This window comes from Camelus bactrianus, chromosome 5 (assembly GCF_048773025.1).
Source record: "Camelus bactrianus isolate YW-2024 breed Bactrian camel chromosome 5, ASM4877302v1, whole genome shotgun sequence".
Classification (NCBI taxonomy): Eukaryota; Metazoa; Chordata; class Mammalia; order Artiodactyla; family Camelidae; genus Camelus; species Camelus bactrianus.
This window is the reverse complement of record NC_133543.1, coordinates 78,755,030-78,886,855: the sequence shown is the minus strand read 5'-3', so window position 1 is coordinate 78,886,855 and position 131,826 is coordinate 78,755,030. Positions and strand designations below refer to the sequence as shown.

The window sequence follows — 131,826 nt, the reverse complement described above, 5'->3', positions numbered from 1 at the left end:
CCCCGGGGCGCCCGTGTTGTCAGCGAGGCCCGGGCTCTTCATGAGGGCGCCCCGCCGCCTCCCGGGCCCGCGGCCCACCCGGCGCCCCGCTCCTCCGCACGGGCGGGGCGGGATAGACCGCCTCCCCGACTGACCTGCGACCCGCCCGGCCCTCGGCGCGACAGCCGGACGCCGCGGGGCCCGACGCGGAAGTGAGCGCCTCCTCGGCGGCTCCACAACTCGTGCAGCAGCGCGGCCCTAGGGGCGCCCCCGTGCGGCCCCGCCCGGCCTGGAGGCGACGGGTTGGAAAGCGAGGCCCCGCCCCGGACACGCCCCATCCCGGGCTGGTCCCGCCCCTCCGGCCGCCTCCGGCCGCCTCCGCTCGCCTGGCTGGAGGACAAGAGGTCTGGTGGCCTCGTTCCCTGCAGGAAAAGGGAAGGCCCCGCAGAGAGATGCGGGCTGGATTCCAGAGGGACGGTCTTGTCGTCCAGAGGCTGCTTTTATACATGAAGTAACACAACACCGAAATCACGATCGTCCAGGGTCAGCTAATAAGTGGTAAGAGAATGAGTTAGGTCTCACCTACAGGTGAGGAGGGCTCTTCCCTCCAAACTGGGCTGCTCAGCGCCGAGTTATGAATATACTGCACTTGGATAAGTCCATTTGGATAGTGTTTATGGTTTACAGAGCTGTTTCACACAGAATATTCTTGTTTAACTTAGTCTATGTGACAACCCTTCGTTCCCATTACAGAAAGGAAAATTGAGGCAGGAGCAAACTGTATTGAAATTTATCGAATATTTCTGTACACCTGACATTCTGCTAAATGCTCTGCATGCACTAATTTCCTCTTAACAGTAACCCCAAGAGTTGTTTCGGGTTCCAGCTGCACCCACCTTGTGCAAGGGACTTTGCTAGGTATTTCTCAATGAATAAAACACAGTCCTATTTGCAAGGTACTTTGCCAGAATCAATACTAATAGGTTCCTAATTTTTCTGACTGGATCTTAGAAGGGAGTAAGCCAATAAGAGGTTAAGTCCACCTACCCCCTCAGATACTAATGGCCCCAGAAGAGAGGGGAGGTTTGTTCAACCTGTAATTATTGAGCACTAGATATGGACCAGGCCCTGGGAGTGAAGGACTGTATAAGACAATCAATGCCCCTGACCCTGCATCTCAGGCACTTCCATTCTAGTGCAGCAGTCAGAAGATTTTGTAAACATCTTGGGCTTTGTGGGCCATACATAGCTACTCAACTTTGCTGTTGTAGTGTTAAAGCAGCCATACCTAATACATCAATAAATGAGAGTGACTGTGTTTCGACTTTATTTATGGATACTGAAAGTTGAATTTCACATAATTTTCATGTGTCATGAAATAGTCTGTAAATAACTTTTTTCAAACACTTAAATATGTAAAAACCGTTCTTAGAATATGTGCCATACAAAAATAATTGTCCACCCATGGTCCAGAATTTGCCTAGTCCTGTTCAAGAGAGAGAAACAGACACTAAGCAAAATAGTTACAGATAGTGATAACTACTTGGGAGGAAATAGGATAATTTGAGGTAGAGACAATAACTTGGGTGGAGAAGGCCTCACTGATGAGGGGACATTTAAGTTGAGCACTAAGGATGAGAATGAGTTATGCTCTGAAGAGATGGGGGAAGAGTATTTTAGGAAGAAGTAGAAAGACCCTGAGGCAGGAAAGGACTTGATAATTTGTAGGAAGAGAAAGGACGCTAGTATGTCTGGAGCTTGGTGAGCATGGAGATAAGAGGGAAGGTGATATGAGATGAAGTTGAAAAGAGAGGCAAGGACCAGCTTTTAAAGCATTTTGTGGCAGGGGCAGGAGTTTAAATTTTACTCTAAGCATGGTGGGACGCCATCGAGAGGTTCTAAGCAGGGAAATGGCATGATTGATTTACTATTTTGAAAAAAATCACTCTGGCTACTGCAGTGAGAATGGATTGGAGAGGCATAAAATGAAGGTAGGTGGCTGTTGCAGGAATCCAGGGGACAAATGGCCTAGCTTCTAATCAAGTGGTGATGGCAAGAGAAAAGTGGAAGAGTGCAAGAAATGTATTTAGGAAATAAAAATGACCTTCAATTTGCTGATGAGCAACTACAATGTGTTAGTTCAGGTTCTTTGAGAAGTGACAGCAAGATCAGATTAGACCTGCAGAAGGTTTATGGGAGGAGACACCTGTGAGGAAAAAATTGGGAGGGGTTTGAAGGGGACTGGAAGAGCCAGTAGACTAGCTGCAGATTCAGCTCTCGTGGAGGGCAGGAAATGTAGGGTAGGAAAAGCTGTGGATATGATGCAGTTTGAGAAAGTTTTAGGAAAGCCAATGAGGAGTTTTCAAGCCAACGTCCCCCATCAAATGAGCCATGTCTCCCAGGAATGGGCCTGCCTTAGTGTCCCTGCCATACTCAGTCACTGGCTGGGAGCAGTCGGTGGGAGGTACAGCCTGGAACATGGTGATAGATTTCAGAGCACAGCATCAGGGGTACATCAGTCAATAATGCTCCCTGTAATCAGACATCTGAGAGGTGCATTTTCACAGCTGCCACATGAAATAAGGGAAAGGGGAAAATGCAGGATTACCTCTAAATTGTTGACTTAAGAACTGATTGATGGTTCCATTTACTGAAATGGTGAATTATGGGAGAGATCAGAAGCTGTATTTTAGGCTATTAAGATTGAGATGTTTGACAGACATCCAAGTAAAGAGATCAAATAGCAATTGAATGAATCTGGTGCACAAGAATGAAGTACTGTGCCAAAGGTGTGAATTTGGAAGACATCAGCATTTAAAGCCATGGGACTGGATGAAATCACCTATGTAATGGGCAGGTAAATAAGGAGAAATAGGATGGAGCACTGATTCCAGTACTTAGAGTGCAGGCTTAGAAGGAAGAGCCGGGGAGGAAGAGAGTATGAAGCTACAGGAACCAAGAAAGTAAAGTGTCATTCATGTCAAATGCTGCTAAGAGATTGAAGGTCCTTTAGATCTGATAATATAGGAGTTCTTGGTGACCTTGACCACAGCAGTTTCAATGCTGTGATGAGGATGCAAGCCCAAAGAAAAGTGGGTTGAAGGGTGAATATGAGATGGCAGACTGGGCACAATTCTGTAGAGAAGATTTATTGTAAAGAGGTGAGAAGTGGGGCTGTAGTTGAGGTGTAATACAAAGTCAAAAAAAGGAGTTTAAGGATGGGAGTCATTAGAGCAGATTATGCTGATGGAAATGGTCCAGTAGGTAGTAGAGATTCATGATGCAGGAGAGGGGGACAACTGCAGGAATGAAATGCTTGAGAAGGCAAAAGGTACTGGAGTCGGACCACAAGGAAGTTCTGTTTGACAAGAGCAGGGACAGGAGGTAAAACAGAGAAGGTAGATTTAAGTTCAGGTAAAGTGGTAGATTTCACAGAGGGAAAATGAGGAAATTCTGATTAAATGGCTTCTACTTTCTCTATTAAGTCTAAAGCAAGGTCAGAGGCTAAGAGTAAAGGAGATAAGGGGTGGGAGAGGTTTGAGGAAGGAGGATAATGTATGAACTACTTTTCTTGAGAAATTGGAAAGGCAAACTTTCTATAGAAACATGACAGGATCACCTGGAAGGAAAGAGAGCCTGTTCGAAGATTATAATCATTATAACATGGATGGCAAACTAGTCATCCCAGTTATGTGAGTTTTACCCAGTAGCACTCAACAGCTTCAGTGTAGGTGCTGCTGAGAAAGTAGATCACTGGGCTCTGTGAGGGTTGAGATATAGTCACGTAATATAATACGGGGAGATAGGGGCAAGAGACTTGAGGATGTTTGTAAGTGATTGATTCCCATGGTGGACCATGGACTCTAAGCCAGGTGGGGAGGGACATAACTATATAAAGGTGGTGATGGATAGTGAAAAAGTAGAAGTTAACAAATTGGAAATCTCAGCGAAGTTAAGGGATTATTTTAATAGGCATACTAGAGTAAGTGAGCTGGAAGGATTGAAGGCAGTAGTCAAAGAGTATCATACTTGAATTCAAAATTTTGGAGGTCATTCAATGACCATAATGCCAAGATTCCAGGCTGAGATGGGGTGGGAGAAAAGTTAATGGAGGTGAGATATTTAAGGAATGATTATTATTAGATGAGTTTCCCCATAAATAGTAACATCAGCAAGAGTGGAGCAGGTGTAGAGAGAAAGATGATAAAAACAAAAGCTAATGTCATTAATAATGGATGATTAGAAGAGCCTTAGCAGACTACGTTGAGGAGACAAGGAAACATAGTGTGTCCAGATGGCTTACAGTTCATATCGGCTACGACCTAGGAAAGGGAAGGAGGAAAAATCGTTTGATGGGAGAAAAGAGGACACCAGCCCTGGCCCTGATGTGTGTGAGGAGTAGAAGGAAAAGCGGTCACTACTTGAGAGGGCTACAAGGGACAGAGGAAGTAGGTCCTCTAGGGGCAGAGAATTCTTGTTTTTTTTTTTTTTTTAAATGATGAGAACATTAAAAGAGAGGATTTTAAAGGACTCAATGGGAGAAGGATGGGAAGAGTGGGGGATTGGCTCAGAGTAGGGGACATATTAGTGATATGGCAACAGGACCTTGGTTGACAGTGGACAATTGAGGGTTTGGGACCGCTGGGGTGAAGAAGGAATCTGAGGGATGAGGACAGTCCTAATGTTCTATTAGTACAAAGTTCAAGCCAAAACTAAGCTCAGTAACATTGAGTGACCCCACCCTCTGGCTGCTCCCAATTCTATGGTAAACTGAGTAGGCAGGTAGGTCTTATAAGGAGCCCAAGCATCAGGAAAGCCCTTGGGTGGCTATTTCCTCACCAGCTCTCCCGGAAGTAAAGGATAATCCTACCTCTGCTGCATAGCAGCTTGAGGGGAAGGGAGCTTGGAAGTACCACATAAAGCAGAGCCTGAGTCACAGCTCTGATCAGACTCAGGACTGTCCTCCCCTTTGGGCTGGAATGGGAAAGATAGGGACTTGCCATGGTTGAGGAGGAGTAAATAACTGTATCTTCATCCTTTAGGGATGTGAAGGAAAAGCTGGGCTGGGCTAACAAGATGACTCACAAGTCTAAGAATGTGAAAGAAAAGCTGGGCTGGGCTAACAAGATAACTCACAAATCTAAGTATCGGAATACTGATCTGAGTTCTGCTGGACTAACTCGTAAATCTAAGTTAATTAGTGTTGGTTTGCTTATTCCCTGTTCATGTTTTTTTTGCTAGCCAGCTGGATTTTCAAAGAGATATATCTGGCTTTGGAATGTTGGTTTGCTGCCTCCCTGCCTCCACTTTTGTGATAATGATGTTGCTAAAGCTGTTCCATGCCTATTGGCCCAATACCCCGAGCTTGTACTTAACCCTATAAAACCTCATGCGCACGTCTTGGAGGTGCTCAGAGCTTCGGAGTAGAAGCCCCTCTGAGCCTGCCAGCGTAATACATCTGAGTACTCCAACCCTCCGAGTGGTGCTTCTTTCTTGGCTGGCCTGTCGTTTCCGTAACAGGGAAAGGTTCCCAAACCATAAGCAACCCCCTCCCTCCAACGCAGGACAAAGTACAGGAAGTAGAATGAGGGATCTGGTTGCTCCTTTATTCACAAAACCTGGGTGAATGCAGTGTTTTTCCTTTTAAAGATGCTTGGTGCAGACTGCACACAAAATAACACAAGGGGTAGAATTCCTAAGTAGCCAGCATAACAGCAGCTATCACTTTGTAAATTGGAATCTTCCAATTTATGCTCCAAAACGCTGAATACAGAATAAATAATAAATAAAACTACATGAAGCCCATGCCATCTGCATAACTAAAAGAGAATGCCCAGACTTTAAATTATCTGGAAATAGAAAAATAAACACCAAATCTCAGCAAACTGAGTCCCATGGTCCTGCCACAAACTTGCACAGAGATAAGGGGCAATGTGGAGAAAATGCTTGAAGAGAGGAGAGCTGTTGGCGGGCCTGTGATTGATCCAGGATAACCATAAAAAGGGAAAGACCACTTTTGTACTGAGATATTGTCAAAGAACCCTGGTAGATCAAAACACTGACTGTGTATTTTTAAAAATTAAAGATGCACATAATCCAAGGTGACGGTGTGTGAAAACCATTGCTTCTGGTATAGAAGGTAGAAAAGGAACAGAGAGGCACCCTTTGGAGCTTGAGGAAGAGGAAAAGCAAAAGGAAATTTTAGGTTCAAGTAAGAAAAAAGAGATCTAAAGCTGTGAAAGTATGCAGTCTTCAGCCCGTATCTCACACACACACACACAAAACATACACAGGAACCATCGATTAAGGAAGTATTTCACTGCAGAAGAGAGCACCCTTGAACTTGAAATCTTACAAGCTGTTCAAAAATCTTTGAAATGAATATGGGAAAACAGAGTAAATATATGCAAAACTATTACAAGAAAAAAACAGAAAACAAGACCACTTCAGCTGATGGAAAGTATATCCCCCCCAAAAAAAGATCCCAAAGCAGAAAAAAAACTACAATGCAAACTCCAAAGTGAATTACCTATCCACAAAAAGGTGTTTGAGGATATGAAAAACTGCCTTGAACCAGAAATTCAAAAATTATAAAATAGAAATGAAAAAAAAAAAAACAAAACCAGGAAGGAATGAAAAGAGAATGGACTGAATTCAGGAAAGAAATAAACAAAAAAGATGAAAATTATCACAAAAATGAAGAATAAATTGCAAAGCTCTGGGGGAAAATAAAAGCAAGTGAAATTTTAATAAGGGAAATTTTTAAAAAGGTAGAACAACAACCAAGATAAATGAAAATGATATAAATTGAAAGTAATTACAGTCAGAGAGAAATGGTTGAAATGAAAGAAAGAAGAAACAACATAAATAATGGCAGCCCTTAAAGAAGATAAACAAAACAATGCAGCAGAACTAATATTTAAAAATATAATCCAAATCTATATACCCATCAGTTACATGGGGAAATTAAACCAGAATTGTCAACTCCAAAACATATGCAAGTAAAACTACTAGACTTCAAAGATGAAAAAAAAAAAAAAAAAAAAAAAACCTAAGCCTCCAAGCAAAAAAGATTAAGAAATAACAAAGACAAGAGAATTAAACTGGTACCAGACTGCTCAAAAGTAACCTACAAGAAAGGCACCAATGGAATAGCATTTTTTTTAAACTCAAAGAAAGAAGTGTGAATCAAGAATATTCAGTCAACCTGTCCTTCAAGTAACAAGGCAATAGAAAATGAGTTTTTAAGGTGAAAAAAATCAGGGAATTTTGAATACATGAGCCCTTCTTGAAGAGTGTTTGAAAAAGTGATTTCCATTCAACCAAGTAGCAAAGCTTCATCAAAAGATGTGATGGTGATCATTTACTATATTTAATTGTAGACCTAAAATTAAACGAAGGTGAGAACAAAGCTCAAAGAATTAAGTTATATGTAGTGTGTAACTGGTTCTAACAAAGCAGAAATAATGCAAGTAAAAATGAAAGAAGAGAGAGAGACAGAGGAAGGTAAAATAAGTTAATTGTGATATAGGCAATAGATAGATGTTAAAGGATAATATTAAAATTGACAAATCAGATAATAAAAGGTTAAGTCAGAAAGACAACTAAGGGTTTTATAAAAGATATAAAGACAAAGATAACCACTAGCGTAACACCATAAATTTTCCTAAATACAAAAAAAACTTTAAAAAATTAAAAGAACAAGGAAAATGCATCATGTACAGAAACATAACAGTTATAATAATATTAATATCATTAATATTATATAAAATAGTATTAACATAAAATGATATGACAGTTTAATATACTTATTTATAAAGTTCTGACTTTTGAAACTAGTTAACGTTTCACATACTAAAACACATAAAAATATAAACATACATGCATATAAAGATAGGGGAAAATTCTAAAACTATATACAAGCAGACGTAAGTAAACCTAACCATAATTCAAATGAATCATGTAGTCACACTGATGAGAGGGGAACAATTAATGAATCCAAGTAACTTTAGATCACTGTATTTGATGACAAAACCTTAAGCAAAAGATTTTAAAAAGAAAAATAAACAAATACTCAAGTCTAGTTGGTCCAGTTTCACAGAGTTATCAGGTAGCAATTCTGAAGTTACTTTTGTAACAATTCTGGCATCCCAAAATCCAAAATCAAGGGGTCAACCTGGCTGCCCTCCCTCTGAAGGCTCTAGGGGAATCTGTATCTTGTCTCTTCCAGCTTCTGGTGACTGTTAACATTCCTGAGATTCTGACTGCCTGTCTTCCTGCTCCATCCTTCTCTTCATATGAGACTGTTTGTCAAATTTCTCTCAGCCTCGCTCTCATAAGAAAACTTGTGATGACACTTAGGACTCACCTAGATAATCCAGGATAATCTCCTCATCTCAAAAACCCTTAAATAATTAAATCTTCAAGGACTCTTTTTCAAAATAAGGTAAAATCCCTGATTTTGCCTTATAAGCAATATTCACAAGTTCCAGGGATTAGAAAGACAATATATATTTGGGGGGGTGGTCATTTTTTCAATATACCACAACTCCCTAGGTCACATGAACTGTCCTCTATGTTGGCTTCCTGGATCTACAACCAAACAGGAATCATTCTCTCCTCTGCTACAGTCAACATGGGCCACTTTGTATTATCAGTGTATATGTCAGATATGCCGGTCTCTAAAATTCTTTAACAGCACAAAATTTCCATCAATGCAACCTCATAGGACCTAGTAACCATTAGCTGTTTATCCTTTTTTCTAAATTCTACCACTTTCTATATATAGTTCATTACTTACACATAAAAGATGGCAAATGTGATCTTAAGATAACCACCTATGTCACTTTTCTTAATAAAATTAAGATGATGGAGAAGACACATGATGTTTTGTGAGTTTAAAAAATTATGATCCTTTAATTGAGAAAAGTACTTCATATTTGCTTTCTGGGTGAATGTGGCAACGTTTTTTTACTGCCAACTGTTTTGATAAATATTTAGCTACTTAACAAATTCCTGCCTTGACTGAGAAAAAAATTGATTTGACGTGCCTATTTGCTTGAGTTTACTTATATTCATTGTCTAAATTTTTTACTTTGGGAAGCGTCTGCAATCTAGCTTATTTATCTCTTCCCTCTCAAATTCTACAGTGCTTTAGTCAGCAGGAAACCCAGTTTGAAACCAGTGCTTTTTATATTTCTTTCTATGACTAATTGTATTTTAAGAGGCCCTGACTTTGTATACTGGTTGATCGGATAGCAGCTGAGAATTCTAGGCACAAACTAATTATTTCATTTCATTCTGTGAGAGAAACTGTTTACAGAGATGGGGAAGTTTTGGTCCTTGTCTAAATAATGTCTCTGACCTTTGTTTTTACTAAATTAAAGTATCAAAATGTTTTAAATGTAGAGATGGCTTTTTAAGGAAGCAAATGCTTTAAATAAAATGATAGGTCCCATGTTTATATGACTTTGAAAGCTCACAAAGCACTTCAAACTCATCTATCTACGTCTGGTCTTTCATCTCTTCTTCCTGTCTCAGAGGAAGAAGTGGCCCTTGGGCAACTGGCTTAGCCCTTGTTCCAACCTCTGCATCCACAGGACTGTGCTCCACCAAGACTCACCTCTTTCCTGTGTCATCCGTTCTTTCTTTCTACCAACCCTTCCCCCAGCCTATAAAAAAGAATACAAACCCTCCCTCCACCCTGGATGCCCCAGAGCTATTGTCACTTCTCTTTTCATCCTCAAAGAATCGTCTGCTCTCTCATCTCTGCATCCTCTCTGCTGCATCCTAACTGTTAACCCCTAGGGCTGTTCACGCTCCCATCTCCAGCTGCAGAAGACAAAGTCTTTGAATTGAGCTCCTCCCGTGGCCTCCATAGGCCTCTGTCTCCTCCTGCCTCTCACTGCCTCTCTGGCTGCCCTTTCATCTTTCCTCCCTGCATTGATATTCACCCAGGTTCTCCCTTCCACTCTACTTGTGCTTCTACACACTCTTCCTCCTTAACTTAACCGACTCCAGGGATTTCTATTACTGTTCACTGCTGACTCCCAAATCCAGACATCTCTTTTGAGCTCCATGTTTTATACCTGTGTGTCTGCTGGCCATTTCCTCCTAGACGTCCCAAAAGGACTTTAAACAGAATTTATTATTTTCCACCACTGCTGTTCCTTTGCACTTGTAGTGAAGAGTAGAAGGGAGAAGGGGTATACGATTAAGAGGGGTGTGGACAGAGATCTCTTGGGACCCTCTCCAGCAGCCAGGGGGATGTCCACGTGGAGAGAACTCTGGAGATGTGGGCTTCGGGGCCCCGGGTTGTTGGATGGCATGTATACATGGAAGTCCCTTAGTAAAACTAGTGAGCACAACAGCTGACTTTTCAAGCTCTCCCCAAGCCTCCAGTTTGTGTGGTTTGGATTTTTATCACTGGAAATCTTGAGGAAAGAAATGCTTGAACCATTCTGGAACTCCCTGTGAGGCACCAGGTAGAGGTTGGGCAGTAGACACTGCTCCCCACCCCCCACCCCCTACTCCCCACACCCCACCCCCCACTCCCCACACCCCCCTTACCCTGCCTCTCAGCACATGGACTAGTGTAGTGGAGGTGAATGAGCTGCAGTGAGAATCCCTACTGGGGGTTATGCAGCTGGACAAATAGTAGACCAAGACCCCTGATTATTCTGTCCTTCCCCAGAGTAGCCTCCTGCACACATACATACACCTAGATCAGAGAGAAGGCTTGGCCTCTCTAGTCTCCCCGCCCTTGCCTAAACCAGAGAAACAATCTCAAATCATCTCAAGTCCCTACCTCTGGAAATGTACGGGAATGGATCACTTGCTCATCAGCCTCCTCCATCTTCACCTCCAGTATAATGCCAGAAGGGACTCCCCAAAAATGTACACAAAAGTAAAAGAGGAGGCTGGTAAGCAGGCAACCTGGTGAAATTCATACGATGGATGCCATGCCTTGAAACCAAAGTGGCAGATGATGTCACTTCGTCCACTCTCTCAAAGAGGCCCAGGCCAGACTTCCCAGGTTGAAATCCCAGCTGTACCTCATGCTAAACTTTGCAGGAGTCACTTATATTTTCTATGCCTCAGTTTCCTCAATAGTAAAAAAGGAAATAATGGTACCTACCACATAGGATCATTGTGAGAATTTAAAAGACATTGAAAGGACTTGACACAGTGTCTAGGACATGGTAAGCACTTGATAAATGTTTTCTGCTGCTGTTGTCATGATTACCTGTCCCTCACAGCACAGCAGGAAGTCTTTTCATTAAAGAAAATAGAAATAATGATTTTGTGAAATAGCATAAAATACTGAAACAAACATTTGTCATCCTTTTGGCTGCCCAGCTCGAAATGCCCTTCCTGAGTTTAGGTGGGAGGTAGAGATGACCTCTCATTAAGAAGCTAATAAAGCCAGACACAGGCTGAATGCTCAAGGCTCCCTTGCTGTGAGGGTTTGTAGCCTGTGATCTAGGCTTAACCAATCAGGCACACTCAACCCAGGCCTAGCAACAGGAGCTAGTGATGCCAAGTGGCAGTGATGGGGCACTGCAGCTCAGTCACGCCCACTTCCCCCAGAGGTAGCTGCAGTGGTGGTCTGCAGCAGTCAGTAGGGCCGCTGCTGGCTGGGCAAGATCACAGTAGCTTCACAGGCTGTGACTGTGACTAGGTCCTTGTCTGCTGCCGGGGGCCTCTGTTCCTTCCTGTTTTCCAAGGCTTCATCTCTATCCTCTCCAGAAATGCTTTAAGTAATCCAGTGTCATTTTCTGCTTCTATTGGCCTGGGTTAATTTTTCTTGGGTTAATTTTTCAACTTGCCAGGCTGATACAGATGATCAGATCAGATAGTTTAATAAAGTGGACGTACACTATTTCTACTTTGTTTTATTGGTTTATTGGTTTATTGATTTGCAGTGTGCTTCTACATGGCTCCTGTTTAGGGACTTTTTCTTGGATGATTTTTGTTTTAGTAGATGTTAAAAAGGATTGTTCATTGTTGTTGTGGTTTGGAAGAAAGGTTTCTTCTTCTCCCTTTACCTTCTTCCTCTTTTTTGGTGTGTGTGTTGTGGGGTGAGGGGGAGGGGTCAGGACAATCAAATTTTAATTGACTGGAATCTACCCTTAGGTAGAGAAAATCAGGTAACTAATGAGTACAAGAAGGAGATAGAGGGAGAGAAGCAAAATCAGTGCCCTGTGCAGGAGAGTATCACAACACAACTGTGAGCTCATTTAATTTAACTGGTTTATTTTATAGAGAAGGAGCTTGCAACAACAAAAAAAGTAATGTGTGTTCAAGATGCAACTAAATGTATCTTCACATTCTGAGTCCAGGGCTCCTCTATCCGTTTGCCTCCATCGAAGAGGCAAATGACTTAAGCTCAGATAAGGTTAAATACAGCCCAATCAATTATACCTTTTAAGTGTATAAATTGTGTGTATGATAAGAATTTACATTTTCAAGAGCTTTTTACAGTTTACAAATTGGTTCATTAAATTCTCTCAACTGCTCTGAAATAAGTTACATATAACAAGCATTTAATGTGTCAGGCTGGGTAAACAAGATATAGTGCTGGTTAACCCCTTGATAACCAGAAATGTCTATGATTGATAAATTCCATTTAAACCACTATTATTGAAGTTTTAAACTATAGTATATGCTGTAATATTAGCAGGCAGCCAATCAATAAATACTTTTCCACTTACAAAAGACTCATGTAGCTAGATTTCTTTGGAGACCAAACTTGAAATATACTAAAGATGGAACTCAAAACCATGTTTACATCATTTGTCTAGATTCTCTAAAGTGTAATGGAAAAGTTGTGATTCTCAAATGTCCCCAAATAAACAAAACATTGACAAGAATATGAAGTTGAATGCATCACTGTAAAATTAATTTTTAAAACCTAGATTTAACAAGCTATTTTCATTTTCAGTCTTAATTGCATACGAAGAGGAAATTTTATTCTCACTATAGTTTTCCCAGCTTCTTTGTATAGATTATGAAAGTCAGTTGTGAAAGGAAACTAAGCTAATTGACGTGGAACATAAAGTGAATACTACATATTTTTCTGTAGATGTGGATAACAGAAAATGCCATTCTTGTATGTTTAGCTAAAACAAACCATTAGTATAAGACAAATATTAATGAAATTCAGGATTTTCGACAAAATTTCATTGCCGTTTTCCTCTCGAAAAGTAAAAAGAAAAGTGGGGAGGGCTTTTAAGTGAGAACTAAATAACGGTGCTGGCATCATTGTGCAGAGATAAAGAAATGCAAAGACGCAGAAGAAATGGTAAAATGTGTGCGGGGAGTCTCACAGTAATGTTAGAGAAACAAGAAAAACTTTCCAACAGACCTCAGGTGGCTGTCAAACCTTTAAAAATCTGACTGATAAAGGTAGTTTTGTCAAAGGAGCGTTTCTTTTTTCATAAATGCATCAGGAGACAGCTGAACACCACTTGCTCAAAGTCGAAGGGCGCCCCTTTCTCCCATGCTGTGTCGCCCTTGGCATGCCTGGCCACGCCCCTTATGTCACTCACGGGGAGGTCCCGCCCCTTACACCGCCCACTTCCTGGTAACCAAGCGCCTTTGCGCCGCCAGCTGGGGACCTGATTGGCTGATGCGGAAACCGCTAACGGCTGCGGAGTTTAAACCCAAGCCGCGGCCGCGAGCGCCGGGCTCAGGGAGCTGGGTGGTGGTCGCCCCACGCTGAAAAAGCAGTAAGTCAGTGACCTGTGACTTTTGGCGTGGCCTCGCCGTGCCTAGCGGGATCCGTGCCTTCCCCAAGACGAACCGCCCGGCGTGGCCCTCGTGGGTCTCGGGTCCGCTGAGCCCCGCGCGGCCCGCGGCCCCGCCCCCTCGTCCTCCAGTCTCCAGGACTGCGGCCCCAGCACTGGCTCCGAGGGGCTCCTTGGAGGTAGGCCCTGTTTGGGTGTTAAGTCGCTGCCTTTTGTGTCTGGGATTTGAGCGCTCGGCTGCGTGAGGGCGGCGAGCCGCTAGTCAGAAAACCAGCTCCTTGCAGTCGGTCTTTGTGACTGCGCTGCTCCTTTCCTTTAGAACAGTTCTGGTTTATTGTGAGCGCTCAGTAAATATCTGCTGAATGAACGTTAGAGACTGCTTACCCAAGTTCTTGGAAGAGCCCTCTCTTGTGGAGCGCTCAGAGTTTAGGACGGAGGCTGGCCGAGGGCGAAGGGTGATAGAAGACTGGGAAGAATTTAACCTTGAACTGGGTGTTGACGTACAGACAGGACTTCGGTAGGGACTAAGGACGATGATTTTTCTAGATGAGGAATCCAGTTCAGGAGAACTGGACATGGAAGTGAGTATTCCTGATGTAGAGTTAGCTGATATGTTAGCCAAACAAGAGCTACGGAACAATAATACATAGGTGAGCTCTAGGTTCAGTACTAGGCACCGTATGTACGTTGGCTCCTTAAGTCCCTACAAAATGCTCTTTTTTTTTTTTTCCCAAAAAATAATTCCCTAAGTCTGAAAATTGAAACTTGGAGATGTAGGATCACATAGCTATGAAATATAAGAACTGGGCACCAACACAGTCCAACAGCTATTGCAATACAGTTGGCCCTCCTATCTGGGTTCCGATTCCATACAACCAACCAAATCAGCGATGGAAAATATTGGGGACAATTCCAGAAAGTTTCAAAAAGCAAAACTTGATTTTTGCCAATTGCCAACAACTATTTAAATAGCATATATATTATATATACAACTATGTACATTATGTTAGGTAGTATAAATAAATTTAAAGATAATTTAAATTATACAGAGGGATGTACATAGGTTATATGTAAATACTATGCCATTTTATATAAGGCACTTGAGCATCGTGGATTTTGGTATCTGAGGGCCCTGAAACCAAAATCCTTCAGGTACCAAGGGATGACTGTATCCCCAGTTTTGCTGGAATGAAGTGAAAGCCTGAGTGAAATAGGTTTACCAGAGGTTTGAAAACTGAGTGTAGACAATTCTTTCAAGGAGTTTTGCTGTAAAGGGTGCAGAGAAATGGAGTGTATATCCAAGGATGAAGTGGGAACAACTCCCTTAGGATTAGGTATATCTCTTCTGTGCCTGTCTCTAAGGTACACTTCTACTTGGTATCACAGTAGTGTCTGTGCCCACACTGAACTATGCATTCCATGACTATGCGTTCCTATGCAGCTGTATCCTGTTTTCTGCCCCCAGTGCCTAGCCTCACTCCTGGCAGGTAGATATAATGTTATAGGTTTGAGTGGAAAAAAAAAAAAAGATTCATTTACCTTTTTAGGATTCTACTTTTAAACCACTTTTGGTTACATTCATACTTGTCAGATTTTATATAAAGTGTTTTACAAATACTTATGTACAAAGTACATTATTTAAGTCATGATTTGCTTTTTAGAATGTATTTATCAGTTATCCTTTTTGGCTTTATTAATCAATACTATGATTTCCTGCTGTCTTTCTTTTTTTACTCCAGTGATGGAGTACCCCGTGATGGAAACTGACACACTTACCTCAGGAATTAAGAGACGTGTGAAAGACAAAAGAATTTCAAAGACTGCTAAATTGAATGTTTCTCTTGCGTCAAAAATCAAAACAAAAATAATAAGTAAGTGTTATTAGTCTTCATTACTACATTACTTATTTATTACTTATTTATCATTAGCATACTCTCATTTTTACTTTTTTTTCTGGAGAATTGGTATGATATTTGGTACTTTATTTTATCAAATACAGGAAATGACTAAAATGATTATTTTGTTAAATGAGACTTCCTCCATTCAATTGTACCTTTCTCCTTCAACTCCTCTTAGTTGGGTGGTTATGATGATTTGCTGTCAGTGGTGACAGCTGAATTTTCAGCAGTGAGGCTGGAGTGGCCCAAGGCAGCTACCTCCTTACACTGCAAAGAAAGTACCAACATGACATTTCTGAAAAAGCTAAAAAATGTGACAGACTGTCCTTCTGACATGCTACAGCATTTGGATGATGAGCAGTCTAGGGGTGGTTGGCCCAGGGTGATTTTAGATAGCCAAAGTTCATCATGAGGTCACTGAGCACTTTGGAGATGAGGTTTCATGGATTCTGGAGCTAAGATGTCAGAGGGGCAAAAAAAGAAAGTGGGGGAAATTCCCCAAGATGAATTTTCATTACTTCTGAAAACTACCTCAATGGTTCATCTCCATCTTAGCAGGACTGGGGGAGGTTTCCTGCTGGTATAGCACCTGTGAAAGGTAAGTGTGCTTTGGGAAATAGCCAAGCCTGCTGATTATCTTTAAATCATAATGTTGTTCCTACTCAGATCTCTAGAGCCATGAATTAGACCACCTCCTATAGTGGCTAGTGGGTGTGCAGGACCATTGTACACCCACTGTTATGAAGGGATACACTGAAGTTGAGGAGTGCAACAGGAAAATGTTACTATCCTTTAGCTTCTGCAAATTGCAAACCGGTTCTAGTCTGTTTCCATTTGCTATGTCAAAAGTGGCTGTCTGAATCTACTTTCTCTGTGCCAAAAATAAAGTACTTTTTGGACTCTATTTTTTAGATACCCAAACTTTCCCTGAGTATTTAAAAAATATTATTACTATTATAAACTATTGTTACTATTACTATAGCTAGTAACACTAATACTATTATATAAAAATGTATATTACTATTATCAAACATTTTGCATACACTATACTTTTATTCAGTGGGCTATGTTATTGAATAGTAGCGTGTAAATCAAAATCATGACAATATAATTATGCTTTAGATATACTAAGGGAACACTATATGTAAGGTGAACTTTACCAAAGAGTTCACAATTAAAATCTTTGCAAACAACAGAAAATCATTTCTGACTTAAATTATATTTACATAGTGCTATAAAGAGAAGCAGTCAAGTTTAGATTGCAATAGATGCCTAGAAATAAGAGATAGGATATTTGGGGTGGAGATGGACGATCCCACACAGTTTAGATGATCTGTCCAACATTATAGTAAGTATGCTCCCTTTTACCCAAGGTTTTGAAAAATGGACTTTGGGAGCATTAATTCTGGAGCCACAGAAACTGGCTCTAAAATTTTCACGATTGGCAACCCTAATTTCTATGAGACATTTCCAGTTAGAGCTGTGGGATCAACTTCTCCATTCTACCTCCTGGTCAAAAGTAGGAAGGAAGGTAGGGCAACAAATACCAAGATTTAGTTTTTGTGACTGATCTAATTATCTAGATACTGTATCTATATTAGAGTCCTCTTGTTCCTAACTCTGTATTCACAAACATTCTGTATTTCTCACAACTCTTATTGAACTTCTATCTAGCTTTTGTTTCTTCAGCTCCAAACTCTGGGTACGTTCTTTTCAAAACTCCATCTGTCTTGCCATTCTCTTCTTTTCTAACTTTCAGTTAAAACTTACAAAGTGAAATACATTTTGTCCAAAATAGTTAATTATTAAGGAATATGAAAATGTAGTAAGATATATGTTCAATATTAACTCTTAAAAATTTTTTTTACAGACAATTCTTCTATTTTCAAAATTTCTTTAAAGCACAACAATAGGGCATTAGCTCAGGCTCTTAGTAGAGAGAAAGAGAATTCTCGAAGAATTACAACTGACAAGATGTTATTGCAAAAAGAAGTGGAGAAACTGAATTTTGAGAACACATTTCTTCGCCTAAAGCTAAATAATTTGGTAAGGAAACTATATTGTGTTTGAATTCTAAATTATCACTAAAATTTTAACTATAGTATTATTATAGAAGCTCTAAAAATGTTTTTAAGTCTCCTAATCAGTGTAAAAACTTTGAAAGAGCATGCCATGTTAATGGACAAACTGTTAGTGGATAATAAAATAAATGACCCAAATCTATATTCTCAATGTATACCTGTGGCTCTGCAAACTCATAATAACTTGATCAACATTTGATTGCTTATCATAAGTAAAACTTGATACATTAATACATTTTAAGAAGATGGCATAATTCCTCCAGTGAATTGAAAAGAGGGGAGTGCCCAGAGTGTTTGAATTCTGCCTTCACACGAGCATTCCACTGGCTGCAAGCCAAAGAGAAGGAAGACTGTAGTCGTTGCTTTTCCTTCCAACTTCCAACTCTGTCCACAGACAGGGCAGTAAGAGCCAGTGATTAGCTAGGTTTCAACTATAGATCTAACTCCGAAATGAATAGAAATTAAAACGGAAAAACGACCTACTGTACTTCTTGAAGCTTAAATCCCTGTGGCTGACGAACTGCATTCACTTGCCATTTGAGGTATTATTATTATGAGGAGATAAAAAATGTAGGAAAGTTTATGATTGATAACTCAAAATTATTCAGAATGTGTGTGTGTCTATGTAAACTATAGTGTAGCACCTTTTTAGCTCAGTGTGATCTCAGTTACTTTTTAAGTCTTCTCAACTGGTGGTATTCATAAATGTATGGTATAATAAATCCAAATCTTAATTGATTAAAAGAGCTCTTTCTTTATTTCAGAATAAGAAGCTTATAGAAATAGAAGCACTCATGAACAATAACTTGATAACTGCCATTGAAATGAGCACTCTTTCTGAGGTAAGTAGAATTTATGTGTAAGTACTGTAATATTTTTAACGTTATCGAGGATAATTGAGATTAGTTAAGTAGCATCAAAGTTAAAGATTCATATCTTAACCTTTGTGCAAAGGAATGATGATAATATGCTATTAGCGAGTTAAAAATTAATATTTTCATTTGGTATAATTGGTTATTGAAATTTTTATATAAATATTAGATTTTGATTAAAAGTAACACAGGATCAGATAGCTCAGTGGAACATAATGGCCCCTGAATAGACTCAAAAACATAAAAGACACTAGTGGAAAAGTAGTATTTCAAATTAGAAAAGAATTTGTATTATTTTAAAAATATAGACACAATTGAAAAACTATTAGGGGAAAAAACAGAGACAGATCCTACTTTATACCGTTTTCTAAAATAAATTCTAGATGGATTTAAATGTAAAAAAGTACATCATTTAAATGAGAAGAAATTACAAATGAATTCATGTTAGAAAAGAGAGGTCTTTCTATACCTACAAAGTAAGATACCATAAAAGAAGCTATTGATGGATTTTCTTTAAAAAATTTTTAGCAGCCTCAAAATCATAAAAATGAATTTGATAGCTAGGACAGCCAGTGGGCAGAGGTGTGCCTTATACATTGAGCACTCTCTGAGGAGAAGAGATGCTTTTCATGGGATGGGGAGTCATGGAGAAGGGAATGAGAGTCAGCACTCTGTTTTGCTGATCAGCTTACAGGGCTGAATTGAATTGTCCTAAATAAATTTCTAAGACTAGACTCAATTCCGGCAATGGAGAGTATAGAGTCAGTACAAGAATTGACTTGTAAAGTAAGAGAAAGAAGCCAATTGGCAAGATGTAGAAGGGGGGAGGGTGGTATCACCCATACCTCAAGGAACTGTAGAGGACAGATAGCCCTAAAAACATTGCTCAGTTTTTTGTTGTGAGTTGTGTGATATAAAGCTCCTTCCCTCCAGTGGTTCTTTAAAAAGACATAGTAAAGTCAACATTGTTCCCAGCCTTTTATGTGGTTCTCTTTGAATAACTCAAAGAGGGCTGAGATCAGTATCTGAATTTAGGAAAAGTGAAAAACCTGGAGTCAGTGGACGTGGAAGCTGGAGGATGAAGGGACAGCATACAACTTTGATGTCCTCTTTCTTGGACTTATTCTTTAACAGACTAATTTTTGCACATCGAGTGCAAAAGGCAATTTTGCAATGCCTTTTCTTTTTAGTTGTGGAGGAGGACAGTGGGTAATAGAGATGTGTGGTTCTAATATTGGAACAACATATAAAAGTATAAAACGAAGTCTCACACATGCTTCTGTTCTGCCTCCAGCTGCTTTCTTCTCCATTTTCCTCTCTTCTCCCCACACCTCATGCAGGTAATTGCTTTCATGGATTTCTTTTTATTAAAACAAAGATATATAAATGTTTTCTTAATTTTCTTTCTTATACAAAAGATAACATACTAACTGTTCTGTGCCTTTTTTCCTTATGTGACATCTCTTGAAGATCTCTATATGATTACAGGGAATACTTATTCCTTTTTAGTGCTGCTTAGGATAATAGATCTAGAATGGACTGCTAATCTGTTTAATGAGGCTCCTGTTGTTGGACACATGGTTTGTCTTCTGTTGTTGACTTAACATTAGTGTAGAATGCCTTTTCCCCTTGCATTAATTTTCCCGTCCTGGATTATTCCCATCAGTATGCAAAAATGTTATCTCCCATCTTTAAAAAAAAAAAAGAAGAAGAAAACAAAAATAAAACTTCTTACTCCACTTATATTCCCCATCCCAAGCTACTATCTTTTCTCTTTACCTTTATAGCAAAAGTCTTTGAGACAGTTATTCACAGTGTCTCCAGTTTCCCTTGAACCCACATCGATTGGGTTTTCCTCACCATCCCGTGAAAACTGCTCTTCTGGAAACTGATGTCTATGTTGCCAAAACCTCTGGCTATTTCTGGGTCCTTGTGTTAGTCTTCATGTGACTTTCAGTTTATGACCCTCTCCTGTTTCTTCCTACCTTTCTAATTGTTCTTTGTCATTTTGTTTGCTGGTTCCTCTCTATTTCCCTGATTGCTATTTTTTGGGTACCACAGACCTGAGTTCTTTTTCTCTTCCGTCTATACTCATTTCCTAAATGAGAATCTCATGTTTTTAAGTACTACTGAATATTGATGGCTCCCAAATTTGCTTCTCCAGCTTGGCCATCTACTGTAAACTCCAGACAGTACATGTCTGACTGCCTACCTGGCCGTTCAATTTGGATGTCTAGGAGGCATCTCAAACTTCACAACTGCCGCCAAACCAGTTCCTTTGTGGGGGTCTTCATCTCTGGCAACTACAACTCTATTTTCCTATCTTTTCTACACACCTCATAGCTATCCTTTAGCAAATCCTTTTAGCACCGCCTTAAAAAGCAGTCCAGAATTCTATCACTTCTCACAGCCCTCACTTTTATCACCCATATTCAAGCCACCATTATCTCTTACCTAAATTATTGTAGTAGCAGCCCAGCTTGGGCTTCTTGCTTCTTCCCTTGCCTCTCTATATCCTCTTCTCAGCACAGCAGCCAGAGTGATCCCAGTAAAGTGTTAGTCTGCCTAAAACCCTCCTGCGGCTTCCGGTCTCATCTGCTGCCCGATTTTATCCGAAACTGAAACTCCTGTTCTTTCTCTCACCTCATCTACTCTTCCCCTCCTTCTGCTCATTAACATCTTTAATATACAGGCCGGCTGCCACTCAGGGCCTTTGTACTTGTTCTCCCTTCATGTGGTAGTTCCCTTACTTCCTTCAAATCTTGACTCAGACGTCACTTCGTGAAGCCTTCCCTGGCAACCCTATATAAATCTTAATCCTTCCGCACCTTGACCCAGTGCTTTATATTCTGCTTCCCTGCTTTACTTTTTCTTCTTAGCACTTCAATACTATGTAACATATAATTTTACTTATTAATTTTGTTGTTTATCACACCAGAATATAAGCTTCTTGAGTGCAGGGTATTTGTCTATTCAGAATGATGTCTAGAACGTAGTAGAATTCAATAAATACTTACAAAATGTTGAATAGTATTTCCCCATTAAGAATGATGCTTTCTTTTTTAAGGGTGAAGTATTTATTTATCTTATAATACATCTGTTACTGAGCTTTTTATATAGAAAATAATGATAAATAATGTAAAATATCTTTTTAGCATATGGTCTTTCTTTTTAAGTGTTTAATATAATGACTTATTTTAGCAGTTTTCCTAATTTTACAATTTTAGAATAAACTTTAGAAATGATTTATTTATTATTCTTTTAATGTCCTGCTGAATTCTTTCTGCCAGTATTTTATTTAGGAATTTTTTATTATTCATAAGTGAGGTTTCTTTGAAGTTTTCTTTTTGTAAAGTCTTTAAGCATTATCATGTATACCAAACTAACAAAAAGAATTTAGATGTTCTCTTTTCCTATGTTCTGCAAAAATGACATACTATTAGAATTCTTTTTTCTTCTGTGAAACTATCTGGACCTGGGTCTTTCTCAGTGGAGATAGTGGCTCCTTGTTAACTATATCTCTAATGCAGATATTGGGTTGCTCAGGAAAATTTCTCTCTTTTATGGGCCGTTTTATTCAATTGTATTTCCTTAGAAAAGTACCTATTTATTTCATTCATGTTTTCAAATTGATCTGCATAGAGTTAACCAAAGTCAACCAATAATTTTGTCTGTTTTATTTCCCCTGTTGACTATTTTTGTGTATTTGAGCTTTTTCTTGTTTGTTTTTTTCCCCACTAGGTTAGGTGGTTGTGGTTTTCTATTTTTTCTTTTTCTCTTAAAAGAAACATCTTTTGGATTTAATTTTGAGTTCTGCTTTTCTATGTTTCAATGTCACTATTTCTTGCTTTTATCTTTAGTAGTAAGTCCTTTCTTCTGCTTTTATGTGGTTTCTTCTGTTGTTACTTTTCTGATTGTGAGTCAGATACTTATTTATTTTTCATTCATTCTTACCTCTGTAGGTAAGGTGTCATTTCTCTCATACTGCTTTCACGATTTTTGTCTTTGTCCTTAGTTTTGAGGAATTTGACTATGACGTGTCTTGGCATGGATTTCTTTGAGTTTATCTCTTTGGGAATTCCTTCAGCTGTAATATGCAGATTGATTTCTTTTGCCAAGAGGAACTGGATGTCTGGAGTCCCCATGTGTTCTCCACTGACATTGCTGGGCTTTGCAGGGTGTGCTTGTTACCACCTGGCTGTCTAACTCTCCCCTCGGCCTTTTCTGACAGTACTCCTGATTTGGAGAAGAGTTACCTGTTATAGCCCAGTGAATGTGGATGTTCTATGCTCCTCATTTGACTTTTTACACTGCTGCCAAAATTTAATTGACCAAATCTGTGTGGGTCTATCTCACTCTGTTCTGTTTCATTGATGTGTTTGTCTGTCTTTATATGCTAATACTGTACTGTCTCAATTACCATAATCCTCCAACTTTCTTCCTTTTCGAAGTTGTTTTAGCTATTCTAGGTCCTTTGCATTTCCATATGAATTTTAAAACCAGCTTGTTAATCTGACCATACACCTGTTTTTATTACAGGTTAGCACTGTAATAGGAAGACATTGTTGCTTGTTGCCTAATTTTATGATCTTTATTAATTAATTAAAACATGCTCAGGAAACATATCAGGAAATTTAAAAATGCAGATAAACAAAAATTTTAAAGATATATTAACATCACTCAGACTTTGAATTTTAAAGACCATTTAAAAACAGTATTATGAAATCCAATAATGTATTACATAATACATATGTAGACAGGAATGTATTGCACATACATACAGTTGACCCTTGAACAACTTGGGGCTTAGGGCACTGACCTTTCACAAAGTCAAAAATCTGTGTATAACTTACAGTTCCTTACAGCCCTCTGTATCCGTGGTTCCTTTGAATTCACAGTTCCACAGCCTCAGAGTCAACCAACCATGGATCATGAACAGTACTGATGAAAAATCCACATATAAATGGACCCATGCGATTCAAACCCATGTTGTTCAAAAGTCAGCTGTATATGTAGAAATAATTGTACATGCCTGGGTGTACACATGTGTATTTATTCATATGTATAAGAATAAAGTTTGAGAGGTTATGTACCAAAATATTAGTAGTGATTGTCTTTGGATGGCATGATTAAGGATGAACTGTATTTAACCTTATCATTACATTATTCTCATTCAACTATTGAAGGCAAATGTAAGAATGATTCTATAACTATTAATATTCTTGTTTAATTTGGAACTTTAATAGCAAACATGATCTAATGAGGTTAGAAATTTTGTTCATTTTCATTTTCTTTGTTCTTTTCAAAAATAGTTCCATCAGAGTCCCTTTCTGCTGCCAAGTAGCAAGAAGAAACGGGTTAGTAAACAGTGCAAACTGATGCGTCTTCCATTTGCAAGGTAATTGCTTCAAAACTCGGTTAAATATTAACTTGCACACTTCTACCTGAATTGGACTTTGAATGGTTTTTATTTGATCTGCTTCCTTGAAACAGAAAAACAGCGAGAAGTAATGAAATACTCATCAACACTGTACTAGTAAAAGAAGTTTGAAGATATAATCTAATAGAATTCAGGTTTAAATTTTGAAATAATATTCAGTTTTCCCATAGCCTCTGGAGAAGAAAGAGGTACAGGCAGACCTTGGTTACATGGGTTTGAATTACACTGGCTCAGAGTACTTGGATTTTTATATAACATAATCATTGTGTGTGTGATACAATGCTCAGATGTCATCAATCTGTAGTTGCCTACTAGGGTAGAAATAAGATGGTTTGTGGTAACTTGCTATTGGTTGTGTCACCAGGGCTCTAAGGACACTTACTCATCAATTCAGTAACCAGGGTCATCTGTAGAATCCTACTACTTAACTCTTCATTTTTTTTCTTTTCCCCCAGGTCACCATTGGCCTTATGTTTTCTGCTGAGTAAATCTGATAACTATTTATCTCTCTATTATCTTGCATAATGCCCAGGCTTTACAATTAACTTTCATCATTGCTGTTCTCCTGACCAAAATTCCCATTTCTTGATTAATTTGATTATAAGTCATAGTAAATACCCTATTTCAAACCTAACATTTTAAAGACAGTTACTGAGGTCCAGTGAGGTAAAATGGCTTAATGAGTTAAAAGCATTAATCAGAATTCTCATCTCTTTTAGACAATGTTCTTTTTGTTATATAACTTACAGGTTTAGTGCATTTACATAAGTGCACGAGTAAATGCACTTGTATATTAAAGTGCCACACTAAAAACTTCTTACATCTACTGTGTCACTTTCTATTCATTCTAGTTTATTCTATTGTTTTGCCTATTCTATTCCAGCATCATGTTGAATCAGTACATTTAAATTAATACAGTTTTAAAATAGAACATTTTGTTGTCTTATAGTTCCTTAGTTGTTTTTCAAGAAAATCTTGTTTGTCATGCATGCATTATTTCATATAAATGTATGAATCACGTGTTAACTTGCCCTCCAAAAATTTTCCTTTTTTTAATGTAAACTTTTGTTTGAAGTATAATATACATTTTAGAAAAGTACAAAAATCTTTATAGAGTGTCATGGATTTTCACAAAGTGAACACTGTAGTATAACCAATATCCAGACCAAGAAGCAGTATCACCAGTACCTCAGACACCTCCTTGTGCCCCTTTCTAGTCACTACTCACCACCTACCCAAGGATAAATATCATAACTTCTAAAATCTCTAAAATCATAGATTTAATTTTGCCTAGTTTTGAACTTCATGTAATGAAATCATACAGGGTTCTATGGTTTTTGTCTCTGGCTCTTTTTTGCTCAGCATTGTGTTTGTAAGTTTCATCTGTATTGTCCTGTGTAGTTATAGCTGAGTCATTCTCGTTTCTGTATACTATTCCATTGTATGATTATTCCGTAATTTATCCATCCTTCTGATGGTGAACATTCAGCTTTGCCATCAAGAAAACAAGAAACCACAAATAGCCAATGCTGAGAAAGAAAAAGAACATTACATACCTATAGCAGACATTAAACATGTAACTGAAGCTGCTCTGAACAACTTTATGCCAATAATTTGATATTTTAAATGAAGTGGACAAATCTTTTTAAAAATCAGTGAACTTGACACAAAGAAGAAATAAAAAATCTGAATATTCTTAAATGTACTAAAATAGGATGTTATCAAAAATATTTCCACAAAAAACTGCAGGCCCCAATATCTTCTCCTAAGTTCTTGAAGAAAAAGAAATGTACACAAGTACTTCCAGGAAAAAGAAAAAGAGGTGCACTTATCAGTTCATTTACTGTGATCAGCATAATATAAATACAAAACTTGACAAAATATATTACAAGAATGGAGAATATATATTTACAAGAATAAACCATCTTCATTATTAAAATACATGCAAAAATCCTGTAATATATTAGCAGATAAAATTTAGTGATGTGTCAAAGGGATATATCATCAGGAGCAGTTCATTGCAGGAATGCAGTAGTGATTTAACATTAAAAAATCAATCCTTATAATTCACTACATTAGTAGAAAAAATATTTTAAAATCATTACATTAATAGAAAAAAAAGAGGAAAGTACTATCTTCTCAATAGTAACAGAAAAAGCATTCAACACTCATTCATGAAAAAACTCAGCAAACTAGGAATACAGTGGAACTTCTTTAATCTGATAAGGAGGATCTACAAAAGCCCAAGAGCAAACGTATTAAATAATGGGAACACAATAAGAATGCCACTGTTAGTACTTACACTCACCCTTGATTTAGTGCACTCTAGTACAAATTATGTATCTGGATCATTATCTATTGATTATCTTTTTCTCTTGAGTTTGAATCATGTTTCCCTGTTGCTTTGTATGTTGAATAATATTGGATTATGTCCCAGGCATTATGAATCCTGTGTTATAGAAAATCTGGATTCAGGTGTATCCCTCCATCAAGTTTGATGTTTCATTTTAGTAGTTACTTTAAACTTGATATTACTTGCCTGTGATGAACAACATATGAAATCTCATTTCAGTTCTTTAATCCTTAGCTAGGCTGCTTGGAATCTTTCTCACATGTATGTGATACAGGGAGCAGCTAGATTTTGGGAAAGTTTATGCACAAATGTGGGGCTCCCCTGTCTACCTTTCCTGTAATTTCTCCCATCACACACACTACAGAAGGTGTAGTTGCCCTGAATTCTGACCTTGTGTGAGACTGTGGAAAGTGTTAGGAAATGTGGCACCGACTCAGGTTTGTAAACAATGGGAAGCTCACCCTGTTTCTGTGTGTCAACCCCTCTTCTGTATCTACTTGCTTTTTGTTTGACTTCAGGCAGTTGTTTTTTAATATTTTGTCCAGAATTTAGTCATGTTTGATAAGATTCATTCAATAGTAGCTATTTGGCCATTGCCCAAAGCAGAACCTCTCCTCTGTTTTTGCTAATTTATTTCTTCAAGTGGTGTAGACATTTCCTCTCAGTGGCTTTTCTACTAACAGGTGCCTTTAAATTTGTAACAAATATTTTAAAAAATATTTTTATCGTTATCAATATTTTTAAAATATCAGTGATTTGTTTGGCATACAGGGTAAATCTATAGCATTGGAACATATTACTCTGTATTCTTTGAATTCAAAAAAGGTCATTTTGGCAAATTATTTCTGTGGCTTTCTGTCTTTTTCCTCTCATAGATTTAACTACTCTGGGATTACGACTTTAGTTTACATGAATACCTTTTGGAAACATAGCAAACTTTATTGCACTCAAAACTATACATACAATTGTACTTGTCTGAAACCAGAGGAAGAGTTTTGGGTTTTCCATAGAATTAATTATAGGAAAACTGTAAACATTATACATGAATATTTATAAGTATGTTTGAACTTTATTCATTTCATTAGTATTATTATCCTAATAGCCCAGCTGGTGATTATATCATTTATCTCCTTTTTGGGGCCACTGGGGCTAAGGAGAGAAGAAGCAAGTTCCGTACTGTTAGAAAGTACCTATTTCCTACCCATAATTGCCTTCACTGAACACAAAATGTTACCAGGGTGGGTTTGTGGTTGGATCTTAGATAAATGGAATATAGAAAGAACTATCCATGTAATTTTCTAAATAATTTTTGTAAAATACAAAATTTCTTACTCATTCTTACTTACCTTTAGGGTTCCATTAACTTCAAATGATGATGAGGAGGAAGATAAAGAGAAAACGCAATGTGACAACAATATATCAAAGGCATCACCTGGTATTCCTTCTTTAGCATCAACAAGACCATTACCAACTCAGCATAATTTGAAATTGTTATTTCTTAAAGAAAATGAGCAGAATGTTTGTGGTTTAAATGCCTCAGAACCTGTTTTATCTGTTGTTGATATACTTCCCAAAGGTGAGATTTTTTTTAAAAATTTATTTTGAGTATCAGTATTAAACAGTTAACATTCGTCAGATTTTCTTCTTGAGAGCCATGGTATATAAACAGTTAATAAGTTAGATTTCTTATGTCACAGATTTGCTAATGCCTACCATTTAAAATTGCTGGTGAAAAATTTAATTTAAAAGTAAAAGTGCCAACAAATATCAGGTGCATTGTGGCCTAACACTGTTACTCTGGAAACAGTATTTAGAATGAGCTAGTCTAAAGAGCTTTTCTTGGTATCTTAGCTTCAGAAGTGAAAGATACCATGTATTTATTTAGTTACGTCTTCTCCTTTTCATAGATATGAAAATTGAGGCCCTGGATAGGTGTAGTGACTTTTTTAAGATCATAACCAATTATTGATAAAACAAAAACTTGAGCCTGGGTAATGAATGGTTGAGCAAGAGAAAATGATGACACTTACTTTTTTTATATGGTATTTTAAAATAATAATCCTGTGGTGTAGTCTGGTTTATGTATTTGACATAGAATGTCACATTGGGATATGAAACCATAACTATATTGAATTTAGAGTTTGAATTAATTTTCCTTTCTAAAAATGTATGTGAGTATGTGTGTATAATTTTTATAAACTTCAGCTGCCTGCTGATGACCTTTTGATAGTGATCCTTATGAGAGGTATCACTGTTGTTGAATTTCATTTGCCAGCCTCCTACCACTTAGAAACATACGGTAATGGCTCTACTGTTAGCTATTCTCCACTCTACTCTTGGGGCCAAGGCAGAGTAAACTCCCAGTATATATTTTCCATGGATAGGAACGTAAAACGTGACTTAAAACTACTCTAGTCATTTCTACTTTATGTTTTATCAGCATAGATTCTTCATAATATAATTACCTGAACACATTATCGGAAATCCCTTCTCTGAAACAGCTTGATTCCTAATCTAATTTAAAATAATAAATTCCTTGTTACTACTTTTTTCTGAAATTTGTTTCCCTTTATTTTACAGAAAGCCATTCCCACTCAGACCAAAGCTCCTGGAGTTCTCTAACGAGTGAGATAAATAGTGCACAGTCAATCAGCCACAGAAAGGAGAAACTGTCTCCTAGTAATATAACTAGAAGGAAAAAACATGTATCATCTTGGGAATCAAATAATCCTGCAGACACTCCCTGTGTGACAGATTTAGATCAACAGATTTCAAGACCAGAATTAAATTGGAATAATGAGATAAAAGATTGTACTAATGAAACAAATACTAAAATTCAAAGAAATGTACAGTGCCTTCCTGCCTCATCTGAGTCTGCAAGTGAACCTACTGCAGAGGGCATGAGTCAAGTTCAGGGTAACGATGACTTTCAGTTGCAGAAAACTGTGTATGATGATGACATGGATTTAACTGCTAGTGAAGTAAGCAAAATTGTCACAGTTTCAACAGGTGCTAGAAATAAAAGTAATAAAAAAGCAAATGAGTGTGGAATGAAAACTTTCAGAAAAGTGAAAGATTCAAGCTCTGATAAAAAGAGAGAAAGATCAAAAAGACAATTAAAAAAAAGTTCAGATGTGGATATTGAGGAAAAGAGTGAAAATGGACCAGAAAGAAGATCTATTGTCTTGGATGGTGAAGGGGACTCAAAAGATCCAAATTTTATTCTCAGTACTGAACAGCTGCCTCAGTTGAACACGCTGAAGAAAATGTCCCTTCATAATGACTTTGATCAAGATGCCAGACAAAATACACAGTATAACAAAAAGAAGAAAATAATTCATGTAACAGATGAGCAAGAGGAAACATACTCTCTCTCCCGAAGTGCAGATAAATTCCATGAGGACGGTAAATTTGACATGGGCCTGAGTTCTCTAGCTTGTAAGAAAAGTAAAGCTTCTAGACAGACATTTGTGATAAATAACTTAGGTAAAGATAACTTATTCCCAAACCAAAAAGTTAAAGAAACCACCTCTGAAAACCTAGAAGTCACAAATGAATTTCAAACAGCTTATCTTTTCAACAAAGATAATGTAAATGTATATGATTATGAGACCCAAAATACGTTAGATTTGAAAAAGCAAGTCACTGATATGCAACCCCCTCAGCAAAATGAATCAAAAATAAATAAGAAGCTTAGGCAGAAAGTAAATCGGAAAACAGAGATAATTTCTGAAATGAACCAAATATTTGGAGATAATACTAAAGATGTACGTGGCCCAGAAAAAGGTAACTTTTCCTTCGAAACCCAAGAGGATAAAAAAACGATCCCTGGAAACCTACAAGTTTCAAATGAGTTTCAAAAATCTGCTCTTTCTATTGACAATAATGGACACCTGTGTGATTGTGAGACCCAGAATGTGTTGGGTTTGCAAAAGCAGATCACCAGTGTGTACCCTGTTCAGCAAAATGAATCAAAAATTAATAAGAATCTTAGGCAGAAAGTAAATCGGAAGACTGAAATAATTTCCAAAGTGAATCATTTCGATAATGACAGAAGTGGTAACCCAGAAAAGGGTAACTCTTCCATCCTAACCCAGAATAAAGAAATCATCCCTGATAGCCTACAAGATACAAGTGAGTTTCAAATACCTATTTCTACCCAAGATAGTGGAAATCTAGATTATGAGACTCAGAATGTTTTGGGGGTGATAAAACATGTACATGCTATACAACCTGCTTATCAAAATGAATCAAAAGTAGGTAAGAAGCTTAGGCAGAAGGCATGTCGGAAGACGGAAATAATTTCTGAAATCAACCAAATATATGAGAATGATGACAAAGGCTTGCATGACCCAGAAAAAAGTAACTTATTTTCTCTAACCCAAAAAGATAAAGAAATTGTCCCTGAAAACTTAGAAGACTCAATTGACTTTCAGATAGCTGATCTTTCTCCTAGAGGTAATAGGAGCCTATGTGATTATGAGACTCAAAACCTTTTAGGGGTGAAAAAGCATGCTACTGATATGCCACCTGCAAAGCAAAATGAATCAAAAATAAGTAAGAAGTTCAAGCAGAAAGAAAGTCGGAAGACAGAGATAATTTTGGAAACAAACCGAAAAAATGATTTTAATAACAAAGGTGTACATGAGCCAGAAAAAGGTAACTTCTTTTCCCTAACGCCAGGAGATAAAGAAACCGTTTCTGAAAACCTAGAAGTCACAAATGAGTTTCAGACAATTTATCTTTCCACCAAAGATAGTGGAAATTTATATGATTATGAGACCCAGAATATGTTGGATTTGAAAAAGCATGTCAGTGATACGCAACCCACTCAGCAAAATGAATCAAAAATAAGTAAGAAACTTAGGCAGAAAGTAAGTCGAAAGACAGAGATAATTTCTGAAATGCACCAGATATATGAGGATAATGATAAAGATGTGGATAGCCAAGAAAGCTGTACAAAAGATCTTGATTTTAAAATAAACAAATCTAAACAAAGACTTGAAGGCCAAGGTATTATCAATGGATACTGTATGGAAATCAACAGTAATGAAAAGGAAAATTGTGACCAAACTTCAAATCCTTACAAATTCGTTAAAAAGCACAGGAAAGAATCATCTGGCAAGGCAAAGAACGTTTTGGCACAAGGTAAAAACAAACCTATTTTGCAGTTAACAGGCTCTTCACAGACATCTGTCTCCTTAGAACCAGGTTTAAAACGTATTACTGATGAAGCAGATGCTGATGCTGGAAACAAAATGGAACTATATAAGAATCCAAAGCAAAGCACTACAACTCTGAACAAAAAGAGAGATCTTCCGTTAGTGGAAGTGACAAAGGAAGGAGAGTGCCAGGTCAAAAGAGTAAGTAAGGTGACATCTAAATCAAAGAAAAGGAAGACCTCCATGGATCCTTCTTCAGATAGTCATGAACTAATGAGAATAATATCTGACACCATTCAGGGAGTATCAGTTGAATCTGAACACACAGTTAAGGAAAAAAATTTGGAAAATGAGAAAATTGTGAAGATGAAACCAGACTTTTACACAAAAATGGTTACATCTTTATCTCAGTTATATTCGCCTAACAGACAAGATTCTTCCTTTAGCGGTGTTTTTGAGGGTTCAATACCTTTGAGTATTTCTTCTAGTAAAAATCTGAAAGAAAATTTTGCTTTGGAGAGCTCACCTGTCTTTCAAGTAAGTGATGATGTGCATGAGACGAAAGAGATGAAATTAAAGGTGAACCGGAGAACACAAAAATCGGGAATAGGTAGGTGAATATCTGAAGTGATCAGGTTTTAAAAGCTTTTTTTTTTTCACTTAACCAGTAAAGCATTTCCTGTTATAAGTGATATTTTTATGGAATTTTAAAACAGTATATAACTATGTAGCCTGATCTATAGAAGTAATACGAAGGAATTTGAAGAAATTTTAATACTTTGAGAAGATAATAGTTAATGTCTTAGACGTTTATACGCTTAAGAATGGATTTTGGTCTTTGGCACAAAGTTGTCTGATAATGACATTAGGCAGATAATTTCCTTTTTCATATTTTTGAAGGAAATTGAGTGCTTTAAATGTATATATAGTAATGAATTGCCCTGGTTTGAGTTTATGAAAGACAATTATAAATTTCTTAAGGGTGGGACTCTCTTCAATAGCATGTATTTAATATGATCAAAGCATTATTCTAGGTATTTTAGGTGATTAAAAAACAATACTAACTCCCTTTCCTCAGAATACTTGTATGGAAAAGTAACAAATACGGTGTTTAAATGTGACATGCTTTAATAAAAGCACACATGTTAAGAGATGTAATGATGAGGAGTAATTTTGACTAGAGGAACCTGCAAAGGCATCATGAAATAGATAGCATTTTAGACCCTAAAGGATAGGTAGGATTCTTACCTTTAGAACTTCTTACTTTCCCCAATTATTAAAATAATACTCAGTCATTGCAGAAAATTGAAAGTAGAGAGTCAGAAAACAGTAGGAAAAACAATCACCCATAGGAACTGCAGTCAACATTTTGGTATATGCATGCAGACTTGACTCTATGCATTTTTAAATATATCCTTGAAATCATACTAGATATAGCATTACCTCACTTTTCCCCCTTAACATTGATATTCCTTTGTTATTAGAAATTTTGTAACATTAGATATTCCTGTATCAATTAAAATTTTCTACAGGGAGCCTAACATTTTAATATACGTATAGAGAGCACTAGGATTTTGATAGATAAGACTATTCAGGTAAAAGGAATACTGATACAAAAAAAGTGCCAGGGTCTAGAGTTGGAGGACGTTTTAGACACCGCTGAGCCATCTTTCACCTCTGTTCCTCAGGGTGCCTTTCACAGCGTGAGCAGTCAGTGACAGATGTTGAATGAATGTGCAGGAATTTGTTTGATTTATGACTGGAGTTGAATCATGAAGAATTTTTATCAGCTTAAATCTGATTTCAGAATAAAAATTTTGCAGACAACTTTGATAGTTTATTTTAAATTATAAATCTCTTTTATTATTATTGCTAGAAAAACTGATTTACAAATAATTTCAGTGCTACTTTTGTAAAATTTAAAGTTATAACTTGATTATTGTTAAGTTAAAAAATTTGCTACCAATAATTTTTAAACCATAAATATCCCATATCTACTTCCACATCCGTGTATTTACTGTTACAAATATTTTTGAAAATGATACTTTTTTCAGGTGTTAGAACGCTGCAGGACTTGACAAATAACAGTTTTGTTTCAAATAACGCTGCTAAACCTGAAAACAAGTCAGAAGATCTATCTTCAGAGCTGTCAAGCCGAAGAAGAAGGTGTACTCCTCTCTCTTTAAAAGAGCCGAGTCTCAAAGGGTGAGCATTTCAATGACATAAAAGTGATTTCAGTGTGATATTATAAATTGTATGCTTTTAAAAAGATTCCTGCCTGAATTAGTATTTGAACACTTCTGAATATCAATGAAGCAATTATTTTTGACATGTAACAACCACAGTATGATCTGAAGAAATGTCTTTTTCTATTCTTTGAATAGGTTTTAAAAAAATTTTTATTGCCTATGATTTGCAAACCCCATTATTTGTTACCCCATTTATTAATTTTCTACTTTATCCTTAGAAGAATTCAAACTGGTTTATATGTCCTTTGGTCTCAAAGAGTAAGTCTTTTTCTTCCTCTTTTTAGGGTTCAAATATACCCCAACGAGGAGGGAATAGTACTTCCCCCACCATTTATCCATCCTTCAGCTTTGACAGTTATCAATATTTTGCCATATTTACTTCTAAAAGCTACCCTTTTATTGTTGTAGTACCTTTAAAGAAAATCCCTAATATTGAGTCATTTAATTCCTAAAACACTTCTGTATATATCTCTAGAAAATAAGTACTTAGCAAAACTGGACAATAATGATCACAACTAATAAAATTATCAATAATTCCTCATTGTCATCTAATAGTAAATCATTATTCACATTTCCTTGATTATCTCAAAAATGCCCAATTGCCTTTTACATATGTTTTATTCAAAACCTTATTTTTTTCAAGGATAAATGAACTAGCTGTTTCAGAGAACCTATCATATTTGGGATGGCATTTTCAAAGGTTAGAAATATCCTCACATTTTCTCTTTATGTTGTTTCAGTGTTTGCTTCTTTCATAAAATTAAAGACATTGATCATTTTTGATAGGTATTTTAAAACAATACCAGCAGGTGGCAGCAATGCAAGGGAGGGTGAAAGAGAAGCCAATTAAAATGAAGGACCAAGGGCTTTTTAAAAACAACTTTATTGAGCTATCATTCACATATCTTATATTTCATCCATTTAAAATGTACAATTCAGTGGTTTTCAGCACGCTTCCAGATATGCACACCATCACCACAGTCAATTTTAGAACATTTCTTCATTTCAAAAAGAAACCCCACGCCCTTTAGCTATCACTGCTGTATCCCGCAGCCCTAGACAACCAGCCATTCATCTACTTCTGTCTTACAGACTTCCTCTTCTGGGCATTTCATACGAATGGAGTCATTTAATATGTGGTCTTTTGTGACTGGTTTTTTCACTTAGCATAGTGTTTCAAGGTTCATCCCTGTTGTAACATGTATGAGAAGTATTTCATTCCTCTTTACAACCTAATAAAATATTCCATCGTGTAGGTATACCACATTTTGTTTATCCGTTTGTCTGTTGAAGATCATTTAGTTGTTTCCACCTTTTGGCTGTTATGAATAATGCTATAAACATTTGTGAATTTTTGTGTGTACATGTTTTCATTTCTCTTGGGTATTTGCCTAGTTGTGGAATTGCTGAGTCATGTAGTAACTGTGTTTAATCATTTGAGGAACTGCTAGACGGTTTTCCAGAGCTGCTGGACAATTTTATATTCCCACCAACGGTGTATAGGGGTCTGATTTTTCTAAATCCTCACCAACACACTTGCTATTTGACTTTTTGATAATTCTAGCCATGCTAGTGGGTGTGAAGTGGTATCTTATTATGGTTTTGATTTGCATTTCCCTGATGTCTAATGATGTTGAGCATCTGTTCATGTGCTCATTGTCCATTTGTATGTCTTCTTTGGAGAAATGTCTAAAGAAATCCCTTACCCTTTTTTCAGTTGGGTTATCTTTCTATTATTGAGTTGTAAGTTAAACCTTTTATTTTAAACTAAGTTTAGACTTACTGAAAAGTTGTAAAAGTAGTAAAGAAGTTTCTTATATGCTCCTCACCTTGCTTTTCCTAATTCTGACATCTTACATGCCCATAGTACGATTCTCAAAACTAGAAGATTAGCATTGGCACAATACAAGATCTGGACACTAGGTATTCTTCACTACCTATATTGTGTTGTGTTCGTTATCTGTTGTTGCATAACAACATTACCATATACCTGGTGGCTTAAAACAACACACATTTATTATCTCTTGGTTTCTTTGGACCAGGAATCTCTACTCAACCAAGTTGGGTGTTCTGCTTAGTATCTCACAGACCTGCAAACAAAGTGTCATCCAGGCTGGTTCTAATCTGGAGGCTCTCCTGTGTGCTTCTAAGGTCACACAGATTATTGGAAGAATTCATTTCCTTGTGGTTATGGAACAGAGGGCCCAGCTTTTTGCTGTTGGCAGGAGTCTGTCCTCAGCTCCTAGAGGCTGCACTTAGCTCCTTGCCACATGGGCCTCCCAACATGGCCACTTGCTTCAAAACTAGCTATAGAGAGAGTCTCTGGAGCAAATCCTCTAGCAAGATGGAGTGTTAAATGAAACATAATCTCAAAAGTGCGATAACCCATCACCGTTGCCATTTCTATTGGCTGGATGCGAGTCACAGCTCCTGTCTGTACTCAGGGAGCGGGTGTTATACAAGGGCATGAACAGCAACAGGCAGAGTCATGGAGGGGTCCTCCTTAGAGTCTGTCCACCACAGGGGCCATTGACGTTAGGCCCTCTCAGCAGCTGGAGCGAGGGAATATACGTAGGTATACTAACCCATGTGTATGCTCACTTTTATATTTATTTATCTACCTGTATATATGGTAAAAACCATGAGTTTATACTGATACCTCAGATTCTTGTTCAACATCACAGGGTTCATTTGAGCTTTGTTTGCTTGTAATTTCTTTCTCCATTGGTAAGTAGCCTGGCTCTCACTAGCTATAGTGTATTTATTTGTTTGTCCAGTTCTAACATACACATAAAGTAGTTTCAGAATTGCTGACCCATATTCTGTGAGGAACATATTTACTAACTAGATCATAACATTTAGGTACAGTTCTTTTTGTCCTAGTTCTTTTCTTACCAACCCCCTTCAACATAATCATGTCATACATTTGTTACTGTTTGTATTCCATTTTCTTTTCCCACATCTTAGTAGGTTTTGTTGTTTACTTTTCAAGCATGTGAAACGTTTCTTGGATTGTAAGGCCAGAGCCATGCAAAGTGGTATATGCAGAGAAGTGTCAACTACTTTCATCCCTGCCACCCTACTCCCATTATCCTGTTTTCACCCATCTCCTGTGGATAACCAATTCCTTTAGTTTCTGGTTTATCATTTCTGTATTTCTCCTGCACAAATAAGCAGATAGATGTATATCCCCCTTTTCCTTACATAAAGGTAGCATATTGTAGCTAATCTGTTCAACTTTGCTTTTTATCATTTAACAGTATGCTTTGGAAATCCATATTAATTTGTAGAGATTTTTATCATTCCCTTTAATAGCTGGATAATACTTAATTTAGTTAATTCTTCTATAAGAGCTACCTATTCTAAACTAAAGATAGCAAAATGCTCTAATGAAGTAGTATTCTATTTTAGTTTAGCTCTCCTGGGCATGCAGATTATTTGGTAATTGGTTTAGCTGGTAAATTTTTTAAAAGCAAAAATCACAATATACATCAGTATAAATACTAAGAGTAATGACAATCCAGCTGCCCCTTTTTTTTTCCGGGTTGGGAATGGCATGCAGCAGGTATAGCACAGCTTCTGATAGACGCCCAGTGCCAGTAAATCCTCACTGAAACTGCTTACCATGTATTATGGAGCAAACATCATAGGCATGAGAATAGGAGCAGCAGGAGTTATCAGGAAGGTAGTACAAATATATTTTTTAAAGTCTTTATCTCTTAAGTCCCAAAGCACTGAACATGACAGAGGGATCATTTTTAATAGTAAAAGGCCTAAGCTACAATGAGTATATAACAGTTATGATAGTTATGTACCAAATAACAGAGCAGCTACCTTTATGAAGAAATAACTATAGGAGATGCATGGAGACATAGGAACACACTTACAGATTTTAACATACTACTCGATACAAAACCAATAAAATGGGCAATAAATAAGTAAGGAGATGGAAGATCTAAACAATAATCAATAGGTAAATCTTATGAATGAATACATATCAAACTCTACACTTTGATCAGAGAGAACACATATTCCTCTCCAGTGTTCATCGCACAATTTCAAAAGCATATCCAGCACCATGCTATGAAAAACATACACTATGACCAAGTGAGACTTATTCCAGGAATGTAAGGGTTGGTTTAATATTAGAAAACTTATCATCATACACCATCTTAATAAACCTAAGAGAATAAAGCATATGATTTTTTTTATAGATGCTGAAAAAGGCTTTGACAAATTTCAACACTCACTCATGATTAAAACACCCAATAGACATTGAGGGACACTGTCGTATAATGATAAATTATATACACATATCTTACTCCTAAAGCTAGTATCTTGTTTAATGGGGAGACAAAAGAGGCATTTCCACTTAAATCAGGAACAAGGTAAGAATGCCCACTATTCCTGCTCCTATTCAACAAAGGACTGTTGAACTCCATTCAGAACAGTGATCACTTCTTGGGGGATGAGAGAGCTGTGATCAGAAAGGGGCACACTGGAGGCTTGGGAGGTGTGCTGATCGCTTATTTCTTAACCTGGGTGTAGGTAAATCAGCATTTATTTGATTGTTTTTAAATTGTACATTTTCTTATATTCTTATATGTATGCTAAAGTTCATAAAATATGTAGTAAAACATAATGTATAAAATTTGTGTTGATTAATTTCTCTTAAACCTTATTTATAATTCCTACTATCAGTATTTTAAATGTATGGCAAAGCTTGTGGCTTGAGGAGGCCGCTTTCTACTGGTATGATGCAGCAATTTTCCTCTCCATACTTCACAGCAAAAGCATTAGCTTTCGGTTGTTATTGTTAATCTTCCTTTTTTTCTACTTTGTAGGAAGATGAGAAGATGAGGTGAATTTATGGATTCTGGTTTTTCTGAATTCTCAGACCATACCAAGTCAAAACATGGGTATAACCAGGATTAAGAAGGTGAAACACATGATTAAAAGTTTTGGAGTGTTTTTTTTTTCCCCTGACTTTTCATGGAGTGTTTATTTATCTATTCTTATGTTTAAATAATATGCGTAAGGTAGCTATATTGCAATATTAAGCTTTTTAAATTATTTTGGTCATCCTATAACTTATCTTCCTGTTCATTTAAGCTCCTTTCAACCAAACAACCTTTAACTAAACAATAGCTGTTAGCCTTTTAACCAAATAAAATGTATTATAAATACTTTTGCATTGGTTATCTTGTGTACCAGGTTGTCTTGTTTTGTTTTGTTTTGTTTTGTTTTTAAACCATTCAGTAGTGTAAGCACCCATAAGATGTGAATACCTATAAGATCTTAAAAGTCACCTTTTGCCCTGGCCACGTTCCCTCACCTTTCATTCTTCTTTCAAAATTGCTTTTTCAATGTCAGCTTCTGTATTACTTCCATTATATGTAATCTGATGACTTGGCTGAGGGGTTAACCTCTCAGGCTCTTTTGAATTTGATTTTTACAACTTTAATTTGAAGATCACTTACTATTCTAGTATTAAAAAGTAGTAAATTCTATTCATATATGAGATTAATGGACATAGCTTAGTGTATTCAAATGACTAGTCAGATTCTATTCTGCCTAGATGGGAAAGCTTTCTTAGACTCTATCTGCATTTTTAACAAGAACCTCAGATAATTCTGGGGCCGACTGTCCAGGACCACACTTTGAGGAACCTACTGTAGGACTATAGTCTGACAGAACTTCCTCATGTGTCGACAGTGTTGGTTGAATGGAGGCTAGAGGCTTTATTAAAGGAACAGTTTACACAGTGGTTAAGAGCTTGGCACCCTGACAACCTGTTCTCTTTCCTGTACTCCTGTTACTTTAAAGCTTCGGACTGCCTGGAGCCATTCTCTGGTACTATGTTTCCTATTGTGCATTACTTTTTTCTCTCCTTTCCTTAAACTTTGTCTTTTCTTTGTTTCCCTGCCCATGCAAATTATTTTTCACTGTATGTATCAGACTTACCAACCTTTTATTGCTGGTAGAATTTGGTCACAGTGAGAAACAATTTTCCTATTCCCAGATTATAAAGACATTTACCCATGATTTCATTTGTTTTTACATTTAAATTTGATTCATGTGGATTTTGTTTTATTTTATACTGTGAGGTATGAATGCAATTTTGACCTTTTTCTAAATGATTCCTCATTAAAAAGTCCGTGTTTCCACTACTGATTTGAAGTGCCACCTTTTTCAATGTTGTATTTGCATGTGCTTTTAAATTTATTTCTCAATTTTCTGTTCCCTTCTACTATGCCCCATTACCATCCTCTTTTAATTATAGAGACTTTTTAGAGGAGTTTCAAAGTTTCCCTCAGAGGTTTGCCACATTTCTTGATACCTAGGTATTCTGTCTTTTTTTTTCTTGGTATTACAAATGGGATCTTCTCTCTGATTCTCTCTTCTGATTGATTATCATTTGCGTATATGAATATAATTGATTTCTGTATGTTAATTACTAAACTCTGTTATTGTTTGTAATATTTTCCAGATAAATCTGAAAACCCAGCCATCTCTACCCCCCCCCCCCCCACCGCCCCATTCTTATGCCTCATTGCTTTCTCTTGCCTAATGGCATGGCTGCTACCTTATGTTAAACGTTAAATAGCAGTGGGAATAGTGGGTATCCTTGTCTTGTTCCTGATTTTCATGGGAATGTCTCTGGTTTTGCCCCATTAAGTAAGATACTGTGGTTTGAGCTGGTTATGTACATTTGTAATCACATTAAAATATTATCTATCAATTACTATTTGATTGAGTGCTTTTTAAAAAAAAATCATGAGTGAGTGTTGAATTTTGTGAGTGACTTCACATTGATGGAGACTGTTAATTAGGGTCCAACTAAGAGACAGAAACCACAATTACCTTATAAATGGTTAACGATATTCTAGCGAACTGACCAAGAAGTAAGAAGGCAAAAGGGACCAGCAGAGCATCACAGAGGAAGTGACTATGGGAAGCACCCACCACCTCTGGGGCTGAGGGAACACAGAGAAAAGGATGGAATTATTGAAACTTACAGGCTTAGAGGAAGAGCTCCAAGACTGGGGTGGGTGCTGTTTCCCTGAGGGCTGTGACAAGACTGGTCTTGATATGGTGGAAAAGCTGCAGAATGGAGCCAGCTGTGGCTACTGAAGTCAGTTCCTGCCAGGGTGAACCATGTGGATGCTGATAGGAACAGGAAGCAAACAGGAGCAAATTTCTACCTCCTCCTCCATCCTTTCTGTTCCCCTCTACCACCTTCTATTGCCAGAGACTGAGAGGGAGCCTGGCAAATGAGAAGTGTGGTTTGCCAAGGCCTGGCCTTAAAGTGGAGTAGAGAAGTGTGGATTTGAAGTTGAAACACAGGAGCTTAATAATTAGCACAAGGCTATATTAATTTGTTGATACTGAAACATTCTTGTTCTCATGGAATAAACCCACTTTTTAATGTGTGCCAGTTACTGTCTCAACGCCAAGCCCCTCTCCTTTGCTGTGTGATGCTAGAACTCTGCAGATCACCTTTCTTCTTTGCTAGCTGACTTTTTAAACTTCTGTCAATAGAGGGTGATAGAAGGAGACGGAAAATCAGAAAGAGGGAAAAGGGACTCGCTCCTTCCTGGTTGCCTGCTTTTCCTGTCAGCATTGCCGCAGCAATGACATCGCACATGGGGCAACCCTTGGCTCCAGTCATCAGTGGGTTTAGCACTCCCAGACCAGTACCACTTAGGCAGTGCCCCCTCACAGGCCTCAGGCCTGGCTCGGCAGGGAGCCTCGTCAGGCTTCTGAGGTATCAGCCCCATCCTCACCACACGCTGTCATTTGAGATCTAAGTTCCAGCTCCAAGAAGCCCTTTCCCTACCTCCTGAGGTTTCAGCAGCAGCTGAGTAGTGCCCTCCCCACAGACGTCTCTTCCAAGTTGCTAGGTTCTAATGATCTCAGTCTCTTCCTTTTTTTTTTTTTTAAACCCCAGCAGGTTCCTGTTCATTGCTGGAGGGAATGCAAAACGATACAACCTTTCTAGAAAAGATTTTAACAATATCCAGCAAAATTACATATGCAGATGAAATCATATGACCCAGCAATCCCACGTTTAGGAAACTACCAAAACTGCTCTTGAAAAAATACAAATATTTCACTATGGTATGGTCTGTAATAGCAAAAAAATAAAAGAAAGGGGTTGGGGGGAATAACCTAGGTAACAATAGGGGGCAGCTAACTTGAAAGCCAACTGAAAATGAGAACTATCAAGTTGGTGACAGAGATACCTGACCTTAGAAAGCATTTTGAACTTGTGTCTTCACTAGGGTACACTCTAAGGATAAAAGAACTGTAAAGAAATCTTAAATTTTTATTCTCTAGTCTTATTGCTGCCATAATATTGATATGGTTATTTTGAAATAGATCTAAGGACAAGATAAAGCAATTATGTTAAGGCTTCAGAACCAAGATATTTGACATAAGAGAAAGATACAATTACAAAAATCCAAGAAGGTAAAAAAAAAATTGAACCTGAATGTCATCAAAGCTTTAGATCCACATGCAGGGCATAGGGAATACATAGGACGGAAGAACAAAGAACACCAGGGAGAAGCAACCAGCCGTATTCAAAATGTGGTTCATTATATTGGACAACTGACCTAGTGTCTTCAACATGTTAATAGTATTGAAATGGGGCAGTGGGCGAGGAGACTAGTCTAGATTTAAAAAGACTGAAGAGACAATAAGCACATACATCAAGCAGAAATCAAATACAAAAAGACTTTTTTTTAAAAGACACTGGGAATTTTGAAGATATTAAAATATTCTTTTTGTTATATTTGATAGTGGCTTTTTGGCTTAGGAAAAATTTTTTTAATGTATACTGAAGTATTTAGGGGTAAAATAATGTGTCTGACATTGGCTTTAAAATACTCCAGAAAAAACATGGCAAAACGTTGAACATTTTTAAAGCTCAGTGAGTGAGGTGTATGGGGATGCTAGTTGTATTCTTTCATGTACAAATTTTAGAAAGTTTCACAATAAAATGTATATGTTTATATAAATTAAATAACATGGGGAAATGTTCTAGGTATATTAAGAGAAATCTAAAGAAGAGTTTAATCCCATTTGAGTTTTTAAAAGGTGTTACAGTGCAGATTTCAAAAATGCAAAGATTGATCCAGAAGGTGGTAAATTCTAAGTTGTAGGCACGGGTGACTTATTTTTATGCTTTTCGATATTTTCTAATTTTTACTTTTAAAAAGTTTTTAGAGATGTTTTATAGCACGGTTGACACATCAGATAAACTGTGATTATTTACTGGGATAAACTATGAATAATGATAAAACTTTAAAAAGTAGTTTATCTCTATATCAAGGTAGCTCTTGATATAAAAACTAAAATAATTATTTCTGAAACTGTGAGATACAGTTGTAAAACCATCCGTTGTCCTAAAGCTCCTTTCCTGCAAAGCCGGAATGAATGTAATTGTTTACGAACTACTAAGAGCACAGGGCTGCAACAGGCGTGGTGGGAGGAGAGGTACAAAAATCCCACCGTTCCCAGCTGGAAAGCCATTTGAGATGTGTACTCATATAAGACGACCAAAGAGATGTCTGGGACGCGCAGTACCTGCTCAGAGGCGGGGGAGTGTGGCCCAGACGCCGCGCGCCGCAGGCGAGGAGATAAAGGTCTCAGCCAATGGTCTCAGCCAGAGGGAGCGGGGCGGTGACGTCCGATATCTCGGGGAGAGTTTTCCTGGCCAGGCGCTCACGGGACTTTGGATCTGATTTGAGACTTTCTCCCTCGGGGGTGGTTGGACGTGAGGCTCCTGCAGCCCGTTCTCCCTCGCCCGGTCAGCGTCGCCGGATCCCAGGTGCCGGCGACTCCTCCTCGGGACCCTCGGACCCCGAGCCCCCGTCGTGGGACCCGCGGGCCGCCACCATGGACCAGGCGGCAGAGCTGCTCTTCTACGTGAACGGCCGCAAGGTGAGCTCGCCCTCGGCGGCCCCGCCGGGCCTCCTCGGTGCTCCAGCACCGTGCACCCACCGGGCCCTGCGGTGCACGCCAGTTTGCCTGTGCGCCACCACCTGCACCCTCGGGGCACGGAAAAGATGCGGTTTCAGGGACAGCCCTGGATCTTTGGGCCCCCGCCTTCCTGATGTTCCTTTCCCTTCCCCTTCCAAGACGCACACGCTGATAATCAACCTACCCCGTTCCCCGCTCCCACCCCGACGCATGAAGACAAAACAAAACAAAAACAAAAACAAACAAAAAAAGACCAAGAAGAGAAGTGGCTGTTATTACTCATCAAAGTCAGCACTCCCAAATCTTCCCTCCCTCAACCCCACTCACAAACGGAACCGTCTTTCACTGGGCCTCAGCTCTCCGGTGTGTTTGGACGAGCAGAGAGCAGTTTGGAGTCGGGACAGGAACACAGAGATGAGCTGAGACCCCTCACTCCCATGTTTCCCAGGTGACGAAACTGTGACTTTCCAAAGTCACAGAGTTCCTGGCAAAGCTGAGCCAACACCCGGCTTTGGGGACTCGAAGGTCCTGACTGGGCCCACTGCTGGCGGGGCGTCTGTCCTCTCAGAAGCCAGGCTCGCTCTGCAGATCCTCTGGGACAGTTCCAGGCAATGTCCGATGTTTGGGGCAGCAAAGCCCCCTCGGAATCCTTTAAAACACCCCCACAGACGTGGCCAGAGACTCTGCTCACTCAGTATTGTCCCAGCCTATTCCCCCTACTTCGCAAGGGGGAAACCGAGGCAGGAAGGGTGAAAGGCTTCCTTAAGAGCAGACAAAGGAGCCAGGGCGGTGGTAGCTGCCTTTCACGTGCCAGCGCCCTCAGAGCCGCCTGACCCCTGCTTCTGGGTCCGGGACAGCCTGACTTTCCCAGACTGGCACGGGGCTGCCAGAAAGCTCAGGAAGGTCGAGCATCAGGGCTCCTCACTTGTGAGGCCCCTTCTAATTTGGAATTTAGGTTTTGTATTCTTTTTCTTAAAGAGTTCTCCCTCTCCCAAACTGTGCAAGTTCCAGGCCCGGTAAAGACTTCCTCAGTCGCTGCTGCCTGGGTTCCACACTGTGTAAGATGAGCTTGTTTGTCCTGAGCTGTGTTGGGGGCTATTAGGACCCCCCTCAAAGAACTGCTCTGAGAGTGGACTGTGACAATGGGGTGAAGTGATCATACTGTGTCATTTTTTTTCTTCTTCTGCGTAACTGAATGGTACAGTAGACACAACTCTGGCATTTTCATTTGGACAAACAAGGATTCAATTCCAGCTCTTATTCTTACGGAGAAAACCTAACTTAGCCTCAGTTCCTCTGTTAAAAGGAGATAATACTACTTCCTTCACAACAAATGATAGTGAGTTTTTAATCCATTCATTTAAGGGCCTACTATATATGCCAGAGTTCCAGTGCCCTCACGGGACACAACGGAGCACAGAAATGACCAAGTCCCTGCCTGCATGCAGTTTACATCGTGCTGGGGAGACAGATGACAAGCATATAAATGAATGGAAATGTAAAATGTCAGGCGGTGATAAGTTCTAGGGTAAAGCAGAGGGAGGGGATGGAGCGTGGGCAGGTGCTTCAGGGGTGGGTGTTTAAGTCTCTCTGAGAGGCTGACAAATGTGGTGACTAGTGTGAAGTAAGGAGCAGACACCTGAGGGAAGAATGTTCCAGACTAAGGGATTGAAGGTGTAAAGATCCTCAGACATGAGGATATCTGTGCTCTGGGGCGGGGTGGGGGGAGATAGCACGGAGGCCGGTGGGGCTGCAGATGAGGCCAGGGCCAGGTGACTAGGCTTTGCAGGCGATGGTAACAGTTTGGTTAAATGAGGAAATGGGTGTTTGAGTCTAGTTTCTTCTCCCTCTCCTCCTTCCCCTGCTCCCAAACAAATGTTAGTGGAATTTTTAACATAATGACTAACAATAGTTTGTGCTCTGTTGATTTTTTTTTTAAAATGGATAAACTTGTTCTTATCTATGGGTTTGTTTTAGCTATGTGCCAAATATCATGTGATCATTTGGAAAGTACACCCTAGAGATATCGATTTGTTTTGGCAATTACCCTGTTGCAAGAAAGTGTTACCCGTAACCTTTCCTGCCCCTCCCTTTCAAATTCTGTTAGGTGTGTGCCTCAATCCCAGCAAGCAAGCCTGACTGCCACATGGATGCAATTCAAGTCTCTGTTTCAGAGGATGAGGGGATGTTGAGAAAAGTGAGAGAGAGAGAAAAACAAAAACAAAAAACCACCAGGAAAGAGGGACCTTGTAGTCAAACATAACCTCTGGGATTCAAATCTTGCCCTTGAAAGGAAGCTTAGAAGCCACTTAGGAGACTCTGGATGATGTGATTGACCTCCGGTCTGTACTTTGTGCAAAATCCTCGCAAGTCACCATAAGATGTCATTGGGCAGGGGCTCAGGCCATGCATGCTGGTCAGAGATCTAGTTGCAGAGAGATTTCTGAAATCTTACTTTCTCCGCTAGGAGCCCCCAGAGCAAGTGGCCCTGTTAACATGGAGTTTGAGGGACGAAGAGCCCATGAATAAATTATACCCTAGATGCCACTCTCAAACACAGGTCAGGAACTGAAGTGTGTCATTCTACGAGGCAGCAAGGTATAGAGATCAAAGCTGTGGGTTTTGGAACTAGTTAGGCGTGAATTTGAGTCCTGTGCTGCCTGCTCTGCCACTTTGCAGCTCTGGGGTCTCCAGCAAGTTGCTTAATGTCTCTGAGCCTCAGTTTTCCCCTCTGCAAATTGAGACTAATAACAGCACCTTCCCCCATGGATTTGGAGTGAAGATTAAATTCCATGGAGAGTGGCTAGCAAGGTGCTTGGCACACAGTAAGCACTTGATATGTGGAAATGATTGTTTATATCTGGATTGGGAAATAATTCACTTCATGTGTGGGTAGAGCCAAAACCAGCCCAGAAGTGTCAGGCGGGCTAAAAAGCAGTCATCAAGCATTATTTACTCAACAAATGTAGGGTCTTGTTGTTAGTTTAGGAATCTGGAAATAGCTGTCCCTTGGCTAGTGTTTCCTGGGGTTTGGGTTTGCAGGGCTGAGAGGAAATTTCTGGGCTGCCAGGATGGCTATAATAAGTCAGAGAAAACTGGAGAAGGATAGGTGGAGATGGCTAGGCAGGAAGAACCAACAATTCAAGTGAATTTTAAAGCAACCAGGAGCTCAAGCTGAAGTGTCCTCGCTGGTTGTCCCCTCAGGCCTCTGTCCCTGTTCTAAGGCCGCTGGGGGCATGATCCTTCTCCCCCCACTGTGCCCCACGATACACACCTCTTTCTTCCCTCCTCCTCTCAGCTTGTCCTTATTTTTCCATTCTTTCATCCCTTTCTCTCTCCTCCTAACCTCTTTTCTCTTTCTTCTTTCTGCCTCTCTTATCTGGCAAGGCCCCCTTCACACATAGGTCACATGCCCTGTGCAAAGGAAGGCGATTTTTCAACTTTTTTCAACATGAACTTCACATCTCCTGAAGGACCGTGGAGATACAGAGGGTCACACGCTACCCTTGCAACACACAAGGCTGTACTGAGACGGAAACATGCAATGACCCTGACCCGAGAACTGGCATCATTTCTCCCAACCAGAGTCAGTGAGAATAACTCTGTTCCTCATTCCCTCCTGCCCTCCTCTTCACCCCCAACCCCAGCCACCATGTGAGCCCTGACCTCCCTGTTTCATTTCAAGACCTGCCAGGACAGGGTGCACACTGGATCCCTGCCCCTACTTCCCGCCTTCAAATGTGCCATCTGCCAAATCAAGAAAAATAAACACATTTCATGCCAATGGCACTTTGAGCCAGGCTCCAATCTCTTGAAACATCTCCTGGAAAAATACCCAAACAAACAAGGCCTGTTCTTCCATTAATTCCTTCCAAAAATACACAAATATCTCTCAAGCCTAAAATGCTATTCCTTATTAGTCAGATCCTGTCTCTCCATTAAAATTGGGCTTCTATGGAGTCACCATCATTTGTGTGAATTAGAGTTAGTTCCAACTGCAAATGACACAAATTCAAAACTAAGTGGTTCAAACAAGATACAAGTCATTTTTACTTTTACATAAAGGATATCTAGGGAGAGACATTGTGGGGCTGGTCCAGAAGCTTCATGGTGTCATCTGAAACTCAAGTTTCTTCTCTTTTTTCTTCTATTGCCATTGACATTTTGCTTTATGGTCTAAAATGGCTGCTGGCATTCTAGCCATTTCATCTTCATTCCAGGCAGCAGGAAGGAAGAAAGGGAGAAAGCATGCTGGGATAGACAACCAGCAGTTTCTGCCACCATTATTGGCTCTTGTCTTTTTTTCTTTCTTTCCTTCTGTTCAAAAGTCCCAGTCTGTGAGAATTTATCCCTTCCTCTTAAGTGTTCTCATTGCAAATTGTACATATCAAGTTATTCATTTAAATTAATTCACATTTATTACATCCTTATCATATATCCCAAGCACCTAGTTCCATGTTTGACATAAAGAAGAATAATGGAAGATGGTTTCTCTCAGGATCAAAAGAGGCTTATGCATTCCCAGCATAGAATAGAAATGTTCTATGAAAAATATGTGGACATTGGCTATGGGAACACGGAGGAGGACGGCCACCTGAAGCAGACAGTGGGAAGGGTGTATTAGATGGCAGCACCCTTACATGAGAGAACATTTGGGTAGGGCTTTGAGTGACATGCAAAATTCTGCCAAGTGGAGAAGAGAGGGAGGACTTTCAGGATGGAAGGAATCCTATAAGCAAATGTAGTGAAGGGCAAAAGTCTCTGTACTGCTGGGACTGGCCAGTTCTCCCATGTGACCAGAGTTCAAGATGCATGGGTTGAGTGGCAGATGATAGAAAGTTTATCAAAGAAGACTTGTAGTCTCTGCCAAAGAGTTTGAATTTCTTCTTGTATTCCAAGGGCTCTTGAATAGAAATTCACCTAAGACTCACCAAGTGTACTCATTAAAGATCCACATTTTCTTGTTCCTTCTCCTAGAAATCCTGACTCAATAGGGAATTCATTTTAACAAGCACCTTGAGTGATTCAGGAATTCCCAGCACAGCAATTCGGCAACCAGGACCTGGACCTTTAGGCAGATTTGGGAGTTGATCAGATTTGGATTTTAGAGAGGTCGCTCTGGTAGTGGTATAGAGTGTGGCATTGCAGGTGCCAAGGATGGAAGCAGGAGATCCTTTGGGCAGCTGTTACAATTGTTCAGGCCAGAAGTAATAAGAATTGATTTCAGGGAGTGACAGCAGAAGTGAAGGGTGTTTAGAGAATTATTTTGGAAGTGTCAATTGGTGACAGTAATTGTGGTGGATTGAAGGAAAGAAAATGTTGAAAACAGCTTGAGTTTTTCAGCTTAGGTGACCCAGCAGATTGTGAGGTTCTTAAACAAGTTAAGACAAAGAAGGGAAGAGGTAAGTTTGGGAAATAAAAATCAAGAGTTCCATTTGAGGGCCAGTTAAGTCGGAGATGCCTGTGTGTGCTCCGCACTTTTCCTTCTATTATAGTATGTGTACACACACACAATCACATCTCTCTTACTATATTACAGATTCCTCTAGGGCACAAATCTGACCTTGGTAGTTGGCACATGCCTCACTTTGCCCAGCCTACGGCCACTTAGAATTGAAGGTGAGGAGGCATTTGTAGAAGAAACACATATCCCCTTCTCACCTAATTTCCAGAAGGGAAAATTGGTATAACATGGTGAAAGATGAACTCTACTTCTGAAATTGTAAAATTGTAGAATTAAAATGCTTCTGTTTGTGGATCTAAAAGACATCCAAATTTGTAATAAAAAAAATAGAAAGCATGATCATTTGGGAAAACATAACCATTCATGACATTTCAGTCACGCCATCCATTGGGCACCACTGTTCAGTCTGCCATGTTGCTGGGCTGCCCATGCAAACTTGCTTCTTAACTGTTCCTTGCTTGCATATCTTTGTATCACTTGGCACACACATTTATCTTCTCCTTTGTCTCTTTGATTTGGGAGCCAAGGTTGGTTGTGTGCTCTTTCTGGAAACTGTAATTCTTTGAAAATGATAAACAAGTCCTTAAAAAAAAATCTGTATCACTTTCTCAGAGGTTATTCTCTTCCAGCAGCTCCATTCCCCACCCCCTGTCTTCTGTATCCTGTTCTACGAAAATCTTTTCCCTCACTTGCTTCAGACTTTCTAGAAGTTGGACAGTAGTCACTAGGGTTTCTGTTAGTAGAAACAACCACTGTCTTAGAGACCAGTGATGATTCAGAACCAAGGACGGTGGCAAAGTGGTGGTGGGGCCCAAGATTTAGACTTTACACTTACAAGAGGTGACTTGTAAACCACAGGTGTTCCATAAACAATAAATCAAGTTGAAAATATGAGTAGATGAATTAATTAACATGAATTTCTATGAAATTTGTATGAGCCCGCCAATGTAAATATCACAGTAGCTCTCTCAACTCTGTGCATGTAACTCCAATATTCTTTTGGTACAGGTGCTAGAAAAAAATGTCGATCCTGAAACAATGCTGTTACCATACCTGAGGAAGAAGCGTATCCTTTGCTTTGAGTGTGTGTGTGCATGTGTGTGTGTATGTGAGTTGTGTATAGCTCTGATACACTTTCAGAGCCACACTTAGTCGCATTCCCTACTATAGTTTTATGTTCATCTTTGAGAAAGTCCTATATCTGGGTTTTCCAGGCAGTGCATACTTGTGCCTATCAGAAGAACCAAGTTCTTTCTAATCTCTGTTTTGGCATTACATACATTGCATAAAATGGAGAAACTAGCAATAGGAATTAAAGCGATGGATGTTAAATGGCTTAATTAAGCATTCTTTAGAATTAAGAGTCACATTATTGATATTCTATCTTCAAAGACCAATCATCATGCCCACTAGAAAAAGAGAGCACAGAAGTCTCCTGAAATGAAGGTGAAACAACAGAAGAGAAATTAATGAAAATGTTAGTTTAGAAAAACTTTCTAAATAAATGTCATCTAAGGAGTGGATTCTTATCCTGCTGTGCGTGAACTCCAGTGGGCTTCCAGAGGTCTGCAGATCCCACTACGTTATATGTCAAATTGTATGACAATGGGAATTTGTACATTTTTTCCCCTGGAGAGAGTGAAATTCCCAAAAGCGTATGAAACTCAAAAAAATCAATGAGGGGAGGGTATAGCTCAGTGGTAGGGTGCATGCTTAGCATGCATGAGGTTCTGGGCTCAATCCCCAGTACCTCTGTTAAAAAGTAAATAAATAAAAATAAATAAACCTAATTACCTCCCCTCCAAAATTTTTAAAAATAAATTTAAAAAATAAAAAACAAAAACATCAATAATTATCTTCCAGAAGTCATTCAAGATTTTTGGACATGGAAGCAATGAATCCTAATTTCCTGGTTATCCATGGTACCAGTGTAACAATTAAGATTTGATTCACTATTGGGACAGGAAGTCCCAATAGCAGTAAACAAGATAGAAGTTTATTTCTTTCTCATTGTGTTATTTCAGGTTCTCTGGGAAGCAGTCACCAAGAAAAATGAAATTAAATGTGCAAGAGTTTTATGAGGAAAAATGCCTGAGTGAAATAGGGAGGCTGCCCAAGAAGGCTTAGGGCATTAGACCTGCAAGGAAGAGAGGGGAGAAGGCTGGGTGGAAGGGTCTCAGACTGCTGTGCAGTCTGAGACATGTTCATCAAAGCCACTGAGGATAGTTAATCCTTGTGTCTCTCTAGCACTGAGCCATTGGTGGGAGGCAACCCATGGGAGGCATGGCCTCGGTGAACACTGGGGTGATAGCACAGTGCAGCAGCTGGGTCTCTTGGTCAGTTCCCTCTATGTCGAAGGATGCCTATGAGGCACATTCTCATGGCTGTCAGACTCACATAAAGGAATCCCAAAGATAGGTAGAGCCAGGCAAGCAAAGCGATGTCACAGTGTTATCAGGGACCAATCTCCTTCTATCTTGCCGCTCCACCCTCCTCAGTATGAAGCTTTTTCTCATGGTCAGAGATGACTAACTGAGGTCCAGCCATCATATCTGAATCCCAGCAAATAGGAAGAAGTAAGAGATGAAGAGGGCACCCCTTTCCCTTTGAGGACATTTCCCTCCTGGAAGTCATACACAACATACGTGCTTACACTCCATTAGCCACCATTATTAATGACCCCATGTAGCTTCAGAGGAGGCTGGGAAAATGTATTTTTTATTCTGGGCAACCATGTGTGTAAAAAATTGAGATTTCTATTACCAAGGAAGAATGAGAGAAAAGATATTGGGAAACAACTGGCAGTTTCTGCCACTGAGAAGCAGAGAAATAAGGCAAACATCGATAATATGATACAAATATTCTAAGAATTATTTACAATTTGATATTCTGCTTTATATGTCATGAAAGACAGATAAGGATAAGAACAGATATGCAACGTAGTCATACCTTCAAATACTCAAAGCCTTGTATGTATAGACTCTTCTTTTTTTTTTTTTTTTTTTTACATTTGGCCTTATTTTTGGCAACCTGAGGTCCAGGTGTTTTAAAAAGGAAGAGACTAGATATGACACACAAATGGAAATCAAGAATTTCCAAGGTTTCAAATTATAGTAGCTAAGAAATACATACATCATTTGATAAGTATCAAACTATATTTTAAGAGTCTTTGATGGTGTTGTCTCCTAAGGTCAGAGCTATTTTACAATGGAAATTATGGAAAATACATTATCCTTAACTATGCTTTTTCCAGTCCGACTCACAGGAACTAAATATGGCTGTGGAGGGGGAGGCTGTGGCGCCTGCACTGTGATGATATCACGATATGACCCCAATACCAAGAGGATAAGGTACCCAGCTGCAAAGTCCAGATACGGTTGAATTTTTGTAGTTTTGAACTTTGTTTTATTCCTTCCTTTGGTAGATATGCATTGAGCACCTATTGTGTGACAGGAACTGTGGCAGGCACTGGATACAATGAAGGGCATCAAATTATTCAGGTTCCAGCAGAAATATTACATTCTCAGCCTTCCCTGATCATCTCCTACATAGCAATGCCCCATCCCACCTCTGCAACTCCCTAGTCCCTTGGCCTGTAGCAACGTATTCATTGTGCATCTCACCAGATGTAGGTTCGTATGGATGTATTGTCTGTCTTCCCTCAACTAGAATATACGCTCTCAAGAGCAAGGATTTTATCTGTCTTGTTCACCGATGAATCCTAGTACCTAGAACTCTGCCTGGCACACAGTAGGCACTCAGTAAATATTTACATTTATTTGTAAATTAATAACATCCTTCCAGTCTTTCTTTTGTTGTATACTTACAGAAGCATACTGCATATACAATTTAGAAACTTTTATTTTTTGCTAAACTTCTCATGGATATCTTTTCAAAACAATAAATGTAATTTTAATGGCTATGTATGTTTCCTTGTTTGACTGTACCAAAACCAATCCCCAAATAGTGATCAGTTAGATTATTTTTTGCTTTTCATTATAATAAGCAATGCATCTGTGAGCATTCATACACACATATATATATATATATATATATATATATATGTTTATGACTGTTTCTTTATGATAGAACCATAGAGGTGGAATTGCAAGGTAAAAGAGCACATCTTTAAGTTTTTAGACCTTCCAGCAAAATGTTGCTCTATTAATTTCCATTCTTAGCAGCAGTATCTGAGTTTTATTTTCCTAAACTTTTGCTAATAATGCATATTAGGCTTTTTTTAATCTTTGATAAAAATGGTTTCTTACTGCTTAATTCGAATCACTCTTGATTGTTTTTGAGGTTGAACATTCATTTCATGCATTTATTGGCCATAGGTAGTTCTTTTTGGTGAATGAGAACATTTTATAAAGGAGTCATTTTGAGTTAGACATTTTCTAGCCATAGGTTTGTGAAATTGAGGAGCTTTGTATTTCACATGCTATTTCTTTTTCTGAAGCACAATATCAAATTAACTTTGTTGCCAACCAACCCCTGGCCCAGCGTTTGCTTGGAAGATGGAATATGGTCTAGGTGGCTAGAGTGGAGAATGTCAGCCCTTCATTCAAGAGAAGAAAAAACACAGTTAGTGGAAATTGTTCTGGAGTTAGAATTAGGAGGCCTAATTTGAATCTTGTCTCTGACAGTCCAGCTGTGATCCTGAGCAAATCGCCCTGACCCTCAGAGTCGTCTTCTGTAAAATGGTTATAAGCTAAGGACAAAATGTGTATGCCTGGGATATTATACAAAACCTGCCATATTGGAAGTATGCAGTGAATGCTCTGTCCCCTTTCCCACTGAATACAATGTTGTTTGTGTTTCTCTTTTTCATTCTAAAGACATTATCCAGCCAATGCCTGTCTGCTTCCCATCTGTTCTCTGTATGGTGCTGCTGTCACCACAGTAGAAGGCATAGGAAGCACCAAGACCAGGATTCATCCTGTTCAGGTGAAGTTGTGCCTCTTCTTCATAGGGTTTCTGTGCTTCGAAAACCATTAATGACATGATGAGTTCCTGAAATTAATACAGTAGAGCAGTGGGCCCTGCTGCTTGGTCACAGCCAACAGATGACACCAAGCTGGGAGCAGGAGTGAACGTCTGGACGCCTTGTGTCTGACACCTTGGAAAAATACTTTTGAAAGACTAGAGGACCTTCTCTTTTTAAAGAAAACCCTGACATCACTGGCTTTGTTTTCTATATTCTAATTAGATGGGACCTATCCACCTTACATGTTCCAAACTTATAAAGAAATGAGAGCCATGTGCACTGGGGGATATAATCTCATTTTTTATATGTAAAGGGGAAAATAATGTGATTTTATAGCTGAATGAAAATCTCAGCCACCAAAAAGATTTGTTAAATTCAATTTCTTCAAAAGATAGATAATAAGAGGTGTCAATGAATTCTGAGGCTTTTCTCCTAAGGAGACACCGTGTTAGAACTTTGCCTCAAGTGAAAGGGCACCTCAGGTTCCTGATGCTTTCAGTTATTTGCCCGAAAAATGCTGTTGCTACTTGTTTTTATCTAAATTAATGAGTACCACCTAAGAGGTGAGGATAGAGGAGGAAAAAATTAGAGGCAACATAGAAAATGGTCAGACTTCAAATTCCCTGGGCTTGAAGAAATCTTGCATTCTGTTTGTCTTCTATGAAACCTCATTACCTAGAGGGAGCAGATTCTGTCTGGATGCGCCTGTGAGACTTGGCTGGTCAGAGACATGAAAACACCCTTTCATGTAGTACCCGCTGCCGTGTTCTTGGCTGCAAGGTAGCCAGATGACAGCTTCCCAAATGGGGTGGCACCCTTGAAGTTTGACTCCAAAGAGAAAATACTGGGGCAGGAGCGAGGGAGATTTGGAAGAGAAATCAAGGCAGTGTGTCTCCATCTTGATTGTTTCTTGGATTAACAATGGCACTTTGTAAACAAATTCTGTGTGCTACAGCATGAGGGCAATAGTGGGCAGATAAAGGTACGTGGGAAATACTTGAAGATTTTGTTTTTGTTTTTGTGTTTTTCCCCTCAGCTTGAGTAGAATCCATTTTATTTCCCTGAAGGACTTTCAGAGAGTAACCTTTATCTCAGTGATTCTCATTCTGGAGTGCAAATTGAAACACTCAGGAACCTTTGAAAAACATATGTCTGTGCCCCACCCCCAGAGAGTCTCAGTCAACTGGTCGGGGGCACTGCTTGGCCCTCGGAAATTTTAAAGCTCCCCTGGTGATTCTGAAGGCCGAGAATCTTCGATGAAGCTCGAACTCTGATGAGGCCCAGTAATCACGGCCACCTCAGCCCAAGAAAGGGAGACATGAAGGATGAGAAGGATTTTCTGGCGCCTCTTCTCCAACTTTAATGTGCAGATGAGCCACATGTGGGAATCTTATTAAAATGCAGGTTCTGATTCAGTAGGTCTGGGATGGAATCTGATTCTGCATTTCTAACCTTTCTATGCTTCCAGGAAAGGATTGCCAAATGTCACGGCACACAGTGTGGCTTCTGCACTCCTGGGATGGTGATGTCCATCTACACACTGCTGAGGAACCACCCAGAGCCCACCCTGACTCAACTGACTGATGCCCTTGGCGGTAGGTTGTGTGTGTGTGTGCTTTTATTTTTATGTAATGATGATGATAGCTTATGATAGTGGACACCTGCCGTATGCCACATACAGCGTTAAATGCTGTATAAACACTACCTCATTTACTCTTTATAACAACTCTATAAGGTGGGCATTATTTTTTTTTAAGATGGGCATTACTGCTATGCCCATTTTATAGATGGAGAAACTAAGGTTTAGAGAGAGTTACTTATTCAAAGTTATACCACCAATAACTAGAAGAGTTAGTTTGTCCAAATCAGGATTCAAACAAGAGCCACACATTGCACTTGGCTGATACATTTCCTAAGTCTCTCTTAATCTATAAGTGTCTCCTCCCTTTTTTGATTTGCTTGTTGTAATAATCACTACAAAGCCAGTTTATTCATTCACCCTTGGAAAGAGACCAGTTATCTCCTCATGCTGCTCTCTCCTATTGGGTGGGTGCTCTCAGGACCATATTAAATATCAGAGGGTTCATGATGAATATAACATGAAATCAGAGAGACTGAAACTGTCTGAGGATACTTATTTCAAAGAACTGCCATTACGTGGAGCTAGTTTAGCAGGTGCAGGAGCTAGCGTGTGGATGGGTGGAGATCTTCACTAACAAGACTCTAAACAATTCTAAAGAGTAAGCGCCTCCCAAATCCTATTTCTGCTGAAACTCTCCTTGCCTCTACTTGTCTGTGTCTCCTGTCTCCCCAAGACTTTATTTCTCTGCTGGAGAATGTGGGCCTAAAGCTCATGTGTTTGGTTCCTCTGCAAAAGTGTTCCATGGAAGACAGGACTAGACAGCAGTAGAAAGGGGCGATGTGGCACAGGAACTGTCTTCTCTCTGATTTCCCTTAGGTCTTGTTATGCATTTGATCTCATGGCCGTTTATGATGTGAACAAGTGACAAGGGGTTCTCAAATTTTAGGGTGCTTAAGACTTACATGGGGAGTTTGTACAGAATGAAGATTCCTGGGCCCCAGCCCCAGAGAGCTTGCTTCAGTGGCTTTGTTTTCTAAATCAAGCCCAGATTTGGAGGTTGGAGGAGAATGCGGCACCTGGACCACCATGAGAGAAACACCGGCTAATGATTTATTGTAAAAGGATTGTGCTCTCAATTGCTCCCAAAGTTTAAAAACTGCCTTTGCTGCTGAATGCTGCCTTTCCTCTTTCCATCATCTGAAGCTTAGCTCTTTTTTTTTATGTAACTCCAAACCATTAGTTTGTTTGTTTATTTATTTGTTTTTTGTTGAAGTATAGTCAGTTTACAAAGTTGTGTCAATTTCTGGTGAACAGCACCTTTCTTCAGTTATACATGAATATACATATATTCATTTTCATATTCTTTTTTACCATAAGCTACTACAAGATATCGAGTATGGTTCCCTGTGCTAGACAGTATAAGCTTGTTTATCTATTTTATATATACCAGTCAGTATCTGCAAATCTTGAACTCCTAATTTGAATGTGTCTGTAGACCAAGAGCTTGGGGCTTGAAATCATTGTGTTCTCTAAGCACCCATCAAAAGCAGAGAGTTTAAAAAACTGTACAAGAAGAAAGTCCAAATAGCTCAGTTATTAAACTCTACCTCAAGACTCTCAACCAAATACCCAACATTGCTGACAAAAAAAAAATCTAATTTTGTGGATTTAGTGGAATGTGGAGCAGGGCTTCCTTCTTGGATGGAGGTCCTTACTTCCATCGTACATTTGGCAGACTCTGCCTCCCTCTAGGCTGTTTGAGTAACAGAGCTGGGTTTTTCTCCTTCAGGTAACCTGTGCCGTTGCACTGGATACAGGCCCATAATTGATGCATGCAAGACTTTCTGTAAAGTAAGTAGAAAGGAGCATTTTATTGAGTATATTTTTTTCCCTACCAAAACAAAATGGTAGAGGTAGGCAGGTGTGATTAGAAGAACAGCCCATTGTTACTAATATAGGACTGCTTCTTATCTCAAGGCCTGTAATTGTGATTCGTTACTTGATCTTGGGCAGGGCGCCCAGCTTTATTCATGAGCTTGCCCTGGTCGCCACACAACGAGCACCTGAGCACTTTGACACTGGCTATGGGTCATTGTCCCAAGGGGTCTTTCCTGACCTGTTTGGGTCAGATACCTGCCCTGGTGCTCCTGCAGTCCTCTGAACAAGCCCTGTCACAGTGCTGGTCCCACAGTGGTGTATTTGCCCATGTGCTCTTCCATCTCTTCACCAGAAGGTGGTCTGCTTGACAGAAGATGCTGTGCGTCGCCAGGGCTGGTCATCATGCACGGTTTGAATAGAAACTCAATCAACGTTTGTTGAATGACTAGATGAACAAACAACCTTGAAATAAGGGACATAAGATGGCCCTTTGGAAGTTAAATTATGAAGTCAGTACATCATAAATAAGAACAGAGTGATAATAATACTTATTAATATTTGTTGTTAAGAAAATATTAAATATTATTAATATTACCAATCAATCATTGTGAATATTTATTGCTATTTGCCAGACTTTGTTATAAGATATTTACAGCATGGTGACTATAGTTAATAATACTGTGTTGTGTGCTTGAAATTTACTAAGAGAGTAGATCTTAGGTGTTCTCACCACACACACACACATACACACACACACACACACACACACACACACACACAGTTACTATGTGAGGTGATGGATGTGTTAATTAACCTGGTTGTGGTAATCATTAACAAAGTATACCTATGTCAAATAGTCACGTTCTGCGCTTTAAATATAGATGACTTTATTTGTTAATTATACCTCAATAAAACTGAAAAAAAAAGTAGAATCAGCAATAAATTTTATTTGTTTTTTTACCCACTAGACTTCTGGCTGCTGTCAAAGTAAAGAAAATGGGGTTTGCTGTTTGGATCAAGGAATAAATGGATTACCAGAATTTGAGGAAGGAAATGAGGTCAGTGAGATGTAAATTTTTTATAAGGTTTCCCCAGGACATGAGCAGAGACCAACTTACTTTTAGAGAGAATAAATGGCTGCCCAAGTTGACTGATCTGAGGTGTGTCACATGTCCCCTCTCCCATTCTCACTCCATCTCTGTTAAAAAAAAAAATCTATCCCAACAACTTCGTCCTCATTCCAGACGTTACTCTCGGTCATGTGCGGCTAGCTATAGGAGGGAAAGCGCATGGATCTCTTAATGTCTCTTAGTTTAAAAAAAAAAAAGTCCTTTTTCAAGTTTTTTTCAAGTGGAGATGTCAGGGAAATAAAAGAACAGGGAGTGACAGGAGAGGGGGCGATTCAGGGAAATGTTCTAGTTCGCAGCTGTGCATGGTGCTGCTGCAGGCCTCCTCTGCTTCCCCAGACTCCAAAGAGAGCGTGCGGGGGCTGAGGGCTTTGGAGACCCTCAGGCACCTGCACTGAGGTGCTGGTGGCTTGGTCTGTGTCAGGACCACTTAGAGCCCAAGTACCATGGCTGACTAGCTGGCTTTTTGTCTGTCTGCTCTGTGTCTGTCTTCTTCTGACCTTATTCCACGAAGGATTTGAAGTGGTTGGAGTTGCCTGATGACAATAACTTCTGATACTTTCTCTTTTTAAGACAAGTCTAAAACTCTTCTCAGAAGAGGAGTTTCTGCCATTGGATCCAACTCAGGAATTGATATTTCCTCCCGAGCTAATGGTAAGTGAGGCAAAGTTGAGCTCGTCCTAGAAGAATTCGTGGTGAAGTGTCAGGAGGGACATCTGCTTAGGAATCCTCTTGAGAGCTGTTTGGCAAATGAGTAATATCCACCTGGTATCCTCAGCCCAAGGTCTAAAGAGTGTGGGACCGAGGCAGACGTTGGGGGATGAGGGTGGAGTCACCCCCAAGGGACAGTTGAATGTGAGAAGCAACAGACAGTATCTATAAAAAATGTCCTAAAATGACATCACAACATCTGTTGTATTCTTCCACAAATATTCTGACAGAACTAAGCATGTTAAAATATTTTTTTCATATCTAAATAGGGTTTATTACATGGCTACATGGATGGTTCAATATTAGGAAGTCTACTAATATAATTTATTAATAAAGATGGAGAAAAATCGTATGATCATCTCCATAGATGCTGAGAGGACATCTATTAAAATTCATCACACAATATTGATTAAATTCACCTCATAAAATATGACTTGACAGAGCCAATCTGAAGTTTGGATCTCTCTCTCAGCTAGAACTAAAAATTCTATTGGATCTATTCCATTTACTTTTATTTCAGGCTATATATAATGCTCATCAAACTGCCTGCCCACTTTGGACAAAATTCAGAGAGACATTTCATTTGTCAAATTTCTTTCCTAGCCCTGATTAATTTGTGCTATATTAGATAAAATGTAACAGTTCACTGTCTTATTCGTTTGTATTTGTATTCATTTAACATTTAAGCATGTAAAAGTATTTTTAAACATTGAAATGGATTTTTTTGAGATATGAAAGCACCAAAGGGAGATATATTGGAATAGTCTCCAGAAAGAGTAAGGTGTTATTGTATTTTTATCCCGTACTCTGATTTCTAGTAAAGCTGTATTTTTAGGTCACTTTTATTTATTTTTTTAATCTCAATTTCCTTTCTTTCTTTCTATCATTAGAGCAGAAGCAGGTGGAAATGTTATTATGAGATGATCATGAATCTCTGTTGCTTTTTTGATAGAAATTGGCTGAGAAGCAACCACACAAGACCAGAATTTTTCACGGTGATAGAATGACTTGGATTTCCCCAGTGACCTTGAAGGAACTTCTAAAAGCTAAAGCCAAGTATCCCCAGGCCCCTGTTGTCATGGGGAACACCTCTGTGGGTATGTAGAACCCCAGGGGCTTCTTGTGAGGAAACTTAAGGAAAAGAGCTTTGGGAGGAAAAAAAACCTCATTTATGTGTGTTCTCAGGAAAAGCAGTCTGAGATAACATTTTGAATTATTTATACTTGACTCTCTCAGCATTGCTCAACAGCCTTTCACAACTCCCGTTGCATAAGTGAACTCCTGTTGCCCTGGCAGGAACAGCGCACAGAGCTGTACCAAGAGGTCGCTCCGTAGCACATCAGCAGCACAGCCCCAGCGACAGCTGTGCTGCCCTCCCACGTGGAGACGGGTCTGCGGCTTGTACTTGAAATTCCTCCCTGTTTCCTCTCTTAGTGATGTCTCCATGGACATAGTAGTTTTTCTTAAACTGCAGTTACAGGGTCTTTCTATTGCGTCCATTGCTAACTCAGCTTGACTTCCTGTTTCTTTGAGGATTCTCCTAGTGTCTTCCCAAGGAGAATTTTGAGTATGCCGCAAGGGGTCTTGGATGTGTCAGCCAAGTTTTAGGACTGACACGTCCAAAGAGTTCTCCAAGTTGAGTGAAAATCCATCCAGCCATTCTCTGTGTGTGTGATTTGTCAATGAACTGATGGATAGAAAGATATGTAATTTTTATATATCTAAAGACATCAGTTTTAATCACAATTTCAAAATTTAAAAGACAGTTAGACCCTTCTTATCCTAATCTTTTTTTTTTCCCAATCCTTTAGGGCCTGATGTGAAATTTAAAGGCATCTTTCATCCAGTGATCATTTCTCCTGATAGGATTGAAGAACTGAATGTTGTAAACTATACAGATAATGGTGAGTGTTTAAGGTCCTTGTTTTCTTAGTTAAAATGCACTTAGTTAAAATCAATTTATTTGCTTTGCTCAGCACACAAGCAGAAATAAAATTATTCCTAATTATAATATAGAGAGATTCTTTTCTTCTAAGAATGATAACATTCTGGAGGAGGCTCAGGGAAGAATTCTCTATGATTATACGAGATACTAATTGTCTGAATACTCAGATTTTCACTGAAGAATTTGTATGTCTGCCGTAGTGGAGAACTGTAACAATAATTTAATAACGGGTGCTATGCTTAATGCTGGATGGAAGATAAAAATGAGAGTCTTTGCTTTCCAGAAGCACAGTAGTAACCAAAGCAAGTTTATGTATTAAGCAGCTTACAAACTGGCTTTTCTATTTTGATAATGGAAATTGATTTAATGACAATAATTAGAAGCAATGAAATGCGGATTGGAAGTTTGGCTCTGGAATCCAATTCTTGACTCAGTCATATATTAGCTGAAAGAACTTAATCAAGTTGCTTAACTGAATCTCAGTTTCTTCATCTGAGAAATAGAGCTATTAATATTCCAAAACTTTGTTGGAATTCAAGATTCTGTGAAGCATTCAGCATAGTGCTTGAAACAGTGAGTGTTCAAAAAAATTAGCCTCCATCACCACCACCACCTCCATCACCACGATGACCACCAGTAAGCAGGGTAGCATGTATGGAACATAAAGATCCCATATCTGTAATCCAAAACCTAATGGACATTTCCAGGTCAGCAGTGATCACATAGCATTATTTACAAACGATTTCATTTCAGGGCTGACCTTAGGTGCTGCCCTCAGCCTGGCTCAGGTGAAGGACATCCTGGCTAATGTGATCCTGAAGCTCCCAGAGGAGAAGACGCAGACGTACCATGCCCTCTTGAAGCACTTGGGAACTCTGGCTGGATCCCAGATCAGGAACATGGCTGTATGTATTTGATGACAGTAAACTCTAGTGTGTCCCTTGAATGACTGTTCCTGACAAATCATGACATTTTGGTTCTTTTGGAACAGACAAAAAGAATCATTCTCCAAAGCCTTGCTTGATTCTAATTTTATCACTTGTGTTTTTATAATTACACAACTGGAGTGAAAATAATCCATTATTTAAAAAGTCTTTAGGAGGCCACATAGTGAGCCGGCATCTCGATTCAGATCTGAATCCCCTCCTGGCCGTGGGCAACTGTACCCTCAACTTGTTATCAAAAGGTAAGTGACAGCTCCTTCTTAGAGATGATTAAATCCTGCTCTGCCTATTCTTTTGCCCCTCTGGAGATTCAGGAAGTCGTTTTGAAAATGACTGTTCTTTATAATATTAGTAATTCTTCCTGCCTTTCTGGATGCTTGGAAGCTTAGTCAGTCTGGTCCTAATACACCCAGTGTCTTCATCTCTTTCTTTTGAGGACTTGTGCTGGACATTTTACCATACTGGTCACCTGACATTGGCCACATCTGTGTTGGTTAGTGTCCCGATGTGATCTGAGTAGTGGAGAGAACTCTAGGCTGTTGAGAACAATTGGGCACCTTTGTGGAAGACTTCCTCCAGGTTGTACAGGAGTGTTCTGGCACCCACATCATGCTTTGTGCTCAAACTTGATCTGTCATTGATGGAAGCCTGCAGACTTTTTCTATTGAACACTGGTTGGGCTTCATTCTATATTTACTTACTTGAGTTTTGGGAACTAAATCCAGGACTTTTCATTGATTTCTTTTATTTCAACTTGGTGAACAATTATTAGAAAGTTTTAACTGGTCCTCTGTAAGTCTGTTTTTTTAATCTAAAAATATGGACTAGCTTTTTGTTGAATACCTACTCTTCACACCACCTAAACTACAAAATTATCTTAAAGAAGATGTTACATTCAGAGTTATCAACTTAAGTAATACCCTTAAAAAATCATATATTGAAAAATGGGTTTTGTGATGTAAATATAAACATTAAAAGCTTCTTAGCTTTTATCTCAAACTCCTATTTCATTAAACAGTTCCTCCCCCAATATATTGATTAAAGAACAGAAACTCTTTAGGTGCTAAGAAAAGGTATAAACAAGTAAGACTGCATCTCCCTAGTATAAAAATTCATTAAAGGCAATTTATTCACTACTAGGATTCTTGGTTATAAACAGTAAATGTTTGTTGAATGACTTCATTAGAATATCAAAAGGAATATTAATATCCTCTCCCTTCTTACAAAGCTCAAAATGAATTATGCTGTTCAGGAAGAGGACTGCTAAAGTCCTGTTCTATCTGACCTCTGGGCTACTCTGCTAGATATTTTTATTTATGAGCAAACAAAGAACTCAAAAAAAAAAAAAAGTGAGCCCTAGAAGGGAGGAAGCATTGCTGGATGCCATCACAGGGTGAAAGACTTTTTAAACATAGGAAGAGCAATTCTTTTCCCAAACAATCGGTTTCCTCTGGTATTTGGTAGAATTATCCCCCAAATTTTGGAAGTTTGATTGTTTAATAGAATAGATTCCAGGGAAATTGTCATTTCTTTCCACAGAAGGAAAACGACAGATTCCTTTAAATGAGCAGTTTCTCAGAAAGTGCCCCAGTGCTGATCTCAAGCCTGAAGAAATCTTGATCTCAGTGAACATCCCCTATTCGAGGAAGGTGAGAATGTTCTTTCAATTTCTTTGTTTTCCCTGTGAGCCTACAGCTTGTCAATTCCAATGGATGGTGGGTGAAAAGAGATGTTGAGTGTTTGCAGTGGAGAATATGAGGGTTTGTGAATAGTTATTTTTCACTTGTGTTACATACTCCCCTGTCATTCCTAGAATCAGAAGACCTTTGACTCTCTGCCTTTCTCTCTCTCTCTCTTTTTCTCTGTCTCTCCCTCCCCCAACCCAAGCTCTAAAGTTACTTTCTTAAAGATTTAAAAAAATTTTTTGTCTCGTGAGGCTTTTTCCTAAATAAGACTTGAAACATACCCCTACTTAAATCTTGGAGCTTTGAAGAGGCTATAAATTTGCAATAGAACTTAGTTGAAAGAAGAAGGACTTTGGAATCAGACTCAAGAGTGAATCCTAGCATCAGACTTACTGTGACCCTGAACTAATTACCAAATCACTCCCAGCCTTAGATATCCCATCTGTAAATGGGAATTATCAAGCCGCCTTGGAGGATGTAAGAGTTTGCTAGGGCTGCTGTAATAAAGAACCGCAGCCTGGGTGGCTTAAATCACAGACATTTATTTTTTCGCTTCTAGAGGCTAGAAGTCTGGAATCAGGGTGTTGGCAGGGTTGGTTTTCTCTGAGGCCTCCCTCCTTGGCTCATGGATAACTATCTTCTCCCTGTGTCTTCACGTGGTTTTCCCTCTGTTCATGTCTGTGTCCAAATTTCCTCTTCTTGCAAGGGTACCACCATGTTGGATTGGCACCCGCCCTAATTATCTCTTTTTTAACTTAATTGTCTCTTTAAGAACCTTAACTCTGGATACAGTCACATCCTGAGGTATTAGAAATTAGGACTTTAACATATCAATTCTGGGGGGGACACAATTCGATCCGTATCAGAGAGTTTGACAAGGCTCAAATGAAGAAACATACACAAACTGCCCAGTGCAGAGCTGTCCCTCAGTGTTTCTACACATGCCACTTAACTTTTGCTTTCAGTGGGAGTTTGTGTCAGCCTTCCGACAAGCCCAGCGGCAGCAGAACGCGCTAGCGATAGTCAACTCAGGAATGAGAGTGTTTTTTGGAGGAGGAGACGGCATCATTAGAGAGTTGTCCATCTCGTACGGAGGCGTTGGTCCAACCACCATCTGTACAGAGAATTCCTGCCAGAAACTCATCGGAAGGTATGGAATCATGTCCTCAGACTCCAAGTAATGGAGCAGCTCTTTTTGTAGTGACATGTAATTGCAAAAAGAAAAATGCTGACTGCCTTTCTGTTAATGAGAAGGGATTCCAGTAAGATTTCATGATTATTTCCATGTGTCTTGGTACCTTCTGAAGTGGGCACCATACAATTTGTATGTGTGTATGTGTATGTGTGTGTGTGTGAGAATGACTGAGAGGCAGGGAGAACCCATGTTCTAATAGGATACAGACACAGTAAGCAAAATGAGTACATTTTCATTCTTTATTGGGAGAGAATAATTTACCATTATGAAAGCTAGATGATGGGAATTTGTTTTATAATAACTTGCTAAGTGCATTCGCATACCTGACTTTTTATTTCTGTAGATAATAGTAATAGCCAGCATTTCTTGAGCATTTACTGGTTATTGGTTACCATTTCAGAAGTAATAGAATAGTGGTAAAAAGCACGATCTTGATTGAGCCACACTGCCTGGTCCAAATCTCAGTTCAACTCCTATTACTTATGTGATCTCAATCAGCTTACTTAAATTTACAGCCCCTCAGTCTCCTTATCTGTCAAAGGGGGGTAATCGTCCCTCCCTCACAGGGCAGTTGAAAGGATTACATGAATGACTCCATGTAAGGTGCGTAAAACAGAACCTGGCAGGCAGTGATCTAGGGGGCAGTCACCCCGGGGCTGAGGACTTAACATGAGTTGTCATTTCTTTCTCCCGACCCTTCCAGGAAGTGGGATCTACTGTTATGGCCCTTTTACAGATGATGAAGTGGTGGACTCAAGCCAGACACCTTGAGAGTGATGGGCTGAGATCTGAACTTGGGTTTCCTGACCCTGGAGATTGGACTCCTTTTTCCTGCATTAAACTGTTGCTGTTTGTCTCACACGCCAGCTGAGCTGGTGAGCCAGGCTAGCAGTCTTCTCTTCTGACTCCCGCAGGCCCTGGAATGAAGAGATGCTGGACGCAGCTTGCAGGCTGATTCTGGATGAAGTCTCCCTCCCTGCCTCAGCTCCAGGTGGAAAGGTAGAATTCAAGAGGACCCTCATCATCAGCTTCCTCTTCAAGTTCTACCTGGAAGTGTCACAGATTTTGAAGAGGATGGTAGGTGGAACCGACCAGGCCTTAGCTTTCCCAGTGCTGGGGTCTCTGGGGATACCCAAAGTGGAGCCACAACCCCCTGCCAGATAGCTCTGGACTAGAATAGAAAAGACATCCCGAATCGGAAACTCATGGGCTTGTTGGGTATACGGCAGGCTGCCTGTTGGTGGGCTGGGTGTTGGGGAAGAACTGCAAGCAGAGCTTCGAGCTGTGCAGGAGTTGGCTTAACATCACCCTGTTATTTTGTTTCTGGCCCGTTGTGTGTCTGGATGGCGTTCAGAAAACTTGTTAATGGTTTGAACGTATTTTCCCTCAGAAAAGCATGTCTTCCACTTGCCAAGGTTTACTTTTGTGCATTTGGCTTTCTCCTCTGGGTATAGCTTTATTTGTCTCACCGATGAGATTGTGATGGCAGCCACTCCACGAGGTTATTGTCGTGGGTCATCATAGGAAAAGGCTTAATATGGTCCCAGTGCTTCAGAGGAGCATGGTGGAGACTGCCCGAGAGGCATCATCAGAGCAGTAACCATCCAGGCACAATTAGAGTTACAAGACTATTGGCCAGGGAGGACACAATGAAAAAAAGTTTTTTGGAATAAATTTGCTAGACCCAAAGGGAGCCTGAACCATATTGACCTCATTAATCCCAAGCTACAACCAGCTGACCAAACCAGACTAGAAGCCAAGAACATTTCTCATGTCAGATAGAAGTTAGTACGATCACTTTAAATAAAAGGCACAACGTTCTCTCTTATCATTCCTTCTGAAGGTAGCTTCTCATTACACATGGGAACAAAAAAGAACCAGAACAGTCGTATCAAAGTTTTTACAATAGAAGTTTGAAATCTTACATAACTGGTGTGTTGTCACCAGGTAATCAAAAGAGGAAAAATAAAGCCAGCTGCAGGCTCCTCCAATTAATAGCAAGCAAGTACAATTTATTGGGTGAATCAAATGATATTATGTAAAGCTTCACCTTGTGGTCTTTTACCTTCTACTCAATTTCACCTATTCATTATTCCTCTACTATTAAAAATAATAGCTTTTGTTGGCTTTAATTTTCTGTTGAAGATTTTAAATTGTAAAAAATAACCATCAGGTGTACTGTTCGAGGTATTGCATCAGGACCAAATGACCCACTTCCCTCAGCTCTGTGAAGTGTTCCTCTTGGGACCCCAGAGCGCTTCCTGCTGTGGGGTCGTGACAAGGATGCAGCCCTTTGCACTTTACTTCCCCTCCGGTTGCCCAGGGGGTACAGAGCAGAGTTTGATGCTCATTTGCAATCACGTACCTTGGCTCTGACTTCTTCCTGGTTTAAGAATTCTCTTCCTTTCCAACTTACTTACTTAGCTTCTACCTTCTTGTTTTACTGGTTTGTAAGTCCTAAATCGTTAAGAAAAGCATGTGAAAGAATCAAAAGAAACATAAAGATATTGGAAGTCAGTGATCTACAATGTTCACTTGGCTTTTCGTAATATGTGGTGGTATGTATGGTCCTTCAAGGGTATGTGTCCTGGATAGCAGGGAGAACCCTGCTCGTACTTCCAGGCAAGTACTTAATACATGTTAGACTTCTGAGTAGAGCTGCTTGCTAAGAACCATGCTAGCTTCCCTTCCAAGACCATTCTGGCATATTTTAAATATCTACAATGGTTTTACTTTTCAGGACCCTGTTCACTATCCTAGCCTTGCAGACACGTATGAGAGTGCTTTAGAGGATCTCCATTCCAGACATCACTTGAGTACCTTAAAGTACGAGGTTCGTGGCATTTTCTTTTTAAATTCAAGGGACCTTGGCTAAGACTTCACGTGGACATCCCACTTATCTCTCAGTGATTCTCAAGCTTTGTCAGCCTGCGCTCCCACAGCCTTCTTTAGTGTTAATTAAAATTTCAAAATCAGTGAAGCATTGTGACTGAAAGTGAAGCTAGCAATGGTCATTTTTTTCAAATGTCTGTTTTTATGTTGAAGGCCATGTGTTTTGTTCTGTGACCTTGCACCACCGACAAAAATAAGCTGCCTAATTTGCCCTGCACGCTTGCCCTTGAGATCATGGAAGTCCAAGCACAAAGTCAATTCTGTGTCAGGGCCGTGGGGCTGCTTTGATTTTATTTACAGAGCCAGTTGGAAACAGCCCCGGGAGACTGATGAAAATGCAGTAATGCTTTTCTAAAGAGCTGCTGATTTATTTCGTTTGAATGTGGAGATACATCGCCCCCGCCCCATCCCTGCTCTCCAAGTGTTTTCTCTCTGAGTTACATTTTAGAGTTCAATCAAATGTAAGTTCTAAGAGCTAATTTCAAGCTCTGCTAATGAAAATTGACTATTAGAACAGAATTTCTCATAACTTTCAAACGGAATGTTCAACCACAGCATTATAAGAGTACCGCCTGAAGTCATCCTCTTGGTAAGCTGGATAAGATTCAGTATGTTTTGCCTCGAAATTATTAGCAAGATACTTTACCTGGAGAGTTTCATTAAGTCAAGAACATGAAAAAGCTTGTTGAACATTCTTTTTAAAGAATGTTCTTCCGATCTTTTGTTAGATTTAGTTATAAAAGCTTATAGTGTGTCATAATGAACAATGAAGTCGGTGTACACCTCTTCCAGTTTTAGGTTCAATGTGTCCAAAAATTCAAATATGCCAGACACCATTGAAAGTGATCATTCTGAAAAATCTTCTCCAGTGTTCTGCAAAATACGGTCACCGTGACCTTTGGCTTATAAATTCCCTAACATTGCCTTGACCCTGGAATAAACTTCAACAACCAGAAGAACAACAACATCAAATTAATGGGCATTCAGATCATCCAAAGAGAAGTGAAAATCTTCACATAGTTTGTTACCATAGATAGCAAGGCAATTTTGGAAGCAACATATCTCCTACACAGATGAGTTTTGTTTTTGTTTTTCCTGTGGTTTTTTACACACACATACAAATATCCACATTGCTCCAGGAACTTTGGCACTCAGGACTAACATTATGTTCCCCCACATCAGCTGATTTGCTTAAAAAGCCTTTTGACCAGCAATCACCAGTTAGAGGAGACAACATTCTCCGTGGTATCTTTAGCCGTGTAACAAGTGGGAGCAAGTAATGAAATTCAACCTCTTTAACCAGTAGATTCATCACAACTGACTGACAAAAAAATAAAAAGAAGTGTTATATCTTCAGCTAAATTAATCAATTTCATATTTATACCCATGAAAGATATATTTTGTGATTTGTCTTCAATCTTTTGGCAGGCAGGCCTCACAGTAAGGTTTCAAAAGGATTTTTTTCCCCCAAAGCTATGATGTGTTTCAGTATTTATAGTAAAAAGTATTATGTCATAGAAAACTCCCAGAGCCTTTGTCGATGTGTATGAATGTGTTTCCTTAGTGTCTAAGCTTATAAATTACCTGGAATTTTGCTCTTCAGGATAGATAAAGAAAATCTCTTTGAATTAAAATATATATATATATATATGTGGGTGATTTTTCACTCAGACATTGTTCAAATTGAGAACCTAACACAGCACCTAACATAGCGGGTGCTTCGCAGAGGGAGTCCATCCCTACCATCTGGAACAGGTCAGACCAGAGCTGAGAGAGTCCTCTTACATTTTTTCTTTTGATCACCATCTCAGCTCCTCAGAGGACGGGGAGAAGAGACCCACTGAGAGCACTCGGCCACAAGGACAGCGCAGTGTCCCTGGGGCTGATGTGTGCTGGGGCTGCTTCAAATCCCTGTTCGTATTGCCTGAACCCCAACATGTAAAGTTTTCTCTCATTGCCCCTATTCCCCTACATTCATGGCCTAATGTCCACCTTTATTTAATGGTGCCTAGACCAAATTCTAGATTATTTTTCTCAATAATCTTCTGCCTTCTAGTTTATAAAGTCAGGATGAACACAACCACAAACAAACAAAAAAACCTCAACCAATACTCCTTTTTTGTGCATTGTATCGTAGTAACTAAGAAGTTGAAGTTTATATTCTCCTTTTAGAGAGTGGTCTTTAGAGAGTGGCTGCCTGGCTGGCAATTCTCCTGGAATCTCCCCTTCCCACTCTCCCATCACCAGCCCCACCGGCAGCCTCAGCCTTCACCCTGCTCTCTAAGCTCGGTCTACATCAGGTCTCTTAACACTTCTTTCTTTATACTTCCAATTCTTCTTCTCCCAATGACCAACCAACTAGGAAAGCTAACGACTCTCTCATCTTTGAAATATGGGGGAGACATTATGTTTCTTAATTTCCTCTTTGGTTAATGAAGCATATTTAAGGTATTTATAAAACCCATGGCAAGACATTTTACTCCATGGGTGTCTAAGAAAGAGTTACATTAGTTAATCATTACTCAAAATGCAGTTCCTTTGTCTTCATTCTTCATCAGGATTGTCTAAGTTATGTCTTACCAATTATTTCTCAGACTTCTTCACTCAACATAGAAAAAAAATGAAAAAGAAAAACCTCTTGTGGTTAAATGCATGCCTTCAATCTTTTCTATAAACATGATCATCAGTATTTTCTGCAAAATAGTACACGTGCCACGCTTTAGCTACAACAGGAAAACAATTTTGATAATGAAAGTTAAGGAAATACGTGAGCCTTTGCAAGAAGGCAATTTTATATTATCAAGAAGAAAGATTTTTATTCATTCACTTATGCAAATAGAATTTGCATTAGAGATGTTTGTGGTCTGTTTTCAAAGTAGTGGCCCAAAAATGAGAACAACATCATGGCTGTACACCTCACTTTGCCTGTTGAATTCTTGAAATTGGCTTACTGTCCTGGGGTTATTATTAATAGTGACTTTTATTTTCAGAGGTGTTCTGGTTTAGATGTAAATTATATAGCTCCCCTCTTATGGAAGATGTGCATAATAGACTATAAAAATGATATGTTGGTTATTGATTAAACAGAATGGAGACCTACTGCAGCTTCCTCAAGACCCAATTGGCCATCCCATCATGCATCTGTCTGGTATTAAGCATGCCACGGGTGAGGCCATCTACTGTGACGACATGCCTGCAGTGGACCAGGAACTGTTCTTGGCTTTTGTAACAAGTTCAAGAGCTCATGCTAAGATTGTGTAAGTGATAAAGCTCTTTTATCACAACAGACATTTACGATTGCCTTTTTGGCTAGGTCACATTAGTGAAAAATAATGGGATGAAGAAGATAAGCTATTTGTTGGCGATGTCCAATGTAGATTTGAAGTGAAACAGGATTGAAATGTGGGATTTACTACAATTTATCCCTCCATATGATAACTTCATGGTCCCAGAGGTTTTTTTCCCAGTTGTCTGGCATAGAACGATTGGAGGGTTCTTGTCTGTATCTTACCTGTCTCGTATCTTATTCTCCAATTATGTACATTCTTTATGGTCTGCTGGCTGAGGGCTGCTCTGAGGAGCCCTGTTCTGTGTGTTCTTATCTAGGTCTATTGATCTGTCAGAAGCACTCAGCCTGCCAGGTGTGGTGGACATCGTGACTGAGGAAGATCTTCACGGCGTAAATTACTTCTGCCTTTTAACCAAACCTGAGAAACTTCTATCGACAGAGGAGGTGCTGCATTTTTGCCTTCTGTTTTAAAAATAAGTTCTTCAGTTAATGGCACTTCATATTTTCTTAAAGATAACATCAAATTTGGCACATGATAAAGGATTCTGATATTCTTTGAATGCTTATTTATATAAACCACTGTATTCTAATAGTGAATGAGTTCCAGAAATACTCATTTTCCACCTAAGTAAAGAAGCTGACTAGTTATATAAATGCTACCTGGATATTTATATTTCCTAGTAGTAAGATTGTGTGCAGCTTTCATACTTACGAAAGGATAAATGAGAATAATGATAACTTGCATTTGCTGATCCTTCCCCTGAGAATTCCTTGCTGTTGCCCTAGTCTCAGTGTGTCCAAAGGCCAAGTCCAAGTTCAAGCGGCATCTCCACTGTGAGGCCTTTCCTTATTCTTTAATCCAGGAGTTCTGTCTCCCTCTCTGAACTCACGCGGACTCATTCATTCATACTGCCATGTGTTCAACAGGCACCTTTCAAGTGAGCACCTATTGTGGTTGGTCGCCATAGGTGAACAAGACCTATGTGGTCCTTGCCTTCATAAAACTTACTGTCTGGAGGAGAAGGCAAAGTGGACCTTTATTACACTTTCTATCTTGTATTGAGCTTATTTATTTGTTTCTATGTCCTATTTCCCCTGCCTATTCCTTGAGCAGCATGTCTGACTCATCTGTATATTCTATACACTACTTCCTGCAAAGCAGGGTAAATGAGCAGAGGATGGCATTGTTGCCATTGAAAAGCTTCAAATGATGAAAATGTTGATGACTGTATCTTAAGTTATCAGAAAATGCAGCAAGGGCAGTATCCTGAAGGTTTTCTGCATGACTGTGAATTCTCAGTTCAGTGTTTACTGAAAAGAGTTTCATCATTTGAAAGAGTCCCTGCCTCTGGCTCTCGCTGGAAGACTGAGTTGATAAAAATGAAAGTTTGGTAACTGAGCATCTGAAGTCAAGGCTGAACCTCCCCCGAGGCGGGACTGTGTGGTCCTGGCAGAAGACAGTGAGAACTGTGGCCTTTGCATAAATATTAACTAAACAAACAGAACCATCCTGGGATGCTCAATGACACCTGCTCTCTGAAGGGTGTGCATGCAGCCTCTGAGCGTCTCAGGGCGAGTCTGTGTACCAGGTCACAGGGCAGAACCCGAGTCTGTGGAGAGCGGAGACCAGAGTCCTTATGAATGATTGCCTCTGTTAGTTTAACACTTGTCTTTAGCATGCTATACCTTTAAAAAAATCTTTTCATTGCAGAAATTTTAAACATACAGAAAAATAGAGAAAAACAGTACAATGAATCCCCGTCGACCCATCACCCAGCTTCAACAGTTATCAGCATTTGCCATCTTGTTTCATTCCTTCCCCACAGCCCCCGCCCACCCATACCCAGCACACACACACTTTGTGTGCTGGATTTAACTTTTTTTTTTACTACCATTTTTATCTAGTGTTAAAACTACTATATACTCACTGGAGAAAAGACCTAATAATCTATTGCGGATTTAAAAAATGAGTGATTATGTTTTGTCTTGATTTTGATCATGGAAAAAGGTGGGAGAGAGAATCAAATACTCGTGTGACCTCTTCCAGTCCTATTTTTACCTTTCTGGAGCCATAGTTTTGGCCTCTCCCTTCTGCTTTCTGCCCTGCTCCCTGTGTGAACTCCTTAGGCCACCCACCTACCCCTCCTGCAGGTGAAACAGTGAACACTCCGGGCCTGGTCTTGGCTCGCATGGCCAGTCACGTCTCTTTGTGAAAAGCTGTGCTCCACCACAGTTCAGGCCAGAGACGTGCTCACCAGCAGGGCTGTGTTATCACCCTCTCCCTCCTTTCTCTTGAGTGAGATGGGCTTCTGCCTCCATGCAGGCAGAAGCTGCCTCTTAGAGTAGCCTTGTGGCCCTGCTCGTGGTGTGGCCACCCCAGGTGGAACCGTGGTCCTGGCTCTCCTGGGCCCACTGGCCCTTGAGCAGCCCTGGAGCCTGAGTCTGTTGTTCTTGAGGCAGCATCACACCTGCTCCCTTCAGCCACCACTGCCAACCATGTGGCTTGAAGACCTGCACTCTGTGGGCACCTGGGGTCAGCAGGCCTGCTCTGACCAGTGTACTTCTCTACCGACGCCTTTGTTAACCACAGCACTGCGGCGAAGTCCCACGTGAAGGGGTCATTTCCAGTGTGTCTAGCTCTGTGCCAGCAGAGAGGGGGAAATGAATGAGCAGAGAGGACCTGGTGCCTGCCCTCCTTGGGAACACTGCTTTGTCCTGCGTTGCAGGTATTCTGCGTGGGTCAGCTGGTCTGTGCTGTGATCGCTGATTCCGAGGTCCAGGCAAAGCGAGCTGCGAAGCGAGTGAAGATCGTCTACCAAGATAAGGAGCCACTGATCCTAACCATCGAGGTAATGAGTTCATGGGTAGGGCCAGGAGGGAAGGTTTCAGGGGTGCATCAGACAAAATGCCTTTGGCTGCAGAAACAGGAGAGAACATCTGACTCGAAGTGGCTTCTGAAACACAGGGGCTTTATTGGCCCCAGACTCTATCAGTGTTAGCAAGAAACCTATCTTCTGCCTCTCCTGCCTGCAGCCCACAGTGCAGGCTTTGTCTCCTTCGGTCAGAGGATGGCAGCCAGGAGCTTCTAGTTCCCATTCAACAAGCATGAGAGAATCCCACTGTCCCAGCACTCCAGGGGGCCCAGGACCCAGCCTCACCGGCACTCAGGTCACGGGTGCGCCTCTGGCTTCATGACTGGCAGGAGGGATGCAGGAGCTGTTGGTTACTGCTGGGGAGTCAGATTTCTTTGAGCTTCTTGGGCTGCACTGGGGAGTGATGGAGACCTAAACAGAAATCTGAGCATTGTTTGGAAGGGGACAAGTGAAAAGAATGCTGGATGGGCAACCAATGATATCCGGGAGAGAGGACATACCCTAGAACTCTGTATCCATCTCCACCCAGACTCTTCCAAGTACACAGTGAGAATCAACAAGATGTTCTATGAAACAAACATCGAAGATGCGTGTTTTAGATCCTTTAATGCATATCTTAAATAAGAATGAGAAATAGCTCCTATGATACCGACGGCTATTTTGGCAACTTAAATTGAGGAACTGCATTTCCTATCTTGTTTGTTAAAAAGAACTTTGAAATTTATAAAGATTTTAAGACTCACCTCCCATGAAATGATATGAGTATTCTTCTGCATATATTTCACTGGTTTTTATAACTTATTGTAATAAGAGCATGAAAGTTGGGAAAGCAGCATGAATGGATTAGATTCAGTACATGCAGACTCAGTGTAATCTGGGAATACAGTATTATCTTCATAACATAATGAATAAATTGTTCTCTAGTTGACTAGCATGCTCTGAGGCAGAAAATGAGGAAATGGCTTGGCCAAGATTAGTGTCTCCGGGAGAACTTGGCCTTGGGCATATTTCCTATCATGCTGTTTTATGCCTCGGAACATAGAGTTTGTTTCTGGACAATGTCCTCGGTGTTTTGAATTAAAATAAAATCATGTCAAGAAGACAGAAATAAAGAAGTTTACTTGCAGTCAGAGAGTGATTAGGCTTCCCAAGTTTTCCTGGCCAGTTTCAAATTCATTCTGTTCCCTCCCGAAACTCTCTTCATTTATACATTGCCTGCTGTGCTTGCTTACTGTCTACATTCTTTCCTCAACGTTTTGTTTTAGAGTTAGAATTTCTTCTTAGTAAGAAATTATTTGCATAATTCTTTATCAAAAAAATTTTTTTATAACTCTTTGCCAAATACTGGTGGCTAAATGTCTTCTCTTCCCTTCATCCTACTTTTCAGCCAATATAGAATTTCAAATAAGCAAATAGATACCACTCTCCCCCTACCCTCCCTCACTCCAGCCAGCACATCTCTAATTGTCTGCCAGAGACCCCAGCATCAAATACCAAACTTTGACATCATTGAAAAGAGCTACCTCCTGTTTCTATCAAAGGTTAAGTTCTCCAAAGTCAGTCACCTGGGTCAGAGTAGATTTAATCCAAGTATATAGCAGGGAAATATGCCCAGTTCTTTTACCACTTTCCTAACCAAGAAATATTCCGGAAATTGGCTCAAAGTTACTCAAAGAACAAAGACTAAACTTTAAAAAAATTGGATTTATAAAACGTAACTTCTGTTTGGAACTTGGAATAACTGAGTCTTAGATTAGTAAGAAAATCATATGAATTGATTCCAGTAGGAAGTATGTTATCAATCAAAACAGGATAAAAACAAATGGATCTCCATTACTAGATTAGTGTTTAACCTACTTACGCTTTTCTGAATTTTTAATAGTTTGAATGGGGAAACTCTGTCAAAACTCTTGGTTCAAAGGCTCAGGCTGATGACCATGATGAGAAAACTGTGCTTCTGACCAGAATCTCTCATCAGTCATCCTGATCAACAGCATGACCGTAGCTAACACCTAGAGCTCTCTATGTGCTTACCTGGTTCCAAGCAGGTTTCCTACATTAACTCACGAAATGCTCACAACAATCCTGAGGTAAAAACAGTTATTATCCCCATTCTGATGCAGAAACTAAAAGACAGGGTCACCCAAGTTCACACAGCTAGTCAGTAACAGAAGCAATCAACAAACACTCTATTAAGGAACCTCTGCCCTACAGTGGTAAAAGCAGACCAACCCGCTTTTTGAATGGAGTAATGGCAGGATTGCAGTAAGACATCCCTGTAAGGTATGTTGATAGGTCTAGACACCTACTGGTGGCCAGAGAGAACCAGAGTTAGGAGAGTCCCCAGCTGCCAGCAGGCTGGAATTTCACCGACGGACAATAATACATGGCAGGGACGCTGGCAGGAGCTGGCGCGTCACGTTCGCCAGTGGACCCAGCAACTACAGCAAGATGAACTTGTGAGGATAGGTAAGGAAACCAGCCAAGGTTGTCATAGCGACATTCCTGATTGCGTGTACCCATCCTGTATCCTTTCACTTCCATTAGGAGCCTGTATAGAAGTGGACTTGTGGTACCCACACTGGGCTTGTAATGGAATCTCCCTTCCAGGGCTGGAGATCCCAGTGCCCCACTGCCCTGTGCAGGTGCTGTGTTCATCCCCCCAGGGAGGAGCATGGGGCTGGCAGGCAAGGCCACCACGATCCTTGTCACTAAAGTGTCGTCAGCTAGCATTGACGGAGCGCTTATCATATGTCACGTTAGCTCTTTTACAGCTCATTTCATTTTATCCTCTCCACAGCTCCATTTTACAGATGAGGTTCAGAGAGGTGGAGTTGTAGACCCAAAGTCAAACAGCTGGTAGGTGGAGAAAATGGACACAGCGCCAACTGTATCCAGAGCCCAAGCTCGGAACCTATGTGCTGTGTGTCATTAGCTGCATAAAATGGGCTGTGGAATGAAGAGAATAACCTGCTGGAAATTAGTTCCATTCTGGGACCACCTAGGTGCCCAGTTTTCTAAGCATACTCTTTTTTCTTTTGACTCAATGAGGACATTTGTATTTGCTCCATGGGGAGACTCTCTGCAGCTTGGCTGTCAGCTCAGCTCATGGGGTCATGGTGAAGGTACGTGGGATTCCAGAGCCAGAACCATGCTGCCCAGCTCAGACGATGCCCCTCCGTGTGTGGGTAGTGCCATCGGGCTGGGTCTCCTGCCCAGAGGGGCTCACTCTTCTCTTCTCTTTCCAGGAAGCTATCCAACACAAGTCCTTCTTCGAGGAAGAAAGGAAACTGGAGTATGGAAATGTTGAGGAAGCATTTAAAATGGTGGATCAGATTCTTGAAGGTAAAACTATCTGGAAAAAATGATGCGAGGGGAGCACCCCTGAAAACCTTCTAAATATGTCTCATTTAGAGTTACCTTTGCCTTCTAGAAATCATCTCGAGATCAGCCTCGGTGGGTGAGCTCCTTGGAAACAGGCACCTTGTTCCCAAATGTGTTTCCCTCCATCGTGCGTGTGTGTGTATGCACGTGCGTGTAAAGTGACCTTGCCTTTGGGGCCCCTGGGCAATGACCATATCTATCTATCTATCTACCTATCTATAAATAGATAGATAGGTAGATAGATAGATACACACTCTCTCTATAGAGACAGATACATAGAGAGAGGATACACACAAACACACATACACATATATATACACACACACATTTTTTTCTGAGCCATTTGAGAGTAAGTTATTGATTTGATTCCTCTTTCCCCCTAAATACTACAGTATTTATTGTCTAAGAACAAAGATATTATATTATGTAAACATTACAGTTTCCAAAATCAGATCATTAACATTGACACAATACTATTATTTAATCTACAGACCTTATTCAAATTTTGCCATCTGTCTCAGTAATGTCCTTTTTAACAGGAAAAAAAAAGATTTACCATAGGTCTTTGATAACCTGTACTTTTCCCACGCTGCCCTGCTGTTGTACATTCTGTGAACTCTATCCTTAATGCCTGCCATGCGAGATCTGATTAACCCAGATGTGTTGCTGAGTGAGTGTGGCCTCTCTGTGCCATATCTCAGGGCAGAGAATAAGTCACCGGCTTTGCCTGTCTTTAAGTGAATTTTCAGGATTTTAGCCTCTTGTGCATGTTAAAAACACAGTAGTAGAAACTACAGTCTCCTTAATTTTTCTCTCCAACCCTGATCTCAAGCACAGGAAGAATCCTAAGACGTACCATCCTGAATGTCCAGCCAGAGCTGTGGCATGTAGAATCAGCCAGTCCAGCCACTGAGCGCAAAGCCCTTCATGTCTCTTCACTCACAGCCATATAAAAGCTGAAGCTGGTCGGGGCTGAGTGGATAATGTCACTCAAAAGCTGGAGAAGAGACACCTTGCACCATCACCCTGCCAGGATTCCTTGGCACCCTCTCTTATGAGGGACTTGGCAGAGCACTTCTTTGGGTTCACTCTCCTTATTTTGAAATCATATGGACAAAATAATGCTGATCTCAGATCCTCATCATGAAGATTATAAGGGCTAATACCTGTGTGCTTGGCACAGAGCTCGGCTCACAGAGCCATAGCTGTGAGCAGTAATTAATCTTAGGTTTGAATTTTTGTCGTTGTTCTCTAGAGAAGGTTGTGTATTACTGAGTGAACACACCAATAGGCGTTCAGTTATCAGATCCAGGGTTTCCCAGTTTTCCTCACTATAAGATGCTTCTGAAACCTGCCTGGAGATTCCTGTGCCCCTTTCTTGGAATTCTGGAGTTGGAAGAGCCCAGGAATCTGTATTTTGACAAATTGTAATAGTGCTTCAGGCAATTCTTAAGATTAATGAAATGTGGCAAACATTCGAAGGGTGAGTGTGTTTTGTGGGAGAAGAGAAGGTGGGAGCATTTTAAGCCCAGAGAGTGCCTGATAAGAGCACCTTGGAAATACTGATGTTTAGGGGATTTCCTCCTCTTTTGCCATAATCTGTCCTGAACTCGGTTCTTTCCATCATATGCTTTTGTGTGAGAATTCAATTATTGTATTTTTCCTTGACATCTGATTTAATTATTTAATTTAGTTGGGGAAGTTGTTCAGTCCACCTCTTACTTGAATTTTAACGTGTTACCTGGCCCATACCCTAATGATAAGTTCAAAAGTGGTAGAAAGCTTTTAAGGGGGCATTTATACCACTTCTAAGTTTTCAACCTCTTGACTCACCAGTTTGAGGGGTTTTTGTTTTCTTACTCTGCAGTTGTCATTGGATGAAAAATTTTAACTGCTTGTTTCAATGAGCGATAACTGAGGGTATATGGATCGTAGCAGAACCGCATCTGCCCCTTAGGAAAATAGGTGCTCTGAAAAGCAGACTATTTCAAAGATTAAATATGTAGAGCATTACATCAAGTCTCAGGTTGTTTTCTTGAAGAGAATGATACAATCGTTGGCTTTTACCAGCTGTGAAGGTATGTCTCTGCCCTACCTGACGCTGGTGTCATAACCCTGGAGGGCGCTGAAGAACATGGTTTACAAATGAGCCAGCTGAGGCTAGACAGACGTGCAGCGGACCAGGAATCAAATTAAGTTTCCCAGCTCTGAAGTTAGCCTTCTCTCCTCTGCTTTATGCTACTGCTCATTTGTCTCTTTAAAAATTCCATTAGCTGGATGGGCTTTAGACTGAGAGAGTAGATGACAGTCCCGTGGCAGGATTTGCAGCAGATCTAGAAGCCCTGAAACTGAGATTGTCTTCCCCTCATCTTGTCCCGTTAGGCATAGGACAGAGAGACTCCTTTATACCTTCATGGCTTTTCGTCCTTAAGGAACTCATTAATATGTGAATGTGCCTGAAGGAATCACTCCTAAACCCAAACTGGGATAACATTTTATCTCAGGGATTAGTTGAACAAATTGCTTTCCAACCTAGAGAGTTGAGAGCAACACCATAGGATGGAGAGAGGGCACCTTGGGTCCAGGGCTGCGGGGGTGGGCGGCGCAGTGTAACAGGGTTCTTACAGGTTTAAGCAGAAATAGCCCTCATATTTTTTAGCTCTGTATTTTTAAAATGAAGTAGCTATTTAATAAAATAAATTCTGAGTGGATAGGTAGGATGATTGCAGAATATGGATTTGAGCCTCTGGACAAATAGGTTTTTCCACATATTGTTTTGAGAAAAGCTTGAATTGAAATTGAGATCTGAGTTCCTGACATTTTAATTTTTATATTTTATAAAAGAAGCAGAATCCGTTTATACTTCTGTACTCTTTCTTTACTCAGATTTTGTATAAGAAAGGAAGCCCAGATTTTAACAAAAGGTTTCCTTGGGAATCTCCCTCAAACAATTTACAAATCACTGTTAGCAGGTGCATTTTTAATTTTTAAAAGTTCTGCCTTCCACCTAACCTATTGATTGACATAGCTGTATTCTGGTTTTTCACTTCTGCTTTTTCCACCCCCTGTCTTCCCATGGGTTACTCAAACATTTTTTAGAATTTTATTTTGGTTAATCTATAGTGGTTTGAGTGTATCTCTTCATCTAGCTTTTTAGTGGTAATCCTAGATGTTAAATGTAAATTATAGTATATCTGGTAGCAACATCTTATCAGTTTGAGTAAAATGTAGAAAACTTACCTCCTTTTGCATCCCTTTACTCTCCCTCATTTATAATATAATTGCCTTAAAAAAGTTCTTCTACACAAGTTGAAAACCACATAAAGCAATGTTAAAATTTTGCTTCAAATACAGTTTAGAAAACTCAAGAGGAGAAGGAAAGGCTATTGCCTTTATTTGCCTGTATTTTTTAAATTGAAGTAGTCAATTTATAATGTGTTAATTTCTGTTGTACAGAATAGTGATTCATTTATACATATATATAATATATATATATTTCTTTTCATATATGCTTTCCACTGCTCTCTCATCTTCCTGATGTTTCAAGATTCTTTAAAAAAAAAAATGTCCTGTCTGTTTCAAGAACTTCTCTTAGCCAATCATTATTTTAGGATAGGTCTGTTGAAGGTAAACTCTTTCAGCTTTTTTTCATCTGAGAATGTCTTGATTTCTTTATCATCCTTGAAAGATACTTTCACTGGATATAGAATTTTGAATCCTGAGTCTTTTAGCACTTGAAGAAAGATGTTATACCGGTTCCTCTGACCTCCATGGTTGAGAAATCTGCTGTCTTTTGAAGTATTTTTCCCAGATAGGTGAGGAAGTGTTTTCTGTCTCTGCTTTCAAAATATTTTTGTTCTTGGTTTTCAGAAGTTTGACTGTGATGTGTCTTGGCATGAATTTCTTTGGTTTATCCTCTTTGGGAATTACTCAGCTTTTTGCTGTAGGTTGATGTCTTTTACCAAGTTTGGGAAATTTTCAGCTATTATTTCTTCAGATACTCAACATCAATGACACAAATGTTCCATCTTTAATTTTAACCACATAGGATTCTGAGATTCTGCTCATTTTCCCTTCAGTCTATCTTATGTCTATTGCTCAGGCTGGGCAATTTCTCTTGTTCTATATTCTTGTTCCCTGATAATTTCCTCTCTTCTCTCTGTTCTGTTGTTGAACTCATGCACTGAGCCGCTTAAATTTTGACTGTTGTATTTTTTAGTTCTAAAATTCCCATTTGGTTCTTTTTATAACTTCTGTTTCTTTGCTGAGATTTTCTAATTTTTTCCATTTGTTTCAAGTGTTTCTGTAAATTAAAGCATTTTTATGGTGGCTGCTTTAAAATCCTTGACAGATAATTCCTATATCTGTGTCTTCTCGGTGTTGGCATCTGTTGATTGTCTTTTCTCATTTGAGTTGAGTTCTTGGTATGACAAGTGATTTCCAATTGTATCTGGTTCACTTTGGATATTGTGTTATAAGACTTTGGATCTTATTAAGTCATCTATTTTACCAGAACTCCTCTGACCCTGTGTTGGTGGGAAGAGGGGAGTGATGCCTTGTTATTGCCAGGTGGAGCGTGGAAGTCCAGGTTTCCCATAGGCTCCCACAGACTCCACCCTAGCAGAGGATTTTGGGTACCTCATTACAGCTTGACAAGGGTGGGAGTCTAAGCTCCCCACTCAACTTTTGCAGATAGAGATAGGTCTGCAGTTTTCTTCTGTATGTTTGGCTGGAATAGAGTCGTTATTGTATAGAAATTTTCTGTCTTGCTAGGCTTCCCCTTTCCTAGTCCTTTGGCTGGTGAAAGTAGGCTTTTCTTGGGGATTTTTTTCTGTCTTTGCCTGTTGGTGTTTTTGGATGTCTGGCTTCTCTAGCACCAAGTCTGGGACATAGGAAACAAACAACAACAAAATCCACTGAATTCATCATTGTGTCTTTCCTTGGGTTGCAAAGCCCAAGCTAGTCTTCCTTCTCCTCTACCTTTCAGAGTCTTCTTATGTTTCTTTAATTATGCATAATGTCCAGGATTGTACTTAGAAGAAAGAACAGGGAGAAGCATATCTACTCCATCTTGTCTTGGAACTGGAATTCTCCTTGCCGTTGACTCCAGAAAGCCCGGCACCGCTCCCTAGGACTCTGTGGCCTGCTGTACTGGTAGACATGACAAACTCTCCTGCAGAACTACTTCAAGTATGCAGATATAATAAAAGCTAAATATCGTTGTTTGTGGCCCTTTGCCATGCAGCCTGCTATCCTGGCAGAAGCGCTGTTGGTGGAATTTCTCCATAATGAGTTAAGAGCTGGGGAGGGGGTGGTGCCACCTGTCCTATCTGACAGCCTCCTTGATTCTGGTGTGTTTTCCTCTAACAGGTGAAATACACATGGGCGGTCAGGAACATTTTTATATGGAGACCCAAAGCATGCTTGTTGTTCCCAAAGGAGAGGATCAAGAAATCGATGTCTACATATCCACACAGTTTCCCAAATACATACAGGTAATATGGGGCTTTGTGGAGGGAACTTGGCTCATGGTTCCTGCCAGCAAAATATACCAAGAACAATTAGAGATAAAAATGTCATTTTAGAAACTGAAGGCATTTGGAGTAGTAATAGCCATACAGGTTCAAAACATTTAAGATAGTATTATGAAAGTCGTGGCCTTCTGTTTGTGGATCTGTAACTTTAAAACCAACTATGAGATCAGTAGGTCTCTTTTGCTATACTCTTGGCACTGTTAAGAATACAAAAAAAAGATGACTGTAGTTAACACTGCTGCATTATATGTAGGAAAGTTAAGAAAGTAGATCCTAGGAGTTCTCATCACAAGGACAAAAATTTTTTTTGCCTTTTAATTGTATCTATATGAAATAGTGAATGTTAATGGAACGTACCAGAGTAATCATCTCACAATAGATGTAAATCAAGCCATCATGCTGTACACTTTAACCTTATTCAGTGATATACGTCAATTATTGCTCAATAAAACTGGAAAAAAAAAAAACCCACAGTTTAAGAAAGGAAGGCTTGCCCTCCCAAACCTGCAGTACCTAACTCACATGAAGCAAATAGGAAACAGTATCGGGCAGAATGCAGCCAAGTGCTGAATCAGCTAAATCAGAACTTGTAAATTTAGGTGGAAGAATTAAGAGAATGGAGGTTTTTCAAACACTAAAATCATCAGGAAGTCCCATGAAGAAGAAGTCTGAAGTCTGGATTTATAGTGAGAGTGTGGTTTATTTAGATGGTGAGAAGAGAGGCCATTTCCAGGCAGTTTCACACCAAGATCACACGCCACTCATTCATTCATTCATTCACTTGCCCATTCTGCAAACACTTACAGCCTGTGTCCCATATACCCGGCAGCGTGCGTGTGAAGGAGAAATAGCACGAAGACCACCCAAGCTGGAGTGGAGGACGCATCTGGGGGTGGCGAGTCTAAGCATCAGGGTGGAAGTGAGGGGAACAGAGCGTGGGGGTCTTGATTCAGGTCACAAGAAGCCAGTGCCATTACCAGCACAAGTAGGAATGTGTGAATGTGGAGAATGAGGCCTCTGAGAAGCTGGAACACTAAGAAGGGTTGGGCCAACTCCATTCCCATCCTGTGCTGCTCCTTATCCTTGTGTGACGTTGGACCCATCACTTCATCCCTCTTGGGCTCCCCACCCATAAAAGTGAATTTTTAAGACTTAATGACCTCCAACATTAGGATGGAAAAGAAGGGCAAGACCTACATCATGGAAGACCCACTGGCCAACTTAATCCAGATGGGAGGTGAGGAGTGCTTACTCTCCAGTGGTGACAGTGGTGTGTGGGGAAAAGACCCATCTGAGAGGTTTGGAAGGCAAGGAAAGGTCACTGCTTTGGGAAACACATCCCTAGGGGTTAGTCTGAAAAGAATACTTTGGGTGTAGTTCATGGGGAAAATTTTTTAAATTTTATTATCACAAAGATACCTCATTGATATTGAAAGGACTACTTAATCTTAATGATAGTGTTGGCAAAACTATTGAGATCAGCATGGATGCCTGCTTAGGTTATTGGAAACCATCCCACTGTTTAGTATAACCACATAATCTGTGTGTCATGTAGACCATTATGGAATCAAAACGTGTAAAGGCCGTCCCACTCCCTTGCTGCAGACGGGATGGATTAATGAGAACTGTTATCATTCACAGGACATAGTTGCTTCGACCTTGAAGCTCCCAGCTAACAAGGTCATGTGTCATGTAAAGCGTGTTGGTGGGGCTTTCGGAGGGAAGGTGATAAAGACTGGCATCATGGCAGCCATCACCGCATTTGCCGCAAACAAGTAAGTGGAGAAAGACCGCTAAATAAACTAAAACTAAAATGAGGTCGTGCTGAATATTCTCAGTATTGCAGTTAAGGCAGAAGAATCTGAGTCAAGATTATTTAAAATCACCTATAATGTACAAATACAGAAACAAGCTGCCAGCTTGTTACAACTTCTTTATCTTACATTGTCAAACTACACACTGTAAAAACAAAAATGAGAATCAATTACTGAAAAGAATGAACACTATAGTGAAGAATATTATAATACCTGGAAAGCAGACAGAAAACAGATCCTGAAAGGGTGGGGTTACTTGTCCTCAGCACCTGTATGTATATGTAGGTCAGTTCAACCTGTTGAGATAGATATTTTTACCTATCTTTATTTCTACATCTATGTATATCTGAAAAGGCTCATATAGATATAGATATAGATATAGATATAGATATACCCCAAAAGGTGTGTGTGAGTGTATATATACACACATATATATTCCTTAATTAAATAGAGATTTTGCTTTTGTTTTGCTTACTTTTGTTTATAAAGCCATTTTCCTTTAAGGGTCTCAAAATATTACCATAGGAAATTGTCTTTGGAGTAGGCACATGTAGAAGACTTAATTTCTTTGCTAAGTAATATAGGTCAGTTCCTCTACCCCATGACATGAAAAGACCTTGATTCCAGCCCTGTCCTATGAGGGAGCACTTGACAGTCGGACACCACCTGAATTCTTCTATTTGTCACCATCTATAATGTGGCCTTGGAACTGTTAGCCTATAGCAGAGGTTGTTGTCACAGTGAGAAATACCTCCAAAGCAATACCCTGGAGCCTTGGGTGCCCAAGAGCCCCATCCCATAAGCAGTGAGTGCCAGGTGTGGTGCCCTGACCCAAAGGAAGATGAGGCCACCGGGCATGCCCGAGAGCAGTACAGCCTGGGGTCAGAGAGTCGCTCTGTGGTTCAGTGTGTGTGTGTGTGGACCCCACCCGGGCTCTCACTAGGAGTTACAGAAACCCTGGTTAATGTAATTTGGTAAAAGAGTTTACCTCTCCTGCTTTTGTTTGTTTGTTTTAGGCACGGCCGTGCAGTCCGCTGCATTCTAGAACGAGGAGAAGACATGTTAATAACTGGAGGCCGCCACCCTTACCTTGGAAAGTATAAAGTGAGCAGCAGAAGAAGGGGAGGGGCATTCACGCTGTGATTATAACATTCCATACGCGCAGAGGGCCGCTTTTGGCTGCTCTCTAATGGGGAGTAACAATGCGCAAACCAATAAGTTACGCTTCTAGTCACCTTTCTATTCCTTGTGCCGATTACTGGCTGCTTCAATGAAGCTTTTCTGCTTTGCTCAAAAATGTCAGTTTATGAAAAAGTACTAGCTGGTACTGGCTGCTACAGAGTGAATAACTGGAAAACATGTGAATATATATGCATACATCCATGAAAGTAGATCTGATAGCCACACTATTTCCACAGAAAAAAGAGATAAAAACAGTCGTTTCCATAACAATAGTGTTACGTGAAATTGCAATTGTTTGCCAACAGGTTCCTCATTTTTCAGTATCTCAAGGGTGTTTTTGTAGAACTCTGTCCCAGAAATTCCTAATTCCTAGGAAAATTTCCATAGCAGGAAATAATTATTCTTTTGTTTTGTAAGAAAGAAGTTTCCTTGTCAGAGTGGGCTAACTGCTCCAACAGACAGCTAAAAACGCTGAGGAACTTAGACCTTTATGATGTTGATTCTTGCTGAAGTGAAGCCAGTATAATCAGTAGAGGGTGGGGGTGGGGGGAAAGGAGGAGAGGACTGTGCTGCCCAGCATCATTCACAGACTCAACATTTTCCCTTCTAGTAACACCACCATCATCCCTTGAACAGCATTGCTGAATACGGAAGCCACTAGGCACATACAGCTATTTAAATTTAAATCCACTAGATTAAATAAAATTCAAAATTCAGTTCCACAGTTGCATTATCTATGTTTCACATGCTCAATAACCACCCTTGGCTAGTGGCTGCCATATTGGACGTGCAGACATAGAACATGGCCATCATCACAGAAAGTTCTAGTGGATAGCACTGTCCTAAAGACTCTGTCTTCCACTGGATCTTCTGCAGAGGGCAGCAGACAAGGGAAGGGAAGGGAAGGGAAGTGGCACCGAGTGTCATGTGGGAGATGTTTTAAGCACCAGGCCTGTAAGAGGTGGTCCTTGCTCTTTAATCTGCACATAATTAGCCAGAACTTTGCCAACTAACTGCAAAGGAGGCTGGGAAATGTAGTCTTCCTGCATGCCCGGGATGAAAGACAACAGGATTTGTTGAACACATTGCACCGTTTCCACCACAACTGGTGTACCTGCGTACACATTGTTAGAAGATAACAAATGGATCTATTTCAACTTACATTCAGTCTAAGTTCTATTTTGAATCTCATTTAGTTCAACAAAGACTTATTAGAGTGAACTTTGTCCTCAAGGACATTACCTTTCAGAGGTTGAGGGGGATATAAGACTTACACATATGAAGTCCTTATGAAAACATAATAATCTCAGGTTCAAAAATGAGGGATGTATAACAAAGCTATGGGGAGAGATAAATATGAGTTAGAGTGTGTCCAGGGAACTTCTTAGAAAAGGTGAGACATAAATGACCTTCAAGAATGGATAGGCAAGAATGGATTCCCAGGTGGTGGGAATAGTAAGAGCATGAATGCAGAGGTGGGATGCACATGGCATGTTTGACAGGGGCAGGAGTAAGGGGAGAAGGGGAATTAGAACACAGTGTGCTCACTGGAAAGTAGTGGAAAATAACATGGGTTGGGTTAGGGAATGCCAGACTCAGAGAGGCCTGAGAATCCCAGGATGGAGGGTTACACTTGATCTCATGAAAAAGAGTGAGACTGAGCAGGACCTTGGCCAGTCAGGTGTCATAACCAATCATGGACACTGGCAGGAGGAAAATGATGGCACTGGGCAGGGTGGCCAGGGAGGAGAGAGGGTGGAAGCAGGTGGACCACCAGGAGGCAGCTGATGCTTTCAGACTTGAAGCATGCAATAGTAAAAGGTAGAGGAAGAGATGGGTCCATGAGCTGTTATAGTATAAAATAAAATGGAACTTGATGACCAACTTGCCAAAGTGCAATGGAGAATAAAACCACAAACATGACTTGGAGGTTTCCCAAGTTGGAAGGAAGAAACAGTCTGGAGGGACAGTGATGAGTTTGTGTAAATGTGGGAGATGAAGTGACAACAGGACATTTAAATAGAAATGGCTTTCATCAACATGCGACATTTTTGAAAAGATTGGACACAGTGTCACCAGTCCATTCTCTTTCCCCAGGCTGGATTCATGAACGACGGCAGAATCTTAGCCCTAGACATGGAGCATTATTCCAATGGAGGTGCCTCCCTCGATGAGTCATTATTTGTAAGTGTTTTAATGAGCAAATTCACATTCTGGAAAGGCTTATATAAAATTATTTAATTCAGAAAAGTGTTCAATAGTTAAATAATATTTACTTACAAAAGTGTAAAGATTCTCATTGGGGGAGCAAGTTGCCACATGTTACTTACTGGTGCCCCCAGAGTGAGCCCAGAGATACTGCCTAAGTCTGCATCTGTGTGTTAGCTCCATGTTTTTCAGACTTAGAGCTCTTTTCCCAAATGCGAGCACTAAACCTTAACCTTGGCCCTGTTGGTATTTTGGACTGGATAATTCTTTTTGTGGGGGCTGCTCTGTGCATTATAGGATGTTTGAAAGTATCATTTGGCCTCTCCCCAGTACCTGCCAGTGGGACAGCTACCTTCCAGTCTTAACCACAAATATCTCCAGACATTGACAAATGTCCCAGGGAAGAAGAGAGAAAAATTGCCTCTGGTTGAGAACCAATGCATTAGACCAAATCAACATTTTCCCCCTTGTTTTCCATGATATTTTATTCATTATATTCTGTAGACCCAGAGTTTAAGACCTGCTAGGACTTGTTTCCAAGGCCTTTGGAAATGTTTGAAATGTGGGGGGAAAATGCATTAGCTCTAATATGAAAATTAAAAGATAATATTTTCAAAAGAAAAAGTATTCAAATCCTTAAAAATTCCTTCACGGCAAAAATGCATTTAATTTGAGACATGGGTCAATTTTAGCATGTTTGATGTGATGTCGTGGGGGTCAGTCATTTCTGGACTGGTTTTGGTCTGAGGTCTCAGGATGGTAAAGCAGGTCCAGAAGGATGAAGATCTCATCACATCAACTCTGGATTTCCACAGGTGATAGAGATGGGACTTCTGAAAATGGAAAATGCTTACAAGTTTCCCAACCTGCGCTGCCGGGGGTGGGCATGCAGAACCAACCTTCCATCCAACACGGCTTTGCGTGGGTTTGGCTTTCCTCAAACAGGACTGATCACTGAATCCTGTATCACAGAAGTTGCAGCCAAATGTGGGTTGTCCCCGGAGAAGGTAATACTGAATCTCACATACAAAAAGTGGTGAATTTTAGAGATGGGAGGGTCACTGGGGGGTCTTCATATTGAGGAATTCGAGGTCCACAGGGCCTACATGATTTGCCTGAGGTAACCAGCTAAATAGTTAATACTGAGCAGGACTTCAGAGTTCAGTGATCCTTGTTCTACTCAGGCTTCTCCTCAAAAATCCTGGATCACAAAGAATTTTAAATTTTTTTTTTTTTTAGTGGAGGTACTGGGGATTGAACCCAGGACCTCATCCATATTAAGCATGCGCTCTACTACTGAGCTATACCCACCACCCCCTCCCCTCAAAAATCCTGGAGACAGAGGGGATTGAGGAGTGAGCACTGGATTCATTGTTGAGTCTCCATTGACTGAGGGTATAACTGCTACCAACAAGTTCTGTAGACCCTTCTTTCCCCTGCTTCCTTAGCATCTCAGGCAGCTGTCATCTGAGTCACTTCAGTTACAAAAATGGTCTCTGTTTTTTAAGTCTTGGCCCCAACTTCATTCACTAACATGCTCTGTTCCTTTCCCAGGCTCCTGGAGTGGAGTTCGGGTGGGGACAATGGTGTGTGCTCTGCCCCCTTCTCCTCCCCTGTGCCTTCTGCTGTGGTGTTGGGCAGGGAGGAAGAGGGGGACCTGGGAAACAGACAGCATCTTCCCAGCTGGCTTCTCCCAGTGAGCCGTCTGTCATCTTCTTGGTTAGATAGAGCCACTTTTCAAGTCTGTTGTCTCTGAGCTCCATTTCTGACAGGAGTCCCGGAAATCAGTGGTTTCCCACGAGGGTTAAATCTCCAACTGACCCTCAGCTGGCACCTCACGCAGCATCCCCTGATGCCCATGCCTCTTTGCCCCATGCTGCAGCAGTCCCTGGAAAGCCCCAGTCCCTGATTCGTCTACCTTCTTTCCCCCATCTTCTTTGTGTCTCTTCTGCTTGTGGGGGTCCTGCACCCTCCATTCCTGGCCATCTCACCACAGCCTCTTTCCCAGATGTTCTGTCACACTTGTTAGCACAAGGAGGAAGATCTGATAATGACCTCCCTTCATCACCAGGGAAAATGGAGGAGAGTAGCCATCCTAAAAAACACCACCTTCCCCAAAAGGGCACAGCTCACTAACCTCCAGTCATGCTTCTGTAGTGATCTGGGAATCTTTCTTTTTTGGGGGACTGACAAAATATATGTCCTTAATGGCCCTTGTCTGCTTGGGGTGATGGCTGGTCTCAACTGCTGAGTTTTCTCAGCTGAGATTGTGAGGTACCTGACCTTTTGTTCTCAACAGGGGACCCTAATCACCAGTTCTGGGAATTCAGGAAGAATTCTACTCAGTGCTTCAGACATCCTAGGATAGACTCTTTTAATTTGTTTTGCATCCTATTTGGGGTCATATTTAAACAAACTTTCACACTTTCGTGTTTGGTAGTGAGTGGTCTTCTCTTGCCACAGCATCTGAAAAATCCAAATCGTGTAGATCATGTAGCCTGGAATTGAAAGTCAGCCTTACCTTTTAACAGATACTCACAGGTACAGCGAGAATTAAGAATCTGCAGAGTCCCTGGACTGTGTTGAGTCATATAAGAAATAAAAGGAAAGGATCCTTCCTTTGAACTCACACAACAGCAGTATAGAAAGCATTCAAGTGCTAGCATATTTGACAGGGGCTCTGACTAGAGGAGTATTCGGTGTTGGGAAAGGCTTCAACAAGGAGTAGATTGAACTCAGTTTGGGTTTTCTAGGATGAGCAGAATTTGATTAGGAGGACAGTGGGTAGAAGAGGCTATGGCTGCCTTCCCCTCCAGCTCTGTCAACCTCCTGCCCTTTTGTAGGTCCGAACTATAAACATGTACAAGGAAATTGATGAAACACCCTACAAACAAGAGATTAATGCCAAGAACCTGATCCAGTGTTGGAAAGAATGTATGGCCATGTCTTCCTACGCCCTGAGGAGAGCGGCCGTGGAAAAATTCAACTCGGAGAATTACTGGAAGAAGAAGGGGCTGGCCATGGTCCCCGTGAAGTTTCCTGTTGGCCTTGGGTCAACAGCTGCTGGTCAGGTCAGTTCGCCAAACAGATCGATCAAAAGGTGTTGGGGAAACTTTCCATTAAGGTGGACTGGCCATTTGATCACAGTACCTGATAGTAAAGCTTCCCCAGAGTGGTGCTCCAACTAGCTTTTCTCCAGAGGAGACAGGAGCTACTTTGCCCAAGACCCCAGAATTGGTGACAAGCATTCTTGCTGGGAAATGGGGAGACCTGGCATCTACTCCTGGCCCTGGCATTGAACAGCTGAGTCAGCTCATTCTGGGGCCATTCAAGTATAAAGTAAGAGTGGGGCCCGATGACGCCCCAAGACACCTCTTCAGCTACTGTGATTCCATGTCACTGGATCAGGAAATAGACACAGGAAGCTGCAAGACACTCGGTGCCCCTCCTTTTTTTGGTGGATTGGGGTAAACCAAATCCAGAAAAGTAAATCACTTAAGAAATTTTTTGAAACACTGTCTTAGGAGATCTTCTGTTTATAGCTGTTACAAGTATGAAGGAGAGGACTGAAAAATATCTTCTTGTTATTTATTTTCTTTAACTGATTAAATAAATTCCCTGCTCGGTTGCTAAATCTCACCCCTTCATTCACCAAGCAGCTGGTGTTCTAGTTCATTGTACAGCAAGGATGTGGAACCCCATTACCTATGTTCTCACATACATGTGTATATGTATACATCTGTGTGGATGAGGTGTCAGAACCCTCAGAACTGTTGTCACTGCGCTTTGTGGAGTTCACACCTTTGGCTGAGCTGGGAAGAAGGCACAGCAGGTGCACTGAGTGCTGACAGACTAGGGATAGAGGGCGTGAGACTGTGCGGGGCACAGGAGGAGGAACGGTCCTCCCCCTTCCCACACCCACCGCTCACCCATCTCTCCTGGTTCAGCTTCGGTGTAGTCCTCAGAAAGTTTTCCTGCAGCTTCGATTGTAGGTGGGTTGGCTCAGAGGAGCATCATTACATTACAAGTGGTGATCTCATTGGAGCCCTCCCATTCTCTCTGGTTTATGAAGGCAAAACAACATAGAGCCATTTAGTCATTGGTACACAATTTACTCAGATGAGGGAGAGAGTCAAGAGGCTGTGGTTGAGGAATAAAGGCAAAAACCAGGTTGCTAAAAAAGAAAAGAGAGGAGAACTACCTCTAGAAAAGGGTTGGTGAGCAATGAATCTTGGATACAGTTTTGGGGGTAAACTGATTAGCTGGCAGCCAGCAAAGAGGCCATTCTGGGCCATCTGTCCCTGAGGACATCCATCAGGATCATGGGGAAAACAATTCCCAGTGTTTACGAATCTTCTGGAAACCCTTGGGCGTTAGGCTATGGGTAGACTGGGCAGGCTGTCTCTGTTCAGTGGTTGCCTTTACTTAACATCTGGCCTCCACAGTGGACCAGGTCTGTCCCATTTTCCCCATCAGAAATCTCTCAAAATGCAGATAAAAAATAACGGTAATTACTGAGCACCTACTATGGTTAAGTCCTTTCAGATTTTGTCTCATTCAGCTCTCAGGGAAACCTACAGGTTTTGTAGCCTCATTTTAGTGATGAGAAACTGAGGCACAGCGAGCTTAAGTAAGTTGCCTGAAGTCCCAGGGCCAGGGAGAAGTGGGCTGAGACTCGGGTCTCAAAGGCCCCAGAAGCTGTGCTTTTGTCGGCTGCATCCAGCCACCTTCCCCAGCACCTTCGGCGGGGGACTGAGATGGGATTCAGCTCAGCCAGGAACGACCTGGACGACAGTCAGCAGCACAACTTAGTTCTTAAAGGCTACCGAGGAGCTCCTCCCACCTCACCCCCTCTTCCCATCCTCCCCTGGAAACCAGCTCTGTGCTTAAAACATTTGGTTAGGGCTGAATCGAAGAGTTTGAGATCAGTCAAGCTGCCTTCTGAAAGCCAGATGCTGACAGCCTTTGTCCTGAAGCAACCCAAATCGAGGAGGGGGCTAGAACCCCTGTGTGTGTGAGGCCCCAGGCTGGGTGCTTTGCAGTCTCTCACCTGACTTAACCCCTGTCTCCTCTGTCGGGTAGGTATGATTCTGGTTCATAGAAAGGGGAGCTGAAGCCCACAGAGGTTTGCTCTCTTGCCCAAGGACATTCAGCTAGTGGGTGGCAGAACAAGGACTTGACCTTAGAACTGTGCTCCCAACAGCTGAAGGTGTCAAACATACCTCACCTCCATTATATTTAATTCCTGGACAGGAGCATTAACCTCTGTATTCCCAGTGCCTTTGTACGGCACCTGGCACAGAGGAGGAACTTAAATGTTTGAATGGCTGAGACATTTTGGGAATCTGCGGGATCCGAACAGACTTCTCACCAACACCAGCAGCCATAGCTTTAGGATTTAAATTTCACAGACCAAGTCCCCAGTTTATATTGGAGAACCATCTGTTTCCACACCCTGGTTTTGCTAATTTCTAATTTCATAGATGCAGCTTTGTGGAATTATCTTTTGTGGCACTGACAATGAACCATCCGGTGGTGCCACTTAACTGAACCAAATTTGACATTTTAAATGGCCCAGGGAGATTGCAGCAGCACATGGGACAAATTACTCAGCGGTCTCTGATAGAAGTGCTGCCCTGGACGCACAGGCAGAACGCTGCTGCCAGCGAGGTCACGCGATGGAGGAAATACACAACCCACTGTAATTGTAGCTCAACCACATGTCCCGGTGACAAATTCCACCCACAAGCGACTTCTCAATTGCTTGCAGAGCCAAGGAGGCCAAATACAGAGTCTGCAAGCTTAAGAAACAGATGGAATGGCAATGCTGTTGCCATTTCATTGCTCAAACTTGTATTGAGTACTTACTACGTGTGAGGTACCATATTGCTTTGCAAGGGAAGCCTTAGGACATGCGCTTTCCTCTCAGGAGGCTTACATTCCCACCGAGTACAAAGAAGTGCCATAGAATGGCGCCCAGCTGCAGCCATTGCAGCTGGAGTCACCTGCTGTCTGCTGCACAGCCCCAGGGTGGCCAGCTCCAGGTGCTCTGTAGAGGACCCTGTGTTGTTTTGAGAGTAAATGGCCAGGAGCACAAAACAGTGTTTGCAGGACTGATGTGTCAACAGGCAGTGAAACACATTGTTGCATCTCCTCGAGGCCTTTGGGTATGATTATTGTGGCCACGCCCTCTTTCTTAAGTTTCTAAGATTCTCCCTTGGGCTGCAAATGTATGTGCTTTTGACCTCAGAGAAAGAGCCCCCATGTCCCATTTTCTCAATACATCCCTAGTTTACACCTGCTGACCAGGTGAATAGAGCTCGTTTTCATGGTCAAAGTACCTTACTCGGAATGATAGAGCCTTTTATTTGTCATTTGCTGGAGCTGTGTGAACCTTTGGGTGCCAATAAAGAGACAGTTTTCCAAGAGTGGCCTGTGGCCCACAGGAGGCTCTGAAGGTCCTTCTGGTGGACAAAGAATCGATCTAGGAATGCAGTCCTTTCCTTGGTCGTATCTGGTGATTGACACACAAGTCCATCCACTTTCACTCCTAATCAAAGTTGTTTATAAGTCATCTGAGTGAGTAATGCAAGACTTACTAAAATTTTAGCTTCATTAAATGGAAACTAGCTTGTTACCAGAATTTCCTGAAGACCTGCCTTTACAAATCTTAGACTATTATGCCACTCTGTATAGAAGCTTAGATAATAAGAAACCTAACTGACAGCTTTCAGTGGCCCCTGGCTGGCTCAGACCACATCGAAGAGGTTAGCACTTCCCAGTTGAGCAGCTGCAAGGTGTGCCTTGCGGGGCCCCTCAACCACAGTGGAACCATGAGAAGCGTTTTCTCTAGGATCGTTTGCTGTTAACATTGCTCTTACTCTGGAGACTGAGAGTGAAGAAGCCATTCATGTTTTCTGCAATCGCCTGGGACATCTCAGTCTCTCAGGCCATCTCCGTCTCCCGGGCCATCTCCATACCCCCAAGTGTAGCACAAATAGACTTGGCAAGAAGACACATTCCTATTGATAGTAAAACACAATAGCTTGGGGTCTGGGTGTTTCTGATTACAGCAGCCTTTAATTCTGTGTTAGCCATTCGGTCCCTCCTGGATCCCTGTGGGGAGCTGTACAGCTAGAAAAGTTTACTTCCAAGTTCTCTTCCAACTTTAAAGCCCTGTAATTCTGGGCCAAGATGATTAAGGGTGGGCTTAGCTCATTCTGCAGCAAAAAAGTAATGTCTAACTGCCCTCTCTTATTTGGATTTTTATTTTTGCTTTTCTATAACACACCTACAACTATGGGGATATGTGTTCACATAAACAAGTCTTTTCCCTTTCCCCCAAACTATCTAAACTTAACTGTACATTTAAACCTGATACCCTGTCTAAAACCTCCTCCCCTAAACCTAGATTGTAGATCCATTCTGGGTCAGGGGGATCCTTGAAGGCACCGGTGCACTCAGCTGTCCTGCTCAGGAAACGGTAGCTTAAGTAGTAGCTGAGCCCCTGCCCCAGACTTGCAGCCATCCAGTGGCAATCTGACCTCTTGCGGGGTAATATTGAGGCAGTACCTGCCCCAGCCTCGCCCTGGCTCTGCTCAGTGCTCTCAGGGCGATGGGGAAAGTGCCTGTGTGCATTTTGGCAGGAGATGAAAAAGAGGGGATTGTTTCCACAGAAAGTGTTTTCTAATTGACAAAACATATGATAATATCAGTCAAAAAGGTCATTGCACTGGATAAAGAAGTTGCGTATATTTATACAATGGAATACTACTCAGCCATAAAAAAGAATAAAATAATGCCATTTGCAAGAACATGGATGGATCTGGAAATCATCATTCTAAGTGAAGTAAGCCAGAAAGAGAAAGTAAAATACCATATGATATTGCTTATATATGGAATCTAAAAAAATGACACAAATGAACTTATTTATAAAACAGAAACGGACTCAGACACAGAAAACAAACATATGGTTACCAGGAGGAAAAGGGGATGGGAAGGGATATATAGGGAGTTCAAGATTTGCAGATACTAACTAATATTTATACAATAGATAAACAAGTTTGTACTGTGTAGCACAGGGAACTATATTCAATACCTTATAGTAACCTATAATGAAAAAGAATATGAAAATGAATATATGTATGTATATGTATGACTGAAACATTATGCTGTACACCAGAAACTGACACAATATTGTAAACTGACTATACTTCAATTTTAAAAAAGTAAAAAAAAAACAAAAAAAAAAACAAAAAAAGGTCATTGCAACTGTTTTCATCTCTTTTGCTTAGGCTGCTGCCCTGGTCCACATTTATCTAGACGGGTCTGTGCTGGTGACTCATTGCGGAATTGAAATGGGGCAGGGGGTCCACACTAAAATGATTCAGGTAAGAATGTAGATAATTGGATTAGGTTGGATGTATGCTTGAAGGTATGTATACGGGAGGGAGACTAGGAATGTCTATTTTCTGTTCCAAAATAAAAAAGGGTAGGAGACTTCAGCTTTAACTGCTTCAATTGCTAAGCTACTCGCAGAAACTGAGTAAGCAAGCAAGTTTTGTAATTGACCCTCCTTATTCTTTAAGGATGTAGCCTCTGGTCATCTTATTGCTAAAGAAGGTTGTATGGTCATTTGCTGTGTTCCCCTAGATATGTTAACAAGTGAATTGTCTTTTTTGAACATTTGCTGGGCAATAAAAAGATGTATGAATTCTGATGTATTGCATTATATCTTGCCATTTTTATAGAAAGGATTCTGAACAATTGATAATATAAAACACATTCGGTATTTCTCACCAGACTACAGTTTTCCTTTGGCTCAATTATTTTAGAATAATTTTTAGCTACTGTTTCTGTTTTGCTCATCATTGTAATACATATAATACATATATACAGATTAGAAAGCATTTGAAAGGCAAACTTAAAAAAAAACCTGCACCATTCCACCACTTAGCAATGATCACTGTTTTGGGATCTTTCTATTTTAACTTTTTTTCTTTTTCAAAAATCGCTAGCATTCTGTTTATATAATTTTATGTCCTGTTTTTTCCACCTATTTTGATACAAAGTGAGCATTCCCTCTCGTCATTAAGAATTCTTGGCAAATGTGATTTTTAACGCTGCGTGTAGATGTCTGTATAACTTACTTAACCATCTCCAATTGTTGAACCCTTCAGTGAACATTTTTGTCCATAAACCTGTGATCAAACCAATGATTACTTTTTAAAATAAATTCCCAGAAATGGAATTACCGGGTCACTGAATATATCTTAAATCACTTGACACATATCACCGAAATGTTATCCAGAAAATATCCATCACATTATACCACTAACCAACACTGTATGTTATGGGTTGTTTAAAAAAATCTTAGATAATTTGATAGTGAAGGTATCTCATGATTGCTTTAATTTGCACTTTTCTGATTACAGAGACGCTGAATATATATTTTCTTTCATATTATCACTCACTTGAGAATTGTCTGGTCATACCTTTCCCCCTTTCCGGGGAGAGACTTCGGTGTTTTCCTTATAGGACCACCAGAAACGTTTCTGTTGTAAGCCTTTGCATTTGGGTAGACAGTCTTCTGAAAGCCAGTGATGGGGGAGGGCTCTGTATGCCTATGCCCTTGTCGCAGTGGTGGGCAAACTATCTAGCCTTTATACCAGCAGGAAAGAGGAGCGTCGGGGACCGTCGGGGACCAGTTGAAACTAGTAGTATGATTTTGCCCCGTCGTTAAACACAAAGGAAGAACACAGCAGCCAGCTAAGTCCTTATGTTAGCCAGTGGCACTGGCACCTTCTACTTCCGGGCTCTCGCATTGGTGCTGCTGCTTTAACAAGGCCATCGTCCTTTCTCAGAAGCGCTCTTTTCCTGGAGCATCTCCAGAAATGTGGATAAGGCTTCTTCTATCTGATGAAGTCAGCTTTGCTAACATTTTGCAGTGCAGCGTAGGAGAGGCCTCAAAGGTGTTGATTTCATGATGATGAAGACGGGAAGCATTTCTTCCTGCCTTTGCTCGGGGCCCCGCCTCCTCTTCCTGGTGCTATTGCACATAAGAAAGTCAAAGAAAAAGAAAGTATGCTCAGGACGAGGGGTCCAGACTAGCAACAGGGTTTTTAGACAAGAGGAACTTTCCGTGGCTGGAGAATTTGTGGTTCTGCTGTTTGTCCCTGTCGTGCTTAGGAGGGCTTCACACACATTCTACTACGTGGGTATGTGCGTGGGTCTCTGATGAACCAAAGGAAAGTAAAAGAAGATCTCTCCTAAAATCCAGGTGGCCAGTCGTGAATTAAAGATGCCATTGTCCAATATCCACCTGCGCGGAACAAGCACAGAAACCATCCCTAATTCATGTATCACTGGAGGGTCCGTGGTGGCTGATCTCAATGGGCTGGCAGTAAAGGTAAAAAACACTCCGACAGCACCCAAATCATTAACCCCATCAAGGCTGGAGCTCAGAAGGTGTTGAGAATCAATCCAGTCCTTGTCTCTTTCCCACACACTCTTGGGGGGAGCCACACCTTCTCCCAGCCCAGGGCTCTGTCAGTGCACAGCACCCAGCTGCTCTCCTGAGTGGGAGATGCCACCTCCTTTCTCCCTCACTCCTGACATCTCACTCGTACCCAAGTCCTATCCATCCTACTCAGAAATGCCTCTTTCCAATTCCCTGGTGCAGTAACACGGCTGCTTTTGTTTGGACTCCCACCTCTTGCCAGGACTGTTGCAAGGCTCTGTCTGTCCACCCGTTTCATTGCCTTGTTTACTCTGGCTTCCTGCAGCCAGAGAACAAGTTTTCCCACAAAATACATCTGACCTAGAAGGGAGGATATAGCCCCGTGTTAGAGCGCACGCTTAGCATGCACGAGGTCCTAGGTTCAATCCCCAGTACCTCCATTCAAAAATAAATTAAAAATAAAAAAATAAATCTGACCATACTGTGCTTAAAAATGGTGGCCGGTGGTTTGCCAACAGTTTTTCCGTTAAGTCCTGACGTCTTAGTGGGGCTTACAAGGCCCCCGTCCTAGTGGTCTGTCTTTAAGACCAGCTCATGCTTTACCCCTACGCCCATGAAACCTTTCACATCACCTCTCGTATGTTGGTCTCTCCCTTTTCCATGTTCTGTGGACCTCTCAAATAAACCTATGTAATGGTACATATCATATGGTTTTGAAATTGGTGTTTGCATGAAATTATGATCATAATTTTAACTAAAAAATAATCCCTAGGATGCTTGTCAAACTCTCCTAAAGCGCCTTGAACCCGTCATCAGCAAGAATCCTCGAGGCACTTGGAAGGACTGGGTGAGTATCACTGTTACTTTGTGTTTTATGTTAGAAAAAAGAAAGGAGAGGGGAGAATGAGGGAGATGTGTGAATTAAATATCAGGAGATAGGGCACATGAATAGGTGCTGGTGATTAGCAGAGGCCGTTGGCGCTCGGCACGTGGAGGTCTTAGCACAGCCTGGTGGAGGGGCTCTTACATCTGCGATCATTCTCTGTTAGAGAAAGTGACAGCTCTTCTGTCCAGAACTCTTGTTTTAAGCAAGAATTAATTACTGTTTCTTCCTATAAGATCCAATATTTTCTAGGTAACAGCTGTAAACCTCTTTGTTCTCCTTTTTTTGGGTTCAGCTGTTCCTAATATTGGAAGATAATGCTAGAATCCTCCTATAAAAGTAAAAATCATATAAGCACTCATTTAGAAATAGGAAACTAAGCCATTTGGATATATATTCAACGGTCAATAGTAGGCACTAAATGGAACGGAAATAGTCAACTGCTTCCTTTCGTCTGCTTTCACTCTAGCTCCATTCTAAAGTCAGCTAGAAAACTTTTCAGAATAATGGGCTCCAAAGTACTGGATGCTGTGGAATGGATATCACTGAGGGCTGGGTGTATGTGTCATGCTGACAGTTCTAAAATGTCACATTGAAAGCATTGGTCTGGAGGAAATAACATTTAGGAGGTCTTGTTAAGAAATGGTCCTGCTACTCCACAGAGTTAGGACTCATTCTGTAATTCAGAGTTACGGGAGCTCTCAGTCCTCTCTGGGCATATTTCTGCCCTCTGCCCAGTGCTGCGTTGGCCCAGGAAGACTGAGAGATTCTGGTTGGAGAAAGATGGAGAGAGAGACGGTGCAAGAAAGGCAGGCCTCCACCATCATGAAATGCTGCACTCAGCCCACTTTCTTCTGTAATAGGTGCACTTCTCACCTTTTTCTTTCTCAGACTTGGAGACTTGGACCTAAACTGCATTTTTTTGTGTGTATTACCCAACTGTGTACAGTGCAGAGTCAGGAGAACTTTTGGTGTAAATGGTACAATTTAGCAAGATTATACCCCTTTCCTAAGAGTGTTATGGAGACATGATATTAAAGTTAAACATCTGAGCAGCCATTGTTTCCTGTTCCATGTTAATAGGCTAAGTCTTTCCAGATGACCAAATAAAATTCTTCATGAGCAAAACATGTGTTGCTGACAATAGCCAGTCTATAAGTGTAACATACCATGGCAGTCATTTATTATGATGATGTTCATTGAACGAATGCTGTTCCTACAAGCAGTAAACCACAGATGCCTACAGAGATGGAAAATGCTGAAAGGAATAAATTAATCTTGGTCCTTCCTAGTTATTGCTGCTGACAGCTTTATTTAGCACATAGTAAAATTAGAATGGAAGTCTCAGATGATTCTTACTTTAAACATTTTTATTGCATCGCGTTTCCTCTTCTTTCACAGGCACAAGCTGCTTTCAATGAAAGCATTAGTCTTTCAGCTACTGGATACTTCAGGTAAATAGTCCTTTCAACCGCATGCTATGGAAAATAGTGTCTTGAGGGAACATTTCATTTCTAGTTGCAATTCTGGCAAAAAAAAAAATGATTTTGTACCTTCTGTTAACCCACTATTATAAAGAACTTTTAGCTACTACTTAATCCAAATGTCCCCCGAAAGGCTTTTGTTGGGAAAAATAGACACACAAGTAAAATACAGGTGAACTGATGATTAAAATCATACTGGGTAGCCCTAGAGTAACTCTGGGGTTACTGCTTGGAATCCACAGCAGTGGTTGACCTTCTGTTGAAAACTCAGTGTGTCCCTTAAGTCAAGAAGCAAAGGTAGGGGGATGCAAATTAAACCCATAATAAGGTAAATGTCACTTCACACCTTCTAGATTAGCAAAAGGTAAGAAACTGGACAATAACTATCCATTGTCAAGATGTGGAACAAGTAGAACTCAGACACTTTGGGAAAAAATTTGTCAAATTATTTTAATGGAGAATGAAAGCCATCAGAGAGCAGAGTGGTGTAGAGAGTCATACCTGATTTTTTTCTCTTCGCCAGTTGTCATGGGAGTCCCACCTCCAGGCTGGAGGGAGCAGAGGAGAGAGGGGTAGAAAGTGCTGGCAAGCCGCTGGCCTATGCTCCTCTGCTACCATGACAGTTTTTGGTGTCCCTTTAAGGAGAGTTGGGAACAGAGCAGGCCGTGGAGCCTGATGGAGAGACCAGAGTAGTGACAAAGAACGAGAACTGAAGGGGCTGATCCCTAGCACAGAAGGCTAAATCCTGGAGCCAGAAAGACAGATGAACCAGCAAGTGTGCAGCTTTGCTGCAGTGTTTGGTGTAAAATCCAGGTGGAATTCCCTGATGGCAATAGGGTTACATGACCCAAAATTAGCCAAAAGCAATAGGATAAATAACCGTAGAGTCAGCAATTAACTTCCAAGCTTCAGGAGTCACTGGTAGGGAGTGGTTGGATATTTTTATCAGACAAATCAATTTAATAAGAAAGAGGTGAATATTTATTCAAGAGGTTTATTGCATGCATTATGAGCTGTACGTTACTCGTCTGGTTTGCTGTGCCTACAAATTAAGTTCAGCTCCTAATAAGCCTGTTTAATCACGGTGGTCTGCAGTTAGGGGACTTGATCACTTAACATGAATTCCTCAACAACTCTGTTTCCTCCAGGGGTTATGAGTCGGACATAAACTGGGAGACAGGCGAAGGCCATCCTTTCGAATACTTTGTTTACGGAGCTGCCTGTTCCGAGGTTGAAATAGACTGCCTGACAGGGGCGCATAAGGTCAGTACCCGTTGGGAAGGTCTTCAAGTTGAACTCTAGACATGGCTGTTTTCCGCTTAGTCCATCTGTCTGAGCACCAGAGAGGCACCATGTATTTGGCCTGAGGATAATTTCTCTCCATTACCTGAAGAAAACAGAAGCTCTGCAGTTGCTTTGGGCTGTGGTTGCTTCCATGAAAAACAGCTGGCAGCCTCTCTTCTTTATATCCCCTGCCCTTTAAAGTAGAATTGGGAGGAGAGTGTAGCTCAAAGTGGTAGAGCGCATGCCTAGCATGCCTGAGATCCTGGGTTCAATCCCCAGGACCTCCTCTTAAAAAAAAAAAAAAAAAGTAAATAAATAAGTCTGATTACCTTCCTCTCCCATCTACAAAAAATAAATAAAATGGAAACAGGAAAAAGAGTTTTCTTTTAACAAAGAAGCACAACCTATAGGGGGCTTCCATGTAGATGTGCCAGCAGTCCTGGCCTCCTGTGTGAAATGCCATCACGTGACATTTTTGAAGGATTTCATCATCAGTATCTACCATATGCCCACAGGCACCAAAGGCCAGCCCAGGGAGGGTAGTAGCCAGCTTTTGGTATCTTTTATCCAGCTAGGTCCTGCTTTACAGATAGTTTAAGAGCGTGTTTTTAAGGAACGCTGTGAGAAGATACCCACATAGATTGACATGCGCACACAGGCTCTCACACACACACACACACACACACACCCTGCTTCAAGAACTCTAGTTTCTCCCCTTTGTAGCTGGGCCTTTGGGAGTAAATTAAGCCACTTGCCACTGTCAATAAAAATAAATGATCATTGATAGATTAAATGAGACTGTGATACCCCCACAACTGTCATGTGATAGTCTGCCCAAAACCTACCCAGAGGCGAGCGCTAGTTCTTGAAAGTTCCAAGACTGTGATTGGATGTAAGTTTTCACTTAATCTGTCTCCAGCATGTATGTTTTTAAACTGGAGTCAGCCTAATCTTTGAAATTACATACACTTTTAAGGAACCTGTCCATTCAAGCGTCTGGCTTGTCTGGGTTATGACTCAAACCGGATCACTTTGGGGGAGCTTTGAAGTGGGACAAAACAGTGATGGCGCTAAGCATGGTTTTCTTGCTGTGGTAGCTGTCCTGCCTTAGGGAGCTCAGCAGAAAGTTGTCTCATCCTAACTGATTTCTACATCCCTCTGCCCTCAAACAAAAAGGTTGATGAAAACTTAATCATTTGGATTTTCTGATATAATATATGCGCCTTGGCCTTGTTAAAAGCCAAGAACAAGGTAATAATGAGCCTTAATGTGGAATGTTAAGGTGGTGTGTTCTTGTGATTTATTTCAACAATCTTAAGAAATGTGTGAAATAGCATTTTTACAAATGTCCTCGTGAAAGCTGGATCTGTAGCCCAGGTTAGGTATCACCCTGAGACAAAAGCCATCATGTGACATCCCACCAGGGGACCTCCCTGAGGCCTGTTTTTCAAAAATCCTCTTGTTGTTGATAGAATTGCTCTTATTCCTGCAAAACTTCCCTCCCTTTGAATCTACATCTGTGTATTAGTTACCCATCGTGTGTAACCAATTACCCCCAAACCTGGCAGCTGAAAAATAACATTTACTAGCTGACACCATTTCTGAGTGTCAGGAATCTGGGAATGATTTGTTGGAGTGATTCTGGCTCTTCATCCCTCATGAGGCTGCCTCCAAGCCATCGGGGGGCTACGGTCATCTCAAGTCATCTCAAGGCTCCATGGCGGCTGGAGAATCCGACTCGAAGCTCCATTCTAAGATTCTGAGCTCCTGGTTGTTGGCAGGAGGCTTATGTTTCTCACTGGCTGTTGGCCAGAGGTCTCCATTCCTTATCACATGAGCTTCTCTGTAGGATGCTTCAGTGTCCTCAGGACATGGAGCTGGCTCCTCTAAGAGGGACTGGTCCAAAAGGAAAAAAGAGAGAATGAGCCAGTGAGAGTGCACTCGAGACAGAAGCGACCATCTTTTTATTTGTTTGTTTCTCTTTTTTTTCTTTTTAAAATTAATTAATTATTTTTTTATTTTATTGTCCATTGAAGTATAGTTATTTACAATCTTAATTTCAGGTGTGCAGTGAAGTGATTCAGTTACGCATATACATACATATATATTTTTTCTTTTCAGATTCTTTTCCATTATATTTTATTACAAGAAATTGAATATAGTTCCTTATCTAAAAAAATAATGATACAAATTCTATTTACAAGCCACAGTCTTACATAACCTCATCTCAGAGTGAGGTGCTATCACTTCTGCCATATCTATTAGTCACACAAACCAGCCTTGGTTTGTGTGGAGTGTGGTGGTAGAGCGTAGGTGACTGCATGAGAATGTGAATACTAGGAGTTGGGGTCATTGAGGGCCATCTTGGAGGATGGCTACCACAGCCTAAAAGCAGTCTCTCCAGCCCTGTCAAACGACAGTGACGAACAGCAGTAAGTCCACGCTTGAAAGCAAAATCTTCACTAACACTGCAGACATGAGACACCTCCTCTCACTTCCAGTTGAGGCCCCTGGTCGCCTGGAAGCCCAGCCTTGCTAACTGGTACTGGAGAGAACTTTACAGTTCACTGTGCCTTTAAGTAAGAGAAGTGCGTGCCTGAAATTTTATGAGACTAAAGCATTCTGGATCACTATCCGATTTTCTTAAGAAAAATGTTAGATGAAAGTCCCAGGTCAAATAAGGAAACTCTTGGGTTTCCTTTGTTCCATTAATAATTGTAAATAGAACCTGTCATGACAAGAACCACATGTCCTATGAAAGAAGGTACAGATCTGGTACAGAGCGAAGGTGTCACCAGCGACCTGGCTGGGCCCGCCGTCTTCCTTCTCACTGGTAGGTTGTCAGGGAACTTTTGGTCACCACGTTGTAACGTTAGATTTATTCTCTCCTCTGCTTTAAAAAATAAACAATCTAAAATAGCAGATAACAGACTTCTTAGCTCATGTATCCTGAGTTCTGAGATTCAGTAAATGTCGCCCCGCCAGAGGACTCTGAATGTGGCGCTGTGCTGTAGCCACAGAGTTTCGCAACAAGGATCAGGAGGGCCAGAGACATTGCCTGTTTTCTGTGGCCTACGTTCTATGTGTGGTAGTGGATTAAACTCAATATGTTACATCTCTCAGCCAGAATCAAAGTCCAGCAAATATTTTTCTCTCCTATCATTTCTAAGAAAAAAAAAATCAGTGCTTAAGCTGGTTGAGTATTTTATAACTTTGAAAGTTACACATAGTAAACTTTGTGACATAATAAAATCTTTGTTGTTTCTCTCTCCTGAAATGTAATGTGACCCAAGAAAAGGTTCCTCACCAATACCATCCTGACAGGAACCACTTCTCAGCTCTCTCTCCCCAAGCTGTATTCATTAAACTAAACATTTTTACTTTCTTGTTGTTATTAGAACATCAGAACAGACATCGTCATGGATGTTGGTTGCAGCATAAATCCTGCCCTTGACATAGGCCAGGTATGTGGAACCTATCGGCCTCACTTCCTGTGTGTAAAAGTCAAAACTGCTGGGCGACCTGCTAGGAAAACGCCCCGTTGGCTTGTTCATCTTATTTTGCTACCCCTTAGTCAGAATCTTTCTATTCAGGGCAGCCACAGAACTCAAATTTCTTACCATCTAAAAAAGGGAAGGGAACAAAGGTGTTCTGGGTGGATTTTGAAGAAACGTACGGTCTGACTGGGGAGCCGGGGAGCAGGACTAAGTCTAGGGGTGACGGGGTGAGCCCACACCTGTGGGCTGGAAGAAGCAAGCAGTGCTGAGTGCTGACCGGCTCTGGCTTCAAGGGGTGTAGCGCTGGGCTGAGAGAACAAACGCCAAATCGTTACAGCAGCCGCGATCGATGGGTAGCCTGTTTTGCCCACAGACATTTTGTTTTTAATTTGAAGTAATTGACCGGACTGAAAAATCGCCTGCTGTTTTACATGAATATTCAGCTGTCTAGCGTCTCCTGGAAACAGGAAATTTGCCAACACTGGAGCCACATTTCCACGAGGAAAAGTCGATTGGCTGCCTCTTTAGAGTTACACACTCTCTGGGAGCTTCTCTCACTTTCCTCGCCTGCCTTAGCCCCTGTGGGCAGTTCAGCTCCCTACTCCCTACTTCCAGTTGAGAACATCACCAGAGGGCCTCAAATGGTGACATCGATGGGAGAAGGGAAAGGATGTATTGGCTGGAGAAGTCAAAGCAGGCTTCAGGGAGGAAGTGGTGTGGACCAGGTAGTCAGAGTTGAAGCAGGAAGAGGCATTCTGGGTGGGAGAAGAGTGGAGGAAATCAACCTAAAGGAAGACCTGGGATTCAGCACACGTTGGGTTCATGGCTGGCAGTGAGGAGAGGCTGAGGACAGCGCTCACCTGTGTCACAGGAGCAGGACATGAGGCTGGGGGTAGGTCATGGCAGAGGGCCAGGCTGGTGGAAGCTCTGCAGGACAGGTAGTGCTTGGAGGTGACTTGGGCCAGGAGGCAGTCTAGAGTTTGAGGAAGATTCATCTAAGATCACAGTAGAGAAGGACATCTCTGCTGATAGAAGTGAGATGGAGACAGAGGTGGGGAAAATGTGGCCACAGGAAGGAAGGAAATGAAGGAGAAACCCAGAAACCAGGAGTCTGTGCAGAAAGGTGATTTTGTCCACATGCTGACATCTAAGAACTGGAGCATTCTGAAGCTATAAAGGGAACTCGGAGCACACACAGTTCAGACCCTTCACGTTACAAGTGAGGAAACTGAGTCCCAAGATGTGAGGCCGGCCAGCCTGTGAGCGAGGGTGTGTGGTGAGCTGACAGGGTTCCAGAGCCCCGAGAGCCTTTCGTGATGTGCTGGGGTCTGCAGGCAAACCAGTCCCAGAGGGTTTCATTGGCCTTATAGGCAGAAAAAAATCAGGGCATTTGTGCTACAGGCTCTTTGAGGCTATAATTTTAAACAACAGACTGAGATTCAAACTCAAGTCCTTTAGACATGCTTTTAGAAAGTGAACTTTTAAGTAAACTTTCGGAGACATGCCCTAAGACATGCTGAAAACCCTCTTACACTGTATTTTAAAAATTCAGACTAACAGTATGAAGTTGAAATGCTACTGTTAAGTGTATTTTCTCATATATGGAAATTCTTTTTTTTTCTTCAGATTGAAGGTGCATTTATTCAAGGCATGGGACTTTATACAATAGAGGAACTGAATTATTCTCTTCAGGGTGTCCTGTACACTCGTGGCCCAAACCAATATAAAATCCCTACCATCTGTGACGTCCCCGTGGAGCTGCACATTTCTTTGTTGCCTCCGTCTCAAAACTCAAATACCCTGTATTCATCTAAGGTAAGCTGTGCTGTCTGAATAAATGCATGTTTATAAGATAGCTGGGCCAGGAGGGAGCGGCTACATTCATCTCTTGGTTGTTTGAGGTTTTTGTCAGGATCGTATAAAAAAAAAAAGCCCTATTAAACATTTCCATTTTAAAATAATGTAACATTATAAATTTTTAAAAATATTCCATATCATGGAGAGTAACACAAACTGCTGTTACCATCAGGTTGCATCTGATTTTTCGTCTTCATGTCAATAATCATCCTCATGCCTGTATCTGCTTTCTCCATTTGGGATCATTTCCTTAGGCTGGAATCCTAAGAATGGGAATACCGGGTTAAAATAGTAAATTCGTTTTTTTAAGAAAAAAGTTATATGATATTTAATATGTCATATATACACATAGGTACCTATAGATTCACATATACATAATATGTGTACAGAGAAAGAGAGTCGTAATCTAGTTGAGCTGTTTCCCTCCCAGGGTCTGGGAGAGTCTGGGATATTCCTGGGCAGCTCGGTGTTCTTTGCGATCCGCGACGCGGTGAATGCAGCACGACGGGAGAGAGGCCTGCCTGGACCTCTGAAGCTCAAGAGTCCACTGACCCCGGAGAAGATTAGGATGGCCTGTGAAGACAAGTTTACAAAAATGGTATGTTCTGCTCAGACAACTCTGAATTTTTTCCCCCTGTCATCGTGGTTAAGTTTCATTCACCCACCATGGTGGTTTTCCATGGAAGAAAAGGTGAGAGGAATCGTGAAGGATTTGAGCAGGAGAGCAGGCTGCCTGCCATAGGGCTTAGTTCTACACCATTAAAAAAAAAAAAGGTTCATTCTTCATTCATCAGTTGTACATTCCTGCCTGGTTTTGTTCCCATCCCAGGACACATTGGTCAGGAATAGAAGTTCAGGAACTGTGCCCTGAACATAAGACACCCAGACCAAGAATACGGGCCACTCCAACAGTCTGCCTCACTCTACCTGAACCACTGGGAGTGCGGGCAACTCCTGATCTGAACCACGAGGGGAGAAGGGCCCTTTCCCAACCCCTGGTAGCAGGAATCCCTCTTGCACCCCGCCCCTCCCTCGCACCTGGCTGAGCAAACATCTCAGCTCTCCCTGGACATTTTCAGTGGCAGGATTTCTAACGATGGGAGGAAGTCCCGGGATTCACAGTGACCCTTGTGACTGCAAACAGGTTCTTTCTTACATTGAAGAGAGAGTCCCTCCTCCACCTTCTCTCACTCTGGCTCTTCCTGGCACCCCATATAGCTCTTCCTGAGCCCCGCAAACAGCCTCTTCACTCTGGAGCAGCACAGAGGCTGATCCCACTTTTCCTTTGTCCCTCTTCAAGCATGAGATGATGACTCTCGTAGCTGCCCCGCTCTGCCCGACCTTGGTCTCTCCTGGGTTCCTCCTTGTTTCTCAAGCTCTCATTGCCAGATCTCTCACTGCCTGGTCACCCTCTGGGTAGTTTTATCTTATTTTATAGTCTGCTCTTTTTCACTTGTCACAAACATTTTGCCAGTTGCAAATATCCAAATTTGTCCTTTTATTCCAGATTCCAAGAGACGAACCTGGATCCTATGTTCCTTGGAGTGTACCCATATGAATCAAATGCAAACTCTGGGAGAAGACGGGGTGACTCTCCCAACACAGCAATCTGTGCAGTCCTCTGCTTTATGATGATGGGTCTGGAAGACAAATTTTCACAGTTCAAAAATCATTGCATAGAATATTGCTTTTAGAGGATGCTGATTTTAAATGTTCCATTTAGTTTGATAGATATGCTTAAGCAATTTAGAAATCATATTTTAAATGGTATAAAGGCTAACTGGTTTCCTCTGGAATGATACTCCCCATTAGTCTAGCCCTTTAATCCATCCAGCTGAATGGAATGGACGATGATGACTTGTATGTGATGCATGGTTGGCTTGTATTCACCAACAGAAATTATACTCTCTAGTGAAAGGCAATTTTCTAAATAATTTTATTAGTATGAACTATAAAATTGTCATTTTCTCATTTGTCCCCATATGCTATCACCCTCCTTTTCTTGTCAGAATGGATCCAAATACTCTATCTAAAGAGTCTGTGGGACCAAAGGGAAAAATAGGTAAATTGTGTGTCATCAAAACTAGAATCCTTTGTGCTTCAAAAAGCACTACAGGAAATTGAAAAGACAAACCACAAAATGTGAGAAAATATTGGCAAATCTTATATCTGTTAAAGATCTAATGTGCAGAATGTATTTTAAAACTCTTACAACTCGAAAATAAAAAGGGAAATAACCCAATTTTTAAATGGGCAAAGGAGTTAAATAGACATTTCCCCAAAAACATGTAAATGGCCAATAAGCACATGAAAAGATGCTCAAACTCATTAGTTGTTAAGGAAATGCAAATCAAAACCACACTGAGATATAATTTCACACTCATGGCTAATGGGTGGGTCGGTGGGTAAGCATGGGCAAGGATGTGGATCAATTGGAACTGTACCCATTGTTAGGGAGAATGAGAATTGTGCAGGTGCTCTGGAAAAAGAGTTTGGTAGTTCCTCAAGGGTGGAGGTGTCCACTCTGCTTATGTACCCAAGAGAACTGAAAGCATATGTTCACACAAAAGGCATATACAAATGTTTATAGCATTATTCATAATAGCCAAAAGTGGAAACAACTCGACTCTATCAACTGATAACAAAATGTGATTAAACAAAGTGTGGTATATCCATACAAGGGAATATTATTCAACCATACAAAAGAATGAAGTACCTTTACATGCTACAACATGGGTAAACCTTGAAAACACTGTCTAAATGAAAATAGCCAGGCACAAAGGCCACATATTGTATGATTCCATCTACATGAAATGTCCAGAAGAGGCAAATTCACAGAGACAGAAAGTAGATTAGTGGTTTCCAGGACCTATGGGGAAAGGGATGGTGACTGCTAATAGGTACAGATGTCTTTTCAGGGAGATGAAAATGATCTGGAATAGATAGTGATGATGGTTGTATAACCTGTGAATATACTAAAACCCATCGGATTATACACTTTAAAAGAGTAAATTTTATGGTACGTGAATTACATCTCAAAAAAATAGCATATATGGAGAGACACAGTTAAGGTAGAAAATGTTGAAAAGTTGTGAGAATCATAAGAAATGTATCCCAGTGGACTTCAGTGATAGGAAACATCGACAGGGACTGAAGAGCAAGACATACTCACTGAAAAACTCCGTTTCCATTCATGGCAGAGAGAAGCGTCAGCACTGAGGGACAAAGCACTAGAGGCTAGTGTGTCATTCCTTCTCCCCGTCACACTCCCAAATCAGGGACTCTTGTCTCGGGGCTGGCAAAGCTTCTCCAGTGGCCTTGGACTAAAGGCGAAGGTCATTCTGGTCATGGTTACATGTGGTCACACTAAATCCCTTTAAAGAGCAGATTTTCTCATAATACCCCAGACAGCCATGGAGCACCTACTCTGTGCAGGCACTGTTTTAGTCACTTTGGATCTAGCAGTAAACTAGCCAGCAGAGATCCCTGCCCTTGGGAAGATTATATTCTAGTCAGGGGGGACAGACAGAAGATACTGAATATAGTAAGTCAACTGTGGAGTATGGCTGACGGTGATGAGTGCTGAGGAACAGTGAAGGTCTGATGGAGGGTGAGGGAGGTTGCAGTGGAGTAGGTCAGGGAATGAGGATGCCGAGGGTCTGAGCCAAGCAGGCACCTGGAGGAAGTGCATGTTAGAGAGAAAGCTGGAGAGAGGTCCCCCAAGGGGAGAGGAGGGTGCCTGACTGTCAGGGAACAGCAGGACGCCTGCATGCCTGGAGCAGGCTTGAGGAGGGGCAGACGTGGAGAAACTTGAGCCCATTGTGAGGACTTTTAATCGGAGTGAAATGCAGAGCAAAGAAGTAACATGAACTGACATATTTTAAAGACTCGTCTTGGTTGCTGTGGTGACACAGACGGTAGGAGGGCACATTCTTTTGGTTCTCACAAAGTCTTAGTCTTTTCCAAGTATGGCAAGATGGAAAACCTCGTAACAACTGAAGAAATGCCAATTTGCCCCAGATATTTGAACGATGGCAAATGTGGATGATACTCAGCGTTGGGGAAGGATACAGGAAACAGACACTCATACTGATTCATTGTATTAGTGCACATTTTGGAAGACAACTTAGACCTCACAGCATGCAGACCCTTCAACCCAGGAATTCCAGTTCCCAGAATGTGTGCAACAGAAACACGTGCTCAAATGTGCAAAGATAAAGCCCAAGGGTTTTCATCGCAGTATTGTTTGTAATAGTGAATAATGGAAAACAGTGTAAACTAATAGGGGACAGTTTAATAAATTATGGCAATAATAAAAATAGTTAACATTTATTGAGAACTTATCAGGTGCTGGGTGCTGTACTAAGTACTTTACATGTATTAGCTGATTGACTCCTCACAGCAATCCCTGGAGAGATACTATTATTTTGTCTATTTCACAGAATGGACAACTGAGGCACAGAGGGCCTAAGTAACTTGGAAAAAAGCAAATTTTGAAATAGTATGAATCACTTGATTTCACTTTCTAGATTCATGTATGTACATATATTTCATACGTGCGTGGGAAAAGTCTGTATAGGTACAGAGGAATCTGGTAATAGTTAATGCTGAAAAGTGGAGATTGGGAAGGAGGATTTTCACTTTTACTTTATACACTTTTGTAGTTTTGATTTTTTTTAAATAAGCATTAGTTTCACAATTTAAAAACAAATAAATTAACCCCTAAAAAAGCACCTAAATGCATTACATCTACGTGATTCAGTTCCATTTCACTGAAGAAAGACTAAAGAAGGCTCTTGAAGCTGGCTGTAAGAAGAAATTTTATTCCAGTGAGTCACCCCCAGGACAGGGAGAAGTGTGCGTTGTGAAAGAACTAAACGGAGATTGACATTCCAAATTGGCTTAACAGAGGAGAAAAGTGGGGGTAGCAGAGGAAGGTAGGGAAATAGGACAGTTGAGAGCATAGCCCAACAGGATTTGGCTGGAGGAAACACTCAGAGAGCAGACCAGAATCGCCCGTCGGGGCTGCCCTCCGTCCAGCTGGTGGTCCTCCCATGGGAGTATCTCAGCCCCTGTCTCAGGCAGATGTGGCAGCAGGTGCTTTCTGTGCATTCAGCCAAGTATTCTGGCACAACATCTCATCCTAAGGAGTCAGGCGAACTTGTTTTCTTCATGAATGGAAGATAAGTAAGTTTTTCACACTGCAGTTTCTAAATGTATATAGAGAAAGAAAACATGGCAGAAAGAGCATATTAGGTTCAGATGACCAGTGTGTGAACTGGTGATTGACTCAACGACTGTGACAAACCTCTATGAAGTTTTAGTTCCCTGGGAGGAGGGGGTGGAATCTACTCATGAGACATATTAGGATTACGAGGTGAAAGGCACTTGATTACATTGATGTTTTCAGAAGGTATTTGGTAATCACATTGGTATTCATCTAAGTGTCAGGCATCGATTTCTCTTTATTACCATCTTCCGCATTTTTCTTCCTCCCACTTCCTTCTTCCCCTCTGTCTCCTGAAACCACCCTCCATGGCCCCACACAAACACACGTAAATTAAGAGTGTAAAATCCCCAGATCATTGGGAACTAATTATAAAACTTTTGACCAGCCAGGCTAGAAGAGAAGTCATACTGGAAAACCAGGGATAAATTTCACAGTTAGTTTACATTTTAATCTGTTGCTCCTTTAAGTTGCCTTAAATCATTCAACACAATGGGCAAAGTAATTTTCTGGTCCCACTTTTGTTTTGAGTTCTTGAGGTTTAGCTAAGGCACAATCCCCCAATGGAACATGCTCTTTGCTGTTCACTGTCCTTGGCACTGCACCTGAAGGGCAGCGCAGCATCATTGTTTTCAGCACCACTGGCAAAGAAGTGGTAGTCAAGGTTGAAACTGAGCATAATGGTCCTGTGTGCTGTGCACCCCACATAGGGCTGTGTACAGAAGTGGAGGCTCGGGGCAGTTATGTAATGTGCCCAAGGTCACAAAGCTAACAGGCATCACGAGGACCTTGCTTCTCACTTTCTGCTCCCAGGTTTGTGTTTCCCCTGTGCCATGTTCCCCCTCCTGAGGTGGTGGCAAGTCTTCTAGAATCCCTCCACCAGCAGGAAGTGGCAGTGGGGCATGTGACTATTTTCCTGCAGGTGCTGGAATAATGCTTTGTCTACTGCTGCCAAAGTCTTGTTTTCTTAACTTTTCAAATGTGAGTGGGGAGAGGCTGTAGCTCAGTGGTTAGAGTAATGCTTAGCATGCACAAGGTCCTGGGTTCAATCCCCAATGCCTCCATTAAAATAACTAAATAAATCTAATTACTTCCCCCACAAACAAACAACCCTCCCCCTAAAAAACTCCACAAATATGAGTGGAGAGCAGAGAGTATGTTTTGCAAGTAGTGATGAGAGTTAAAACACTTTTATTTAACAGTGTGAACTCGAGAATTTTAAAAGTTCATAATATTCAATATTTCATCATCTTTTATTGTTTTCATGAAACCAGTGTTGTGTTAGAATGCAAATCCCTTGTTGGTTATCCTCTGAAATGAAGGCAAACATTTGTCTTGCCAAAATAAAGCCAAATACAATACAGCGTTATGTAATTTTATAATTGCAAAGAATGATGTTTGACCAACTCAGGCAAACAAGATCAACAAACGTATTCTAAATGATTCTTATTATTCAGAAGTAACGGGCTGCAGGGACCCTTCCTCAATCTATATAATCATTCCCTCTGCAGGGGTCATTGAGAGTAATTCAAACCTGGAAGTAAATTTATTATTCTACCTGAGAAAAAACTGTATCATTTTGTTTGTTTGGGAAAGCAAAGCAAGTAAACTCTGGAAACTTTGCAGTCTCTCTTGCATTTAGAGAAATTTTTCCTCCTATCAGGATTCATTACAAACATTTTGATTGAGTGAGATTAAAGTCAGTGGCTTGTCTTGCAAGTGAAATTGTATAGGACAATGGTTCCTGAATTTAAGCAAGGAAAATGATCCCCTGGAGATCTTGTTTAATCTTGTGGAATTTTTGAGCCCCACTCACAGACACCTGACTCACACTGAGAAACCTAAATTCATGGGGACTTCAGCCTCTTGGTCAGTATCCCTACTGGAGATTATTCTGATTCCCGAAGTTCAGTCACAATATACAGACAGGGGCCCCCTGTAGGTTGACCTTAGGACAAGTTTGGAGCCCAGAAAACATCCCTAAACTTGCAACCAGGCAAGAAATGAAAGCCAGTATCCAGAGAAGTACCCTTGGAGACATTGATTTTTATTTGTTTTAATACCAAAAAAAGAAGTTTGAAAAGTGCCGTTAGGAACTCAGTGGGCAGTACCTTGTTGGTGTACATTCTTTTCACTTTGACATTTTCACATTCATTCATGTGACTGGATGAAGGCGTCATGACAGTATTGGGGTGTGTCCCATGTCCATCCAGAAAACCAGCTCTAATTCACTATGTCCCTTCTGCTCATTCCAACATCAATTTATGAATGAATCGAAAGTTTAAGCATTTGGGGGGGGGGGGACAACTAGAGATTTCTTTTTCTTTTTTTAAGCAGAACACCCAAAGTTGTATCATATTCTTTACCAATCATCTTATGTTTCTTTGTTTTAAAAAAGTGGTATTGGGAAGGATCCAATCATATAATAGAAAATTTCCATTTTTGTTGATTTGTATGCCTTTTAGGTGCCTCCTCCTTTCCTGATTTTGTGTGAATTAAAATAAAAGAGAGACCCAGGAGAGGTCTAAAAGCCTGTCTTCACCCTCCCTAATAACCCTCCTGAGGACAGATGACCACGTTCAGGGTCAAACTCAAGTCTCTTTCTCCTCTTGAGAGGGATAATGAATTCCATAAGCATTCAGCAGCCTGAATATTTGGAGGAATGCCCAGTCATCCTCATTATTCACTCAATCTGTATGTATCAGGCTTCCCCTATCCCAGGCACTGAGAACCAAAGTTACCTGCCTTCATGGAGTTTCCACTCTGGCAAAGTTATTGAATGACTTGAATGACTTGCCTTCAATGTCGTCTCTTTTAACTCATTCCTTATATCCTCTGAGTCTTTATAAGATCACAGATCACCTAGAGATTGTCTGAAGGGTAACGAGTTTATCTGACCAGCTGTAACAAGTAACAAACTGATAAGGACATAGGAATAAATAGAGACTGTTTCAACTCCAAAAGTATTTCCAACAGGATAGTTAGGAGGTGGAATTGGCTTTTTCAATTCCGAATATTATAATATTTATTTGTAAGTAACCATACTCAAGTTCAAAATCTTTTGTGTGATGGTCCAACTTTAAACGTACTCAACTAATTATATGCATAGCAAAGTATATGCATACCATTATAATTATCTAAATACATTTTTCTTTTCCTTTTTGGGAAACTGCTGCTGTCACTGTGCCAATTCCTCTCAGCTTCACTGTGCAAACCCTGAAGTCGTTTCTTCGTCCCTGCCTGCCTGGTGCCCACCTGCTATCTCGATGGGGCTGCTGCCCCCACCTTAGAAGGCACAGGAAGCACCCAAACCAGGACTGACCTAGTTCAGGTAAGAGTGCATGTTGATGAGTGCAGAATAAATATGGGTTTAGGTGGCTCCTTTAGTTGTCTGGGCCATGGCTTATGGTTTTAGATGACAAAGATGGCAGGTGAAGCTCTCTGTCCCTTTTACAGGAAGAAATGTTAACCTTTTCTTAATTTCTTTTTTTCCTTCTGTGGCTTTATTATTATTTGAAGCTTATTACAGTTCATTTATATGTGAGGGGAGGTGGTGCAGAGGGAGTGATGCCCTGTCTGGGTCATTTTAGACCATCTAATTGCCTCAAGGGGGAATCCTCCCCCCAGGAAGGCTTTGGGTCCTATGTACAGAGCATGGAAATGCATATTTATCTTGTTTCCTATAATGAAATTTAAAAATTAAGGTTGCATATCCTGTGTTTGTTCTGTGCAAACAGCCGAGCTGCTAATTCTAGCTAGAAAAAAGTACTTTTATGACTTAGATATTTGAATTTGGCATGCTATGTAATAGTCTTTAGCCAAGACAGTATACGCTGAATGTTATGAACCCTTTGTGGGCAAGAATTATGCCTCATGCTAAAAATACCCTCCCATGCCATAAGGCATTGGTGTGCAGACCATACCAATTGATGTGGCAAAATTGGTGGCAGACCACTGAGCCAGCAGCAGGGGAGGGGAGGAACACCACTGGCCCGTTGGCCTTCTGCCTCCACGAAGCCCTTCCCACCATCACCGGCACACAGCTGGGCACCTTCATGTCAGGGCCGAGTTTGTACAGGATTTTTAACTCAAGTCCTGAGCTACATTATTTAAAATGTCCAAAAGTGAATGAAGTACCAGATAACCCTCCAATGTCAGAACAGGAAATGAGAAGTGGGAACTCAGGAGCTTTCTTCATGGACAGAAAACTTGCCATCAAATCCCTCCAACTCAGTTTTTTCCCCCAAATGGTAGCAGATTGAGAAAGAGAACAAAATAAAAACAGATCGTCTCTGTGGTCTTGGTTGAATCCAAACTGTGCCCTTGAAGTCATGCCCTGGGTTAACTCTGAGGACTTCCTCCCCTGATGACCTCAATGGACTGTCTCCCCAGAAAGCTTCCCTTGGCGTCTTGCACATGAACAGTCACAGCACTTCCAGCTGATACCCCACGGGCTGTGCCAACCTTCCGCTCCACTTCTGAGAGTGCCCTACCCTCAGCTTTCAGGCAGGGTCCTCTGTGTTCTCTGCTTCTAGGAAAGGATTGCTAAAGGCCACGGCAGCCATGCGAGTTCTGCACCCAGACATGGGGATGAGCATCTTCACTCTCCTAAGGGGCCACCTGGAGCCACCGCAGAGCAGCTAATGGGAGCTTGAGTGGGGAGTCCGGAACCTCTGACGCTGTGGAGTGAGTACTGCCCTTGACAAGAGGAGCAGGGTGCTCAAGCCTCTTTTTCGGAGGAATTAGGCTAAAGGACCTGCCAAAAATTGACTCGCTGATCTCCGTGGTTCATGCCTCTCAGGCAATGTTGGCAAGTATTATTTGTCCCTACTTAGTGGGAGGGGAAACTGAGGCAGACAGCCAGAAACGTTAAGTGAAATTTCCATGTGACTCTTACATTCTTGGCACCCTGCCAATTGTTTCTGCTCACTTTCCTGTAACGTATGTTTGGGTAGAACATTCTTATTGAAACAGTCTTTGCGTGGGTGATTTTGACGCAGTTGCAATGTTATTGGAGTGGTGTTGGGAAATATTAGGACTCTGAACATCTTTTAATTATGTACTTAGAGCCAGCCAAAAGAAGCAATGACCTTTTGGTTTCTTTTTATTTTTTGTTGTGGCTGTTGCTGCCACAGTGATTATATAAGAATTATTAATGCTTACGAAATCATAGGCTCTGAGGAATTAGGGGAAAAATCACTTATGACTCATAAACTTGCACTCAGTTGGAAAAAAAAAGCCTTAAGACTTTTAAAGTGATGTTTCCCTTTTTTGTCATTTTGGAAACTTAAAAAATTCTTATTAAATTGCACATATGCCTTCTCTCCTGTCACGTTATTTTTAAACTTTTATTCTATTATTTGAAAATCTGATAAACATTGCCTTCTGTCTGTATGTACATCATTGATTAAAGTACTGAACAGAATAAGCCAAGCAGAGCACAACGAGAAAATCAATCAACACTGTTGACATCAAACCATTGTTCAGCCAAGTATGAACCCTTCTGTGACATCATCCATTTACATTTCTCCATCCCTTCCACAGAGGGGCACAGCCACTGTCAAATGCCTCGTGACTCTCCACATCCTGCGTCCATAGCACTGACCAGTTTCTTAGATGAGAAATCTCTCAAAAGGGAAAGAGGCTAGTTTTCTTGAGTATTCACTCTTCTCTCAGGGACCACTGCTTGAGGCCCTCTTGTCAATAGCCGATTCCAGAAGAGATGCAGAAATTTGCCTGAGAGCAAAGTCAACCTCAGCGAGGTGCATTTTTCGAGAACCAGGATCATTGGTTGCCTGTCTCCAGTGCCCCAGCTCTGCTCTGGTTTCCTGTGATGTTTCCAAAAGATTACCAACCAGGGTTTCCCAATCTCATCTGCAGATTATTTCAGGGTCATGGGACAAAATTCACCTTGATCGATTCGATCACTTGAACAAATTTAAAAAATCTAAGTGCGCTCTTAAAATCTCCACGTATATTGGGCACCATGTCTTTTTTAAGGGTGCTTATCTGATGCTTTTAGTTTATCGTATTCCTTTGGTGAGAAATATGGAAGCAAAAATAGAGATAAAATAGTTGTGCCTTCTCTCTGACATCTGTTAACATCCCCCTATCTTCACTGAGCAGTGTATTTGTTCTCTGATTGGTACACCTTATGCTTAATAGTATTTCCCAGAAAATGTCTCTCTGCCTGGCACCTAGCCAACTGGGCACCTAGCCAACTGGGCACCACTTTGACTCACACTTCTGCCTTTGTCTTTGGTTTGCCCCCTTACTTCCATCATTTGTTCACATCCTTTCTTTGTCTCTGCTGAGCAGAGAGCAATCTGGTTACAGTGCCCACCCCTCTATTCCTCATTTCTTCCTCATTTACAATTACAGCCTCCAATTCTCATTTCTGAGAGCTTGCTAGGCATTTTATGCTGTATTTCCTTTCTACAGTTTCTGGTAAATGGGAAAAGGCCCTTCATTGCTCTGTACTTTCTGAAATGGACTTTTCGTAAGCCTGCAGCCCTAAATAACAACATCCGGCCTTCTTGTCTTTCTCTTGATATGAACCCAAAGATTTTCCCCCAAATATTCTGTCACTTTCGTATCACAGGCTTTGTGGTTAGCTCCGCAGCCATCCCCCTCATTTATTCCTCTCACCTTGAGCCATGTGGGCCTTCTTCTTTAAACGAGGTAGAGTTTCTCAGACCTGGCTAATTGAAGGACCCCTTCCCAGCTATATTCTCCCTGTGTTCCCATTTTGTGATTTGCTTTAGGGAAGCCCCATCCATACCTTTCATTGGACCAAGCGGCTCATGTTGTCCAAAGCCCCCTGGGAGCTAGCTTTTGGTTCAGCTGTTAAGATGGGGTTGTAGACACGAAAACATCCCATACTGGGACTGCAGAGGAAGCTGAAACTAGGTGTTTGGATAAAGGAAGCTTGGTTCAATAAGCCAGAAGTAGAAGCCTCAGCATTTCTCCAAAAACTGAGGGGCTAGAAGCAGCTACCAAAAGCCGGAAAGCCAAGGATCAGAGGGTCAGGTATTAAAACAGTAAATTAAGGAGAGAAGTGGTGAATCTAGACCGTTACCTTCAACAAGCACCATGACCCACAGTGTGATGTGTGAGAGAGTCGTAGGCACATTTATGTTTCTATGTGAGCTCTCACCCAATGGTCTCTACCCGCTTCTTTCCTGTGAGGTTCCTGAACTTCCACTCAAGTTTATATTTTATGATCATATGGTCCCGCCTCCTTTGTTAGTGTTCTTTTCTTTTCTTTTCTTTTCTTTTTAACATTGCCAAATACTACTGGCGGGTCTCAGCCCTCCAGGTTTTGGTGATATCTGTTAGACAACAGCAGAATCATTGCACTGAAATTGCCAGTCCTCTTTCTTTATCACCCACAGTCTGTGCTTTAATATCTTGATGCCACCATTCAACAGCTAATTTTTACTGAGACCTTTCTCTATACCTGGCACTATTCTGTGTGCTGATGATGAAAGTGCAGAGTGGCTATTACTGCCCGAGATCACATCACTAGCGAGTGGCAGAGTGAGGACTGGATCCCAGCTAATCTGATTGTAGAATCCATGTTCTTAACCACCTCATCTGAATCTGTTTATGTTTCCAAGATCATTTTCCGTGTCATTTTTTTTTCTGGAGAATTACCAGGACCTCCTTTATTATCATTATTGCTTCCCCCCCCCCAATATAACTGGTGTCTTTTTAGTTCCACTTTTGGGGGGAGGTATCACCCACGTAAGCTTTCAGTCTTCTAATTTACTCAATTCTTCCTCAGACTTGTTCATGCTCCTTTTAATAAGCATCAGCTGAGTGCCTACTGTGTTATGAGCAGAATGCCTATGGTTCTCACACTTAGAATCAGTCCAGACCAGAGGTTCTTTTTTTTTCCTCTCAATATTTATTTATGTGTTTTTATGGAATAAAATTAAGCACTCTCAGCAAACATTTTGAAAACATTATTTTTTTCTTTATATATATATTTTACTGAAGTATAATCAATGTTGTGTCAATTCCTGGTGTACAGAATAGTGCTTCAGTCATACGTGAACATACATATATTCATTTCATATTCTTTTTCACCATAGATTACTACAAGATATTGAATACAGTTCCCTGTGTTATACAGTATGAACTTGTTTATCTATTTTATATATATTAGTTAGTATCTGCAAATCTTGAACTCCCAATTTATCCCTTCCCACCCCCTTCCCGCCTTGGTAATTATAAGTTTGTTTTCTATGTCTGTGAGAGTGTTTCTGTTTTGTAAATAAGTTCGTTTCAGACCAGAGATTCTGAATCAGGACCAAGTGCTGTCTTTAAGAGGTCCAAGAATGTGCAAAATGTGTGTATGTTCACATGTGATTTGAGGATATATTCACAGAACAAAACTGTCATTAGATTCTCAGAGAGTCTGACTCCCTCCCATAAAGGTAAGAATTACAAGTCTAAAGAGACACAGAAATAATTATAATACAGTGACATCCCGATTAGATCTCGGAGCCATTTCCTGCCCCACCTCCCCAAACGTGTTTTGTAAGACGAACTCCTCTGTAATAGATACTCCCTCTGTGTCTGGGTCAGTCCTTCTAATGTCAAAAGATATTTTAATACTACCTAGTAGCTTCCAAGGACTGTAAAGGGTCTGAGATTTTTACCCTACTTACAAGCTAACAAGTTAGCCTGACACAGTCTGATGGATGCTAGCAGAAGACACCAGGCCCCGGGGGCGGAGACAAAGGACGTTCTTCTTCACGGCAATAGCAGAGCCAGAGTGTGAGCATGTGGGACTGCTTCCCGAGCCCCGGTTCTCACAAGGCCCTGTGGGGAGGGCCAGCTGACAATGGATATGCAATGGGCTGCCTTACAGAAGAGGAACCCTGAGATTAGGGAACTCAGACTTTTCATGATGGGCAGTAAGCCCCCCAGAAGGTGTTACCTCTATTTTACTGGACAGTAGCATTGTTGCTAATTCCTCCACTGGCAGACACTGTCTCTGTCTTCCAAAACTGTCCACTCTGCCAACATCCTTGAAAAGAGAGAAAGAGAGTCTGGAATGAAAGCAGGCAGCGCCTCTGCTCACGAGACGTGCACTCCTCCGGCAGGTAACTCGTACCCCCTTTGCCCTCTCCCTTCACTGATTTCCTGCTCTGCCCTCTTCCACAGAGTGCACTCCAGAAATACATCCTGAATGTCTTCGATGGCGCTAATTCAATCTAGAAAAACAACTGGGATTTTGCAGATGATTCTTTCTGGAGGGGAGAGGAGTCCTAGTTATGAATGAGGGAGACAGGCTGAGGGCAAAGGAGTGGCCTTGGGGTCAAAACATTGTGTGTTTCCTTCCAGCCAGGTAATTTATGCCGCTGCCCTGGATGCAGACCCATCGTGGAGGGTGGGAGAAGTGTTAGTCCTGTGAGTCTGAAACAGCTGGGAGCTACTGAGCCTGCCCTTCTGGATTAAACAGCAAAGCATCACCCCCATTATGTGGGACTGGTTTGCAAGGAAAGCACAATATTGTGCATGAGAGACGCAGAGGTTTACCGCTCTGCCCTTCTCTGTGAAGGTAACTAGATATTTTTCTCAGAAATACGGACAGGTAATGCCTTCATGGCTTTTCTGAAGCTGAAGTTGATAAACTAGCATATTCTCAGTGAAAACGGATTAGGCCGTCTTCCTCACATCTAACTTTGTGATCGGGAGAAACAGAGAAGAGCTTATTTCTCACACTGTCATTTCAGCAGCACATTTTGGAGAGTCATAGCCAAAGTGAAACATTTTTATGAAATAAATGCCTGTATCCTTTCTGAATGTGGTTCCGTCTTTGATCAGTACTGATAGTCTGTGAGGAAGAGAAGAGAAGCCATTTCCCTCTTTCGTGCTGCATGAAATCAATAGCCACTAAGTATATGTATCATCCATAGAGCATCCATTTCAGACCCTCCTCTGCCTACTCCCTCTGCATCCTTCCTCCTGAAAACCCTATGATAAGTAGCTAAGGAAGATTATATAGAATCGTTAATTTTAAAAACATAATCTTTTTCCTGCAAAGACATAATCTTATAAACTACAGAAGTTATATATCCAGAAATGTTTGGATTCCTAAAAAGGTGAAAAAGTGAGAAAGAATCAAGATGATTCCAAAAGGGGACCTGCAAGGAAACATATCTAAAGGAAAGATTAAAGAATGGAGCAAGGTCCTGTGTTGATGTCATCATAGACTGGGCCCTCAGCTCACATATCCAAGCTCCATCCACCCCGCCAAAGAGCTGCCCTTGGCCCCACGCAGGCCTGGGGCAAGCTCCCAGTTGTACTCTTATGCTTTCTGGGAGGAGGGACTAGAGCAGAGACCATGGGCCCTGGTAGTGGGTTTGAGACTGGGAATTTTGAGGTTGTGCATGCCCACAGCTTGTGGCTGGAAGATGGGGCACTGACTACGTGTGGAATGTCCCTTTGATCCCAAGGACTCCTGCCTCTTGGGGAGAGGTGTGGCACAAGGGGGCCAGAGTTGGAACCCAGAGCAGAGTCCCAGCCACCTGAGACCTAAGGACAATGTTAGGAATGGCCCCCTTGAAGCCACATTTGATGCTTCTGACAACAAAATATAAATGAGTGAATTCCATGATGGCCTTTCCTATGCATAAAAGATAATGTTACAGAAAAATCTAATAAAGCGCTTAATCTAACCATTTCTCATTCTTCAGCTCTAATTTTCCCTGCATCTCCTCCCTGCATAGTGTCAACTAACCGCATTTAGTTCCTGTTAGAACTGGTAAACCTCTCAGTGGTAAATCTCCCTGGAACCGTAACAGTTAACAGAGAGACAGAGGATTCCCAGTTCCCCAGGCCAGCGCTGGTGTAGAAAGCCATTTCTTATTTGACCTGAGACCTGCTTTCCTGTAATGTCCACACATGGGATAACATTGGGCAAGTCTGTGCCTCATTTATGAGACAGCCTTTCCACAGATGCAGCAAACTCTCAGCCCCACGTCCTTTCTGCACACACCCTCTGGGTCCCTTCCCAGATGAGTTCTTTTCATGCACTTTCCTCACTTAATGTCTCTTCATCCCTGAGATTCCAGGTAACATCTCCATAAATGATTCTCAAATCCTTTCTACTTTTGCTCTCTCTGAACCCTTCCCTCACATACCTAATCCTGGGCTCATTGTAAACTCCACTCTTACTCTGCCAAATCAGTCTCTCTCCTAACTGCCGTAATACTTATGTTATATGGAACCACCATTTTTTGCTTTTTTGCAGCCAGAACCAAGGCCTGATGATTTTAATGGGCACTAGCCCTCAAGCTCATCTACTGCTTTTCCTCAGCACTCACACTGCCCTGATCCAGACTGCCCTCGTTCACACTGGGATTATTGCAACAAGCTCCCTACCTGGTCGCCTCCCTTCCAACACCTCCACACACAACCCAACTCATGGCAAGTTCCCCAAATTTCCCAGGATTCCTTAGGAAGCTCTTAAAAAATGCAGTGGCCTGGGATTTCCCTTGGTTTTACTGGGTTGGAACCTCATGAGTGTGGCCCAAGAACAGCTCTGAATTTTTACAAAACTCCCCAGATAACAAGTGCAACCAGTCTGCAGATCTGGAATTGGGAATCACCACCTACAGTAGTCAAAGAAATCTTCCAGAAATATTGTCTCAGAAATACTGAGTGGCTCCCACTGGCCCCGAATGCTGTCTCAAAACTGAAGCCCACCTTCAAAGACTCCACAGTCTGTCTGCTCTGACCAGACTCTCCCACTGCCTCCTTCTAGTCTCTCTCCTGGGGTCAAGGCCATCTACTTGGTTTCTTCCTAACACCTGGTGAACAGCCTCCCATCTGAATCTGTGCTGGCTCCCTTCCCTCCTCGCCCCTCTTCCAGGAAGCCTCTGCAACCACTAAGCTGTCTGACCTCCTGGGGAGCCTGCTGTCTGGACTCCTCTTCTGCTGGCCCTAATGACAGTTCATCTTCCTCCAGCTGGTCCTCGTGTTTGGCACAAGACAACTGCTTGATGGCTGCTCCGCCTGCCCCCAGCCTCTCCAGCCAGAGTAAACCTGAGGGCCTGGCCTGTCCCGAACTGCCTTGTGTCCCCAGTGCCCAGGCTGGGCCTTTCAGACAGGAGAGACTCACTTCTTGGCTGTTAATGACCATGATACTTATCAACCTTTGACTCTTTTTTTAACTGAAAGACTAAAGAATTAATTTTTTTCTTAAGATTTGTACCAAATTGTATAAAAAGAATTTCAGCCCTTGGATCCAACTCAGGAACTTATATTTCCACCTGAATGAATGGTGGGTTCTTTTCTCCTGATTTATTTCCCTTTTTATGTCAACAGTGAGGGAAAAAACAGTCCACCAGCTCATCCCCAGGTGATACTCTCCAGCATCTTTAACTCAGCTATTTTAACCTGAACATCCAAAGGAAAATGTAAAACATCTTCCAAGCAAAACAACTCTCTTCCTTATAACTGGTTTCTTTAGCTTTCCTTCCACTAAAAATGAAGCCAAGATGAAAAGGGTTCAATATCTATTATATCACATTTTATTTACTCAAAATATTAATTGACTTAATACCAGTTTGCCCTGTGGGCACCTTTGCACTACTGTCACCTTCAGGAAGCGTGGAGGGCATCGCCCCCCATGCCCTGCCCCTGGGTGAACCACCCCGTCCCTGGTCCTTCATCTAGTAGAACTCGTCTCCCTCTGTGTTCAAAACAGGACAGTCAGAGTCTATTTTGGCACAAGCATCTTTATTAAAATCCAAAGAAAATCCAGGGTACCAACTTTAAGCAGGTGGGGGCAGTTACCAGCTCCATATCTCACTTACCTGATGGCTTGGCAAAGATTTAAAGCTTTTAACTACCTCATTTTCTTCTTTTTAATATTTTATTTATCTATTATTATATTATTTAATTATTTTATTTTGGCAACGAGGGGAGGTAATTAAGTTTATTTATTCTTAGAGAAGGTACTGGGGATTGAACCCAGGACCTCGTGAATGCTAAGCATACGCTTTACCACTTGAGCTACCCCTTCCCTGCAACTGCTTCCTTTTCTTTTCTTTTTCTTTTCTTTCTCTTTTTTTTTTTTTTTAAGCTTGTTTCTCCAGGCATCTTTTGGACTCACTTGGAATTGTTTTGCAAACTTCTATGGGAACTTCCCAAATGTTGGCACTAAGCTAGGGTCTTGGGATTCAGAAATGATACACCACCTGTCCCTCAGGGGCTCGCAGTTAGATGGAGGAGTCAGAGAGATGTGCTCTCAACAATTAACAATAGAACGTGAAGAGGGTTATACAGAAGACCTAGGAACTGGGGTCTGGGAGTGGAACAGAGAGCAAGAGGTGGAAGAGGGTGACATCCCAGAGACCCTTCGCCGGAGTCAAGCTTGAGCTAAAACCTGAATTATGAACAGAAGTTATCAGGAAGTAGGAAGGGGAATGATTGAGAATGGAGAGGGAATTCTAGTGAAAAATCCTGTGCATTGGCTTATGGCTTTGCAGAACTTGGAACTTTCAGGAAAAATAAACAATTCCAAATGACTAGGGCCTGTCAGAGGGGTCACTGTAATCCCCACCCCTCCCCCATGGTGTGAGGCTGGAAAGGGAGGAAAAGGCCCGATCCCAGTGGGCCTTTACTACATACAGATCTGAAGAACACAAGTTTTTTATGCAGGTCATGGAGAGCCACTAAAGGATTTTGATAAAAGAGATTTACCATTTTGAAAGCTCACTCTAGCTGTTATAAGCGGGAAGATTGGAAGGGGTCACATGAATGCAGGATGCCAGGCGAGTATCACGGCAGCCCAGGAGAGGGACATGGAATCTGGATTGCTGGGCTGCTGGTACAAATGGAGGGAGGGGGCTGATGGGGGAGGTGGTCAAGAGCCAAAATCAATAGAGTTTTGGTGGAGGATGAGGTACAGAAGGCTGACAGAGGAGAAGGGTCAGGCGTGACTCCTAGGCTTTCAATTTGCACAACAAGATGCTAAGTTAGGGATACTGGAGCAGAACCACCTCTGAGGGGACAGATCAGGAATTTGAATTTCCACACATTACTTTGCAATCCTTTTAAGAAATCCAAAAAGGAATGACAAGTAGGTAGGTTGAAGCTCAGAGGAGATGTCAGGGTTGGGTGTTTAAATTTACGAGTCATTTGGGACCAAAGCCATGGGTCTAAGCACAGCTGAGAAGAAGCCCTGGGTCTAAGTCCTTAGGGAATTCCAACAGCTAATGCATAATGGGAAGAATGCGTGGACCCAAGAGACTGAGAACGAGAGGCCAAAGAGGGGGCACAGAAATCAGAGGACCACAGTGTTCCAGAAGCAGTGGGAGAGAGCGTCCTGAGAAGGAGAGGAGAGAGTGAAGAAGAACAGCAAGCACTGTTGAGAGGCCAAGCAGGATGAGGACTCCCGACAGTGATGGAGACAGCCCCGTTCAGCCTTCACAGAAACGGAAGGGACTGAGTGTGGAGAAAGTAGAAAGAGAAGAAACGGAGACAGTGAGGCAAAGAGTGCTTTACAAAGTTGGCTGGGACGGGGAGAAAATAGAGAGGGTGAGACTGAAGAGCTGGGGTTTTGTCTTCTTTATTAGCGGAAGATGCTTGAACGTTGATGGGAAGAATACAAGTAAAAGAGAGATGTTGGATACTTAAGAGATGGAAAGGGTGGGTCCAGAGCATTGACTGAGGAGTGCCTTCCCTGTGCCTTTAAGAAACCTTTCACCCAAACACTCAAGTCTGGGGAAGCCCCTTTGCCTCCTAGAACTCTTCCCTGTAGGGTTTTTTCTGCCGGATCAGGATCACCCGTGTACTTGTTAGGTCGTGAGTTCATGTCACCGGTGCCCAGGACAGTGAGTCTCCTTTTTTGGTCTTGAGATTGCTTATGCCCTTAAAAATGACTGAGGACCCTAAAGGGCTTTTGTTTATGTGGGTTTTATCTATTAACATTTGAAGTGTTTGAAATTAAAACTGGGAAATAGTTTACACATTTATTCATTTATTTGAAAATAACATAGGTGAACCCATTGTACATTAGCATGCACATTAGTAACATATGGTTCATGAAAAATAACTATTTTTCCAAAGAAGAATCAGAGAGAAGAGTGGCATTGTTGTACAATTCTCGCAACTTTCTTTAATACTGGCTTAAAAGAAAGCAGCTGGATTTGCACATCTGCTTCTATATTCAGCCAGTCCTGGTACCACACATGATTACAATTTTGGAAAGCTCCACTGTAACTCATGAGAGAACGAGAAGGAGGAAGGTGAATATTATTATAAAATAGTTTTGACCTTGGGACCCCTGTAAGGGTTTCAGGGACGCCAGGAATCCATGGACTATACTCTGAGAACTGCTGGTCCAACCTGATGGGGAAAAGATATGAATTATTTCCTTAGCTGGAGCTTTTAATCCATTCCCGGAAACTCCCATCCCTCTGTCAATCTTTCCAAAAAAACATATAACTTAAGGCGAAGTTTACAGATTCTTATGATAAAGAAATTCTCATTGAGCCAATCTGTCTGTATTGTTCAATTCCCATCGTTTTAATCAGTTAAGCAGGTTCTACCATGATTTTAGTTCAGTGTTGAAATCATTCAAAATGAAATGATTTATGGAAACTCCACCAAAGATCTGCCCTTTTGATGGCTCCCACAAAGACCAAAATAAGGGGTTTTTTTTGCACAAAGAATTTTTATAAGGGTATCATCAAATTTAATTTCAAATAGATTAACTCAATTCCCTTAAAAATGGTTTCCTTATTTTTTATTAACCAGCAGAAGTTGTTTAAACCATGCTTTTTCCAGATGCGGGAAACCATTCCAGCTTTAGAGGATTCTGGGCAGGGAGCCTGGTGCCCTCGGGTTCATGGTTCTGTTCACATTAACCACCTGTGTCACCTCGACCAGGTCACTTCTCTTTCAACCTCGTGGTTATTTTCTTCTATGAAACTAGACCAGTGGTTCTCAGATTTACTCATGTGCAGGAGCAATCAGAAGTCACGGGATTTTCCTTGAATACAATATTCTTTGCTGAACACCATAAAATATGGCAAGTTTAGTTAGGCTGAGTGGAATAAGAACAATTTTAGCCTTAGAAAATATGACTGTATTATGTGGTCCCTGTACCAGGTCAAAACTGGGAGCACAGAAGTCCATTAAAAAGAACAGAAAGGAAAAGAAAAGGTCACCCAATTAAGCATAGTCTACCATTTGCAAATTACCCTCATAAATATTTAGTTGCTCATTCCATCTTATTGTCAGCTACCACTTGCAGTGCCATTGATTTTAGAGAAATGAATGGGAGGAAAACTTTAAAGAAATTCTGCCCACTAACTACTTCTGCTGCTTGAGAAATGTCCAACTTTCAACTGGAGCTATGAGACCCCTCAGTCTGCTTGGGAAGCAACAATGGTCAGTGGAAGGAAGGTCCTTACTGCCTTTAAAAAGTGTAATGTTCTATGCTTTTACCATATTCCAACAAAACAGCCGATCTGACCTCCCAGAAGTATTGCCTCTGAGAGCCAAAGGAGCTTCTAGTCAGATCCCTAATTTGCAGATAAAATCAGGCCTAGAGAGCTTCTGAGGTTTTCCTAAATTTACCTGCCTCCTTGGTGGCCAGTTTAGACTCAGAGCCTGGATCTGAGTCTCCTGTTTCCTGGTGGACTCAGTGTTTTTCCACTTTGCAAGACTGTCTGATAGTCAGCAGAATACCCCACCCCACCCCCACCACCGTGCGCATATAGTTAATACTCTGTTGATGTTCTGTCATTGTTTGTAACTTAGCCAACAATTATTTCTTCAGTTGAGAATTTGACATTAGAAATCTCATCCCTGGCACATAAGATTCTTGTTCGTTTGTTTTAAGTTAAGATTTAATTAAAATCCACTTAGTTTTTTTTTTTAACTAAAAGAGATGAAAAAATAAATATGCAAAGCAGTGAATTTAATTGTGAATTAATTAGGACACTGTTCTGTAAGTATCTGTCTTTGTTTTGTAATTCATGATGAGATTCATTCAGTCCTGCTCAGTTTGTGAGCCATAATGAAGTCCATGTGTTTGTCACTGACGCCAGCATCATGCCTGCATTTATCTGTTGCTGAGAATGGTGAAAGATTCCCAAAGAGAAATGTCTGACTTTCCATGGGGAGAGGACTCCATGGGTCACCCTAGGAACTGTAAATGACTCTCCGGGCCTGAAAACGAAGGGCCCAAAGCCCCCCTAGTGATGCGGACACTTGTGATGCTGACAGCAGTGTTGCCACAATTCCTACCTCTGATATTGTAAATCAAAATTAGTGAAAGAAGCTGTCTCACAGCATCTGCTCACAAATCAAAATACATACCTGCTGATTCAGACTCATTCTTTTGCCCAGCTAATAACCAGCCTGTTATATAATTAATATCTCTGGCTCCTAAAGAGCAACTTGGCCTTTCAATCCACCTCTAGAATGTAGTGGAAAACAAGCCTCATTTGTCACAGTTTCATTTCACGTTGCTTATTAGGCCTATGATAATTGCTTCTAGGTCACAGTGTTATTTGCAACATGAAATCTAGCTGGCTTCTTTCCCACTAATAATTCTTCTACCTGTTAGGGCCTGATACAAAGTTTAAAGAAGTTTTCCATCCAGTTCTTATCTCTCTTGCAAGGATTTTGGAATTATTGATAGTGACTAACACAAGAGATGTGTTCTCGTTTATTATAACAAGGTCCTTATGTTACAGATGGTTCTGCTAAAGAAAGCTAAGGCTATTTGACACTAACCAAATCACAGGATGCTGTGGATGGGGGAAATCATATTTTGTAGTGTAATGCTCAACCACATCTGATCTTTTGAAAATTCAGAAAACCTGGTAAAGATCGTACGTCGTCTCCTGAGACTCAATTTTCCGCACGTAGCTGTGTGGAAATGTTTGTTGATTTGCCCAGAAACTCATTCAGCTGCCTCTAACGACCTCCATTATTCAAGGAGTGCCTAATATGTTTCTTCCCTCCAGCAGCCGATGAGAACAGCAACCACATATTCTGTTAAGCAGCCTGCGGCATTTTCACGGGCCAAGTAGGCACCAGGTATTCCTTCAGTTTCCCCTTCTCCAACTCGGCAGAACCAGTTCAGTGCCTGTCCCAAAGGTGTCCAAGGAGGGGTGTTTTTCTTTACAATTTAGGACTCAATTTTTTTTTTAGGATTCAATTCTTTAGATCCATATTACTCTGTGAAAAGTACAGGTAAAATAATATCTTCTTTAAGCATTCATTTGTCTTAATTTTATAGTTATTAAGTACTTTCCACGTGCCAGGCACTGGGCAAGATGCTGGTAAATCAAGCCTCCCAAAAAAGACATGATTTCTTCCCTAGGAACTCGTATTGTAGGAAAGAGAGCGGTAGAACAAGATAATCATAGAGCGATATAACAAGTGCGGTATTTGACACTAATATTTTCCTTAATCGCCAGTGGAATCTTCGTCTACAATCTAAGGGATGCTTTCAAAATTGTACTGTTTTGGGATTAGCCCAGTTATGGCAATTTTAAAATTTTAAATAAGGACAATTTGGGGGTTTTTGAGGAAAGAAAAGACAAAAATAAATACCCATTTAAAACACCAGCATATGTTAATTTTAAAGGTAGGTATAAAGTTGCAAGCACTAAGTAAAATAATTATCTTGTG

At 40.9% G+C, this 131,826-nt stretch overlaps 3 protein-coding genes and 1 non-coding gene across 4 annotated transcripts in view; 2 read left to right on the top strand and 2 right to left on the bottom strand.

The window, feature by feature from the left end:
• The window catches only part of KCTD18 (potassium channel tetramerization domain containing 18), a 16,447-nt gene extending 16,173 nt beyond the window's left edge, over window positions 1-274 (bottom strand). The window contains exon 1 of the mRNA XM_074364198.1: window positions 135-274. The gene's annotated coding sequence lies outside the window, so the exon portion shown is untranslated. The remainder of the gene's footprint in view (window positions 1-134) is intronic.
• A 13,336-nt stretch (window positions 275-13,610) lies between these two features.
• SGO2 (shugoshin 2) lies at window positions 13,611-40,530 on the top strand. The gene is made up of 9 exons (XM_045508035.2): window positions 13,611-13,906; window positions 15,467-15,598; window positions 17,496-17,671; window positions 18,471-18,548; window positions 23,891-23,976; window positions 27,724-27,947; window positions 28,952-32,143; window positions 33,588-33,738; window positions 38,627-40,530. Exons 2-9 carry the CDS (start codon window positions 15,469-15,471, stop codon window positions 38,640-38,642), a joined length of 4,053 nt encoding a protein of 1,350 aa, XP_045363991.1. The 5' UTR covers window positions 13,611-13,906; window positions 15,467-15,468; the 3' UTR covers window positions 38,643-40,530.
• A 2,924-nt stretch (window positions 40,531-43,454) lies between these two features.
• LOC105082311 (aldehyde oxidase 1) lies at window positions 43,455-112,270 on the top strand. Its single transcript, XM_010971889.3, has 35 exons — window positions 43,455-43,730; window positions 50,242-50,299; window positions 52,487-52,583; window positions 54,072-54,180; window positions 55,689-55,815; window positions 57,592-57,653; window positions 58,649-58,738; window positions 59,381-59,461; window positions 60,471-60,615; window positions 61,330-61,422; window positions 62,217-62,368; window positions 62,556-62,649; window positions 63,947-64,056; window positions 65,058-65,242; window positions 66,202-66,364; window positions 68,028-68,120; window positions 71,267-71,436; window positions 71,786-71,912; window positions 74,195-74,317; window positions 77,590-77,686; window positions 83,096-83,220; window positions 84,901-85,034; window positions 86,090-86,177; window positions 88,353-88,439; window positions 89,279-89,470; window positions 91,307-91,534; window positions 96,758-96,853; window positions 98,743-98,871; window positions 99,695-99,769; window positions 101,207-101,259; window positions 102,438-102,552; window positions 105,972-106,037; window positions 107,697-107,885; window positions 108,358-108,525; window positions 109,435-112,270. Exons 1-35 carry the CDS (start codon window positions 43,686-43,688, stop codon window positions 109,483-109,485), a joined length of 4,017 nt encoding a protein of 1,338 aa, XP_010970191.2. The 5' UTR covers window positions 43,455-43,685; the 3' UTR covers window positions 109,486-112,270.
• TRNAI-AAU (transfer RNA isoleucine (anticodon AAU)) lies at window positions 89,703-89,775 on the bottom strand. Its single transcript has one exon. It is a non-coding gene; the product is annotated as a tRNA-Ile (tRNA).
• Window positions 112,271-131,826: the final 19,556 nt, after the last annotated feature.

Coding starts and splice junctions, on each gene's coding strand:
- LOC105082311 (XM_010971889.3), top strand. CDS start 43,686: ATGGACCAGGCGGCAGAGCTGCTCTTCTACGTGAACGGCCGCAAG. Junction 74,318..77,589: donor CACTGATCCTAACCATCGAG/GTAATGAGTTCA, acceptor TTCTCTTTCCAG/GAAGCTATCCAACACAAGTC. Junction 102,553..105,971: donor GCCTGACAGGGGCGCATAAG/GTCAGTACCCGT, acceptor TGTTGTTATTAG/AACATCAGAACAGACATCGT.
- SGO2 (XM_045508035.2), top strand. CDS start 15,469: ATGGAGTACCCCGTGATGGAAACTGACACACTTACCTCAGGAATTAAG. Junction 17,672..18,470: donor GCCTAAAGCTAAATAATTTG/GTAAGGAAACTA, acceptor TCTTTATTTCAG/AATAAGAAGCTTATAGAAAT. Junction 23,977..27,723: donor ATGCGTCTTCCATTTGCAAG/GTAATTGCTTCA, acceptor ACTTACCTTTAG/GGTTCCATTAACTTCAAATG.